Below are 144,179 nucleotides of genomic sequence, written 5' to 3' on the forward strand. Positions count from 1 at the left end.
AGGAAATGACTCCGAATCTTTACGGTGGTTTGTTATCCTGAAAGAGCAAAATCATAAGTTTTATAAAGAAATTTTATTGTGCAAAGGAGGAATGTACTTTTTAAGGTTCATTTGTAATAGGTATTTGGCATTGACAGAAAAAGTATTTCTATGTATACATTCAACACTTTGCAGCATATTTACATTCAAGTTACATTTCCAAATTCTATGCCAAATACAATCTAACTAACCATCAAAAATCCCTAAGATATAATTCTGTTTATTTGGTAGGAGTACAGTATGATTCTATTAGAAATAATTTTATGCTCCTACTAGATCATACTTTCACTACGTCAACAAAATTTCTTTCCAGTTGAAGCCAAGCCTCTTCCAGACAAATTAAACACTAACAAAATTTGGCCAGTAACAAGATTACATAGATTTTTCCTCCCTCCTTACAGACATTATTAAAACTTTCAATGGAAGGGTACTGGCTCTAATTACCTTTTTTTTTTTTTTTTTTTTTTTTTTAACAGCAGTTAGGACAGAGTATGGATACAAGCTGCAGAATTTTAACTTGTTTTTAATGATGGCTGAAGCACTCTTCCTTTCAGTTGTTACCAAATTCCAAATTCAGTTGTTCTCAAAATAAAACACATTAGGAAACCCACATAGTGTTTTTAAAACTTTTCTCCATTTTCTCACACATTCCTCAAATCAGATTTTTAATTCATTGACAATTTGTAAACTTCTAGCTTAGTTTCTCTCAATTACATTAGGATAGCTATTACAATTTCTTGATAATCTCACCATTTTGTTTCAAAGTATGATTTTATTAAAGTCAACATAAACTACAAGTAACTTCCATCTCTGCTACAGTTCTCTGAGAAATCTATCCAAACTTAATGAGGACTCAAGATCCCATGGGGCCTGACAAGGACTGGCAAACAAAACATCAAGATTTTAAAATTCTCATGCCTCCAAGAAATTCCAGACAAATCAAATCTACTCATAATGTACCATTTCTTTCTTAATGATCTCAAATTAAGTTCACTTTTAAAAATCCAGTAAGATAAATAAGGAAAAACAATGGAGACAGATGAATTTCATTTAGTTGAGCTCTTCCTTTCTGATTTACTTCAGGTTGTAACTTCTCCTCCAGGACATGATGGCTGGCAGTTGGCAGTAGGCTGCTGAGTTGACAGCACTTCTAATTCAGATTCACGAACAAAAACCACTGCATCACCACTTACGTTTATAAGACACTGTGCCTATACAAACAACAGGAAATGTCCAATCACCAACTCAAAGATATGCTCATGGTTTTAGGCTATTTTAGGGGTAGTGCTACGTAGCTGAAAAAGCACAGGCTTTTAAGTCACTTGGAAAGGGTAGACAATAGAAAAATGAACAAAGGGGAAAAAAAAGAAGGCAATTCATAAGAAAGGAAACTCAAAAAAACCCCATTGATAATTTTAAATTTTTTAAAGGAAACTTTAACAATTCAAAGTGAGCTATTACATGAAAAATACTGACAAAAGAAATTTATTCTAAAATTAATCCTAAGCAACAATTCTTTGCCCTAACAGAATTATTTTTGAGGAATAATAATTGGGACATACTCTTCACCACTATGGTAGTTAGAACTGGACAGATCATAGTCCAAACTAAAGGGTGTCTTCCACAGGAACTTAGGAGCAAAACTTCCAGAGGTATTTAAGAATACCCAGGATATGGGGGTGCCTGGGTGGCTCAGTGGGTTAAAGCCTCTGCCTTTGGCTCAGGTCATGATCCCAGGGTCCTGGGGTCTGGCTCCGCATCGGGCTCTCTGCTCAGCGGGAAGCCTGCTTTTCTTCCTCTCTCTCTCTGCCTGCCTCTCTACCTATCTGCGATCTCTGTCTGTCAAAAAAAAAAAAAAAAAAAAAGAATACCCAGGATATGAAAACAGCATCTGATCTATATATGACCGTAGTTATCAATACATTTGTTAAAACATGTTTTAAGCATCTAGAATCAAAAAGTTCTGAAGACCAGTTCTCTTTGGTGGCGGGTGGGGAGACAGTGGGAGATGGAAAAGCCACGGGGGAAATCCTCAGGTTCTCCCAAAACAAGGTTGTAACTGCATCTCACCTGGTTTTTATTTGGATTCTCCATGAAGACACACTGCTTCATTATGTAGGAGACAACAGCATTCCCTCCTAACGCAGCAACATGAGCTCTCACCATTGCAAACACTTCAGCAATAAAAGCATGGAGAAAACCACTGACTCCTCCTTCCTAGAAAGTAATACACAAGAAAATCTAACTGTATGCATGAATTTATACAAAATGCCAAATAATATATACTAAAACATCTTAAATGATCTTAATATAATGGGTGATCATTTTAATTTCCCTTGCAACAGGATTTGTTGCATGAATTAACAAACAAACCTTCACTGAACACGTCTGTGATGGGGATTATCCCCTTACTTTACAGATGATGAAAGTGATGTCAGAAAATGTGTCACATGCCCATGACTATGACCACATAACTAATTAAAAATGGCAGAGCAAGAATTCAAACTTTCTCCAATTCCAGTATCTCCATCAAATCATTCCTATTACTCATAGAAACTGATGTGTAAATATAACCAAGAAACTTCTCTGCTCGCTGTATCTCCCATTCCGAAGCATGTTCCAACTACACTTGCCTTTTTACCAGTTTCTCAAACCTATTAAACACTTTTCCTGCCTCAGATTCTTTGTGCAGTAAAAGTCCCTGAAGGATCCTCACCCAATTTTCCAGGATGATTCTTACTCAATTCCTCAGGTCCCTGTTTATATGTAATTTCCTCAGGGAAACGTTCCCTAACTCTCAGATCTAAATTAAGTTCCCCTGTTATATCCTCTGATAGCCTCTGTTGTATTTCTTTATATTACTTACTATCACTAGTAATTATACATTAGTTAATGATTACTTGTTGAATGTTCACCAGGCTCCATTCCACTAGACTGTAAATTCCATCAGGTCAGAGACCACCATCTGTTTTGCTCATAACTCTTTGCTAACACCTAGTTCAATAGGTGCACACACTGAGCATCCCATACGTATTTGTTAGGGAATGAAATCCAGTAGGTTAGGGAATGTTTTCAGTGTTCAAAAATAAAACAGAAACCAAAGTCTAGCTGAGAGCCTAAAATACTTTAGAACCTAAGTTTTCCACGAATTCTACTGGAGCTTTTACACAGTCTAGGAATAAATTTCAAACTTTAAATTGGAAGTTAAGGGCAAAATTTAATGCACTGTTAGAAAAAACATTTGACCAGAACACACCTTATTAAAAAGCCAGAGAGAGGTAGCTCTCTTTGTAGTTAAGGAATTGAGGTATTTCAGCCTACCTCCTACTCAGTCACAGCTCAGTACATTTTTTTTTCTTTTACTTGTATCTGGTTTACTCCTGTCTTTTAAACTTCAAAATTCTGATGGCAGAGTAACAGAAACTACAGAGGGGTAATTCTTAAAAGATTACATAATTGAAAGCAAGTAACTTAGCAAGCAATGAATAAATTTGGGATATTATGCCATCCAGTTAATATTACAAATTTCTGTTGAAGGGAAATCTACTATGAAGCAACATTTTGGGGTATGGCTGCTCAAGTAGTAGAGAAGGCACTTAGGGGACAAAATTTTATGGACTAAAATAATGCAATTCCATGTACTATTAAGAGCAACTGAAAAGTTAATTAACCAATCTATACTAGCTTCTCACACTCAACTTTCCTTGTCAAATTTAAATCGGCTTAAGTGTCACCTAATTTAATTCTATATTAAAGTCTCAAAGGATTTTGAGACTATATTAAGATACTGTCTTCTCCATCTCAACACAATTAGAATATGATTTAAAACTAATTTATCATAAAGGAAACATCTACCTAATCATTCTGTCAGAAGTCATTCCCTCAATGACACAAAAATACCTATGTCTACTCTGCCAGGCACTGTGCCAGGCAGGTGAGCATGATATTAAAAAAAACAGTATGAGAGCTGGGGTGCCTGGGTGGCTTAGGGGGTTAAGAGTCTGATTTTTGATCCCAGTTCAGGTCTTGCTCTCAGGGTCATGAGTTCAAGCCCTGTGTTGGGCTCCTCACCCAGCATGGAGCCTACTTGAAAAAAAAAAAAAAAATAGTATGATGGCTATTATTTCTAAGGAAGTGTAGAAATGTTAATGGAGAGAAAATGGGAAAAAAGCAGAGTTAAGTCATCTTTATAATGTACACACTTAAAAAAAATACAAACTGCTGAAGAGTTTATTGGGTTTCATACCTATTCAATTAAAAATTTCCCTATTCACAGTATTTGCTCTAGTCTTATTTCATAACATAAGACACAATATAAATACAATTTTTTTCTCGAGTTTAAATTCCTGTGTAATTACAGATATAATAGGTTGACTGTGATTCTTAAATTTGACCACATCAAAACATTATAACTACTGTTACCCAGTAAGAAGTAAGAATTTGAATAAATGGCATTCTCATGTACTTTTGGAGAGGTGGAAATAAAACAAGCAGCTTAATTCTTTTTCAGGGGGAGAAAATTACAAACTATCCCTATAGACATCTATCTATAATTTAGTCCCCTCTGATTTCTAAATGTAAGACCTTAAAAACTATTATTTAAATATATCTCAGACAAATAATTACTTGAGAAAACTAAGCTGAAATTTCAGGCTGTTTTAAATCTCTAATTATACATTGATAAATTTACTTGTTTTATTTACCATATAATGAGGATCTGGGATTTCTAATAATAAATGAAGTTAAATCCAACATAACTCTTGTGATAATACTAGGTGCTATATGAAATTTGGCAAGTCTAATCTAGAATCAATCCATACAGGTTATTGGAAAAAAAAAAGTTGTATGTATGTGCAAGTGTGTTGTGATTACTTGGCAAAAAATAATAAATCGAAATTGTAGTAACAATCTGAAATAACAATCTGAAGACAGTCTTGTTACTACTGTCTTTAATCAGAAAATTCACAAAAACAATGTTGTAAAATTACCTCACGAAGAGAAGTGGTTTCCCGAATAAAAAACATGTTAATTATCCCAAGATATTTAGTTATTTTCGCTCCAGGAATAAAAGAAAGAGGTGTCATCTTAACAACCCCAACTGTAGAATTTGCACAAGGTGGAGTTGAACGGTTCCGGAAATTTCCTTCACCCATAGGACTTGCTTTTTCAACTGTCACAGCTAAATTTGGAGAAAGAAGAAAAAACATTAAGATCGGGTGTTGGTAACTCAATTATTCCCTAAGGTTTCCAAGTAAGTGGTGACAACATTCAGCTGTCTGTGAGGCTAAGCAATGTCATGAAAGTAAAGAAATTATCATGCACTGCATGCAATTAAAAAGAGAGAGAAAGAAAAACTTAAGAGGAAATGCTGGAATGGAATTCTTTTGGAAGAAAAATGGCATTCCTGCAAAAGAAAATGTTGATGCGGTGTAGCTACACACACAATGATCGTTATAAAGTGAAGAAAAAGAAAAAGCGGTAGAGCATTAAAAATTATCTGCTGTAGGAACAAATTATTACAAAGAGAGTGTGAAAGTTGTTATATTTCCCAGTGCAGTTTTTTCCATCTTTTTCAGACGACTTCATCATTGTCAACTTGTAGATAAACCTTACATTAACTAGTTGTAATTGGTTTCTTTTTCAAACCATTTTGATTAAACTCACAATTTTAAAAACTTAACAATGACCTTGGCTGTCTAATAATTGATTGTTTATAAAGTAACATAAATAATAGCTACCGCTTAATAAGTAACTACCATAAGCCAGACATACATATGTCTATATGTATATATATCTAATCCTTATAACAATCCAGCAACATAGGTATTATTATCCCCATTTTACACATGAGGAAACTAAGTCTCAGAGAAGTTAAATAGTTTGTCCAAGGTCACACAGCAATTAAAACGACACTTCTAGGATCCCAAACCAGATCTGTCTGGTTTCATATCCTGTGATCCTTCCTCCAAAACATCATTTCCTCCTCTTAAATGTCAATTCCTTCACTCAAATACATTTACCTCAGACTCTACCAGGACACATGGAGTATAAAGAACATGTAGGTAATGATGCGGATTGTAGCAGTGAGATAAGAGTTAGCTATTTTCTGTTCAGAAATACCTCATTCTTTTAACCCTCTGGGTATCATTGTCAGCAAACTAGCAGATGCCATCACTACATGGTAGCTTGGATCCTGGAAGACCATCTCTTCAATAAGAGAGCTCCTAATTTCCTTCCATTTGAGGGACATAGTATCTATCTATACACTTGGAAGAATACCGTCACAAAAAGTAAAATTTTAAAAACACAATTGTACAGTTAAAATGAACAAATCTAAAGGCCCTTTAATAACTTTGGCTAAGTGAGGATTAGTATCTGCAGCTTTCACACTCCAGTACGTGATTGATTGGCAATGTTATTGCTGGGTCGTAAGGTCTAGCCTTCACCACTGGGAAATCAGGGATATGCTTCTCAGATCATAATGTGGTAGAAACATCCGCCTACTTGTCTTAATTGATCCGCGCCTTATGGTCTGAGCTTTCAGTTTAATGAGCTCTATCCAGCTGCTGCATCTGTCTGCAAAGGAACTGTAATCAACTGACGTTGCTGAAAACACAGACAGAAAACAAAAGAAAAAACAAAGAAAAAATATGGGTGACGTCTCTTACTCGTCATAACACTCCTTCTGATGACGTAATTTAACTGTAACTTAGAAAAAGAATGGTCCTTTTTAAGTCAGATATGAGAGAGAGTAAAGAGTCAAGCTTTAGACACTGATTTGTCCAAAACCAAGTTCTCAGTTAGCTGGCTGAGCGTTTTCGGTGATATCATAGTTGTGTGGTTGCTTAGGGAAAACAGAAGCAAAGTCTAACAGAATATCAGTGAAAGGACCATATACTGCTTTAACTAACTTTATTTCCCATTCTTTTTACTTTACAATGTGTTAACCGTTTATATTTTATGACTTTAATTTATAATTCAAACTTGGTGAATAATTCACTTCCCTATTTTTACCCTGAAAATCAAAAAAATAATGAGAATCAAATGCTGAAGAATACATTTTTAAAAAATCACTAGTTGACTTATCTTTTATTAAAACACATTCTTTCTACCATCAGTAACAGGAAAGCCAAAAGGTCACTTTGGTCAATATTCTGTTTTCACATCTGATTTTGGCAACAAAGCTTCTGATGACACTGAGTGGGGAGGCAAGTAGGAGTCTAACAAGTTCTCCTTTTTCAAAAGAATAGCTTTTACTATTACTGAGCTAAAAAAATGTTAAAGAGCTAAGATTTTATTTTTAGAAATAGGGAAGCTATTAAAATGCTAAAAATGTAAATATTAGTTTAATTAGTATTTTAAAAGATACATTCTAACTATAATAAAGTCACTTTTTGGTGTCTATTCCACTGTCCAGTGCATTTCTCCAATGTCTGTATGTTTATGCACCACCACACTAGAATTTCACACCTTTGGTGACTACTTGCTTAATTAGACAAACTCACCTCTCTGTGCAGCTGGTATACCTGAGTTAGAACTTGCACTCTCCAGGTGTTCTAATAAGACAATATGAACAACATTAGCTTGAATGCTAAGTACAAGCCAGTATCTCTTCTTTGCTGTTTGTCAAAACCTCTATGAGCCAGATGAATACAAGGAAATCTTTATGGCTTCATTATAAAAGCAAACCAAATAGAAGTATTTAGGTTTTAAATGCAGTATGTATTGATTTATGAAAACTAGCTCAGTTAATAAATATCATGCCAAGGAAGACTACTTGTTACTGTAACACAAGAAGAGTTTCAGAAACATTATAGACATGAGAAAATATAAACATAGTAACAAATGTTAGTAGGATGAAAACAAGGCAAAAAAACTGAACACAGAAAAGCATCAATGTATTAGGAAGAAAATCTGAAATGAAACATGGAGAGGGGAAATGTTTGTGTGTGGGAGGTGGGGGTGGGAGGTCAGTAAGATTAAAAATTATAGACCAGGCAATAACCTACGTCTCAAAGATAAACACCAACTGCTTGCTTATAAGCAATAACCCTCCCCCTCACCAGCTCCCCTTCATTCAAGGACTTTGCTGTCAACAGCTCCCTCTGGTGGCATCATCACATCATAGAACTAAAAAGTGTTCCCCATAGACAGAGCTAGATTCCAAACTGGAATCGCTCCCTTTCCACTAACACTAACTTTATAAAAGGAGCATCCAGAATCTTCCCTAGTATTTTGTATTTTTATTATAGCTGTTTAAAGTATTGTACAAATTTGAACAGCACTATTAGAAAAACCTTCATCATCTATTTCTAAAGTTCAGACTCTACATTAGCATATTTGAATTTTTGTTTCAAAGAATTTTATAACTGAAAGAATAGCGTTGCCGAGTTAGAAATAACTCATAAAAAACACCAAGAATAACTGCAATCATGCAGTTTTTAAAAAGAATTTATAAATTAAGTAAATACATATTTTTATCCCTGCTTAGTGTGTTAATCTTTTGGTAATATTCTTAAATTAACAAAAGATATACCTTTTAAAAATAAGATTTATACAGGTTTCTGCTAATTGGGTGCAATGGGAGTATCTCTCCATATTTCCTCCTCTTCCCATTTTTACCAAGCAAGTGACCACTAATTAATACTGGAAAGTGTACAGTGACTGACATTCCTTTTATAATACAAAGCCATTGAATAAAAGGGATTACTAGGTAGGATCCACAAAATGACTGTGAGGGTACCATGCTGCGGAAGTGCCTGACCATCATGCCCTCACACTGCAGATCTAGACAAGAAAACATCCTCCCTGATTCAGGATCCTGAGGAGTTTTGGAAGCCCAGAAGGAGATGGAACCAACAGGAAGGAGACCAGAACAAAACTGACATTCAGAAGCTTACCACATCTCTACGGACAGCTAGTTCAGTACTGAAAAAGGCTGTAGTGTAGAAGCTGGGACAGCAAATGCCTACCCAAGCTTACATATGCCAGGAGAGTCCCAGGGCTCTCCTATGTCCTATGCAGTACAGACTCAGGGAGTACAGACTTACAGAAAAATATAGCTGGCATCAGGAATTCTGTGCAAGTTTTTTAAATGAAGAAACAGGGGGCAAAAAGCTTAAAAAACATGAAAATTACTAAAATGAAATTATCTTCTATATCTCAGTATTATCTGGGTAATATGAAACTCCTCAGTAGCAACTGTAATAATTTAATGACAAATGTTCACAAAGAAAAACATGTAGAAAGTTATCTGTTCTCAACTCTAAATATCAAGTGAAAAAAAAATTAAGGGACATAGTGATCTGTAAAATACTTGCTTTTTAAAAAAGGAAAAAATAGAATATCTTTGCAAAGACAGACAATCTGGTCGAGGGTAGCTGCCTCTTGAAAAGGGAAATGAATGGAGAAGGGAGCTTGATTTTGGACTATAGGATTTTTTGGTAAGATTTGAATTTTTTACCATGTACATTATTACTTCTCCCAAAAAATGGAAATTTTTTTTTCCAAAAAAAGTGGGGGGCAACAAGGGAAAACGTCTTTTCCCTGCCTCCACATGCAAATGTATTTGAATTAAAATCTGGGGGGGAAAAAGCTTTTAAATTACAGATATTCTTAAGGGAAAGGTTAAAATAGATCATTTTTTCATCTCATTTAAGGAGAGCAGGTTCATCCAACATGTTCGCTAGGATCTTAATTTTTCTCTCAGAGAAAAGGCCCAAGAAGAGATGGTCCTGGGAACAGACGAACATCGGCACTTCAGACATTTGAATACTGCAGGTGTCTAATAACCTCAGATTCTCAGTTACTCTGCTCTTCCAGTTACAGTTTGGCTTCCAGGGTAACAGGCTTCTCAAAAGAGAAGGTACTGCAGGTATTAGCTGTCTGGCTCAGTGGTAAACTAGTAATTAAGGTGAAAAGGAAATAAATCCATATGTAATCTCTAAGTCAATACTTTAAAAAAAAAGCATATTTCATATTCAGGATTAGAAATCTTATTAAAATCTTTTGGGCTTTGTTGAAGAGCTAATGCCCACTGTCAGCCATACCTGTATAGAAGAGTTTGAGACAAACCCTTCTTATGTTAGGTTCCCCCCATTCCTGCTGCAGAAAGTCTCAAGCCACACAGCAGGCTACTTCTCTTATAATTTCCTTTCCCATGGATACAAGAAAATTATTATTTTGCCTCATTAAAAAGTCACCCGTAAGTGATAATCCTGCTATCCATAAATGAACAACCTTAGAAAGTGAGAAAGGCAAACAGAACATAAGGTTTTCTTATTCTCTTAGTACCTTCTAACAATATTTAACAAGCCCTATCAGTGTGGGGAAGGGGACTAGCCTAGGTTAAAAGCAGTTGAGTGGAATTGAGCATACTGATGACCAAAATAAAACAATGTGGCAAGGATTCTTCCTCCTACAATTATATATGCTCCAGTGCTTCTGAAGTTTGAGGCCTCTCCATTCTTCTAAACAGTCATAACCATAACCAATGAAAAGGTTATGAAAAGGTATCAGCTGGCTATGATAAAGCTCTATGCCGATCACTAACTCCTCAGACAACTTGTTCACTTTATGTCATTAGGATTTACAGATCATCTTTGCTCTGAATAATTAAAAAGTATCTGAGGTAATCTTATCTGGTCACCTTAAGAATATTACTAAAACTAAAAAAAGTTCCTGAAACTTCTGAAGATTCTGTGGCAGATTAAAATATTAAAATATATGCAATCAGGGGCACCTGGCTGGCTCAATGGCTAGAGTATACAACTCTTAATCTCGGGGTTGTGAGTTCAAGCCCCACAATGCACATGGAGCCTACTTAAAAAATATATATGTACAATCTAAAGTCTTAAAAAATATATGTTTTATTTAGCTATTCAAACATTCTCGGGGTGGGAGTGCTCAGGTGGCTCATCTGGTTAAGTGCCTGCCTTCTGCTCCGGTTGTGATCTCAGGGGTCCTGAGATCCAAGCCAGGCTCCCTGCTCAGTAGGGAGTCTGCTTCTCTCTCCCTCTGTCCCCTGCTCATGCTCTCTCTTGCTCTTTCTTTCTCAAATAATCTTTAAAAAAATAAAATAAAATGTTTAAAAAAATAGGGGCTCCTGGGTTAAGCATGGTCTCTCTCAAATAAACCAAATCTTTTAAAAATTTTTAAAAATAAACATTCTTGGCTTTTTTATTAACTTTTGAAAAAGATTTTATTTATTTTCGAGAGAGAGAGAGAGTGCATGCTCATGCATGGGGGGAATCGGGCAGGAGAGGGAAAGAATCTCAAGCAGCCTCATTGAGCATGGAGCCTGACATGAAGAAGGATCCCAGGACCCTGAGATCATGACCTGAGTTGAAACCAAGAGTCAGACGCTTAACCAACTGAGCCACCCACGTGTCCCTAAACATTCTCAGTTTTACATTATTATGATCAAAATTTGTTTTATATCTCCTTCGGCATTTCCATCAATCTATGATGCACTGATTAGCTACGTCCTGTAACTATAAAATCTGGCTTAACAATGGAGTTATGTGTATATGTAGTTATGTGTATAAACACGCTGTATAAATCTTGTCCATAATGATACTCAAATATTGGTGGATTGATAATGAAATTGCCATATGAGAGCTAAAAATTATTAAAGCATAGAAAAAAATGTAAATAGCTTCAAAGTAGATAGTCCACTAAGAGGAAAAACTCAGCTACCATTACAATACATACATTAGCCGACAAACAAACAGCTTCTCTATTTACATCATTAAAGCTTCCAACTAAAGGTGTCCAACAGCCTACACCACTATTCTTCAAACCCCATCTTCTGTTTTCCTGCCTTTGTTTCCAGGCATCCACTTCTCTCCTCTCCCCCACCCTTCAGATCTTCTCTTCCAAATAACACCTATTTTCTTTTTTTTTTTTTTAAGATTTTATTTATTTATTTGACAGACAGAAATCACAAGTGGGCAGAGAGTTAGGCAGAGAGAGAGGGGGAAGCAGGCTCCATGCTGAGCAGAGAGCCCGATGCGGGGCTCGATCCCAGGACCCTGAGGCCATGACCTGAGCCAAAGGCAGAGGCTTTAACCCACTGAGCCACCCAGGCGCCCCATAACACCTATTTTCATTAGTAACCCAATTCAATTTTCTTTGCTCCTTACTCCCTTTTTCTCAGATTCTGGATTTCACTGAACTTAAGCTGCCTCGAGGAAGCAAAGATCCTTATCCCTACACTTCTCCATCAGTTCTCTCTTTCCTTCCTTCCCATGTCTCAGGTAAGTTTCTCATATATTTTCCACTCTTTGCTTTCTATTTTCCCTTCAATCTCCTTCCTCTCAACATCTCTCTCCTTTCAGGACTTCCCACTAATTGTTGGGGCCATCAATAACATGGAGAACTTCAACATTTTTTATTTTTGCTACCATTTGGTCATAATGATATAATACATTTTAAAAAGAGAGAAAAAACAGACATGCAATGAATTGTTAATACATAAAGATATTTTTAGTTAGTGCGAAGAATTGTGTAATAGTTTTAAAAATTTAGAACCATTCATTGGCAGGATAAAATAAAAGCTAACTTTTTGTAGTTTTTATAGGTTTATATTTCTAATCACTAGTTTTAAAAAAAATGTAAGGCAAGTCATTAAATGTAAAAAATTAAACTACCTTTTAGAATCAAATTTGGCTTAACAAAAATAACCCTTATAGCCTCAATAAAAATAAAAATTAAAAAACCTCAAATGTGATACCTAATTATGGAATACAATGTATTGAGGATTTTATTTTTATACTGAAATCCAGAATTTGACCTATGCTTGTCACATTAATCGGCAGCTGCTTAATGAAAAGAGTACTCCTGCCAGCCTATAGCTTATGCCATTAAACATGAGGCTATCACTTCAGCATAAAGCAAAATGAAAGCAGGAACAAGGTAAGTATAAAAGACTTTTCTTCCATACAATTTCATCCAAAAGTAAATAAAAACTAAATTGACTTAATCCTTTTTAAAGGCTTAACCTCTCAGAATTTGAATGAAAACTATTACCCTATTATAAACTTATTAAGTACTTGAGATATATTTCTAGTGGCACATGATTCACACACATTTCCCTAAGATCTTAAGCCTCACAGTATGGTATTTAAGATATTGAGATTTAGGTCTTTAGACATGTATCAAAAATAATATGCTAACCTTCTATAAAAACTACATGTATAAAATTTTTGAGATCAACTGCAATCTGTAAAACAAATCTTTTTTTTTTTTTTTTTACTTTTCACCCCAATTACTATCACTCAGATTCTCCATTTTTACTGAATGTGTTCCATCCCTTTATAATATTTTTAAAATCTCTTAAAGCTGTTTCAGAGTAAAGTAGTAAATATTCAGAGAACTAAAGTATACACACTATTGATGAGGAAAAAACATCATGGGAGTGATATAAAAAACTTGTTATACCATCCTTTTTTTCTTAATACAGCTTCATATAAGTATTTACATTGATGCCAATCATCTATGTTCCTCATAGTATTCATCAAGAATTTTGGTAACCTTCACATGATAATTTCCTGGAAGAAATTATTCAGGCTCAGCACCTTTTAATATTCAAATCAGAAAAATCAAATACTTAGAGCAAGGTAACCAAACCAACCATATATCAAACAAATATTTTGTTACCTTGAGAAACAAAACTAAGTTTAACAAAAGATGAAAGGAAAAATTTGAACATGGATGGACAATTCAGGCCCAGGCTTACTCTACTCAGTGAATTAGGATACATGTAATTGAAGCATCTTTTTTCACATAATATTCATTCATTTTCAGTAACATAAGAAGATACTTATCAGAAAGGTTTATCTACAAGTTAAAAGATGGAAGTATTAATAAATTACTGTGCATACCTCTTGAAACTACTCTGTCAACATAAAATAAAAAAATTTTAATAAATTGCCGTATTTGTAATAAGAACATGAAAAATAGGATTCAAAGTTTTCAAAATTTAAAAAAAAAGAGAAAAGCTCCATCAGCTTAGCTAACTGACCTAACAAAACTATAAAAACTATACAATTATTTACTTATCAATATTAGTAGTTAAATTTTAAGCCTCTTGTGGTTGGTTGTATATAAGAAAATAGAGAAATTTTCTCTATTTATTCCAAGCACTTATTCCTAGCATTTATTCCTAGCACTTTTACCTTCCTCTCTTGCCTGTTACTTCTAAATTGCTAAGCTTAACTTTTGCCACATACTTCTATTCTCTATTCAAAACATTTCATGTTATAATGCTCAATTACTACATTCATGTATTACATTCTATGACATTTTTCAGAACCCATCCTATCTTCAAATCTTAAAATATTGCAAAACCCATCCTATCCCCAAATCTTCCAAAATACTTTGTGATAACTTTTTCAAGTATATTTAGTATAGCCCATGTCCTCCTGAGAAGACTTGAGAAAGCAAAGATAGTAAACAGGCATGCAACATAAACTACAATTTATACAACTATTTATAAAAAGATACAGGTAAACTACTACTTAGTGTTTACTGATGATTTTAAAATGTAATATTCAAAAAAAGCACATAGGTTTTACAGTTAAGTTCTTAGTATAAAAGTTTTCTATATATTAGTATTAGATGTAATACTATGAAAATGATGATAATGACAGCATGATCTGATTCAGTGGTTTTCAGACTTTTTGAAACTCTGTCTTACAACAAAATCACATATAGAAAATGAATAAATAAAAGCATACTGAATCAAAGCTGTTCTAGTTCAGAGGTAGGAAGGGGGTCCAGAGATCTAATCTCTCACTACTCTACTCGCCCCTCAGCTCCCTTCCCACCCTGCCTTTTTAGAAGGCCATGAGGTACCTCTGAAGAAACTCCATGGTCTGGAGAAGCAGAGTTTAAAAATTACTGGTTTAACAGATTTGAAGCTATCTGGATTTTTAATGTAACTTAAACACTACCTTTTGATTTTGATTAATTGGCTTTTGATTTGTTCTTAATAATAGAAACATGTTAATTATAGAAGAACTATAAACCATAGAATCCCAAGGAATCAGAGAATTTTAAAGGGCAGAGAGAATCTTAATCTTTTCACATTTTCCTCATATGAGGAACTGAGGCTTAATTGGCTTATTAGAAGTTAATTGGCCCAAGTTCTCACACTATCAGTAGCAGAACTGAGAAGAGAATCGAGGTTTGCTACTTTATTACTCCACATTATGGCCCCTCTCTACACTATAAAGTAAGTTGCAATATTTTAAGCACTGTTCAGATAGGTCTTATTCTACACAAATTCTTCTTTCATTGTTCTTCAGTTCAGAGTACAATTTGTACAAAATAGACTAATGACCTCAACAAGCACTAATTCTAATTACCTTTGAAAACATTTTGAAAGCTAATGCAGAAACTGCAAGGCATTAATATAGATATGATAAATTTATAGAATTTAAATCTAATCTTCTGCAGAAATCAGTAATGACTAACAAGGTAAAGCTGAGCTAACAGGGGTCCAATATCCATAAATGTATATACCTATATATTAGCAATTGATCAAATCTTTTTGCTGTTGATTAGATTTTTGGTTTTGATTCCCTGTCCATATCCCACCCCTTGCTCTGCAGGATAAGGATAAATGAAATGATACTTAAAAGTGATCTGGAATTAACCTTGTGTTAAATATAAGTTTCTGAAAAAAAAAATACAAGTTTCTATATAAAGTAGAAGTTTTTCAAAAATATTCTGTCTAGTCAGTTCTAAGGAAGATTCTACACAATTTTTTTTTGTTCTGGAAGCTACATTTAATTTACAAATCTGAACTCAAATTATCTTTGGATTTAATTTTTTCCTCTGTTTTTTTCAAGGAGTTCAACTATGCTAAAATTCTCTATGGAGTTCTAAATTAGAATTTTAATTTAGATTAAAAAAGAAAGTGGACCACAGTTACCATGTTAGAAAGTTCAGAATCTAAAAGTAGCTTATATTTAATCTTCAAAATATGAGACAAGATCTATTTACCTAGATAAACAGGGCTTGCACTGATTTAATAAAGACTCTACTAATATGCAGTGTGAATATAAAACTATTCTGTATCATAACGAATTTGGTATCAAACTGAGAAGTATAAATCATAAAAAAATTTTCCTTATGTTATAAAATATAAACGCTAGAAAAGCCAACTTGGTTTGAAATAACAAATGCATCATTTCTCAGAATTAAAAAATTATGAAAAAACACAAACCACATGTATTATATATGTAATGCTACAAATAAGGTATAGTAATTCTGAATAATTCAATTATAATTCATAATTATAAGTAATTCTTATAATACAAATTGTCCTGAAATCAGAAAAGAAATAGAAAATACTACCTCCCATTTTTCACCAAAGACTGTACAGATCTAAGTAGATTTATTGCTATTAAGCTGAGACTATCATTTTGCATTTGAAAATATGGCAGTATCTTTTAAGTACACAACAATGTTCCTCAATAATAAGCAAGACGCTCTAAAGACAGCTCATCCCTTTTTCACTTGTACTATCCCCAACCCAAACCTCTCTCCACATCTTTTTAAAAAGATTTTATTTATTTATTTGACAGAGAGAGAGATCACAAGTCAGTAGAGAGGCAGGCAGAGAGGGGGAAACAGGCTCCCGACTGAGCAGAGCCCGATGCCGGGTTTAATCCCAGAACCCTGAGACCATGACCCAAGCAGAAGGCAGAGGCTTAACCCACTGAGCCACCCAGGCGCCCCTCTCCACATCTCTTCTGGAGGAAATCAGTATTTTGTTGTCTAAAAAATCTAAAAATTTTTGTAAAATTTCAATTGTGGCTGGAAAAAACCTTACCAGATATAAATACCAATATATTACGAGGGAAATCCAGAGTTCTGAAAATAAAACTTTAATGCATTTGAAGTATAAGAATGGAATATCACAAGAAGCATTACCTTAATAATTTATGATGAGCTTACTTGAGAAATTAAAATAAGAGGGATATTATTCTCTCCCCTGCATGAACATGAAGAAACAGAAAATGAAGGAATGAAGAGTAAATCTTCATCTCAACATTAAGTAAGACTGCCTACAATGAAGAAGTAAAAGGAACTAGAAACTAGGATTTATTTGTGTTTGCATTTCCCTCACTTAACCAACCTTTAGCTGGTGGAAAAGGATGAGAAGGAAGTGAATCTGAACAGAGCTCCAGCGGAAACTGTAGAAGTTCTTCATTATCTGTAGAGACTTGAGAGGCAAGAAAAACACCGGTTATTTAGTAATGATCTAGAATTAATTTTTTTAAATTAAGAATCTGGGATAAAATATGTATTTCCCCCAATCCAATTTATTCTGGTTATTTTCCTCTTGGTTACTCCCATGGAGACCCTTCCTTCACCTGCACGATGTTGAGAGATGCTATCTTCCCTGCTAGGACTGTTGTGAATCCTCGGAAAAATACTAAGTATAAATCTCTTAGCACAATGCCTTCCAAACAGTAAGAATTCAATAACAACTATTATTATCCTATTCTTTGTACCATACTGGTTCTATGATACTTAAACCAGCTATTTTTTATCTTCCTTGATAAATATCTGAATGCAATTGTTTAATACATCTCTATTTGACATTAATTCAATGCTGTACATGTAGAATGTAATCAACTATAAAATTTTAGACTAATCACGAGTATTTTATTTAGCTGGTAAGTCCTTAAATATTAGAAAGCATACTATTTCCCTCTCCTTTTTTTCAGAACACATTAGCAGTTTTTAACAACTGGAGTTTCTTTGGGATATATTAAGAATGGTACTTCCTAGATTTTATTGGATAAAGGACAACTCCAAGGACCTTTCCTAAGAAAAACACATGGTGCTAACTGCATCAGTAGGTTCTCAGATGCCTTGGGGGCCTCCCCAGAGGTCCTGGGACAGAAACCTCTAAATTACTACAGAATATGCTATAACCAAAATCTAAAAAAAAGGCAGCAATCTCTATGTAAATAAAATAAATACCAGTCAACCACCTATTCACATGTGAAAAATACCAAGTCAACCACAAAGTTACCTTGATAAACAGAAAAAGTGACAGTAACTCTTCTTCAAGAAACAAGTCATTTATTTAATCTACCTTTTTCACTGAACTATAACTGTAGACAAACATGAACTATGCTCCCATCCATCACAGGTTTACCTCTTTGCAATGACTTTTCAACATGTGTTTTTGTGGTCTGTAAAGCCTGATTTTTGTCAAAAGTTATTGCAACTGCTGTGACTGTTACCTAGAATTACAGAAACAATATGATTAGCAAAATAATCATTGACAAAGTAAGTTTCTCGCAGATCTTCTTCTTCTTCAGTAATCTTCTTCAGTAATGGAACAGTTTATATTAACTGGCTAATTTGGTTTTCTGGTTAAGATTCTCAGCCAGAATTACAGATAACCTCAGATATTAGACAACAACTGAGTCTGCCATATATACCTAAACCTAGATATTCCAGAAAGAGCTGAAGTACCTTCTCTAAAACATAGGGACTGAAGAAATCCCGTGTAAGTACACATCCTATTGCATATTCTACCTTTGATAATTCAGAATTCAGAAAAATAAAACATATGTGGTCTGATTCATTCTAGTATGTTTGTTTAAAAATATTTTGAAGTAAAATCCTCTATATTTATTCAATTATGGCAGATTTATAATACTAAAACAGATCAGATAAAAGCCAGAAATCTTCTTTAACAATAAACTGAATCTTAATTACCTGTATTAATTCATCTTCAGGCAGAGATACTGTAAAATTTACGTGGCAAAGGCAGCAGGGGATCATAGACCGCAGTTTAAAATACAGGCTCTACATAATAGAATATATTAGTAATATCACTTCTTTTTATTTAAAAAAATTTTTAAACTGATTTTTCACTGCACATTATATCATGGCAAAAGAAAAGTTTAAAAGATTAAAACAAAGCTGGTCCATTTCTATTTTGTGTATTCTTACATTATTTTAAATAATAATAAAAGATTTAATCATATTATCAATAAGTCATAAAAATATAAGACAAAAGATTTTTTAAAATTTACACATATGCAATACATTTCTATGAAGCTTAAAGTTATAAAATAACTTAAAATATATTTAATCATGTGGCATATGAAGATGGAGAGCACAACTTTAGCATTTTACCAGATGAGAGAGTTAAGATTAATATAATATGTAAATAAAAATCATTCAGCCCACAACTGTGTAAGATATTCCAGATAATATAGACTTTTCTTTTTTAACTGCATAATTCCTAGGAGATTTAACTAAAATATAGTCAAAAGGTTCCTACCTTGAGCAAATTTTCACAGAGATCATTAAAGTTCTTATTAAGGGCTTGATTAGTCAGGTTAAGGCTGCTTAATCGGATTACTCTTACTGATGTGAACATCTAAATATGGGGAGATATAATAGCATGACATTTTATTATTTTTAACTAAATACTGTGACAGTTGATAAAACTGCCAAATAATGAGTAATAACAAATAATGTGGTATGAAAAAGGCTAACATTTTAGTTGCAATAAGGTGGTCAAAGAGAAAACATATTAAGAAGGAACTTGCTAAAATCATAAACGTTGTAGTTGCTTAAAATTATGAAATGTTTACCTGTATTTCAGATGTCCAGTTATTTATACCAGGCATAATCTCTGTATTACAACTATAAAAGCCTGTCAAAATAAATCATAGTTAAACGATATGATATTATTTTATCTATTTTTATGTTAAAGAATAACATTTTTCACTTATTACATGGAATTCTAACTATAAGATCCATTTATTCTTTTTTCTAAAACACTACACTTTCCGTAAACTTTACACCATCTTAATAAATTATGAGTTTGGTGGTTTTTTTAGTATTAACATGAAAGGATTAAAAATCAGTCTACCTAGAAGTACCTGGGTGGCTCAAGTCAGTTAAGCATCTGACTCTCACAGCCCTGAGATCAAGCCTCACAGGCTCTGTGCTCAGTGAGGAGTCTGCTTGATATCCTCTCCCTTTCCCTCTCTGCCCCTTCCCCTGCTCATGCAAATGAGCTCTCTTCCTCTCAAATACATGAATCTTTAAAATCTAGGGGTGCCTGGGTGGCTCAGCTGTTAAGCGTCTGCATTTGGCTCAGGTCATGATCCGAGGGTTCTGGGTTTGAGCCCGGTATCGGGGCTCCCTGCTCATCAGGGAGCCTGCTTCTCCCTCTCCCATGCCCCCTGCTTATATTCCCTCTCTCGCTGTGTCCCCGTAAAATAAATAAATAAAATCTTTGAAAAACAAATTAAATAAGTAAATAAAAAATAAAGATAAAAATCTAGTTCACCTGCATTTTTTCTTTTTTTAAGATTTTAGTTTTTAGCAATCTCTAACATTGGGCTCGAAATTACAATCCCAAGATCAAGAGTCACATGCTCTACTGAGTGAGCCGTTCAGGCACCCCCTCAGTTCACCTAAGTTCTAACATAAGTAATTGTAAACTATGTTTTATTAGCCTTGGAGCAGCAAAGTACATGACAGGATGTGACACTGATAAAGCCTTTAAAATAAATTTAGTATTACTATAATAATTTATGAACTAAAATATTGATATATAAAACAAGTCTCATCTCAAAAGTATGTTTTTTCTGTTCACCTGAAGGAGGAGGAACATCAGTAAGCAGAGAATGTACATCTTCCATAGCATCTGTGTCATCAATCTGAAAATAAAAGGGTTAGAACTATTGTGTAAGTACTAAATATATAATAACTTCAAATTTTAAAAAAATCATTGTTTTTATTATTTACTAAATAGAAAACATGAGAGTCAAGAAAAAGCGGAGCCAGTTTCCCCTAAATTAAAATACAAAACTTGAAAAAAAAAAAAGTTCTGGGTGCCTGGGTGGCTCAGTTGGTTAAGCAATTGCCTTCGGCTCAGGTCATGATCCTGGAGTCCCAGGATCGAGCCCCACATCAGGCTCCCAGCTCCACAGGGAGTCTGAGTCTCTCTCTGACCTTCTGCTCTCTCATGCTCTCTCTCTCTCAAATAAATAAATAGAATCTTAAAAAAGAAAAAAGTTCTAATATCTGTAAATTTTTCCACAATACTTATTATAAATACTTCTAAGTAAACATTTCACATTATAAAGTATATTCAGTTAAAAAAAAAAGAGAGAGCCTTTTCTCAAGCCTTTATGAGTACACGTTTCAAAAGGCTTATAAAGATATAAACAATTATCTCTACTTGTATAAGTTAATAAAGGCAATTTAAAAAGATCTTTTGACTTATATACAAAACTGCTTTAAAACTGAATTACATAGGGATAATTAAAGGCACAGCTAAGAAAAATAAATCCAAATTCTATTTTTCTAATTCACAAAATTCCATTGTAAATAATAAATAGTGAAACCATCCAACTAGACATATGCTGACATTCATCTATACAGCAGGAATCTGACCGACTCTCACACACTTCAAGTGTCCCTTCACATTACTATTGAGACTTGAAGAACCATTTTTAACTTTACCATAGCTATCCACAGTCACGGCCATACCTCAACCCACTATTCCCCAAAATATTCCACACCCAGTTCCAACTACAATGTCCTGTCTGTTCCCTCTCTTACTGAATCTGCACCTTGCTCTCAGCCTTCTACCCAGATCTGAAGCGCTTTCACTCTCTACTTAGCCAGGATCTAGGACCATAAAGATCAATAATGCTCTAGAATGTTAAACAGATTTCTGGGGCCTACCTTGAAATTTTCATTTAGTTAATTTTCATTTACTAGGTCTGAAGTACGGGCTCCAGAATTTGCATTTCTTACAAGATTCCAGATGGTGCTGATGCTATATAGGCAGCCACAGCACACTTTGAGTAGCACTACCCCAAAAAGTACCCTAGCACCTTTTACCTCCTCAGTCTTACATTTTCTTTTACCAACCTCCATTTTTTGTTCATTCTCAGACTGTAGAAAAATATGAGAAACAGGCAAACATCCATATAGTCTGAGTTTTCTACAAGTCAACACTCTCACCTCAGTTCAGTCTTGTGCATCTCCCATGGCTGACATCCTGATCACGTACATAGGCACTGTTCTAGATTCTTCAAATGTCTAATCCCATCCCCCCAAAATTCTACCATGAGCTTCCTGCTTTACTAAAATAAAGGCATCTGATGTTTTTCTCTCAACTGGAACCTTACCAGAACATTTCTGAATATCCTCATTTGTTTTCCTTTCCTTAATACCAAAGGAAGATCATTTATCTCCATTAAAGCTAACTGTTTATAGGGCAGGGCAGAGGGAGCAGACTTGCGAGGCAGGAGGCTCCATATATCTTCCGTTACACATTTATTCTCCAGGAAAGGTCTGAGTGTATTTTTATAATGGAAGCTCAACCATACCTTCTAAATTCAGTAAGAAAACACTATACTCAGAATTCGTCGTGCTATTATACACATGTGAAAGGATACAATTATACTAACATGTTATAACACATGAAGCAAGTAGAGATAATAAGTCAAAAAACAGCACTTTAAAATTTAAATTCATTCAAGTTTACAAAAATAGCTCTAAGAATTAAGCATTACTTTTTTAGCTTAGGCACTATCTTAATTTTATTTCAACCCATACATTAATTTTTCCAAAACCACCTGCATTATTGTACCTGGGTTTGATCAAAAAAATATATTACCAACTTCTAATATTTTAAAATTTGCTATAATTTCTATAATAAACTTTTTGTATATTTATAGCAGTTGCAATAATACAAAATCACATCACATCAATTTAGGATCTGATTGTAACAATATACATCTTATCTTCCAAAAATTTTGAGAAATTAGTCTAATGCAGTAATACCTCCAACACAAAAGCATCTTTTTTCCCATGTGAAAGGTCCAATTCTGTAACTTCATCAGAGCTTTCTGACTGAGATCTTAAAAGTCTTGAGCGCTGTCTAGGTTCTGGGATGGGTGATCCTATAATCTCTTCAGATATATCCTAAAAGAAATACATTTGCTTTATGTCATATGAGATAGTCTTTTTCAGTTTTGAGGTTATTTTGTAAACTGTAGTCTTTTTTTCTTTTTACTCAAGTATAAGGGACATATAACATTATATTAGTTTCAGATATATAACATGATTTCATACTTATACACTTCAGTTTGATTTTAAATTTTTATATTAATAAATATCTGTAGAGAAAAAGTCTGTAAAATATATTCACAGCCTATATTTAATTTTAACTTTCATAACTAATTAGCCTTTTATAGAGTACATGGATCTTTCCTTTTATCAATAATAGCAGCCTGGCTATACCGATCCATAAACATATAGGACTGCCAGCTAGCAAGGCAATACTGACATCTAGTGTACAGAGAGGACATCACAACGAGTAGGGAACTGGCAGTCCTTCCAGCTCAAAAGTTATCTTCCACTCAGCATTTTTTTTTTTAAAGATTTTATTTATTTATTTGACAGACAGAGATCACAAGTAGGCAGAGAGGCAGGCAGAGAGGCAGGCAGAGAGAGAGGAAGGGAAGCAGGCTCCCTGCTGAGCAGAGAGCCCGATGCGGGACTCGATCCCAGGACCCCGAGATCATGACCTGAGCCGAAGGCAGCGGCCCAACCCACTGAGCCACCCAGGCGCCCTTCTACTCAGCATTTAAAAGACCGAAAAGCCCAGAAAAAATTAAAAATGTAGTCTCCGAAAAGGATTCTCACCTTTTTTATCTTTTCTTATCCAGTGGAATTTTTCAAAGCTCCACATAATAAAATGAGGACTATGATAAATGTGTGCATGTATACATAATACATACATTATGCAGGTATTTGCTGTGTAACTAATTAAGCTAAATAAACTTTGGTAGCTACAACAATGATCTTTTTGAGGTCAGTGTATGGTGTGACCCATATGGGTTTGCAAGCTTTTACCTACCACATAGTCAAAGATCAGAGCCAACCAGAGATTCTAAATATCTGTTGGCTACAAGGACTATCAGAATGTGAATACGTGTCTACGGCCATACCACCCTGAACGCGCCCGATCTTGTCTGATCTCGGAAGCTAAGCAGGGTTGGGCCTCGTTAGTACTTGGATGGGAGAATGTGAATACGTGAGCACAAATGCAAAAAGCATAGCCTATTGTTGGCATAACAAAGCTATGTTTTTGTTTGTTTGTTTTAAAGATTTTTTATTTATTTGCCAGAGAGAGAGAGAGAGCAAGCGAGTACACACAAGCAGGCAGAGAGGCAGGCAGAGGCAGAGAGAGAAGCAGGCTCCCCGCTGAGCAAGGAGCCTGATGCGGGACTCGATCCCAGGACCCTGGGATCATGACCTGAGCAGAAGGCAGCGGCTTAACCCACTGAGCCACCCAGGCGTCCCACAAAGCTATGTTTTTAAAAAATAAAGAGTATAAGAATTTCTTTTCAAAATGAAGCTTTAAATGTTCATCGCTAGTGCATACCTTACATAAGACTACCACAATTTTGGGGTGCCTGGGTGGCTCAGTAGGTTAAAGCCTCTGCCTTCGGCTCTGGTCATGATCCCAGGATCCTGGGATCCAGCCCCGCATCGGGCTCTCTACTTAGCAGGAGCCTGCTTCCTCCTCACTCTCTCTGCCTGCCTCTCTGCCTACTTGTGATTTCTGTCAAATAAATAAAATATAAAAAAAAAAAAAGACTACCACAATTTCATAATAGTGATCTATAAAGTAATTCCACATTCATTTCTCTTATTTATACCCCAAATTAACTTGCCCTGTATAATTCTGAAAGGGTGCCTATTATAATGACTATAAAATGAGAAAGAGCTTCACTTCAGAGGTAAAGCAGTTTGCCTGGGCTTGAAAACTACTTTAAGTGATAAACCTACCCAGTACAATGTTCTTCCCACTAGATAACACCTTTGTATAATTTTTTAGTAGTTTAAGATTTGGTTATGCTTCTGTCATTATATTATGGACCTAATAAAAGCAACTATCTAGGATTTAATGTATCTTAGATTCGTAATGAAATTTCACCACTGGTCCTGTTTGTTATTCTGAAAGTTTTGCACCTTTTGATACCTTTGTTTGCCTGAATTATCTCCAGTTAAGTGGGACTACATCTCTGCATTTGAAAGATTTTTCAGTATTGAGGAAAAAAAAAATCAAGGGCATTCACTTCAGCTGGAGCTACCTTCCTAGGACAAGAAACACACTGATCCACATTTTCAGGGTGGGCATACATTGTCTCAGAAGGAGAAAAGACGAAATTGTAATATGACTAGTGACCTACTACACTGACTTTGTCAAACAAATTCTGAGATGTTACGCTGAAATAAGGAGAGACGTATTAGAAAATCCATAAGCTAGTCTTTTTGTGGAAATATAGTCATATTCAATACATTAAATCTAGATACGCTGAAATTTTAAGAATCATGACAGATTTATTCCCTCCTCTAAAATGTACTGCTAATACAAAAGCTCAATAAATATTTATTGACTAGATGAAATAATTTAATTCATATTCTCTAAATATGTCTGACTTTAAAAGGCTCATAAAGCCAGACAGACACGTAAAAGCTAAGTGCAGTAATATGGAACAGGCCCTATGACAGAAGCACATACAGAAACACTAGGAATGTAACAGAGGAGGGGGTCAATTCTTCCTGTGGGAGGTCAGCATGGTAAGTACATAGTTGATGAACACTGGTAAGCAAGAGTTCAGCTGCTTTCATGAAGCCCTAACATAAAGCTTTGCAAATCATTCTCCCCAAGAGGCATAAACACTATTTGTCAAATATCAAAACATAATTATAAAAGAAAAATAACGTACTGCCAACAAGCAGTCAGTAGTGTTGTGTGGAAAACTTTTACAATGGCTATTTAAACATATAACATATTAACACACCAACTTTCTTAGTGAATTTAAAGAAGCTCTGTATCAGCGCTGTTCAACGGAAATACAGAGCACACCTCGTAGGTAATAAAATCAAAAAGAAACAAAGTCAATTTTAATAAAATACTTAATTCACTATATCCAAAAGATTACACTTTCAACATGTAATTAATATAAAAAAATACTTGAGACAATTTATATTCTTTTTCTATTAAGTCTTCAAAATCCAGTGTGTATTTTATGCTATAGCACCCCTCAGTTCAGACCAGACACATACCAAGTGCTCTGTAGTCACATGTGACCACTGTCTACCACCCTTAACAGTGTAGCACTGTCGTATCTTTGAAATTCCTCCCAGCTGAACTCTGTGAGAAAGCTGCAAGTCTGAAGCTAGAATGCAGATGCACTGTCCCAGATAACCAACCAAAATTCAATAGTGTGTATAAAATCAAATAGTCCCCATAATAATGTTATCCAAACACTTACTTTTTATCAAAGTATTTCATGATTGGACACTCATAAAAAAAACAAATAGATTCCTTCTAACTCCAACACTTCTTTCCTTCAATTCAGACTCTGGCTATGAGGCACCCTCAGAGTAAGAGACACTGTGACATCTCCTACAAACTTAGTATCAAAGACTGCCTATAGAAGTGGCGGGTAGGAAAATCCTGAGAAAGAAGCTAAAACTGAAAAATGGTGTATTCTTTCCCATTTTAAGCATATAAATAAGCAATCTTTCTTTTAACTAAAAATGAACATTTAAACCATTTATTTAATCAACAGGATACTACTGAACTGTTCAAGGCCTTAGAAATACTGCCCCCCAAGGGAGTTTCATTCTACTAGGAATAATAAGCAATGACAAATATAAAAGACATATTTCTTTGGGTTTACACACACACACACACACAGACAAGAGAAATAAAAAACAAACAAAAAAGATGGGTGGGGGTTATCAAAAATTGATGGAAGAATACAATTTTCAAATAATGCAGTCAGAGTCAGCTCCCTAAAAGGAGACATTTGAGCATGAACGTAAAGGGAGGTGAAAAGAAAGAGTAATGAGGACAGCAAATCTCAACAGTGAAAAAAAAATACCTTATGTCCAAAATAACGCCAAAATAAGCTAACCCATAAACAATAACTTACATAGTCACTAGTCACGATGTGGATTTATTTCACTTACCGGAGGATTGATTTCATATAATTCTTTATTCTTGGCAATTGTGTCATTTATCTTCTTTTGCATATGCGATATATGCTGTTCGTAGGAGCCATCATTAGGAGTCTTCCCAGCAATCTGAATGCCACCAGGCGTTGGTAAAGCTGCTAAATATACACCTGTGGCCGACTTGTAAAAATAATGGGGGAAATAATCAGAAAAAAATATCTAAAGAATAATAGTCCTTAAGTTTTGGGGCACCTGGGTGGCTCAGTGGGTTAAGCCGCTGCCTTCGGCTCAGGTCATGATCTCAGGGTCCTGGGATCGAGTCCCACATCGGGCTCTCTGCTCAGCAGGGAGCCTGCTTCCCTCTCTCTCTCTCTGCCTGCCTCTCTACTTGTGATCTCTCTCTGTCAAATAAATAAATAAAATCTTTAAAAAAAAAAAATAGTCCTTAAGTTTTCACATTTGTGAAAGATGTATTTGCCTTACAGGAAAAATATAATTAGCATCAGTGCATGTATTGGACGTACATTGGAAGAGTGCAGAAACACGTAACAGGAATTGGTTGCTTCTGGCGAGAATCCTGGGTAGGTAGGTGGGACAGCAATGAAAGAAGGATTTACTTTTCACTGCATACCCAGCAGCACTTTTCAATTTTTACCTTATGATTGTAAAAAATAAATTGCATTGAAAAATAGTGTAGAAAAAAAAGTTTAAAAGTTGTTGAAAAGTAAATGTTTCATGATTGATTAAATAATTCCCCTTTAAAGTGACAAAGAAAAGGGAAACTTTTGCAAAGCAAGTGAAGAAACTGAACTTCAAAAAGGACAGGAAACTTACTCAAGATCATACTGTCAATAAACGTGGAGAAGAGATTTGAATATGTTTCTCATTCTAAAATCCAAGAACCTGGGACACCTGGGTTGGTTAAGCTTCTGCCTTCAGCCCAGGTCACAATCCTGGGATTCTGGGAAGAAGCCCCGCCTCAGGCTCGATACTCAGCAGGGGAGCCTGATTCTCCCTCTCCTTCGGCCCCTCCCTCTTGCTTGCGGGCTCTTTCTCTCAAATTTGAAAAAAAAAAAATCTAAAGCCCGAGAACTTTTCATGATACCACCCCACCTTCATAATTACCGAGAAAGGAAACTACTTAATACAGATTTATTTTAAATATTTAATTAAATCACTATTAATCTCTGACTCTGTAATGGTACCACATGCCAGCAGTATTAGAAAACTATTAAGGGAAATACGAAACACAGTATTTTCACGCATACACACACACACACACACACACACACACACCCTTATGTGCATTTACATTTAAACATGCTTATATAAGCAAAGCAACAAATATATATATACAAGTATAAATATCAAATTGTTAACATCGAAGGAGTAGAATGTAGACAAGAAAAAGACATTTCTTTTAACTCTGGATACTTGTGTATTTTGAACTGTGTAATTTTTTTTTTTTTTAAGAGAGTGTATGCAAGTGAGTTGGGGGGGATGGGGGAGAGGAACAGAGAAGGAGAGAGAGAATCTTCAGCAGGCTCCATGCCCTGTTGAGCCAATGCAGGGCTCAATCTCCTAACCCTGAAATCATGATCTGAGCTGAAATCAAGAGTCAGACACTCCTGTGTGGGTTATTATTATTCTTTCTAATCAAATGCCAATTTCGTGAAAGTTCATCCTAAAAAGGGTATGATACTCTATGATGATGTCTGTGCAGTAGATGAAACTAATCCTTACAAGCTCTCTCTCCTGGTTTGTTTGTTAGTGCCCATGACTGTGTCTATGACCCAGTCTCTAATACTCAACCTCAGAACCCTCCCGCCATATGAAACTTTAGCACACCACCTCTAACACGTTCTAACTGTGCTCACTAACAAGGCAACAGCCCAGAAAGCTTGAGAACACAGACTCTGGAATAAGACAGGCCTAGGTTTGAAATTCAGTTCCAGTACGTGTAATCATACCACTTTGGACAAGTCTCAATCTATCACAGCATCCATTTTCCCCTCTAGTAAAGTAATCTTACATTCCTTCTGGAGTAGCACAGAGCCAGACACGCAGTAGACATTCATCAGAGATCAGTTATCATAGAAGCTACTCCTGGGGCCTTGAGACTTAAGTGCACAAGCTAAATAAACCACAGCACAAAGACCAAAATCTCAAACAATTGTAATGAGTGTCACTAGTGGTCAAGAAGGAAAAGACTAGCAAGAATCAGAAAAGGCAGTATTTTAGGCAGACACTGAAAAATTACACAAACTAGTTTACTGGGGCTCAACCACCATAAGTATTTGATACAGCTGGCACAATGCTCTTTAAATCTTTGGATCTGAATCAAGCTCTTAGTTCTCACAGACACCCACCAATAATGACAGTTTTGTATTCAGCCAAATTATACATGTATAATAATTGCTAAGCATGAGAGTTTTTAGATGAATGAATTATAATGAACACTTTCTTCACAAGTTAATCTAGATATCAAATATTTTAAAAGAGATTACTTTCATTAATCATTGCAAATTTCTCTTGTTATAGAATTCATGATTACCTGATTAGTTTATCATTATCACACAATTATCCCCTACATACAGCAATTTACATATTTGTAAATGCATGAACAGGAAATAGTTTAGCATTTAATCTACAAATGCATACTGAGAAAAAAAATTCAAGTTCTATAAATTTCTTTAAATTAAATTTCTATGCATCTCAGAAAGATGGCAGAGAATTCCAATTTGGAAAGTGCCAGTGTCACAGATAAAGATTCTAGCTAGCCAAGTGTCTAAAATAGGAGAGGATTTCCATAAATACTGTTAATCAGTTTCTACCTGGTCAGTATATATTGTGTAGGCACCTAGTTCTCTGGGTCTCAAACAACTTATAAAGACAACTCTCGCTTTACCCTATGATGACTTTCTAGTCAGAACTTCTTTTCTAATAAGACAAGGTGAACATAAAGCTGAGATAAAGACCTTCCCACTCCCTCACAATGTTTCTTTTTCTATTTTTTTTAAGTAGGTTCCACGCTGGGCATGGAGCCCAGTGCAGGCTCAGACTCATGACCCTGAGATCAGGACATGAGCTGGGATGAAGAGTCAGACGCTCAACCCACTGAAACACCCAGCACCCCTCTACTGCCTCGCAATATATCAACACTTAAGAAAAACATACTTAAAAAAAAAGAAAAAGAAAAAGAAACACATACTTCATTGCACATTCCACTATTGACCACAGGAGCACATTTATGATGAAACTTAATTCCGTATCCAGCCGTAGGCTATTTCATATGTATTGCTTTATTTTCTTCATACAACTAAATATTATTTTAGCATAGTGGTCCTCCCCCTCAGGGGTGACTGTGCCCCTGCAGGGACATCTGGTAATGTGTGGAAACATTTTTGTTCATCACACTAAAGGGAAGCCATGAGCATTTAGTGGGCGGAGGCCAGGGTGGCTGCTAAACATTCTACAGTGACCACGACAGCCTCCTACAATGAAGAGGGTTCCAATCCTGAATGTCAACTGTGCTGAGGAGAAATCTTGTCTTAGCAATGCGTAAAAAATAATAACGTCCAGAAAAAATGATGACCCACTTACTAAATAAGCTACACGTGATAATTTTTAGAAATGTGACTATTGAGATTGTCAGAATATAACAATATAATAATAGAAATATAAAATTCTATATAATTTCATTAATTGAATTTTAAATAATTCATAATTATAAAAATAAAATGTTTAAAAGCCTATCACCCTACTTTTTACTTCCTATAATGTCCCAACCCTTAAAGATCTTAATGCCAGTTTTTTTTTTTTTTTTTAAGATTTTATTTATTTATTTGACAGAGAGAAATCACAAGTAGGCAGAGAGGCAAGCAGAGAGAGAGGAGGAAGCAGGCTCCCCGCCAAGCGGAAAGCCCGATGCGGGGCCCGAACCCAGGACCTGGGATCATGACCTGAGCCGAAGGCAGCGGCTCAACCCACTGAGCCACCCAGGCGCCCCTTAATGCCAGTTTTTTGAAATAAGTCCTTTTAAAAGACTCTTTGAATCACATGAAACAATCTATTACAACTACAGGAATCACAAAACAAAACCAAAACATCTAAACTTACCGCTAAGCCCATCAACATATTTTCACCCACTGTGATCTGAATTCTCAGTCCAAATAAAGCATTCATTCCTTTGAGTTTTAGCTTATTCATTAGCTGAGTATGTACTTCATATTCCATAAATGGCAACAGATTACTGATAGCTGTGGCATTTGCTTCTGCCTGTGCTTTCTTTTTCAAGCGACATAACCTGTTAAGGAAAATAATTCAGTCACTAGACAGTATTCTTGGTACTATCTCAAGAAATGTCCAATTTTTAAAACTTTCTGTAAGTGTACTTAATTAAAACATTTACTTGTTTCAAATGGGCTTATTAAGTTATATCAATAATCTTTTCTGTCAGTTTTTTCATTGTGTATGCTTTTGCTAAAAGTCTTATCTTAATGAAAAAGAAAATCTCAAAAATCTCTAGAAATGAAAAAATTACCAGTCAAAATCACTAGAGAATATAATTTAAAATCTTAGGTTTCATAACTCCATGTGGTCATATGATGAACGGACAGCAAAGGAAAAAAGTTAATTTATTCATTCAAAGAACACAAAACTTCCCTGAGCATCTACCATGTGCCAGGCCCTGTTCTAGATAGTGAGCACTAATCAACAAACAAAACACAGAGCCCCTGTTCTCATGGTTACATTCCAGTGGAGGGGGATGGGAATAAACAAAGAAACAAGGTAAGGTTGGATTTTGTTGAAGACTCAGATGTCTGAAGAAAATGAACCAGGTGTCGTGAATTGGAATAACCGGAGAGAAGGCCTCACAGGAGAGATGACACCTGACTTGGGATCTTAAAAACAAGATGGAACCAAGAAAGCTAGAGAAACACAATTAGGGAATGGGGCTGACATATTAGCAGAACCAAAAGGAAACCACTATGCTAAAGTGAAGGGAGCAAGGGTGAGAGCAGCATGGATGGGGGTGCAGTTAAACGGGGACATGATCATGTTAGGGGCTTACAGGTCATGCTAAGCAATCTGATTTATTCTACCAGCAATGAGAAATTCAGGTAGGTTTTTAAGTAGTAACATGATCCAATTTATGTTTTAAGGTATCATTTATATTCCTACACAGAACATGGAATAAGGATGACAGAACTGATGAGGAAATGGTAACAAAAAGCAATTTAGGTGACAGACAATGACAGCTTAGACTAAAAAGGTAGCAGTAAAGATAAAGGAAAGACCCCAAACTAATAAAGGGTATTAATGTTAGTAGTTACCAATCTTCAACTTGAGAGTTCATTAAAAAACAATCACTAGGACCCATCCCCAGAGTTTCTCATTCGATAGGTCTGGAGTAGAGCCTGAGAATCGGCATTTCTATAAGTTCTCTCAAGGATGGTGATCCTACTAATCTAGGGATGACACTCTGAAAACTGCTGGTGGACATTAACTCCCTCCTACCTAAAACAAACAAAAAACTGGATAAATTATGCATTTCTAAGAATCTTCTTAAAAGCATCACAGGACGAGGGCAGGGGGTTAGTGGAGAGTATAAACATAAGGAGACAGCACAATGAGGTTCTTTTGTGGTAAGGGAACACAGTTCTGTGTCTTAAGTATGGTGGTGGTTACACAAATCTACCTGTGGGATAAAGTTGCATAGAATTATACATATACACACAAATACACAAATGAATGCAAATTTTAAAAAGTGTAAAAACTGAGTAAGGTCTGTAGTATGGTTAACAGTTAACAATGTTAATTAACTGTTAACAATTAACAATGTTAATTTCCTAGTTGATATTCTACTATAGCTGTATAAAATGCCACCAATGAAGGAAGCTGGGTAAAGACTACATGGGATTCTTTGTACCACTTTTGCAACTTTCTGTGAGCCTATCACAGTCTAAGGAAACAAAACACAATGAATAATAATGAAAAGAAATAACAGAATAAAAAAATTTTTCAGATATTAAAGCTATCCATTAAAGAGGCAGTCACAGGTTATAACATATAAGAAAAGATTTGAAAAAGAACAAAATGAAACTGACAGAAATAAAAAAAGATTATCAAAAATTTAAAACCCCAATTATTGGGCTTACTAGAATATTAGAGACAGCTGATGAGAGAATTAAATATAGATAAGAAAGTATCCAAAATATGACATAGACAAAATGACAGAAAATACAGACAAGAGAGTAACACAAAGAAGGTAGTGAGAAAGTCTAACATTTTTAATTTCAGTATCAAGAAGAGAGAAGAGATGAAACATAGGAGAACTAATATCTAAAAACTGTCTAAAGCACATCAAAGAATCTACAGATTCAAGAATCCCAATATACAGCAATTAAGATAAAAGAATTCCATACCTAACATTTCACAGGGAAATTGCAGAAAACCAAAGACAAACAGAATAACTCACACATAGCCTGGTTGTGGGGGAGGGGGACAAATAATAAAAGTTAATCTAATAGGTTATCTCTCAATAGTAGTAATGAAAACCAGATGGCAATGGAAGGGTATCTTCAATGTGCTACAAGAAAATAAATGGCAGCCCAAAACCTTTTCAAGGTAAGTAAATATTTTCAGACAAGCAAAATAGACAGTTCACCAGCAGCAGACCCATCAAAAAAAAAAAAAAAAAAATACTAAAGGGTATTAGCAAAAGAAAAACAATCCCAAATAGAAGGTCCAAGATGTAAGAGGAAATGAAAGCAAATGTAAATAGATCAGAAATACATTTGAAAATAAAACTTGGGGTGCCTGGGTGGCTCAGTGGTTTAAAGCCTCTGCCTTCAGCTCAGTTCATGATCCCAGAGTCCTGGGATCAAGCCCTGCATTGGGCTCTCTGCTCAGTGGGGAGCCTGCTTCCTCCTCTCTCTGCCTGTCTCTCTGCTTACTTGTGATCTCTGTCTGTCAAATAAATAAATAAAATCTTAAAAAAGAAAAGAAAACTCAACATGACTTTGTAAAATAACTCTGATGCAGAGAGGTTAGGCAGGAGGACAGTGTCAAAGAATACCACATTTGACATGAAGAATTAGACACAACAAGGGGATCATTATTAAAATAAAGAAGGCTAGGGGTGCCTGAGTGGTTCAGTCAGTTAAGAGTCTGCTTTGACTCGGGTCATGATCCCAGCGTCCTGGGATCGAGTCCCACATCAGGCTCCTTGCTCAGAGGGGACCCTGCTTCTCCCTCTGCCTGCTGCTCCTCCAGCTTGTGTTCTCTCTCTCTGATAAATAAATAATAAATAAATAAGTAAACAAAATCTTTTAAAAATAAATAATAACAATAAAATAAAATAATATAAAATAAAATAAAGAAGGCTAATATGAAAGAAGTGGAGAAAAATCAGTGGTTCAAAAAGTAAATGACACCTACAAGACTTCAAAGTTGGGTATGAAAGTATATGAGTCTGAAGCTCAGAAGAAAGTTCTGGACTAGAGTTGTAAATGTGAGAGTCACAAACATACAGAAAGCACACAGACCTACAGGAGTTGATGAGTTCAACTGGGGAGAGAGCTTTGAGAAGAGGGTCCAGACCCATGGCCTTTCTAGGATCAATAAAAGGAGGAGGAATCAACAAGGAGACTAAGGATTATGCAAAAAGGTAGGAAAAACCTAGGGCAGGTGGTGGCAGGGGGCACTATGAAGTCAAGAAGTATGAAGGAGAAAATGATCAACTGTATGATACTGCTGAGATGTCAAGTAAGAGGAAGACAGAACTGCTCAATGGATTTGGCAACCTGGCAGTAGTTAGTGACCTAGACAGTAACAGCTACTTCCTGCATGACAACCACAATTTATCATGTCCTATCTAGGACATTTTTTTTTTTAAAGATTTTATTTATTTGACAGAGAGAGATCACAAGTAGACAGAGAGGCAGGCAGAGAGAGAGGAGAGGGAAGCAGGCTCCCTGCTGAGCAGAGAGCCCGATGCGGGACTCGATCCCAGGACCCTGAGATCATGACCCGAGCCGAAGGCAGCAGCTTAACCCACTAGGCCACCCAGGCGCCCCTATCCAGGACATTTTAAAAGGGACTGTCAACAGCTAAATGAATTAATAAAAGAAATACTAGATGGCATTGTTCTTTAAAAGAAAAAAAATTAATTTCTAAAATGTGTTACATAATGCTCTTAAAATAGAGACACATTACTAGCCCACAACAAGTTAATTAGTAATCTTCATAATAATAAATGTCTGTACAGAATTTAAATGTTTAAAACTGCTTTTGTATATGAACTTTTTTGAGTTTTATAAAGAGCGTATTCTTCCTCCCAAATTTGTATGTGATTAAACACAAGATTCAGATAGCATTGCCCAGTCTGCCCAGGATCACACAGGTAGGAAGGAGTACAGCTGACATTTGAAACATGTCTATTTGACTTCATACTCCATAACTCTTTTAAGGACCCTAAGCAGTGTTTGCGTAAATATACCTTGCTTGAATAAGACAACCTTTTCCAATAACGGTTGCATCTATTGGGAGGTCTATAGTTGTAAAGAGAACATCAGGAACTTTTTGTTTCCTGCAGTTATAGCAGTACGTGAGATGAGCTGGGAATGGCATATTCAGTTCATCATATGGTATGTGGCAAAAGCCACAGCCAGCAGGCAAATTTTCTTCTAGCCTGTATGAATACACAAAGAAAACAAATGAAGACGTCTTTAAAATTCTATGCATTTTTCTCAAAAACATTTCTTATATACAATACTTATATACACACTACACTGCAACTTCTACCACCGTAGGTTATGAGAGTACCACTATGTCTACTAGAATTAAAAATGACCATGAAATCAGAACCATACTCTTTCGTATGAGAGAAAAGACTTACATAAGTAGCCACTGATTTGCATCAATTCATAAGTTTGAGGATGTCCCACCTGACAAAAACCACTATTATCCCAAAGGTTGCTCTTTGTGATACAACATAAAAACACATAGTTAGATACCAATTTAACTCAAATATAATCACACACACACACACACACACACACACAAAATTCCCAAGGAAGAAAAACCTCTTTAACCAGACAATCTAACAATTTGAAAAAAAAAAAAAAAAATTATGATAAAAACAAACCTATTTAAAAATTTAAAAAGTCAAAATAGGCATAATCTAACATTCCTAATTTCTAGTGACTGCTTTAAGATTTCGGAGAACCATTTCACAAACAACATATATATCATATATAAACCACAAAGGACCATACACAAACTTCCCAATCACTGTAAAATGTTTGTTGTGATAATGTTTATGAATTCATTTTAGAATGATTAAGTATTTTTTTCACTCATCAAATATCAGGAAATTCAGGGAACAACAGAAATGAAAGCAAAAGGAAGTTCATGGAGAACTCCAGACTTTCACAAAGCCACACCTTCTAGGGCTCCGGAAAGACATGGGTTCTCAATTCACTCCAAGCTAAAGTGACCTGTTAGTAGAAGTTGAAACTTGGCAAGTGGACAAATTAAAGAGAAAGGAAAGTTGTACTGTATCTATTATGAGTCAGGCTTCTTGCAAATTCCTTGTACATATTATTTCACTAAATATCCACAATAACCCTCTAAATCTAATCACTCCCAGATATTCTTCTTTTATTGTTGAGATGGCATTCTGGTATATTAGAAGTAATAGAGAAATCAAACAGATTCTAAGTGGAGTTGTGTGACCTCGCACAAGTCATTTAACCTCTCAGAGACTCATCTATAAAACTAGAATAATAATACTTACCCAGAAAGGCTAATAAGCATAGCTAAATACACCCAATATAATGTGCAGCAAACAGTAACAAAAACTAGTTCTTCTTGGCCTGAAACTAACTGGAGATACTAAGTAACTTGTTCAGTCACACTAAATACTAAGTAGCAGACCTCAGATTCTAATGTCAGGTTGTTTGAACAAAAGCCTATGTGTTACAAAAAGGCATAAAAGGATGAAAACTGGGGCAATTTTTAACTAAACACCTCTCAGAAATTTGAACTTAAGTGATTTAATATTATAGGTATAAAAATAGAAGTATTTAAATTTAGGAAAACATTTGAAATACGAAATCTAGAAAAGGGACTATCTCTGAATATTGAGATCATGGGGAATGTTTTCTTCCTTCTACTTTCCTATATTTTTCAAATTTTCTCTAATAAGCAGAAATAATTGTATAGCAAGAAAAAAGGGCATTTTCCTCTTTTGCAGATAGGGATGGTATCTGTTGCACTAGAATGCCATAAAACAGAATTCACTGTATCCACCCAAGCCAGAATATCAAAATAATCAAGCTGCATGGGAAAGGTCATTTGTTAAATCAGACTTCTAACCACTCAAGAATGAAAATCAACTGACATGTGTCAGAACTATGGAGCATCACTTGGACAACTCACCAGCAGGCAGTTTTCTCAACAGAACACTCTGATTTTTAATATACTTCACAATGTTCCACATATCTATTTTCCTATTTATGATGACTTTCAATGCTCAGTAATATATTATGGTCAAAATCTATTTTTAATACAAGCTAAAGAAGAAACCGACCAAGGTCTTCTGTTTGCCTGCCTGAGCTAGAATATTTTTGTTATACAGAGACTTGCAAATTTACACTAAAAATAAAGCAAGTATGCAAACAGTGGAGTAAGGGGTAATTAAAATTTACATTATCCAGGTATACTCTGGCACCAAACAAACAGTTTTCTGTACGTGTATTTGATAATCTCATCTGTTTATGGGAAGCATTTTTTACATTTATGGAAGCCTACAGATAAAGGGATGAATAAATAAACTAAAAAGTAATCTCATTTAATTTCACTTTCACTTTCTCTTTCACAAACATTAAAGTTATACTTCACTTTCTAGGAACTTTTATATATAATTTTGGTAAAATAGTGTTTTGTTTTATAAATTATAAATTTTCTTTATGCAAATTGTTTTATGACCTTTTTCTGTTTCAGAGGTAAGACAAAGGGAAAGGAAAAAATCAAAAATTATTTCTATACTGTAACAAACAAAAAAATATATACTTGAAATTCTTTGATAGTCACACATGTAATTTATCAAGATACTAGGAAAACTATAATAAGGTGTGTCATGTAGTATAGAACTCAGTATTTCTTTAGGTAAAAAGCAGTAAAGTGCCCTGGTCCTGATCCCTACAGTGTACCACTGAAACCCACCCTCATACAGAACTATCCTGGCTCTAAAGTTAAAAGTCAACTTCTCCCTTCCTTGCCCTTAGAGAAAAGAAGCAAGGCTGCCATGACAACCTCTGTTCCAAACAGCCCTCCACGGTGCCATCCTGCAGAAATCTAGGGTTGAGTACAGCTGCCGTGCCGGATGCAGATAAAATACAGACCTCTTCACTATAAGAGAAAAAAATATTAAATAGTTATTATCTCCAGGCAGCCTAGCTTTGGAAAGTGTTCAATATCAAAGTGATTATAAGGGTGACAATTTAAATTCAAGTTAAACTCTACTAAATATTAATCATATCATAGGATTATCTCCTACCCTAGAATAAAAAATAGAAATAATTATTAAAATGAAAAGGGCAAGTGTTACTACTTTAGAAGTATAAAAGATAAAGTATAATATTAATGACAATAAATTCCTTTAAAATATGGTAAATCTGACAAATACTGAAATGTTTCAAAATAAAAGTAACAAATTATATTGCTGAATTCAGCAATAATCCATAAAACTATATTAAAGCACTCTTTAAATGACATTAAAGTTTATTAAAGTTACTTTAAAAGCTTAATATGTAATGATCAATGTCATTATTGCTATACCTTACTTTAAACTTAATAACAAAATGTATTTGAAACAAATAGTATTCAAAATACACTAAATGGAGCTTAAACTACATCATTATATGTATGATAAAAAGTGATTTTCAAAAGAATTCTTTCTTTATTACATATTACCTAATTTTAAATGATCAATAAAATTATTGAATGAGATCACCTAAAGCAAATGACAAAAGTAGCAGTCAAGGGACAAAATGATGAAAACAAAGTACAAACGGACCAGAACCCTGAAAGGACATGAAAGAAATGGTCACTTGATTTGTAATTGAGTAGAGAGAGGCCAGGCTTAAAATGTTTAAGTGGGCACTGGAAATGCCAAAGAATAATGTGGAGCCGCGGAGAGTACTGGATTAAGTAAGAAGGAGCTATGAGAGCAGAAGTACATTTCAGAGAGTTTATCCAGTAATAGTAAATCGGATGGATTAGAACAGAAAAAAAAAAATGTGTAGATAGATAGGATTTAAACACAAAGACTTGTTTTGAGGTCCAGAGGGAAAAAAGAAGCTTGAATCAGGTGAATTCAAACGTCTAGGTAAATTGACTCCTTTCTGTAGATCCCTGGATCTATCTGTGACCTATCCCCTGCCACACTGAATCTACACCTCTGGACTTCTCTGTATGCTATTCTTCCGCCCTGGAACACTCCCCTCATGCCTCCTCTCTTCATTCACATAATTCACACTCATTCCCTGAGATTTAGTTTGAAGTTTCAGTTACTTCATTAACACTTTTTCTTTCCTTTTTTTTTTTTCATTAACACTTTCTTCCGATCTTACTTCTAAACTCCAACCCTCTAGATCCCACAGCATCTCTATCATAAAATGTGTTATACTTGTCATAATCCTCCAGGAGAAATGAATCTGATGGCAAGAACTAACTTTTAAGGGCTCCTGGGTGGCTCAGTTGGTTAAGTGTCCCACTCTCGATTTCAGTTCACATCATGATCTCTGGGTCATGGGATTAAGCCCTGAGTCAGTCTCTGTGCTTAGGAGTCTCTCTCTTCCGATGCCCCTCCCCCCTGCACTCTCTAATAAATAAAATCTTTAAAAAACAAAACCAAACCAAAAAACCCACCACTACATATTTTAAAATTATAACCCTAGAGGGCACCTGGGTGGCTCAGTGGGTTAAGCCTCTGCCTTCAGCTCAGGTTATGATCCCAGGGGCCTGGGATGGAGTCCCGCATCAGGCTCCCTGCTCAGCGGGGAGCCTGCTTCCCTCCCCTACCCAGCCTCTGCCTGTCTCTCTGCCTGCTTGTGATCTCTCTCTGTCAAATAAATAAATAAAATCTTTTTTAAAAATTAAAAAAAAAACAAAAACTATAACCCTAGGAACTGAAAGCATATGACACTAAAACTATGAATGAGCCAAGACTATCTACTGGGAAGTAAGGCAGGATAAGCATAAAAAATTATTAGTTTAACACAAGTAGAACAGCTACACTGGGGCAAGAAGGTGCAAGAACATCATACATAGTCAGCCGAAGAAAAGAAAGGGCCCTCAGAAGATGAAACAGCATGTCTCTGTAATGTCCACATTTACTGGAGTCTAATCATTTTTCTCCTAACAATAAAGACCACAAAAGCACAAGAGAACTACCGATGTAACAGCTGACAGTAAGAATTATTCAAGAATAGGTGGAAAAATAAGATAGCAGAAGGTCAAACAATTTCTAGAGGATATCTGTTATAAACATTTTTTTTAAAAGATTTTATTTATTTATTTGACAGAGAGAGAGTACAAGTATGCAGAGCAGCAGGCAGAGGGAGAGGGAGAAGCAGACTCCCAGCTGAGTAGGGAGCCCAATGCGGGGCTCCATCCCAGGACCTTGGGATCATGACCTGAGCCACCCAGGAGTCCCTGTTATAAACTTTTTGAGGGGCTGAAAACAGGGTTCATCAATAGCAGTCATAAAGTTAAATCAGAACCTGAGTAAGGAACTGGGCAAAGTCTTGGTCAAGGTAAGAGTCAAAATAAGCCAGATGTAAATGGGCAAATGAGATGGATGGAAAATACCAAGCTGTGATCCAAGAGTGAAATTTTATAGTTTCAAAATTTTTAAAGGTAAACAGTTTTGAGCAATAATGAAGTCCAAAATGTCGTTGAAAGTTAAGTGGGGATAGAGGAGGACTTATGAATGAGAAAGCACAAGGTCAAGCTGTTGGAAGGAGGGTAATCATGTTCAATTGGTGGAGATAGCAGAGAATTAAGAAAGGCAGAAGAATATTTTGGAGGCAGTAAAGTCTGAACTGTGGAATGGCAAGGACTTTAAAGTAACAGAGTTTGTTGAAAGGAAAGGTAGAAGAAAAAGGAATTGAGAGTAAGGGTATGGAATTCCCTTTCTAACTTGACAGAGACAAGAAGGATGATGTGTTGGCAGGGTTAGTGAAAGAAGGCAGAAAGAGTTTACAGACAAACTTAAGAGACAAATGGCAGTTCATTTACAAGAGATCAAGGGTCCCAATATTCCAGAGGAAGGAATTAGCAGGGTCACAAAATGGAGTAGTTGGCCTAGAATTAATACTTGCTAAGTGCCAGTATCAATTCTCATTTAATTCTTCAATAACCTTAATTGATAGGTGGTCATTATCTTCATTTCAATCTATAAATTGAGGCTCAGAGGAGTAGTTACTTTCCCAAAGTTTTACAGCAATTTTTTTTAAAAGATTTTATTTATTTATTTGACAGACAGATCACAAGTAGGCAGAGAGGCAGGCAGAGAGAGAGAGGAGGAAGCAGGCTCCCTGCGGAGCAGAGAGCCCGACGCGGGGCTCGATCCCAGGACCCTGGGATCATGACCTGAGCCTAAGGCAGAGGCTTTAACCCACTGAGCCACCCAGGCGCCCCAAGTTTTACAGCAATTTAGTGGCAAACGTGGCACATGGACCTCGGTCTGATGTACTCCCAAGGCCCATGCTCCTAGATCATGACACAATTCTTTTCTCTATACTTGCATAAAACTTTTACCCTTTCAGATGACAATCTGTAAATTACAGCATCTAGGAAATCAAGTTATCATTTACCAGATGCTAGTTGATTCACTGTAGCCCACTACAGCATGACAGCCTAATGCTTTAGCATGTGATTTTATTTCTTGTCTGATTTCTGCCCACCACGCATCTCGAGTTTCTGGTTCATCTGAAAAATAAATTTTAAATCAGTTCACTATTCAATAGCACATTGTCTATATGATAAAGAAATGTTTAAAATGAACATACTTTGGAAGGCAAAGACATACTGGTCTATAACAGATTTTAAAACTAACTTCACATGTTTAAAATGTTATTTCTCAAAAGGTTTATTAACATTTTAATTCAATGTTACTTCCAAAAAAGTTTAACATTTTAAACTTGATTGATAGAAAATAAACCAGCTAGTTCTACTTGCTTTATTACTTCAGGGGACATCTATAGAGAGGTATTTTATTACCTACAACTTAAAATGTAGACCCAGAGTTTCCAGATTCTAATCCTAAACTGAGAGGATATTCTGTGTATCACTCACCTTGCTCAGTGAACATTTTGAGTCATATCCATAAATTTAATTTAAATTCTGATTTCATTTCCTGGTACCTATTTTTTTTTTTATAACCCACTATATTCTAGGTTCTTTCCAAGGCAAATGTTTGTCAATGTTAAAAAAGAGAAAGCCATGTAGCCATCCTTGTGGGTCCTAAAGCAAAGTAACAAGAAATGAAGGAACTAGCCAATTTAAAAATAAAGAAAGCAAATACATTTAAAGATTATTACAAATAATTTGGTTAATGTATATAAGGACAAATTTCAGTTAGTACATTATAACTTCATATATGGTTCTGTAATTAAGAAAATGCCTCAGAATCACAGCACTGCGTTTTATTACCACAGAGGAGTCCAATATTGCTTGTAATAGAGCATTATAAATGGAGCATCTGGCACACATCCTTCCTAATCACTTGCATTTATCTGCAAAGTACTGGTGAAGAGCAGCTGCAAATTATAGTAACATTTCATGTGCAAAGATGTTAAAAACAGAAACAGTCTATAATGAGCATATCCCAATGTGTTTCTTTTGGGGGCCCATTCCATTTGGGAACAATTTGGGATAGAAAAAACTTAATCTAACTCAAAATAGGATGCTAACCTCCTGCTGTAAATTTTCCATATAAAAGGCACTATTAAAACTGAAAATCAAACAATCCAAAAGCTTTCTTTTTTGAATTTCAGTACATACTCAGTTTTCAAAATGTTTTTTAAATAAGCAGAATAAGGAGAATTATACTCACTAGTAAAATACTGATGACAGTAAAATAAAGAAAGGTTAAGAGGCTTGTTATAGCTGACATTCCTAGGATGTAATTTTGTTTCCTCCACAGGGAGGAGGATCAGCAAAATAGAGAAATGAGATAAAAGCCAGAGCTACAAATGATGCCAGCCAGTTCTTGTATTAAAGTTTTGGATCCAAGACAGAGCTACACTAAAACTTTCTTTCAGAAAAAAAAAAACAAAGAAATCCAGACTCCAGGAAACTGAGGAAGAGATCCAAGGACAAGATAAAATAAAGAAAGAAGAAAAATAGAAAAGACTACAATATGGTATTAGCAATCAATATTATGAATTAAGAAAAGTGTAAGGCAATTAGGTAGCCCTATTTTGTGTAAGAAATGTGTAAGGCAATTAGGTAGCACATACATTATTATGTTAGAGAATTTCTTCATATTCCCCCTGAAATACAGACATTAACAGCACAAATACACTCTCAAATCCATTCTCTTTTTTAGGTATACGTGTTCCCAGACCAATTTGGGTATCTATTTAATGTCTTCCTTTCTTAATAAGGGAATTTTTATCATAAGACAAAAATTTACTCAAGCAGTTGCTCAATCTATCAACTTATTTATGATTCTCTAAAAGTAAGTATCATAGATGATAATAGAAATACATCTCAGTTTGAAAAACAACAATTTTCCCTCAAAAGCTGTGTAAAATAAAGTTTAACTTTTCTTTAAAAACACTAGTAGAACCTACTATTTACTTTTTAAACCTTTCTGGGAATTTAAAATATTATTTGCTAAAGCAAATAACTGTATACTATGTTTCTATAAAAGCAGATTTTCTCACAGATTTGCCTACATCTGTGCCACAAGTAATACATGGTAGCCTTTCTGTTTTAAATTGAATTTTACAGAAAGTAATCTATAACATTATTTTTTAAATTAATTTTAAAAAAATGGAGGAAGTTACTTATTTTAAGTTCAGGATATATTTATTTAGAAATGGCCAGCATGTCCAAATGGGAAAGTAGGTAATAATTACTATGAAATACATATAACCACATAGAATACAAAGTTTATATACATCAAACTTACCTTGGTATAACACACAAAATAATCAGATAATTAAACCAAACACTATGAAAGAGTAAGTGGCTGATTTAAAAAAAATAATAAACAAAACAAAAAGTTGAATGCAGCGCAAGTGGAGCATTCATATTCTTCTGGCAAGTTCACAAGCAGCCTTTATTTTGACACATGAGCCACACAACTGCACATGGGGATGCCATTGTTGTATTTAATACAATATTTACAAGTTTAATAAAAGCTAAAGAGTTACATAACAGGGGAGCTAAGGAAGCAAATGGCATATGTCCACACTCCAAAGAATTTGTTAAATTTTGTTTTTGGCTTAAGCAAAAGCTCAGAGAACAAAGGGTTTTGCAAAGCATATTCAGCAGACAGGAGCCAGAAACAGTGGATATTTTGGCGCATGCTTGGATCAAGTGACAGTACAGACTGAAAACTATGGCAGCTCACTGAAATGGTTACAGAAAGTAATGGCCCTAGATTCTAGGTGAAAGCAAGGCAAGCATACAGTAGGGAGCACTTCATCACAAACTAGGAATTGAATTAACAATAATTATCTACAACTGTAAGCAAGAAGCCAAAGGATGAATTTGTTGACTATTAAATTTAGGGGTTATTTAATTAAAATAAAATTAAGAATAATCAATTTAATTAATATTAAAAAATTAAATTTATCTTCAAAGTCTATATATTTATGGCAGAGATGAGCCAGAGAATATTCACATAGTAATGATTCAGCCTAACTTATATAACTGAAGATTCAGAAATATCACCATATTTAATCCTATAATAGAATTTTTAAAGCTTAAAAGCTATTAACTGTATTCTTATGAGAGGAAACATACTAGTTGAATTTGAATTGTTTTATCACTCTCCAAAAGTCAAAACTGAGAATCTACTATACTCACATAAAGGCAAAAACAAAGAGTCTGGCTTAAAAATTTATGGCAACTATACATGCCACTCATGAAACTGGATACAATTTAGTCACTTGAAGGAAATACAGCTGAGATGTGAAGGTCGCAATTAATCAACAATTCACAGATGTCAAGAAAAAAATATCTTCACTTTAAATACCATGCTCCTCCTAATAATCCATAGAATTATTTATAATTTTAAAAAGACCTCATTTTAGGAGAAATTAAAATTTATTTATTAAATAAATTATATTTAAAACTATGTTACTTTTTTCTACTATGGGTCAAAACTCTTCATAGATAATATCACAAATCTTTTTTTTTATTAAGATTTTATTTTTAAATAATCTCTATAGCTAACATGGGGCTCAAACTCACAACCCCAAGAGTTGTATGCCCCATTGAGTGAGCCAGCCAGGTGCCCCACAATCTTTTACTATATCCTTTTATTTGTAGTCATGAACTGGGCTGTAGGTCAATACTTCACTGATGCTTCATTTAGAGGTAATGTCTGCACACTTGGTTGGCATCACAATTAATTTATTTTACTACTGTCACTTTACTAGAGCATGGCCATAGCTTGATATCTTGCCATCTTTTTAACATTTTATCTTATTTCTGAAATGCAGGTGAAACTGGTAAAGATTCCTATAATTAAAATAAATGCTAAATAAATCTCAGAAAGTAAAGAAGTGAACAACTCAACATAATAGGCCTTTATAAAACTGAATCCCTTTCAGATTTTAGGCAATCTCACACTTGCAACTAAGAAACACTATCTAAAATGTTCAATTTAATTCTATTTTTACATAACTCTGGAAGAGAATAATTCTGCCACTGAGAATCTTTAAAACTGACTTAAAGAAAAAAAGGAAATGGACAATTATTCAATCTAATTTTAAAATAAACAAGAAGAGATGTTTAAACAAGATCAAATGTTAGGTGGGCTCAAATAAACATTTTTAATACAATGATAATCTATGTTGTCAATGGACAGCATAAGAAAGCCATATTCTTAAATACCTCAAAATATTATTCTAACACAAAACAAATTTCCTCTAATGAAACAGAAATTACAGAGTTCAGATTTAAGTGTATATACAATCTCAATCCAGATGGGGATTCAGTACCAACCTAGGAAGAACAGTTCCATCATAGAGGAAATGATGTGCAAATTCAGAGCAGACACCAACTTGTAGTAATTTAGGATGTTAGGATGGTACCTGGGATATAATCCATATTAGATCAAACCGGAGTCTTCACTATTTATAAAATAAGTCAGATATATAATTACTCCTTACCTGTGAGATTTCCCTTTATATATATATAAAGTTATATATTAATTTACATGTCATGTTATAATAGTGTAATTAATATCCAGTCATATTAAATATATAGAGAGAGTAAAATTTATAAATTAAGGAAATTATAAATCTGACTTTTTTTACAGATAATAAGGATTGACAGTAGTCAATATGCAGTTACATTATACACAAACCGAAAATTATTTATTACATTTATATGTTGCATTACGTATAAAGAGAAGCTCACACATCATACATGGCTATATTTATGCCCTCCTGAACTCCATATACCTACTTCTTAAAACCTTATTAAAATTCTTAAAACCAAAAGCTGCTTAACTACTTTAAGCTTAGTTTTGCATATCTGCTCATGAGTACCTCTCAGATGTAGTAAAAATAACTGCTGGGATCATCAGTAGAATTCAAGTTCCAAGAAAGCCTCTCTCCATTTAACAACAACTATTACTACTACTACTACTACTACTACACATACACAGCAAAATAGTTTAAGAAATTGGTTTAAGAAATAGCCTAGACTGGGTATATAATCATGTTGTCTGCCTGGCTGAACAAACATGCTCCCAATCCCCAACATCATGCTCAAGACACAGTAGGCAAACCACAAACATCCACTGAATAAAAGATTTTTACTTAAAACTGAAAAAAAAAAATTTAGATTATCAGACTGATATGTGTATTCTATTAATAGTTCCTTACACATCTGTTGACTCATTTTGTTAAAATATGTTTAAAGTAATAATTATACCTATTTTTCTTGGTTTTGATGATTAATTTTTGACCCCAAAGTAAAACAACTATAATTCAGATGACAAAAAAAGAGTAACATTTTCTGAATTCAGACCACTAATATAAAGCTTCCCTTAGCACATGCCCTTGCTTCATTTATTAGAAGACAGAAAAATCTCAAACATATGTCCTAAAACCTACAATCTAAAATAATAAGTTTTTTAAATATTCTCAAAAACAAAAGTTATCTAGCTATTTTACTAACTCAGTACTTAAAACATTTGCTCTTAAAAATATTGTCTAAGTTTGGAAGCTATTTCAGACTAGCATTTTTTCAAACCACATTATATATCTACTTTATTGTTTCCTCTTGAGACTTCCTGAAAAAATATCTAAGCTCACAAGTACCCTACCTGAAGAAAGAATAACTTTTTCTCAACTACACTGAGACTATTCCTAATTAAAAATTGTATCAGTTTGCTACCCAGAAATAACTTTCAGTGGTAAACTCAGAAGAGAAAAATAAATAGCATAGCCATTTAAGAAGCAATGAGCTATGCCTTTTAAAATCTACTCTTAAAATATTTTTATAACTCAATTTTCAAATAGAGTTGGGTTTCCAAAAGATAGGATTCAACTGCTCACTGGGATTTTACACTTGTAGCCATGTAGAATAATTCTAATCCATCTTTTTCTCTTTCTCTCAGCTCAAAGCTGCTAAGAGACTGTTTGATTTGCCACATTCTACTAATTACCAAGTCCTGGTGATTTTACATTTTAAATATTTTCTAAATTTATCTTGAGAGTATAAGCCCTGAAGCCAGAGTAGCTAAGTTCACATTGTAGCTCAACAACTTTCTATTTCACTTAGGGCAAATTGTTATGCTTCATTTCGCTCATCCACAAAAGAGGAAAAATGCCTATCTCGGAGCTGTGTTTTGAGAATTAAGTGACCTGCTATCATACAGCACTTGGAAGAGTGACTGGCACATAGTTAAGTGCTCTATGAACTTCAGCTCTCCTATCACCACCAAATCCTAGGTCACTTACCAGGCCAGGAGTACTGCAGTGTCTCTAGGCTTGCTGCCTTTAAATGCATTCTCCATTATACAGCCAATGATCTAACATACGTGTGACCATGGGATACCCTGTCTTACTCCTATGCAGCCCATTCCGGGCATGTCACACACAAGATCTGCAAATGCTGCTTCCTCCTTTCGAGCAGCAAGATTCAGCTTGTCTTTTTCAAAGTCCATTAACCAGGCCAGAAACATAAGAAGCAAGATAAGAAAAGGTAATACTGTGATTTTAAAATAAATTCTCAGATAACTGAGTTTCCTTCTTCCTGCTATATAAAAATATTTCCTATCACTGTAGTTAACACAACCTAAGACAGCAAAGCAGAAGAAAAAGGGAAACAATAAAAAGCTGAAGCAACAAAGACATTCTGTATTCAATGGCAAGCAATAGGTATAAAATAACTGGGTAAACATCATAAAACAAGTAATGACTAGGGGATTGTTCTGCAATGCACTACTAAAGTTTCAGAACTACATTCAAAGGAGTGAACAATATGTCTCCAAATACACTGTCTGAAATATAAAATCTACATTAAGGTCATATATATCCTTCAAACTGAACTCAAGAATTACCTCTCCAAGCTTCCCTGCCACATAGTTAATCATGCCTTCCTCTTTAATTCTCTATCTTATATCACACCACACCACACCACACAGTAAACCATTAACATATTTTTCTAACTGCCCAGAATATGACTTTCACGAAAACGGGGTGACTGACATCTTCGCACATCTATCATCTAGCAAACTGTATGGTACAAAATAAGTTCTAATAAATGCTTGCATGACAGATCATATTTCATGAAATACTACTGTGTGATAAAAATGTTTCTTATATCTTTCCACATTTTAATGTTTCTGAAATAAAAATGTCTGGTAATTAATCAATATACTTAATATAGTAATGTTTCTTTCTCTTTTCTCTTGGAAAGCTATTATTAAAATGGTGATACCTCACATAATAAATGGTGTCAGAATCCAGGAAGTACAGTATTGATGAACAATTTCTAACATTAATAAAAATTATAACCACAATTATTTTTCTTACTGATGTGGCCAATTCTTGATTTTCTATGGTAATACAGGACAGCAATGGCTAATTTATTCCCCAATCACAGAAAAGAACACATAAATGATTCAAATATATTTATCAAATATTACATTTTTGTATTTCAGAATTATCACATTATTTTTCTTAACCTAATATCAAAATCAGCCTGTTAGGAGATTCTAATATCTCAGTCAAAAGCACAGAGCTATTAGAACATTAAACTGAAAGTGTCACCTTTGATATTCTTTTACTATTCTGTAATTTATATCCATTTTTTTTCATACACTCACTACCTGACTTTATTTTAAATGATGGCAAGATATACCGCTTCCTCAACCATGTTTCTCCTTGCCAAATTCTGTAGTTCTGCTTATGGGGGACAAAGTATTATAAGATTTAACTACTTTTCTACTTTCCAAGACTGTTCGTTCATCTAACACTCATCTCACCCTAAACATCTTTGCCCTGACAAGGTTTAAGCTCCTTAAATTATTAATGATCAGTCTATTCCCAATGTCCTTTTCTTACATAATTAGGCTTTTTTACTTCTTATACACTAATCTGCCTACATTTTAAAAATACATTATTTTTATTAAATGAATCCAGCAGGGTATTTTCCTCACTAAAAACCAAGTATAACACATAACATTTAAAAACGATTATTTTAATTTTAATCAATGTGGTAACATGCTGGCAAAAACCTGAGTAGGAGAGGTAATTTCCCTGAGACTTACCAACTGATGTCAGTCTAAATCTGCAAAGGTTGGACCTGATCAGATTGTTTACTAGACTGAACTTAGGTAAACCTGCATGATGAACATGAGATACTTCATAGTCAAACATGCATTACTTATATCAGAACTTACATCCTGGACCCCTAAGAACAAAAAAAAGCTTACAATATTGAAAAGATTATGAAATATTATCTAAAATGTTAAGCCTCTTGGTGTTTTGTTTTTCTATAAATAGATATATACTTTCTGACACAAAGAACTGGTAAAATCCTTCAGGCAAAATATCAGCTTCTAATACCAAATCAAAATGGTCTATTATTTAATTTCAAAAATAAAGAACATAAAAATTTACATATTTATATTAGAAGAATATGCTTTTATCAAAAAGAAAAATTGGTTTTGACTTGAAACCACATCATCAGCTGTAAAGTTAGTTTAGTTTCTCTAAAAGCTACAAACTATATTTTACAAACTATATCCATATGTAAAATTACCTAAAAAGAAAAATTAAATTCTCACATGAAAGGGGAAGGAAGGGAGCTTATGAAAGCTGTTAATCCCCCCAAAATCTGCTCTTACCAAATTTTGAAAAACTTCTGGAATTATAAATAAAAATGGTAATAGTCACACTTTTATAGTATTTATAGGATACTAAATATATTATACTCAAGTCTAAATTAATGTTTAAGCAGACTTTAAGCTTATCAAACTAGCCATTTAATACTTATATTTAACAATTAACATCTCTTTAATTGTAAAGCCTATGTCAATTACTGATATGAAAAAACTGTCCAAAATGTAATAAATATAATTTAAATTTAGGTTTCTGAAAGTTAATTAACTGACAAAAGCCATTTGTAATTTATGGTATTTCTATGGTTTTGGTTAATTCATTTTAGTTAACACATTTTTGTATTTACAATTCTGTGGAAACTTTAAGAGTTACAACATAGGTACTGCAGAATGTATCTGTATAACTGAATTGCCATTAAACCTATTTAATCTAGAACATTTCTAAAAACTTCACTGAGCTGCCATAATTTTTGTCAGCATATGTAGTACTGAATGACCATCAAAATACCTGAATTGAAACTATTCCAGTCTAGCAGTTTGTAAGATCTTGTGTTACCCATAATTCCGACAAAGGCTGAGTTCAAAACAGCAAATTAGTAGATCAGTTTTAGGTGCAGAATAGTAGGGAAAAAAAACAAAAAAACACTACAAACAAGAACACAATTGACAATACCACTCGACAGCAACTGGAAAGACACAGACAGCAGAGTTAATAAGAAGTAGAAATAGAAAGAGAAGAAGGAGCATGCTATCATAATCTAACATTAACTAAAGTCTAGTTGTTTAAGATGATGACCTTGATTTTTAAAACCACCCCATTCTTGTCCGTGTTGCTTAATATTTAACAAAGGAGGAAATTCTAAAAGAACTAACTCCAGAATAATAATCTATAGGTAAAAGGCGGTAGTGGTTTAAAAATAAGATTTTATTCCTTCTACACTCAAGTGTAAAATGAAAAGTTCCCATATTAACTAGAAAAAAAATAGCTGCAAGATTCGTTTGAGAGTGCAAATACAGCATTTTAACAGCACAGGCATCTCAATCCATCTTAAGTTTCTCTCGGCAGAGTAACTCAGTGTCATAAAATCAATATATCATTATCATGGTAGATGCTAATCTAGAGGAGTTTTTTGGTTTTAACATCAGCTTCTTTCAACAAATTAAATCTTTTAATAATTATTTATGAAATATTAAGAACATCAATAAAATGTTCTTAAGAAAATCTTCCTTTTTTAATGCATAATACATATATAAAACCACCCCCAAAAATGTGATTTTTATATCAAAATCATGTAATAGTGAAACCATTAGAATATGTAGTTGATTAAATTGATCAAAATTAACTGAAAATAAAACAAAATTAAAATATAACTTGTATATCATTAAAAGCATTTATATTTATATGCCCATAATCCTTTAGGAAATAAGTACATTAGTAACTAGGATTTCCTACATGTGAATCGAAAAAAAAATATCCTGATAAGGGGAGGAAAGGAAGAGAATGGATAACTTGATAATTATAATACACAAAATGTATTCTGTATTAAAGATTCCTGTGTTCTTCCCTCGGCCTGGGTTCTTATATTTCTCACACTGCTAGAACAAACTGGCAAGCATGATAAACCCTAAAAAAGAGTTTTTTGTAAAAAGTAATAGGATTTTAAATACAGCTCTCTACTTAAATTTATTTAAATAAGACTTGTTTGTTCTCCCAGACTCTATAGCTTACTCAGAGTACCTGGAAGCAACAATAAAATCAAAATGTTTTCAGTAAACAGAACAGTTAAATATATTCCTGAAATCATTTTGGAGCTTATCAGTGGGCACCATCTAGCAAAATATTTGAGTCAATGGTCCAAAGAAACGCAGGTAACAAGCCTTGGGTCACGCCCAAGTTAATGTCAGGTATATTAACTCAGTATTTCCTTGCGCTTTCCAAATAATTTAAGTTCCTAAACACAAAGATACGGAACTTGCAGAGTCTCCAATGTCTCAATACATTAAACTGGCATCAGTCTAAATGTGCCTTTAATTACTACAGAATTCACAAATACTACATGAAGAAAAGATCTTAAATTGATTTGAAAAAATAAAGAAGAGCAGAAAAAAAAAATAAACCAGAGAAGAAAAAAAGAGAAGACTAAGGCTTAAAAGATGTATTTGTTCAGCTTTAAGAGTTAAATAATCCTAGCTACTATTCCTCTTCTGAAATCTCGTTCAAGCTCTGGGAAAAATTCCATTCTGCTCCTCTGGAATTATTAACTGAAAAGACATCAAACCGCAAGGCACACATTAAATTTTTTTTTAACTTAAAAGAATGATAATGCTCTGTATCCTCAAAATCACTATCTGCAGTGTTTTTCATAAAATAATTTCGAAGTGTTTTACTCTTTTTGTAGCTGTCAGTACAAGCCTCAGGAAGAGGTTATTGGAAGTGACAATTTAAAATTTTCAAAAATATGTATGTATATATGCCAATAAGAACACATAACTTTGGCTTTTTAAGTATGTCATCAAAATAATAAGTGACTTGAGCAAATTACTGGGAATCCAGTCAATGAGAGATGCAAGAACACACTCCACACAGAAAGTTTCTACCACACTTATCATGCTTATTTTGGATTTAGAAAAACCATCAAAGCATTCCTAATCCAAGGGCCTGAAATTGAGATTGATTTGATGCCTTTCTTCTTTTATGATCATGGCCCCATGTTTTAAAGGAGTGAGCTACTATTCTTACTTGTTTGCTTATGTAGAACAAATAGTTTTAGAAAAGAAACCAGGAATGCACAGACAGCACTATTTTTTTTAATTCTTAGACACTACACAATGTTTATAATTACATTTCAAAGGAATACTTCTTTTAGGAATAAGGAAATTACTAAAATAATCTATGAAGAGTTATTGCTAATGAAAAGAATTAACATCTTAAGATAATGGCCACAATGGTCAAATTACAAAATTTGTTGTCTGCCTGGGTCAAAGAAAAAAGCTGACTGAAAAGTTACCTAGGAACTCCTTCAAAGTGATGCCTGGCCAGGAAAATGAATCAATATTTGTTTTATATAAGAAAGCTAACTAAAATATACTTCTACTTATTTGATTATTTTTAATCAGAATTATAGCAAATACTTAAAGCAACATGCCAGTTTATACTTTCTTTTCCATTTTTCTTTTTGGATAGACTTGATTTTTTTTATTATAAGAATCAATTTTAATAATCCCAGTTTAAGTAAATGAAACGCTGAAAACAAACTTTTAAAGAACATACCAGGATTGTGGATACGATCCAAAAGCTTCACAGAGCGTGCACTAACAACACCCCCAACATGCATGAGAAATCCAGGAGGAAATGCCGTCAAGGTAAAAAATGGAAATTCCTAGTAGAAAGAAAGGGGGAAAAATATAACTGACCATGTGTAAAGTACAAAAAATTTGCTTGTTAAGAAGCCTGATCCCCATAGATTATATTCATACTATGATATGAATCCTATCTCTTAACAAAAGGCTACCAGTTACACATTACACATGCTTTGTAATTAAATGTCTTCTTAGATGTTTAGAGTTCCTAATCCATTTTCCCATATATATCATGTTATACAGAATCCAAACAGTCTTTTTATCAATTCTCAATGAGAAAAAAAGGTTCTCAGAGTTTTAAGATATTTGAACACACTCTTCCTTCCTTTCAATATCCTACTCTGATGCAAATTCACAGTGAGATATGGGGATTCCCCTGCCCTTAGACGCTGAGTCTACTCAGGGGGACAGAATCCTCCTCACATAAACACACCCAATTCCAGGCTACTGGTAAAGACTCTGAAGGCCTGGTGCAAGAGACCTACAAGAACGTGGAACTAAGGGAGGAGTGAGAGAATGAGCAGTGTGGGTTAAGAGATTCAGGGAAAAGCAAAGGGCAAATACCAAGGTCAAGAGGGTACAGAATTGCTGTGTAAGATAATTTACTCTATCAACACCAGGGAAGCTGGAAAAAATTTTAAGTACATAGATGCATATTAAGGAAAAGGGAGAAGAAAGTAGATGACACCAAGGGAGGAAATAAAATTCCCCAAGTTCTTCTAAGTTTCATTCTCCCCTTCTCTCTCAAGGACATCAATCTCATCAATTTAGAGGTAAGGCAGAAATGGGAAAACAGAGAAAGGAAATTCATTGAGATAGCACCCAGGAAGAAAGCAGAGCTCCTGTGGCTCTCCAAGTATAGAGGCCTCCCACATTACACAAAATTGGATGCAAGCAAGGAAAATTTAATATCTGCCTCATATGGCTTTAAGATTACCATAGCTCACTTAACCAGAAGTCACTTACCAGTAGCCTCAGCTATTCAGAACATAACTGAGAGCTGGAAAATAAGCAAAACAGAGCTCTCAACAGTCAAAAGAACTGTCATACTTCCAAGTACTAAAATTTATGTACTTGATTCATAAGAAATCCCTACAGATCATATCCATACTATGCCATTCAGCAATTATAAATACATATTTTTAGGAACATATTTTAAAGTCTAGCAATATCTTTTTTTCTGACCACAGCAATTGAAATGCAGTAAATGAAAGCTGAGAGATAAAGACATACAGAATACTACTAGAAGCAGGCACATTTAAAGCAGCAAGATTATTGACTGGCTACTAAGCATGGAGAATACAAACTCACCAAAGCATAATTCACAAAGCATAGAAACTTGGAGTCATTTAGCACAAAGGCAAACAGTCCTGCACACTTCAATAACCCATGAAGACAAAGTATAAAATATAAAGAAAATTTAGAAATAAATTCAGTTAGAATTTAAAAGTAATATTTAACAAGGGTAAGAAAAACCTAGGCTACGTTTAAAAAAAAAAAGAAAAGTAAAAACCTATCTATGGAAATGGATAGGTTTGGCCCAGCTGACAGGCAAAAAGAAAAAAGGGGAGGATAGGAAGGCAATTTCACTTACATGTATTATAAAATATTTAGTCAAAAATGCCTCCTTATTTCTACCTGGTTTTTTAAATATAAGTTTTAAATGAGAAATAGACAAATAAGTTTATGCTATTAGAGCTTGTTTGGAGGTTCTAGCAGGGTAGCGCAGCTACTCGTATACCCTTGACCGAAGAACGGTCGTCTCTCTATTGGGGAAGATTGTCCTCTTCGACAGAACACTCAGCTTCGGGAGGGATGTATATGGAGCGGTGAGGGAGGAAGGGGATACCCGCCTAGCCAGCCAGATCAGCCGAATCAACCCTGGTGATCAGTGGGGTGACAGATGTCGCAGCCAGATCGCCCTCACATCCAAGTTTATGCTATTAGAAACTTAAATATCTTACCTAAGTTAGGCCTTCATGATTTTTTTCAATTTTAAGTAGACAGTTTTTAAATTTTCTCAAAATACTGAAGTATAGTAGAAAAAAGCACTTTACATTTAATCTTTATACTTAAACATTTTAAATATTCTGGACAAGAGACACTGAAAATAAAACAGCTAAATGGAAAGCTGTACTTTCTTCTGAAAGTGAGTAATAAGTTAGGTAAATTCACATATTGGAAAACATCTGAATATAAGAATTTAGGTGGGTATAAAAATTAACCTAAATGATTTCTCTACTTGAGATTCTGATTCTTTTTCCTAAATTCCAGAAGATGGGATAAAAAGAGACAAGAGGGAAAGCATCATAGTAGAGTTGGTGATCATAAGCAGAAAAAGTAGGGGAATGGCTGCCCAAAGAGGCAGATGATCACTCTGCTAACTTAAACTCTGTCCTACATGTCCAATCAACACACCTAATTTAACACACAAAATTTAACCTGAAGTACATAAAAATGGCATGGTTTGGGTGCCTGGGTGGCTCAGTGGGTTAAGCCGCTGCCTTCGGCTCAGGTCATGATCTCAGGGTCCTGGGATCGAGACCCGCATCGGGCTCTCTGCTCAGCATGGAGCCTGCTTCCTCCTCTCTCTCTGCCTGCCTCTCTGCCTGCTTGTGATCTCTGTCAAATAAATAAATAAAATCTTTAAAAAAAAAAAATGGCATGGTTATTCAACCAAAACTACATCTTCAGATAACTCTCAGAAAAACTATTGCAAATACCTACTGTTAAATACCTATCACCTCCACCCCTCTCACCAGTAGCCAGTGACTACCAGTGACTGTTAAATAGCGCTCATCTCCACCCCCACTACATAGTGACAACTGTGAAGTACTTACAGAGTGCCAGACCTCGGCAAAGTATCTTAAAACTATACTTTATAATCTTTCCCGTACGCTAACGTGAGAGTCAAGGAGGCCTCAACTCTATGTGAGCAACAAGCCTTATCATCTGGCTTTTTGAAATTTCTGATTAAAACAGTGAGACAAGGGGCGCCTGGGTGGCTCAGTGGGTTAAAGCCGCTGCCTTCAGCTCAGGTCATGATCCCAGGGTCCTGGGATCGAGCCCCGCATCGGGCTCTCTGCTCAGCAGGGAGCCTGCTTCCCTTCCTCTCTCTCTCTGCCTGCCTCTCTGCCTACTTGTGATCTCTGTCAAATAAATAAATAATCTTTAAAAAAAAAAAAAACAGTGAGACAAGGTGTTGGTTTTAATCTCTAGTTTATCATTATACCTGATGAATTTGTAGGTTCTTTTCCACTGAAAAGAACAGCTTCCTTAAGATCAGCCAAGCCCAACCCGTTTTCAATGCCTAGATGAGAATTTCAGGACCACAGAAGACATTTTCTCTGTAAAGTCCTAATATTTATAGTGCCTTGCCTTCTCAGGTCATGATCTCAGGGTCCTGGGATGGAGGCCTGCACAGGGCTCCCTGCTCAGCAGGGAGCCTGCTTCCCCCTCTCTCTCTGCCTGTCTCTCTGCCTACTTGTGACCTCTTTGTCAAATAAATAAATAAAATCTTAAAAATAAAAAAGTTAAAAAAAAAATAAAGTACCTTGCCTTGTGGTACAACTAGGTGGAAATTTGTATGTTGACATTTTGACAATAAGCCAAATGCATACAGCATAAATCTATTTAATACCATGTGTTCAGAGACAGGCTAGTTGGAAAATCTGGGGACACAATGGAAGTAATTTTTTAACATTTAAATAGAATTTTTCTTAGAATATATTTAAATAGTTTATTTTTCAACCAAGTATTCTTTTTATTTTCCCAAGAAATAAGAGTCAACTTTCTAGATTAAAAAAACTCCATGCCAGATTCCTACTGTGATTTTATTATATAATTTTACCCCATTATTGAAAACATCACAATTATTAAAAGAGTTTGCTTTATATCAATGTTTCCCAAAGTGTGGTCCTCACTAACAGGTATTTCACATGGCAGATTCCATTGTAAAAAATATTTGGGAAATACTAAGTTAAACCAAGTCAACTAGGTTTCTTTACTGAGGAAAAATATATCTCCCAGCATCTGAAAAGTAACTTCATTTTTCTTATAAGTGAAAGAAGAGTCATATTGAAAAGTAAACCTATTTGCTTTACATCAAATCATTCATAGGTAGACCCTAAATGTAATCAAATTTGTATCTCTACATCTTATCTCCTAATCACTTGACACGTATTACCAAGATCCTGTCAACTTATTTTTCACTGATTTTGTAACACTTTTATTTTTGAAAACTGTTACTTGAACCCTTTAAATAAAACATGCTGGACAAAGGTTCTCTTTTCCTAAGGGCAGGGGGGAAGCCATACAATTTATGAAGGATGGCAAGGAATAGAAATTAATATTTTAAAAATGAATATAAAAATGATATTAAGTATATGTTCACCTTGATCTAGTATTCAACTTGACAGAGTTAAGGCATATCTGAACACATATGGGAAAAACTCTTCATACTTCTGTACAAATTTTTTCCCAAAACAAAGATATACTAATGACCACCACAGGTGAATGGGAAAGCTAAAGACGAAGCTTGTTCTATTTATTGTGTACCCAGGATAGTGAGGTAGTCTCATAAACTCAAGTAACTACTGCAGAGTTAGGTAACATAAACATATTACCAACTCGGATTTTATAAGGTTGCAAATGAAAACTATAGTTCTCCCACATCTTTACTGTTAAGTCCATAAAGATTATCTAGAAATGTATACCCAATGTAATAATGTGTCCAAAACTTGAAGAATGTTTAAAAGCATATTTGAAAACATAAATTTTATCCAAACTAAATTTAAAACAATTTTTATTGATTAGTATTTTTCTTCTCTTAAAGCTAGATGTTTACAAAAGCTCTTAATATCGATAATAAAGTCACAGGCACAAGATACAGGCAAAATCTCATATCTCATACCAGTTTTTCTGTTCCTATGAATTCTAGAACAATTACAAGGAATAATCCTAGTGTAAGGAACTCTGTAGAGAATGTAAAACTGCGAGTGGGGAGGAGGTAAGAGCATTCTGGCCTAAGAAAGAGTCACACATACCTTCCCCCTGACCCTCTTCTCTGTGTTTCCAGTCTCTTTTTATATTTGGTTTCAATAAATGGTCCCAATGTTTAAGTGGGCTTTTGCACAACAGTAGCTGGTATGCCTAAAGTTGTGAAAGCAGCTCAAGTGCAAATGCTGCCTGCTGAGGGGTAAAGCAAACCACCTTGTACCTCTAATGTCTCATCACACTGATTGATTAGCTCAGCTCTGCTCTGCTCCCCCCAACCTTGTCTGCAAGGCAAAGGGTACATACAGATACTTCTGCACAGTAAAGAAAGTCTAAAAAAGGAAACTGTTAGATTGTTTGTAGTAACAGAACCTGAAAACCCTATTCTCAAAAAGCTAACCTCTAGAGATGAAATATCTTTTTTAAAAAAATGCATTCTTTTAAAGGTATTTACTGTTTGATCTTTTTTTTTTAATGCTAGTGTAAAATGGCAACACATAAAAGAAAATTCTGTAAATGCTTATAAACTTCCAAATCAGACACAATGAAAGCTATGGGACTGTGCCTTAAAATAACTGACAGAACATATAAATAATCATGCACTGTGTTAGTTGAGTAGAAAAAAAATGAGCCTCATAGTACTAATAAATTTTTTAAAAATGCATTACGAAAAGAAATAAAGCTGGCAACATTTGTTAAAGCTTAAATAAAACTTAAATGATCAAGATTAAAACTAGAACAGCTATCAATACAAGAAAAAGGCTCTCACACATGTTCAGAAACATACCCGCCTTCTACAGAACCTATGAGGCGATCCTCCCTTAGCAATGAAGTTTATACAAAAAAAAAAAAAAGAGAAAAATCATCCAAAAATTGTGACTCTTTATTTTCCCAATTAACAAAGTTAACTAAACATTAAACTTATAATAATTAAAAGAGATGTATTCACATACCAAATAACCACACTGTTTACTGTAGAAATACTGAATCTGTGCATTTCTTACCCCTGAGATTGGCCAACCATAAAAATAATCTCAGCATATAAATATATTTATATACTGAAGAATTATCTTTTTTTTTTTTATTTTATGTAGTCTCCATGCCCACCATGGAGCCCAACACAGGCTCAATCTCACAACCCTAAGATTAAAACCTGAGCTGAAATCAAGAGTCTGATGCTTAACCAACTGTGCCACCCACACACCCCAAGAAAGATATTTAATACAGCACAACTGAAATATTTTTTTCTGAAAAATGTCCACTATTTCCTTTTGTATATTATAATTTTAAGGTAAAATGAGAAATGATTTCATCACTCAATGGATATTTCCAAATAGATTATTTCTAATAAAAGATTAGAGGATTAAAAAAAAAAAGTTACAGAATTCCAAATTAAAATTAATTATTCATAAACAAATTTCTTTAATACCTTAAATAAATTTTGGGACTCTGAAATTATGTTACATATCCATGATCAAACCAGTTTATGGAAATAAGTTATAAATATGTAGAAGCATGATAATAAAATCATATTAACAGTGTAAGAATAGAGAATATTGAGTGTCTCTTACCCTTTGTTCCAGTGCTGACTGAGTCTGTTGTCTTAAAAGAGCTTTAAACGGCCCCCCTTCTTTTCCAGCACTACCACTTCCCATTCCTACAGAACATCAGTACATAAATAACCAAAAAACAACTATAGAAACAGAAAGTTAACTGCATTCATCTTCATAAATATCATGAGTCAAAATCTCTTAAAATGATATAAACATTTAAAGTACTTGACATGCAATTAAGCATATATTTTACTATTTTATTCACAAAGTTTTTAGATGCTAAAACTGTGATCACAGTGAGTTTCAGATTCAATCTGTTCTAAAACTTATTTTTAAAATTTTGTTAATGTATGAATTTTTGTATAATATTCAATTTTTGAAGTGTTGAGTGGTCTTCTAATACAAAATAATCAAGATACTACCAATTACAATTGACCCTTGAACAACATGGGTTTCAACTGCACAGTCCACTCATACATTGATTTTTTTTCAGTAAGTACAGGACAGTACTATAAATGCACTTTCTCTTCCTTATGATTTTCTTCTAACATTTTCTTCCCTCAGTATATAATTGCAAGAATACAGTATATAATACATGTAATATAACTGTTTTAATTGACTATTATCAGTAAGGCTTGTGGTCAAGAGTAGACTATTAATAGTCAAGCTTTTGGGGAATCAGAAGTTATATGCCCATTTTCAATTTGCGCAGGGGTGTAATGTGTTGCTCAAGGGTCAACTGTACTTACTATGCTCACAATTTAATAATACTTACTAAAAGAAACCTAGAAACATCAAATGTTTGTTTAAAAGTAACTATAGAGAGAAGCACGTTTAATTGTGCTTACTTAAAATATTCCAAAATTCTCTAAAGAGTATGAATTTTAGGCAATTTTGAAATATAGTCCAATCTATTTTCTGGTAACTTCCCATTCCTAAATATAACATTCATGACAAAACACTATTAACATTCATAGTTTTCAATACTCATTTGCAAAAATCAACATAAAATATTTTTAAAAACTAAAAATCACAGACATGTAATAGACACATCACAAATGTACATAGTTATGGATGAGAAGAATTATATTCCCAAGCTCTAAGATGTATTTTTTAAAGGCTTAAGTTTTAATTTCTTTCCCTACTTTATTTTATTCTTTTGATAGTACCAATAGACCAATTATGATCAAAGTATTATAGAAAGTAGGGGACAGGTGAGAAGCCTGTGTTCTAGAGACTAGAGTTAACAGTTCAGTCCCACCCTTTCGAAACTGAAGATACATACAAATTTACTGCAATGACTTAAAAAAGGAACTAATTTACTTTCACATTTTTAGCTGTTCTTGGATAAGGAAACAAAGGTTAGCATGTGTATAGTCCCATTCTCTTCTTTAAAAATAAAAAAGGAACATATTTTTCTTGTAGGAACCTAAATATGGGTTTTAGAGACTATACAATACTAAACATAGAAATGAAACTAATATCTTTGTATGAAGCATACTGAAAGCCATAAAATAAAATGTAATTTTGTAGAAGTAAATAAAACATCAGAAAATACAGCAGAATAATTTGAAAATCAATGCAATGGACAGAAAAAAAATAGATAAAGAAAGAATACCACCAAAATGAGACTTAAACCAATTCAAACAGAATAATTTACTAATGTAACCATATGGCTTAGCAACATGATGGTGCAGGTCCGAAGTGAATGGAGTTGGTGTGAAGGGAAAGAAAGTAAAGCATCTAAAACAGAAACTCTAGAAATAAAAACCCAATAATCCTTGGAAATATGCAGATCTATGTCCTCAGACATATAATTTTTTTAATAAATAAAATGACTTCAGCAGAATATTCATAATTATCCAACCAGTAATCCTCAACCATCATTGTAATCATTTAATTCTGTCCACCAATAAGAAAAATAAGAAGTATGCCCTGTGCAAGACACCCAATACTTCTTTAATAGTATGAAATAATTACTTGTTTTCAAAGGTGAGTTAAAATAAAGGGATTAAAAAGCTGACGTAATGTGATCCTACCAGAAGCAGCCAGGAACAGCTCTTCACTGAAAGAAACACTTTTCCTCAGAACTGGGCTGACAGGGCTAGAATGATGAGGGGGAAGGCTAGATTCCGAGAGTAGGAGACAGGACTTTTTAAGATGAAGGGAACCACAAGAGAGAGAGGGGGAGCTGGGACACAGGTAAATCCTAGGCCCCTGTGAGTAAGGTGCTGTGGAGGAAAGTAGCAGAGAAAAGATGCAGATTCAGAAGATGACCAGAAAATGCAGAATAAGGAAAGCAATGATGAAGCAAAACATAACAGTAAAAATGGATTTTAAAATGCTACATAAATTACACTAAGCATATGAAGTCATTAGCAAGACCATCTACCCAACACAATATAAATTAAAGGCATAGTCTAAAACGTAGTAAAACCTTCATAGAACTTTGCATTTGTTAAAATTTATTAAATCACTGACATGGGATTTTGTGCCATTATAATCACTTGGAGCGGATTTCTCAAAAACACTTAAATAACCTGCCTTTTTTGGGTTAAGAATGTATAAAGTTAAAAGGTATATTTTGTAAATTTTTATTTATTTTTATTTTTTTTTTAAAGATTTTATTTATTTATTTGACAGACAGAGATCACAAGCAGGCAGAGAGGCAGGCAGAGAGAGAGAGAGGAGGAAGCAGGCTCCCTGCTGAGGAGAAAGCCTGATGCGGGGCTCGATCCCAGGACCCTGGGATCATGACCCGAGCTGAAGGCAGAGGCTTTAACCCACTGAGCCACCCAGGCGCCCCTATTTTGTAAATTTTTAAAGCCAGAAACTCACTGCCTCAAATATAAACATTATCTAAAGTGGCAAAATACAGTTCTTCAAATGTTACTAAAACATATCACTTATGAGTATTTTAATTTAATATCCATAAAAAATAAACAGTACCACATTAAATGGTTGCCATCACTAATTTGAAATAAATATTAACTTCTTTCTGTGCATCTTTGAGATATATATTACTCCTATTCTTTTTCCTCTAAAATTTTAAATATCCAAGTTTGATCATAATACTGTTTGCATTTACAAGGATTTGAGTATGTAAGGGGCAAACACTCTCAAATCACAAAAACTATACATGGTTAAAAGCTTGACTTTTTTTTTTAGCTTAAGTCACGTGTCAAATCAATATCCTAACACTAGCATTCTAAAATTCCACTCCTACTAGTTGAGTACTTGAAAAAAATATGAAAATAAAGCCTTGTAAAATGTCAAAAATTAGAATTTATAGAAATAAATCAATATGAATTTTTTTTAAATGAGACCTATCTTTTAAAAAAGACAATAGCTGGGGCACCTGGGTGGCTCAGTGGTAAAGCCGCTGCCTTCAGCTCGGGTCATGATCCCAGGGTCCTGGGATCGAGCCCCACATCAGGCTTTCTCCTCAGCAGGGAGCCTGCTTCCTCCTCTCTCTCTGCCTGCCTCTCTGCCTACTTGTGATCTCTCTGTCAAATAAATTAAAAAAAAAAAAAAAGACAATAGCTTTAACTACAAACAGAAAACCAACTTTCTCAGCCTAAAGCTTTGTTAACTTTATTTTTGGTTCCCTGGTTGCATATAATCAATCTATCATAATCAGCTTCCCCCCACTATTCCTCAAGAGACTGGTTTCGTATATAGGTAAATTTGAAGGCAAAGAATTATGAAACACACACTCAATTATAGTTTTAGAAATTTTAAAACAATTGTAATTTTGTCATTTCAAATCTCTTCTGGAATATTCAAAGATATTTAGGGATTCACGATAAGTGAAAATATTAAAAAACTGTTAATGTTCTGTAAGTATGCTATTAAAGATAATGAATAGCATATGATAGTAGAAATACAAAATTATTTAGAAGCATCTGATAAATACAGAAATACATGAGAATCAGTTACTATCATAAATAAATCTTTAAAAACTAAAATTTTGGAACTAGAAAATAAAATGTAAAAGAGCTTTCATTGATAATACAATTGATTGCCTATGAGAAAGATAAGGGAACACAAATCTGATTCAGTTAACTTATTACTTGACAATCTTTTTCAGACTTGGCCATTTGGTGAATTAAAGAAAAGGCAACAGAAAGACCAAGAAAATACTTCCAAAAATTTGTCTGTGATATGACAAAGAATAAGATACAGATAAAAATATTGAAAAGCAGCCTAGAATACACAAAAAACCAATGCTCAAAGCCTGAAAAAAATTTTTTAAGAAAACTTATTCTTTAATACTATTCTAAATCTTTCTTGTTTTGATAGGCATGAATTTGGAGGCCAGAATCTCATCCTTTATTTAAATAAATAAATAAACAAACAAACACACACACACTTCACTATGGTTGGAATGGTTCAGTTTTTATGGTATAAATATGGTTAAGATGCCACATTAAATAGCAGCAATTACTATCAAGTATCTCATGATTTGGGGCACTTACGTGGCTCAGTCAGTGAGTGTCTGACTCTTGATTTTGGCTCAGGACATGATTTCAGGGTCAGGGGATTGGCCCCACGTGGGGCTCTGTGGTCAGCGGGCAGTCTACTTGGAATTCTCTCTCTGATCTCCCTACTGTCCCATCCCATGAGCATGTGCGCACACTCGCTTGCTGGCTTACGCGTGCTCTCTAAAATAAATATATCTTTAAAAAAAAAGTCTCATGATTTTTAGACGTTACGCATATTATGTATACGTAAATAAAGAATAAAGCTATTGTCTTCAAAAAATTAGGTATCCATAATTATCTTCCTCTCACTCTGTGACTACATTTATATAAAAATAGATACTAAATCTACAGGCTTTTTAATTCCCTTTCTTTAGAATTAGCACTGGTTTTCAAAGTTGATTTCTTTTCATTGTTTTCATAAAATCTGGGATCATTTTATAAATTTCTTGTGTAACACACAAAAGGTTATTAAAGATAAAATGACACAGGAAGTATGCAAAATGTTTTCATCAATCTGGAGAGAAAACTGATAGACAAAAACAATATTTATAAAAATTGTTAACCACTAACTTTTTAACTTTTTACATTTTACTCTTCTTAATGATTTGAATAACAATTCTACTTTAAGAAGTAATGAAATAATTTGATTTTTTAAACAATTTTTATCATAAAACATTCACAAAAACTCACAGAAATTATTCATCAAAATACAAATAGTAGAGGGAAAAACTATAAATTGCATACCTTGAGAAATATGTAAGAATAAGTAAAGCAAAAATGCTACTTTCTAACCTAGAGAGCAAGACTAGCAAAACCAAACATTTGAAATAGCAAGAAGTTAATAGATATATGTACTCCAATATAACCATTTCAATTCTAAAAATTTTTTCATAATAAAATCTTAGAATTAAATTCAGAAATAGAAAGAAAAATGAATTTGAAAATGTTTCTACTACATGAGGAATTGGATAGCAAACTACTAATGTTACCTTCCATTCAAAAGCTTTAAGATATTATTCCTCATAATATGAACATGAAATGAAAAAATGTCTACATGCAAAAATAAATTCTGGACTTCATATCTACACTATGATTAAATCAACAAATACAGATCTTTGAACAAGATAATTTCTGAGCTATATGAAATTTTCATATTTTAATGGTAGTAACTGAAAATGATCAGTATTCTATTATCTTTTAACTTAAATGCCAAAAATAGGAGGAAAGCCTTGGATGGAAAGCTAATAAAGAACAGAAACAAATCTGGAAAAAAAAAAAAAGAAAGAAAGAAAGAAAGGAAAGAAAGAAAGAAAGAAAAAGAAAAAGAAAAAGGTGGGTGGAAGCGCCTTACCAGTTTTGGGTGTCAAACTCAAATCTGTGTCAGAAGAAGAGGACTGTCGACTGTAGGACTTGGAAGGTGAAAAGGAATAAGTTTGGTTTTTCAGAGGGGTTGAGGGTCCTGATGAGTGAGTATTGGGATTGGGATCTTCATTGAAGGGAATCCTGCCAGAAGAAGGTGGAGAAATATTAAGCAATCATGTGCCAAAGGACCTGACGGAAGGCAGCATGATCCAAACACCAGGAATGTATTGGGCAGGGCCAGCATCATTTCTTAAGTGTGGAGCTGGGTATGAGGCCAAAGACAACCAATTGCTGTTTAACCATTCATCATTCTCCAGATAAATAATTATCTGCACTGAAACAGTTAATAAGCCAAGTAAGTAAGCAAAAAAGCATGAAATGACAGACTAAGGGGGTAAAAAATATTAAAAGGAAAAGTAAACAAAAAAAATAAATACATGACTGAAAATACTTTCAAATAAACAATGCTTTTTTAAGTTACAAAGAAAAAATGATGCTGCAAATGGTGTGTGCAAATATTCAGAATAGTTTTTATATTTGCACACACAGATATCTTCAAAAGAAAAATGTTTCCTTATCCTATAGCATCAAGAGTGCCACAGCTAAAAACACAGCAGAGAGAAAAATGAATATAGCTACACAGAACCATTGCATTTTATGCAGAAGAGTTGCTTACCTGTTTTCCAACAGCTCTCTTCCACAGAATAAAACAGACCCTACTATGTAACAGGTTTTGTACATAAATAAAATAAGAAAATCAGAAGCTTTGACAGCTATTTCATTTAGAATCCAATCATCAATTTTATTTCTAACCAAATGCAGAAATAATGGCAAAACACATACTGGAGGATACTCCTAAGTCTTACAGGATGCATACATAAGATAGGGTTCTTACAGGATCTATGGAAGAGACTTTGGAAGCTAGAACACTTTCACTTCAGAGTAGTGAGAGCCTCTGTGGTGGCTACATACTGGATTTCTTCACTGCAGCTGGACTTCAAGTAAGAAAAGGAGGAAGCAAAGACTTGTGGCACCTGCCTACACTACGCTACCTGCCTGCCTGCCCTTTACAGCCACTCTGCCTGTGGCCTGCCTTCCCCAGCTCTGGAGTCTGAGCAGTCTCGTACCAGTATAGATGAGAGTGGGAACAGACACAGAGAAGTTCTGAGTAAGTCGTGAGCCAGTAGCAGTGTGAATTGGGCTGTTGTGAGTCGAGCGGCATCCATGGCTTGGAGGATGAACCAGCGGAGACCTGAGGGAATTTGTAGTCAAAGTGGAAGAAAAGAAAACAATACATACAACAGATAGCAAGGTTATGTTAAAATAATTTCAAAGGAGCTTTAGTTAGGGGAGAGGAATTTTTAACCCCCAACATGCAAAAAAACAGACTGAAATTTAAAAAGAATAGCTAAATACTAACTTGTTAGGATACAGTTATAGTTTTAAGGGATCAGATTAATAATTAGGACTGTGAATAAGAAAAACAGGAATAGTGGCATTAAATAAGAAAGACTAAGATTTGGATTCTGAGTTGCTTTAAAATATTTTTGATCACCATAAAGTTTACTACACGGGGACAAAACACCCATAAAAATGAATAGTCAAATATAAAGCTCTTATGCTGCTTCTGAAACTGAATTCATATAATTATATTTTTCTATAAAGAAAGTTTAACAGAGCTGTTTCTGTCTATAATAGCAAGACAGTGGTACTAAAGAATATGAAAATGACAGCATAAAGAAAAATAAACTAAATGGATACAAGCAAATATAAACATTCCAGTATTTCAGCACTCCAAGTATATTGCTTTCCAGATTACACTGGAAAAAAAAAACAAAAACAAAAAAACAAGGGGACACTGCTTTTCAAAACACATTAATAAAAAACAATGTAGGTAATTTTTGTGTGGCTCTCAAATAGAATATATTATTTAAATTTAAAGAGTCTATTAAACTACATTCTGAATTGAAATTTTTTATCAACTGACATCCTGCAATAGATCATATCTATGTGGATGTATAGATATATTTTCATCACATACACACAGATATATATTCACATATAATATTTAAATTTTCATGAAGAAATTCTGCTAAAAGGGCATAGTTACACTGGGTAGGGAAAAACAGCATATTAGACAACTAAGAATCCTGTACTTATATTAGCAATTATCTCACTAAACAGTGCCTTTGCTTATGCATAAGGAGGGAAAAAGAATCATATGTGAATATACTCTGAAAAACTACCATATCTCCATTTTTTTAAAGCAGATCAAGAGTTCAACTTTTCCTGGCCTCTTCTTTTTTACTGGCCAGTGAACATTCCCAGCAATCACAATTTGTCAAGGTTCAAACATGAGCTATCATTAACAGGCAATAATGGTCCTTCACAGAATCTACAGACTATTTTCTGAAAATATCACCGGTTTTACGATAGGGCAATGTTTCTGTTTTTGTTGCTAATTTAAAATAAAAATGTGTTTAATACAACTGATAAAAATCAAACATCTTAATGGTGACCTATTTGTATACAAACAACAGTGAGGTTTCGTTTTTGTTTTCTCTTTCTCTGTTGAAGTGACTAATGTAGTTAAAAATTCTAAGAATCAGTACTGTACAGAGGAGAAATTACAGCTAACATCTCTTAAACAGTACTTTTTTTTCAAAGTAGAGAAGCAGTACGTCATATTTAAATGCACTTTCTACCATCGAGATAGTTCAGCAAGGAAATACCAAAGAGATTTATATCATTCATTACACTAAATATCTGAAAGGGGAAAAAAAACAATTAAGTAGAACACAGTATTAATAAAGGTAAAATAAAATGAATAAAATAAAATGAACATTGTAAAAGCCTCAAGTTATGACATCTAGTTAAAATCCAAATATAATGGACCATCACCATATGTATTCTTGGAGTTCTAATTCTTATCAGTCTTCTTGCATGAAAGATTACCTTGCAGTAATACACCAGTGACATTTCTAATATTAAATTCATTCAGACAGGAACATAATCCAAACTACCTTTTATCAAATTCCTCTCCAGAATCAATGTTGTAATTAAATGTCAAAATAATCATAATCAGTTAAATCATAAAACAATTTAAACTAGCAACCAAAATTGATTCATTATCAAAAATACAAAGAAACTGGCTGAGATAAAGCAGCCCAAGTACTGAGTTGTTTTGTTTTGTTTTTTTTTAATAGCATGACTGAGGTAGTAAGATGTCTTCCAGAAAATCTTAATGAAGCAACTTAAATTCTTCATGATGTGAATATTTGACAACTTGGGGCAAACAGGCTACAGCAAAATTAAAAAAGCAGAATATTTACACGATCCCAGAAGATTTACATTAACAGAATTATTCTTAAATGTAGCCAAAACATATTCCATTACTATCACTATATCATTTTAAGACACCAACAGACAATATAATATTCTCTTTCTACTAAATAATTTAATGAAAAGAGGAAACCCTCAGACATCACAGCTGCAAAAGCAAGGCCCCTTCAGGCAACTTAGATAAAGCTGGAGGATGGCATGAGAAGGAGGTACTCAAGTCTTTACTTAAATTTGGTGTGGAAAAAGAAAATAAAAAGTGAATCCCTCAAGAAGTTACACCTGCAATCTGACTCTACCTGTGGCAGGAGGCAGTTCATATCTTTTTAAAACATATCTTAAATGGAATATAGAGCAAATTCACTCTTCGATTTATTTAAAACAAGTCATTTCACTTGCCAAGGTACTTTCCAATAAAATCAGGCAACATATATATAATATTGTGCTCTCTCATGACTAAAATTTAATCTGCATGACTAACAGGAAACAGTTAAACAGAATAAGCTTAACAGGAAAATCTCATTTTTAAAAATATTGTTAAAAAAAAAAGTTGAATCACCATATTGTACACGTGAGACTAATAGAACACTGTATATTATGCTGGAATTAAATTTTTTTTAAAAAGATTGTGATTGTTTTCTAGTCAACCTTTCTTGACTATTGTTAATCCGGGAAGCATTTCAGGTTTTCTGATTACAGAATCCTGACTCCTTGATGATACAGGGCAGGGGTCAGCAAACTACACAGGTCAAATCCATCCTGCACCTGTTTTGTAAATAATCAGGTTTTACTGGAACACAGCCACACTCATTTATTTGCATACTGTCAATGGCTGTTTTCATGTTACAATGGCAAAGCTGAACAGTTATGAGCAAAGATTAAATTATTATTTACCTGTATCTTCTGGTCATTTACAAAAAAAAATTGTTGACCCTTGATCTAGAAGAATCTCTAAATCAGTGGGTCTCAATGGAAGTACTACTGGCATTTAGGATGGAACAAGTCTTCATTGTACAGAGTTGTCCTTTGCTGTGTACAACAGTGAGCATTTCTAGGTCCCAACCAGGATCTGCCCCCATACCCCAATCATTATGACAGAAAATTTTCATTTTAAACATTCCTTGTAGACAGCACCATCCCACCACATTGAGTATCTTCTGCCTTAGACAAAAATGATATCACATAAGCCAAATCCAGCCAACCAAAATGTTTTGTTGAATCACACTCAGTTTTTATAAAATGTATGAGCCTAAATTCCTTTAGCTCAGGAACAGCAAACTCCTTTTTTTGGTAAACAAAGACAGGAACTATATGGCTAGTGCATGAAATATTTACTATCCGGCCTTTTACAGAAAGTTTGCCAATATCTGCTTTACACAATCCTCAGTACTCCCTATTTAATTATACTCAATTATTTTATTTACATAAACTGTCCTCTGTAAACATTTGCATGAGACCCCTGCATGGGTCAATCCTTCCTGCTATACTTCTCCTTTCTATACTATGTTGCTAATAATAAGCATAATTGGATTATCAGGTATAATACTGGGTTTTAAGCATTCCCCAAAGAATAAATAAAAATTCCATAAATACCCATTTTATGCTCTGAATATACAGTGCCTAAAGATCTGAAATAAGTTTAGTTTTACATTATTTAACTTGAATTTCGTATTGATAAAGTATAAATAAATTATTAGGAATAGCTAAATAGATTAAAGCTTCAGATTTTCATGGCCATCTCTGATAATAAAAATTACCACAGGAAAAAAAATCACCATATTAAAAAATGTATGTTAAACAACCCTACTAGAATATTTCAAATCAAATGAAAACATAAAAGTAAAAGATAAAAAGCTCCATAAGAACGATTCATTGATTCATACTTACTCCTTCATTTCTTTGGATGGGGAATTACATGCAGGAAGGAATGCTGCTGGGCTACTTAGTTTATCCAGTGTACACGCTGTTCCTATGGCTCGTACCACTAACCCAGATTCACCTTCCAGATCAAAACACTGTAAGTACCCAACAACTGCATTTCCTCTCATTTCAAGCACTTTCAAGCCGATCTTCCTTTGCAGTTCACCTGCAAAAAAAGGGAAGAAAATGCATTCTGCTTTAGATCTTCACATTACATAATATAAAGCTGGATATGGTAGCAATGAAAAAAGTCAAAAAATCATAGATTTTTAGAACTTGAAAAGAACCTAAAAGATTATCTGCTCTAGCCTCCTAATTTCAGGGAGGTAAGACATTAACTAGTTGCATTTTACAGATGCAGCAAAATTAAGATTCACTCATTCATGCATTCATTTACCAAATAATTTTTGGTTGTGTACTATGTGCCTGGCATTCTTCCTTTCTTCTAAGTGCTAGAAATACAGAGGTAAACAAAAAAGATATATTATTTAATATATTAAATGACATTATATATTATAGTAAGTATAAATATATTTATAGTGATTTATAAATATTAAAGTATAATTGATATATTTCTAATATGATATAAATGTGTTTATATTTTATATTTAAAAACAAATTTATTATATATAAATATAACATTTATATTTATTAAATATAACATTTATACTCATTTATTGTCTGATATACATATGTGAATATACATACATACATATATATACACATACATATGTACATATACATTTTAAATGAAAAACAAGTCCTTCAAAGAAAAAAAAATGGGGTAAGAATGGCAGGAAGAAGTACAGGGAGCTAAAACATATTGTCAGAGAAGAACTATGAAAAGGAAACAAAAAACATTAGAGAGATTACCTAAACTCTGATTATAAACAAATGCTAGAGGAAGGAAAACTAGAACCCAGTTTCCTACTTCCTTGCTCAGGGTTCTTTCCACTATGCCACTTCTTGAGCACAAATTCCTTTTACTGCCTAGTTAAGAAGGAAGTATAAGCTTCTGGTTCAGATTTCCTCTTATAAGATGTCAACGTGGTACATTCAGAAAGATTGGGCAAAGGTAGAGAATCAGTCATATGCAATTCATAGCCTTCACTGTAAAATTTCACATAGCATGTCAAAAGGAAGTGAAAATTTAACAGTGTTAAGTAAATCAGTAATGAAGTTGTTTCTTTTAAATACCTGACATTAAAGAAATGAGTCTCTGTCTGGCCTCATTTGATGCCCTTGGTGTACGAATTCGATCAATCCATTGATATTCTGGGTCTTCATTGACCACAAGCTCTTCTACAAAACCATGAATTATTACAGCTCTATAGCACTTTGGAATAGATGTTGCTGTTGAAAGAAATTGTCTATTATGCTTCTATTTATAACAAGGTTAAATTCAATTTTTAAAAAAAGTTCAATTAAATTCTTACCTTTTGGATATATAATACAAGAACACATTTACTGTGCTAATTTCAATGTAATTATAATAGTCATACTTCCAATCAGTCTTCTAAATTCCATATTGTTCTTAGAAATAATCATTTTCTGTAATAAGACCTCTTATTTTTCACATAGTAAAAACAGTAGATACAAATTATATTTTTATAATTTGGAAAACAGCCAGAGACAACCTTAGATAGCATTCAATACAAAGTTTAAAAAACCAAAATGAATGTCAGCTAGGTAATCATTGTATAAATAGGTACAAAGTGGGTAATAAATACAAAAAACTTTATTCAAAGCCCTCTGAAAAAGTTCTTCCTTACAACATACAGTGCAGCCTCAAAAGTCAAAACCATTACCTTTCTGACATAATCTGAGGAGTCATACAGCCCTGCAAATTCCAATAATCTTTTTTTTTTTAAAGATTTTATTTATTTATTTGAGAGAGAGAGACACAGCAAGAGAGGGAATACAAGCAGGGGGAGTGGGATAGGGAGAAGCAGGCTTCCCGCCAAACAGGGAGCCTGACACAGGCCTCTATCCCAGGACCCCGGGACAGCGACCCAAGCCGAAGGCAGACGCTCAACAACTGAGCCACCCAGGTGCCCCTCCAATAATCTATGGCCATATGGCCAACTGGTTCAGTAGTCACTATACTATTTAACAAACTCATTTAATATAAATAATACCAAATGTCGTAGATTTAAAATAAGATCTAATTAGATCCAAAAAAGGGATAACCTAAAGAAAAACAAGCAAAACAATTAAAAAAAAGGGGGGGGGGGAACCTAAGAACACCTATCCGAAATCAGTCTCTTAAAATAGATATCCATGCCTTAAAGCTAACTCAACTACTTAGGAGTTTTCAACCCAATTAATCCAGGCTGGCTATGACTGCCTACATCTGCCCAATGCCAGCCCATTTTTCATGGCACTTGAGGGACTATATCTGTAGATGATGCCTATTTAATTTTGGATAGCATCACAATATTTGGTTATAGTGCTCAGCACTTACCTTAACAATGTCTTATACTATAATACCACTAGAGGAGAGCCTGACTGGCTCAGTTGGTAGAGTGTATCACACTTGGATCTCAGGACTGTGGGTTTGAGCCCCACGTTGGATGTAGAGATTACTTAAAAACAAAATCTTTAAAAAAAATAAATAAAAATAAAAGTAAAAAAAAAAAATACCACTGGATTTTTCTTTTTTGACAGTTACACAAAGTTTAATATAGTCATATCTTCTACACATTAACAAAGCAACTTGATCTAATTTGTAAAAGAAAACTTTAATTGGCAATATTCATCACTGTGAAATTAATAAGATAAATATGAGAAATTACTTTAGAGCTTGTTTTTCACAGAGATTGACCTACTGGTAGAAGAGGAAAACCTATGGGGTACCTGGGTGTTCCCTTCAGTTAAGGGTCCAACTCTTGGTTTCTGCTCAGATCATGACCTCATGGGTCCTGGGATCAAGCCCCAAATCAGGCTCCTTGCTTAGTGGGGACTCTGTTTGAAGATTCTCTCCCTCTGCCCCTATCCCCACCTGCATGTTCTCCCTCTCTCGCAAAAAAATAAATAAATCTTAAAAAAAAAAAAAAAAAGTTGTAAGCTTCTCCATAAGTTGATGTCTGATAATAATGCTTTTTAAGACTACTGCAGACTTCTACAAACTATACATGTCCACCCACCACAAATGGCTCCGTATCTGTATTACCTAATACAGATGGTATTAGATGGTCTATCTGAATTAAGTCTGATTATATAACATAACACATGTAGCCTCATCAAGATTGTTTTCCCAAATGTAGATATTAGAGAGCATGGGATTTGTTTTCATTGATTGTGAAAGTACAAGTCCATCTCCCGCTATGTTGTTGCTGACTACTGATAACCAGCTGACATCAAGGTAGCACAGGCTACTGTTCAGATATAGTGCATCACTTAACTCTTTATAATATCATGCTTAATATATACACAATGTAACAAGGCAGTGATTTTCCTTCAGCATGTGGCCTAGATGAACTGCAGACTCCTCCTATTCACCATATGGTATAGGTAAGTTTGGGTATATTCCCTTAGTTTTTTGGTTTTCAGTTAGGACTGTAGCAAATGCTATCACATATTGCATTTCCAGACCACAGTCACTCTGATCTCATTTCTGTAAGGATGAATTAATTTTTAGCATTCCTGCAAAACACATCCCACCCTCATTTTCAAACTTCTTTCCAGTCATTCTAAGATATTTCAGAGTTGTATTATTATGCAGTGCTCTTGCAATCAATTCTCACCTTCAGGCCCAATATTACCAACATAAAATTTAACTAAAAAAGATTAAGTTGTTTCATTAATACATGGATTCTTCATTGAAATTCTGGAAAAAATCCAAAATCTTCACCAGTCATTCTACCAGCAGTAAGCAACTGTTACCACCAATGTTTAGTATGATTTCTTCCAGAGTCTGGAGTAGGGGCTAGAGTATAAGCCAGAGTAGGGTCAGGAAGGGTGGTCTCCTTCCTGCTGCTCCACGAACTCCTCCAACCTCATAGTCATGATAACCATGTATACCTCATGCCCCAATGGACTATTCTAACAAAAATTTCTAAGAACTTGTAAGAAATAGATTTCATTCACTTTAAAATCAAATAAATAGTCCCCAGAGCTACAGTAATTGTTTCTGAAAAATGGACAATTCTCTCTTAGGTATTAAAACCAAAGTATAATAGGTTTTCCATTAGCATTCTGAAGTATTAATTTGATTACCTATATTTGACAATTAAATACCCTGTTAAATGTGAAATAAAATGCATTTACTTACTACAAAAGAATTTGACTCCACACGACGATTGCCTAAATCGATTTAAATCATTGAAGAGGTCTACTTTGACAATTACATTGATTTCCCCACGGATACCTAAAATTTCAAAAGGAAAATCAACTTTTTACCTTAACAAAATAAAGCACAATTAAATAATCCAGCAAATGAATGCCAACTACGATTTTAAAATAACATCAATCATAATAGCAATGGTAACTTTTTTCCTAATTATTTCTACTCTAAGTAGTTTATTACATATTCTGAAGTACATATACACACTAGAAAATGAATAAATCTCTACTTATTTGAATCAAGAGTAACTGCAAAGGAGCCACATTTGAACTGATGACAACAATGATGACAGTAACATCTGAGCACGGATAATGTTATAAATGCCTTACGTGTAGTATCTCATAGATCTCACACCAACCCAGTAACGTAATTTCTGTAGTATTACCATCCTCATGTTATAGAGGAAAACATTAAAGTTTAACGAAAGTTAAATAATTTGCATAGTGTCAATAACTAGTTAAGTAGTAGAGCTTAAGATTAGAAGTCCGATCTTACACGGTCTTAACAACAAATGCGAAGAACCTGATTTAACAAAAGCTTTATTCTTTTCAATGACTATATTAAGTTAAAATGAGCTAAGAAATTCCAAAATTAAGGGTTTTTCAGAATATGCCCTAATCAATAAAAATGACCTGGTCTCGTCCTCTAAGCAAAGAAAGACCCTAAAAGTAGTAGATCAGAAAGGAACAGAGACAATATACAATAACAGTCACCTTACAGGCAATACAATGGCACTAAATTCATATCTCTCAATAGTTACCCTGAATGTTAATGGGCTAAATGCCCCAATCAAAAGACACAGGGTATCAGAATGGATAAAAAAACAAAACCCATCTATATGTTGCCTACAAGAGACTCATTTTAGAACCGAAGACATCTCCAATTTAAAGTGAGGGGGTGGAAAAGAATTTACCATGCTAATGGACATCAGAAGAAAGCAGGAGTGGCAATCCTTATATCAGATCATTTAGATTTTAAGCCAAAGACTATAATAAGAGATGAAGAAGGACACTATATCATACTCAAAGGATCTGTCCAACAAGAAGATCTAACAATTTTAAATATCTATGCCCCTAACGTGGGAGCAGCCAACTATATAAAACAATTAATAGGGGCATCTGGGTGGCTCAGTGGGTTAAAGCCTCTGCCTTCGGCTCGGGTCATGATCCCAGGGTCCTGGGATCGAGCCCCGCATCAGGCTCTCTGCTCGGCGGGGAGCCTGCTTCCTCCTCTCTCTCTCTCTCTCTGCTTGCCTCTCTCTCTACTTGTGATCTCTGTCTGTCAAATAAATAAATAAAATCTTAAAAAAAAAACAATTAATAACAAAATCAAAGAAACACATCGACAAGAATACAATAATAGTAGGGGACTTTAACACTCCCCTCACTGAAATGGACAGATCATCCAAGCAAAAGATCAACAAGGAAATAAAGGCCTTAAATGACACACTGGACCAGATGGACATCACAGATATATTCAGAACATTTCATCCCAAAGCAACAGAATACACATTCTTCTCTAGTGCACATGGGACATTCTCCAGAATAGATCATATCCTCGGTCCTAAATCAGGTCTCAACCGGTATCAAAAGATTGGTAGCATTCCCTGCATATTTTCAGACCACAACGCTCTGAAGCTAGAACTCAATCACAAGAGGAAATTTGGAAAGAACCCAAATACATGGAGACTAAACAGCATCCTTCTAAAGAATGAATGGGTCAACCAGGAAATTAAAGAAGAAGTGAAAAAATTCACGGAAACAAATGATAATGAAAACACAACGGTTCAAAACCTGTGGGACACAACAAAGGCAGTCCTGAGAGGAAAATATATAGCAGTACAAGCCTTTCTCAAGAAACAAGAAAGGTCTCAAGTACACAACCTAACCCTACACCTAAAGGAGCTGGAGAAAGAACAAGAAAGAAACCCTAAACCTAGCAGGAGAAGAGAAATCATAAAGATCAGAGCAGAAATCAATGAAATAGAAACCAAAAAAACAATAAAACAAATCAAAGAAACCAGGAGCTGCTTCTTTGAAAGAATTAATAAGATTGATAAACCCCTGGCCAGACTTATCAAAAAGAAAAGAGAAAGGACCCAAATAAATAAAATCATGAATGAAAGAGGAGAGATCACAACGAACACCAAAGAAATACAGACAATTATAAGAACATACTATGAGCCACTCTACGCCAACAAATTTGACAATCTGGAAGAAATGGATGCATTCCTAGAGACATATAAACTACCACAACTGAACCAGGAAGAAATAGAAAGCCTGAACAGACCCATAACCACTAAGGAGATTGAAACAGTCATCAAAAATCTCCAAACAAACAAAAGCCCAGGGCCAGACGGCTTGCCGGGGGAATTCTACCAAACATTTAAAGAAGAACTAATTCCTATTCTCCTGAAACTGTTCCAAAAAATAGAAATGGAAGGAAAACTTCCAAACTCATTTTATGAGGCCAGCATCACCTTGATCCCAAAACCAGACAAAGATCCCATCAAAAAAGAGAACTACAGACCAATATCCTTGATGAACACAGATGCAAAAATTCTCACCAAAATACTAGCCAATAGGATTCAACAGTACATTAAAAGGATTATTCGGGACGCCTGGGTGGCTCAGTTGGTTAAGCAGCTGCCTTCGGCTCGGGTCATGATCCCAGCATCCTTGGATCGAGTCCCACATCGGGCTCCTTGCTCGGCGGGGAGCCTGCTTCTCCCTCTGCCTCTGCCTGCCATTCTGTCTGCCTGTGCTCGCTCTCTCTCCCTCTCTCTGACAAACAAACAAACAAACAAAAAAAATAAAATAAAATAAAAGGATTATTCACCACGACTAAGTGGGATTTATTCCAGGGCTGCAAGGTTGGTTCAACATCTGCAAATCGATCAATGTGATACAACACATTAATAAAAGAAAGAACAAGAACCATATGATACTCTCAATAGATGCTGAAAAAGCATTTGACAAAGTACAGCATCCCTTCCTGATCAAAACTCTTCAAAGTACAGGGATAGAGGGCACATACCTCAATATTATCAAAGCCATCTATGAAAAACCCACCGCAAATATCATTCTCAATGGAGAAAAACTGAAAGCTTTTCCGCTAAGGTCAGGAACATGGCAGGGATGTCCATTATCACCACTGCTATTCAACATAGTACTAGAAGTCCTAGCCTCAGCCATTAGACAAAAAAAGGAAATTAAAGGCATCCAAATTGGCAAAAAAGAAGTCAAACTACCACTCTTCGCAGATGATATGATACTCTATGTGGAAAACCCAAAAGACTCCACTCCCAAACTGCTAGAACTTGTACAGGAATTCAGGAAAGTATCCGGATATAAAATCAATGCACAGAAATCAGTTGCATTTCTCTACACCAACAACAAGACAGAAGAAAGAGAGACTAAGGAGTCAACCCCACTTACAATTGCACCCAAAACTGTAAGATACCTAGGAATAAACCTAACCAAAGAGGCTAAGAATCTATACACAGAAAACTATAATAAGTACTCATGAAAGAAATTGAGGAAGATGCAAAGAAATGGAAATATGTTCCATGCTCCTGGATTGGAAGAATACATATTGTGAAAATGTCTATGCTACCTAAAGCAATCTACACATTTAATGCAATTCCTATCAAAGTACCATCCATTTTTTTCAAAAAAATGGAACAAATAATCCTAAAATTTATATGGAACCAGAAAAGACCTCAAATAGCCAAAGCAATATTGAAAAAGAAAGCCAAAGTTGGTGGCATCACAATTCCGGACTTCAAGCTCTATTACAAAGTTGTCATCATCAAGACAGCATGGTACTGGCACAAAAACAGATACATAGATCAATGGAACAGAATAGAGAGCCCAGAAATAGACCCTCAACTCTATGGTCAATTAATCTTCGACAAAGTGGGAAAGAATGTCCAATGGAAAAAAGACAGCCTCTTCAATAAATGGGTGTTGGGAAAATTGGACAGCCACATGCAGAAAAATGAAATTGGATCATTTCCTTACACCACACATGAAAATAGACTCAAAATGGATGAAGGATCTCAATGTGAGAAAGGAATCCATCAAAATCCTTGAGGAGAACACAGGCAGCAACCTCTTCGACCTCAGCCACAGCAACATCTTCCTAGGAACATCGCCAAAGGCAAGGGAAGCAAGGGCAAAAATGAACTATTGGGATTTTATCAAGATCAAAAGCTTTTGCACAGCAAAGGAAACAGTGAACAAAACCAAAAGACAACTGACAGAATGGGAGAAGATATTTGCAAACGACATATCAGATAAAGGGCTAGTGTCCAAAACCTATAAAGAATTTAACAAACTCAACACCCAAAGAACAAATAATCCAATCAAGAAATGGGCAGAGGACATGAACAGACATTTCTGCAAAGAAGACATCCAGATGGCCAACAGACACATGAAAAAGTGCTCCATATCACTCAGCATCAGGGAAATACAAATCAAAACCACCATGAGATATCACCTCACACCAGTCAGAATGGCTAAAATGAACAAGTCAGGAAATGACAGATGCTGGCGAGGATGCGGAGAAAGGGGAACCCTCCTACACTGTTGGTGGGAATGCAAGCTGGTGCAACCACTCTGGAAAACAGCATGGAGGTTCCTCAAAATGTTGAAAATAGAACTACCCTATGACTCAGCAACTGCACTGCTGGGTATTTATCCTAAAGATACAAACGTAGTGATCCGAAGGGGCACGTGCACCCGAATGTTTATAGCAGCAATGTCTACAATAGCCAAACTATGGAAAGAACCTAGATGTCCATCAACAGATGAATGGATAAAGAAGATGTGGTATATAGACACAATGGAATACTATGCAGCCATCAAAAGAAATGAAATCTTGCCATTTGCGACGACGTGGATGGAACTAGAGGGTATCATGCTTAGCGAAATAAGTCAATCAGAGAAAGACAACTATCATATGATCTCCCTGATATGAGGGAGAGGAGATGCAACATGGGGGTTTAAGGGGGTAGGAGAAGAGTAAATGAAACAAGATGGGATTGGGAGGGAGACAAACCATAAGTGACTCTTAATCTCGCAAAACAAACTGAGGGTTGATGGGGGGAGGGGTGTTGGGAGAGGGGGAGGTTGGGCTATGGACATTGGGGAGGGTATGTGCTATGGTAAGTGCTGTGAAGTGTGTAAACCTAGCGATTCACCTACCTGTACCCCTGGGGATAAAAATATATTTTATGTTTATAAAAAAAAATAATAAAATAAAATAAGATAAAAACAGAGAGAGGCAAACTATAAGAGACTCTTAATGATAGAGAAAAAAATGAGGGTTGCTGTAGGGACGATGGGTGGGGGATGGGCTAAATGGGTGATGCACTTCTTGTGATGAGCACTGGTTGTTCTATGTAAGTGATGAATAACTAAATTCTATTCCTAAAACCAACACTACACTGTATGTATCATTAAATTTATTTTGAATTATTATTTTGAATAATTTATTTTGACATTATTTTGAATTATTATTGAAACTTGAATTTAAATAAAATACTTGGAGAAAAAAAAAAAAAAATGACCCGGTCTCTATTCCTAACAATTACTAAATATTTTTACTGGACTGTCCTGATTGCATGTCAATCAAATTCAGAGTTACTGAAGGCCTTCTAAGAAGAGTGACCTACTAAAATAATGAGATGATGTTCTTAACAAAGGGTCCATAAACATTAAATCAAATATAAACAGCATTTAATATAAAATATTTAGAAAATTCATTCATTCATACTGCTATTGCCTTTAATCTAAGCTAAGCTAAGACTGATTATTTCTCCAGTGGTGTGTTTTATTGGTAATACACTACTGGATTTTATTTTCTGACTACAAGAATAATACACTTATATTATAGAAAATACAGAATAAAGCAAAAGAGGAAAAACAGGATTATAGTTCAGAAATAAATCTATCCAAGAATAAACATTTTATCGGGATGCCTGCGTGCTCAGTTAGTTAAGCATCCAACTCTTGGTTTTAGCTCAGGTCATGACCTCAGGGTCCTGAGATGGAGCCCCATAGGGCTCTGTGCTCAGCAGGGAGTCTGCTTGAGATTCTCTCCCTCTGCCCCTCCTCTTACTCTCTCTCTCCCTCTCTCTAAAATAAATAAATAAATCTTTTTAAAAAAAGAATAAATGTATTCTGCCAATTTATCATATCACATATATGCAATTCTTGTCTTTCTAAACAAATATGTAATCATCCTATAACAATGTTTTATAATCTGAATTTTACAAAATTTTACAATTTTGCTATGCCATTCTACTCTCAAAAATGCATTTCGATCTGGCTGAACAATTCATGATCTATATATGCTCTAACTTATCTAAGTAAATCTTCTTTTCCAATTTATTTTAGCATTTTAAATATTAATAAATAATAATGGAATGTAAGTGTCATAATAAATATACTTTTACATAAATCTCAGTTTATTATAATAAACTACTATCAACAGAATTGCCAGGTCAAAAATGTAAAATGGGCAGAAAGATGCTAGACTATAGAGAGAAACATTTGCCAGTTCCTTATGGGTCCATTTGCCATTCTAAAAAGATGGCACATTTTTAGGCTGACAGGTCTCAAACTTTCTGATGTCAGAACCACTTTATAATCTCAAAAATTATTGAGAACTTCAAGGAGTTTCTATTTATATGCATCATATGTCAATATCTACCATGTTATAATTAAAATTGAGAGGGACACCTTGATGGCTCAGTCGGTTGGGCCTCTGACTTCAGCTCAGGTCATGTTATCAGGGTCCTGGGATCATACTCCCCGCTCAGTGGGGAGTCTGTTTCTCCCTCTCCTTTTGCTCCACCCCCTGCTCATTCTCTCCCTCTCTCTCTCAAATAAATAAAATCTTTTTAAAAATTTTAAAATTAAAGATTAGGGGCGCCTGGGTGGCTCAGTCGTTAAAGACTCTCTGCCTTTGGCTCAGGTCATGATTCCAGCGTCCTGGGATCGAGCCCCGTATCGGGCTCTCTGCTCAGCAGGGAGCCTGCTTCCCTTCCTCTCTCTCTGCCTGCCTCTCTGCCTACTTGTGATCTGTCAGTCAAATAAATAAATAAAATCTTAAAAAAAATAAAAAATTAAATTAAAGATTAAAAATTAAATTGAAAATGAAAATGCAAGCTGGGAATTTTAAAAAGTATTTACTTAATACTATAAACATTTTTATAAAAATAACTATATTTTGAAAAACAAAAAACTAGTAATAAGAATAGAGCTTACATTTTTTTAGTTCTCTATAATGTTTAGCTTCATGGAATACAGTTAGATTCTACTTCTGGTCTGTATTCAATGTGCAGTAATAGCATATATCATAAAAACTCCAGAAAATTCCACTGTACATTTGTAAGATGATTTTTAAATCATGCATTTACTTTCTTTATTATACAAATTTAGCAGGGATTACTTCAAATTATGTTCAGAAAAATAACAATTTCACCAACAATACTTTGTGACTCTCTATTAAAAAGAAATATCTTGGGACGCCTGGGTGGCTCAGTTGGTTAGGCAGCTGCCTTCGGCTCAGGTCATGATCCCAGCGTCCTGGGATCGAGTCCCACATCGGGCTCCTTGCTCCGCAGGGAGCCTGCTTCTCCCTCTGACTCTGCCTGCCACTCTGTCTGCCTGTGCTCGTGCTTTCTCTCTCTGACAAAAAAATAAATAAAATCTTTAAAAATATATATATATATCTTTTACATATACATCTTTTAAAACCACAAGTGAAGCACAAAATCTCTATGGATAAATTTTAATAATCATGATATATTTTCTTAAAATATACTCCTTACCATGTATGGTATCATATATTGGAAACCATCCTGAGATGACTGTTGCAGCCTCACTATAGAGTAAGGGATCAATATCAATGTACACTTTACCAATGGCATCATTTGCACTGTAAGTGTCATGGTCAAGAACTGTGATCTGTAGAGGCTCATCCTGTAAATCTTCATCGTCCACCTGAAAGTATACCTTAAAATTAAATCTTTTAATTTTTCAATCTTCATTACCATAAATATACATATATACCAAATGTAAAAGATGACTTACTTATAGAAAAAAAACAACACAGATTTATCTCTAAGCACAAAGGTAAAGGAATTAACACAGACAAGTTATAATCCCTTTTTCTATAAAAGATGCCAAATTTCTAAGGAAAAAAAGTATAGTTTGGGGCACCTGGAGGGCTCAGTTGGTTGGTGTCCAACTCTTGATCTTAGCTCAGGTCTTGATCTCAGCACCATAAGTTCAGGCCGTGTTGGGCTTCATGTTTAAGTTCTTTTTCTACATATTATTCTGTGCCAGGCCCATGTTTAATTTCTGTTTCTACATACAATTCTGTGTTTTACTACTCTACTTATAATATCCAGCAAAAATGCTTAAAGAATGTCATAACAGGGGCGCCTGGGTGGCTCAGTAGGTTAAAGCCTTTGCATTCGGCTCAGGTCATGATCCCAGGGTCCTGGGATCGAGCCCCGCATTGGGCTCTCTGCTCAGCAGGGAGCCTGCTTCCTCCTCTCTCTCTGCCTGCCTCTCTGCCTACATGTGATCTCTGTCTGTCAAATAAATAAATAAACAAAATCTTTAAAAAAAAAAAAAAGAATGTCATAACCGAGTCCATATATTATCTACAGTAGAGCAAAGATGCTAATGAGCACCAGGATACCATCATTTATTTCTAAAGACAATTTCCCAGAATAAAAGTGTAGGAAAACTAACTTATTATTGGTAAGAAAAACAACTAAAGCTCATGAACTAAGTAAGTGAAATAAATGTACTCTCTCCTTTTACTTACTATTAATTACTTATCACATGTCAAGCACTGGCTAAAAAGGGACTACAATGGGAGATAATTAGGTCTTTGGGAGGTAATTACGTCATAAATGGTGGAGTCCTTATGAATGGGATTGGGATCCTTACAAGTGAAGATGGGGAGAGAGGATCTCTCTCCCTGTTATGTAAGGACACAGCAAGAAGATCGCTATCTACAAGCCAGATAGAGGGACCTCAGCAAAATAAAACCATGATGGTACTCTGTCTCAGAGTTCCCAGCATCCAGAAATGTCAGAAATAAAAGGCTATTGTTTAAGCCACCCACTCTATGGTATTCTGTTACAACAAGCCAAACTGACTAAGGCAAAGAATGCGGCAAAAAAAGATTTCTCCCTTTGGAAGACATGTTCATTATTTTGGCTGCCATCCTCCGGATACCATATCATCCTCTAATTTGCCAGTACTCCTCATCAAATGTAGTGGCTAGATGGAACACAATATTACAGATATTTGTAAGGAAGGAATACAAAGAGATTATTGTTTCCTGCAACTAAAATACTATACTTTTTAAATGCAGTCTACGAATGTTTGTTGTTACAGCAGATATACTACACTCCCATTAAGACAGAGTTTTTAGTACACTAAAATCTCTGTATTTTCCCTACATAAGCTCTGGTCAAGTGATATCTCTGCAAACCATATACTCTGGTTAATTTTTTAAACTTAATTATGAAATATTATGCCTTTCCCCATTCCATTTAATTTCTTGTTGATTTTAGACTAACAATCTAACCTCTGAAGATTATTTTAAGAATTAAAGTACAAGAAGGAATTATTGTTGATATCCCTGATATAATAATGTGACTGGATGATTTGCTTTCAAAAAGGGGATACCTCTCAATAAGAGAGACATAATTAAAAATTTATGGATGAAATTGCATAAAATTTTGAATTTGCCTTAAAATAATTCCTGTCGGAGCTCAGTCAGTTAAGTGTCTACCTTCGGCTCAGGTCATGATCCCAGGGTCCTGGGATCGAGCCCATGTGCAGGGAGCCCACTTCTCCCTCTCCTTAGGCTGCCACTCTGCCTACTTGTGCTCTCTATCTCTCTATCAAATAACTAAAAACCTTAAAAAAAAATATTCCTGTCACCCCACCCTCCAAGTAGGGGGTGATGTAACAGGTAAAACAAGAACAGCACAATGTATAGGTAAAAGTAAATGTAGATGATGGATAGGTAACCTGCCTACTTTTATGCATATTTGGAAATTTCGATAATGAAATGTTAAAATAATAGTTCTGATTTCCAATCCATTCTGAATCATATGTCATCAATGGCATTCCATATTACAGTATTCCCTATATATATAGTAAAAGGGAAAGAGTCATAAACTAAGCCATTAACCACTGCCCCAAAGACATCCCTCCAATTTTTCCTCCATTAATAACATTTTTTGTGTACACTTATTTAACCACCTATACATTTACCTATGAGAACCCTTATCTTATGTACTTGTAAATTAAGATATTCCTTCCCTGACACTATAGGGCTCCATTAGAACTAAATGACTAGAATTGTTTATGATATATATAGCTAGCTAATAATATAAATAATCTGAAGAGAGAAATTCAGAAATTGGGCGCCTGGGTGGCTCAGTGGGTTAAGCCGCTGCCTTCGGCTCAGGTCATGATCTCAGGGTCCTGGGATCGAGTCCCGCATCGGGCTCTCTGCTCAGCAGGGAGCCTGCTTCTCTCTCTCTCTCTCTCTGCCTGCCTCTCTGTCTACTTGTGATCTCTCTCTGTCAAATAAATAAATAAAATCTTTAAAAAAAAAAAAATTCAGAAATTAATTTTAATAAGGTAATTAAGGATATTTCATAGATTTAATTGAGCCAATATCAAATCATGAAAAATTATAAAGTAAGACTTTCTCATAAATGTTTTAAGTGTTTAAAAATGTTAATTACACAGCAATATGTCCAGATAAAAGACTAAATTTCCCACTCTCCTTTGTAACTACTGAGATATAAGCATAAATCATTATATAGAGCTAGATAGGGTAGGGAAAAATTTCTCAAACAGTGCTCGCTCAACTGAAAAATATGTATTAACTCACCACCTCCTCTCCTGCATTTTCTTCCAGGCCTAGAACACTGATGTGACCACTGGAACTCCAGCTGCTAACTTGGAGGCTAATGTGATCATGAATATGGAAGCCACAGACTATGGATGATGGAGAAGAAAGACAAACGGATCCTGGGTCCCAAATGATTACATGGAGCTTCCAAAATATCATTATACTGCCTGGCCCAGTATTTCTTTTATATAAAAGAAAACTAAACATCCGTTTGTTCATGATATTTGAGAGTTCACAACATATAAATTAATGCCAATCGCAACTGACAAGGTTAAAAAAGTATATACTTGGGGCGCCTGGGTGGCTCAGTGGGTTAAGCCGCTGCCTTCGGCTCAGGTCATGATCTCAGGGTCCTGGGATCGAGCCCCGCATTGGGCTCTCTGCTCAGCAGGGAGCCTGCTTCCTCCTCTCTCTCTGCCTGCCTCTCTGCCTGCTTGTGATCTCTCTCTGTCAAATAAATAAATAAAATCTTTAAAAAAAAAAAAAGTATATACTTAACTACAAAACAAAGTTTAAGAACATCTTCCACACAATATAGTAAACTTAGTAAATTTTAAGGGAAATGGCTGGTAACTTTAGTTGCTAAATCTCATTAGCATTTATAAAAGTCCCTTATTTCAGGAAAGTACAAATATCTTTTAAAGTTACCTAAGCTATTTGAGTACTTTGCAGCTTTAAAAATTATGGTACTGCATCATCAATAAAATGAAATTAATATTCTTAAATACTAATATCCTACTATCATGAAAATTACTAATAAGATAAAAAACCCAACTTAAAAATGAGCAAGGAACTTGAACAGTTTTCCAAAGAAAACAAACAGCCAATAAACACATGAAAAAAGGTTCAACATTATTAGTCATTAGGGAAATGCAAATCAAAACCAATGACATACCACATCACATTTACATTTTCCAAATTAAGCTAGTCACCAAGTCCTGTGAAGTCTACCTCTATAATGTCATCTCTAAGTATCTTCTTTGGGGAGTTAAAATATGAGATGGTAGTTCCAAGTAAAAGAAATGTAAATGGTCCTAAACCATAAAAAAACCATACGTCACCTCATCCATGACAAAAATTACACTATAAACATCATTTCACAACTACTAAGATGGCATGATTTTTTAAAAAACAGAAAATAACAAAGCTTGACAAAGATGTGGAAAAATTATATTTTTCTCATACATGCTTGTGGAAATGGATAATGGTGTAGCCACTACAGAAAACAGTTTGGCAGTTCCTCAAAAAGCTAAACATACAATTTATCATATGACCCAGCAATTCCATTTCTGGGCATATACTCAAAATAACTGAAAACAGGGACTTAAATAGATACTTGTACACTAATGTTTACTGCAGTATTGTTCACAGTAGCCAAAAAGTGAAAACAACCCAATCTGTCCATCAGCAGATAAATGGATAAACAGAATGTGATACACACACACACACACACACATACTCACAGGAATATTATTCATCCATAAAAAGTAAAGAAATTCTGATACATGATAACACGGATAAACCTTGAAAACATTAAGCTAAGTGAAAGCCAGACACAAAAAGACAAATATCACAATGATTTCACTTGTGTTTAACACAGGCAAATTCAAAGAGACAGGAAGTAGATTAGACATTATCAGGCACTAGGAGAAGAGGGAGCAGTTACTGCTGAATGAGTAGTTTCTGTTTGGAGTAATTAAAAAGTTTTGGAAATAGCAGTGATGCCTATATAACATTGTAAACGTAATCAGTGTTACTGAATTACACTTAAAATTGGTTAAAATGGCATTTTTTTAATATATACTTTTGACAATAATTTTTTAAAGAACTGAAACTGTACACTATTCGTAAGTGGTTTTTGGTATATACTAAAATCCAGAGAATATGACAGCAATAATATTCTTCAATGGATTCTGTTTTTTTTTTTTTTCAAATCTGTGTTCTTGCATTCATACACTGTACTTTCTTAACTATAACATTATTTTTTTAAGAACTTAATAATCCTAGTTAAGCAAAAAAGAAAGTATCTTTTATGGTGTAGGAAAACAACTATACCTGAAATAAAAGGTACTCCTATCATTCCTGGGAGGAAGGGGTCATATAAAAAAAAAAATACTAAAAAATGCTGATATTTAAAAACTTTTCTTAAGAGGCAGCTGAGTGGTTCAGTCAGAGAAGCATCTGCCTTCAGTTCAAATCATAATCCCAGGACCCTGGGATCAAGCCCCAAACCGGGGGAGGGGGGACGGGGGAGGGGCTCGGGGCTCAGGTCACTGCTTATCCCTCTGTCTGTCCTCCCCAACCACTTGTGCTCTCTCAAATAAATAAATAAAATCTTTTAAAAATATAAAAAATTAAAAACTTACCTCAAATTTAAACCATTCTGAGTTCCACTGAGGGTTGAGAGACTTGAGATACACGTCTGTTTTAAAGGTGGTATTTCCAAATTTTACCTAAAAACAAATAAGCAATCCAAATATAAACATCAAAAATATGAATAAAAGTAAACTTTGATGTCAGCCAAGCAGCGGGAAGAACCATGGAAGGGGAAAAAAAGGGCAACTATTCCTTGAAACAAAAGGGAAGAAAGTACAATCCAGTAAGTTTATAGGCTACACCTGAAATAAGAGATTACCTCCTGCTCTGGCTGACTAGCTCTACACAGAAATTCAAAACAGACTATTTTGTCAACATGAAGGAAGAAGTCAATATAGCCTTCAGGGAACAAAAGCTCAGACCAAAGAGGAACCTTAATGGCAGAGGACCAGTGAGAATAAAATCGGAAGGTAAAAAACATCAGCTGACCATTCTTTCACCATCTCAGTTTGGGAATCCAAAACTCCAGCCCATTATTGTAAGAACTTAGAAATATATCCTTGTACTTTTCAGCTTTCCCATTTTTGTTATTTTTTTAATCCCTTATCGGTGCACATATAGTGATCAGCAACGAACCATTATCTTTAAAGGTTTCATCTTCAAGGACAATGACAGGGATGGATGGGGAAACTATCTATTTCACAGCCAGTCCTGGCAGACACTAAATCACGACGATCCAAAAATAAGTGAGAAGGGAATGAAGCAGAAAGCAGGCTAAATCCCTGGGACTTGGGGCACCTGGGTGGCTCAGTGGGTTAAGCCGCTGCCTTCGGCTCAGGTCATGATCTCAGGGTCCTGGGATCAAGCCCTGCGTCAGGCTCTCTGCTCAGCAGGGAGCCTGCTTCCCTCTCTCTCCCTCCCCCCTCTCTATGCCTGCCTCTCTACTTGTGATCGCTCTCTGTCAAATAAATAAATAAAATCTTTGAAGAAGAAAAAGAAGAAAAAGAAAAAAAAGGAAAAGAAAAAGAAAAAGAAGAAAAAATCAATCAATCAATCAATCAATCAATCCCTGGGACTTGCTTCCAACAAGGAATGGAGATTATGAAATCTGACTCAACTTGAGAAGTGGTCAGGAAGCTTAAGAGCAAAACAGCTAGGGAAATACTTCCTAGATGGCCTCGCCTTTCCGAAATTTGATCTCTTCCCTAATTCTACTAGTTATTACCATTATCTTCCTAACCTCTAAATTAACTAAAGCTTATCCCCTTTAAGACAATTTCTAGCAGTAAGAGACTCTTAATCATAGGAAACAAACTGAGGGTTGCTGGAGGGGAGAGGAATGGGAGAATGGGGAAACTGGGTGATGGACAGTAAGGAGGGCACATGATATAATGAGCAGTATTACGAAATACTGATGAATCACTAAACCCTACATCTGAAATGAATAATAGAGTTTATGTTAATTGATTTAAAATTTTTTTTTAAAAGACAATATCCATCACAAACACACTGTAGATTCCTAAGAAATGCTAGTTCAAGCAGATAAACTATGAAACCTCCTTTCCTTTTTGAAAGAAACCTCCTTCTCCTTTGGTATTATAATATTTGCTGATTTTCCTGTTTTATCAGTCCAGGGAATTTTCTAAAAGCAGACTATCCAAAAGAATAATTGTTTTTATATTCTGTGTATTTTCCTAGGTGTTTTGTCATTTAATTTGAATTCTTAGGCATGGTACCAACCATTTTGGTGTTTAATCAGGTTAGAGAGTAGAAAAGGTTAAAAAAATTATGTGAAAATAGTAACTTTTGGCACGATAAAGAATATAAGAAAGTCAAAGATAAGTAAGAAAGTGAGAAAAAAATGTTTGCTAAATATATTCTAAAGGGCAACTTTCCTCAATTTCTAATGAGTTCCTATAAAGCAATATGAAAAAGATCAATAATCCAACAAAAAAAAAAGGGCAAAGGACATGAACAGACAATTCAAAGAAATGGAAATATAGATGTTTTTATTTATTTTAACACAGATGCTTTTAAAACAGTTAAACATTGAACAACATGGATTTGAACAGCACGCATCCATGTATAGGCAGATTTTTTTCAATATATATATACTGGAAAATCTTTTGGAGATTTGTGACAAATTAAAAAAATTCTTAGACAAACCATGTATCCTAGAAATAGCAAAAAAATTAAGAAACAGTTATGTCCTGAGTGCATAAAATACATGTAAATACTAGTCTATTTTATCATTTACTACCATAAAATACACACTAAGGATAAAAAGTTAGACTTGATCAAAACATGCACAGAAATACGTAACAGACCACACATGACACCATTAGCAGTTGGGAAATGTAAATGAATGGAAAGATGCAGTATCAAATTATAAGTGCGTAAGATGAATTGTAGTATGTACTGTACTACTGTACGATAATTTCAAACCACCTTCTGTTGAGCCCAAGTGTTGCTAGTATCCGCTTAAAACACTGTGTGATACTACCTATCTCTGTGTAAGCAGTCCATCTCTCCAGTAAATAGCATGTTGCAGTACAAAGTGACCTCTTACAGTTCTTGCATATTTTTCATTGTTTAGGCAACACCGTAAATCTTATGTGACATCATCGGACCTATACAAAGTACCACTAGTGTTGCTTGAAGTGCTCCCAAGAATGAAAAATATATATACTGGAAGCAAAAGCTGAACTGCTCGACATGCACTGTAGTTTGAATTCTGCAGCCGCATTTGCCTGTTACTTCCAGATAAATGAATCCAGCATAAAGGACCACTGCAAAAAAAGAAAATTCGTGAAGCCAATGCTGCAGCCATGCTAACAGGTGTGAAAGCCTTATACTTTTTGCAAAATACCTTTTTATCTCATATTGAAAATGCAGCTTTTATATGGGTGCAGGGTTGCTATAAGGCAGGTATATTTATAGAGCTTAATATGATTCAAGAGAAAAGTGAAGTCATTATATAACAACTTAAAGCAAAAGGAAGGTGAAAGATCTAAAGCTGGATAATTTCATGCCGGCAAAGAATGGTACGATAATTTTAGAAAGAAGACTGGCTTAAAAAATGTCAAGATAGGGGCGCCTGGGTAACTCAGTGGGTTAAAGCCTCTGCCTTCGGCTCAGGTCATGATCCCGCATTGGGCCCTCTGCTCAGCAGGGAGCCTGCTTCCTCCTTTCTCTCTCTCTGCCTGCCCCTCTGCCTATTTGTGATCTCTGTCTGTCAAATAAATAAATAAAATCTTAAAAGAAAAATGTCAAGATAACAGGAAAAGCAGCTTATGCTGACCAAGAGGAAGCAAACAAGTTCCCAAACATGATCAAGAGAATCACTGAGGGACGCCTGGGTGGCTCAGTTGGTTGGACGACTGCCTTCGGCTCAGGTCATGATCCTGGAATCCCGGGATCGAGTCCCACATCAGGCTCCCAGCTCCATGGGGAGTCTGCTTCTCCCTCTGACCTTCTCCTCGCTCATGCTCTCTCTCACTGTCTCTCTCTCAAATAAATAAATAAAATCTTAAAAAAAAAAAAAAGAGAATCACTGAGAAGAAAGGATATCTGCCTGAACAGATTTTTAATTCAGACAAAAGTACCCTATGCTAGAGGGGGGTGGAAAATGCCACAAAGTGTATTAGTCAGGAAGAGAAAAAAATAAACTCCAGGATTTAAGGCAAGAAGGTATAGGCTAACTCTACCATTTTGTGCAAATGCAGTCAGGTGTATGGTAAGAACTGCCTTTATCTATAAAGCTGTTAACCCCCAAGCCTTGAAGAGAAAAGACAGATACCAGCTTCCAGTCTTTTGGTTGTACAAGAAGGTATGGATAACAAGAATCCTTTTTCTGGATTGGTTCCATTGATGATTTGTCCCTGAAGTCAGGAAATACCTTCCCACTAAAGGACTGCCTCTTTTTTTTTTTAAGATTTTATTTATTTATTTGACACAGAGAGAGACAGAGAGTACAAGCAGGGGGAGCAGCAGAGGGAGAAGCAGACTCCCCGCTGAGCAGGGAGCCCAATGTGGGTCTCCATCCCATGACTCTGAGATCATGACCTGAGCCGAAGGTAGCCGCTTAACTGACTGAGCCATGCAGGTGCCCAAGGGACTGCCTTTTAAAGTTCCTTTGATACTGGACAATGCCTCTAGCCACCCAGAACCCCATTAGCTCAACACTAAGGGCATCAAATGGCCTACTTACCCCCAAACACAATCTTTCTATAATCACCTTCTAGATCAACCGGTCATAAGAACCTTTACAACTCATTACATGGTATTCTTTGAAAAGGACTGTCAACACTATAGAAGAGAACCCTGATGAGAAAACATCATGAAAGTCTGGAAGGATTACACCACTGAAGATGCCATCGTAGTAAGCCATGACAGCCATCTATATTAAATAAATTCCTGGGGGAGAAAAGTATGTCCAGATGTTGTACATGACTTCACAGGATTTACAACAGAGCCAATCAAGGGAATAAGGGAAGAGTTTATGTACATGACAAAAAAGGTAAAAGGTGAAGGGTTTCAACATTTGAATCTTAGAGAAATGTAAGAGCTAATAAACACCACACCAGAAGAATTAACAGAAGACAACTTGATGAAGATGAATGCTTCCAAACCAGTGCCAGATGACGAGAAAGAAGATACAGAAGAAGCAATGACCGAGAACAAATTGATATTAGACAACCTGACAGAAAGGATCTGACTATTTAAGGCTGCTATTGATTTCTTTTACAACATGGACCTTTCTAGCATACTAGCACTGAAACTAAAGCAAACAGTGGTACTGTATAGAAATAGTCTTTAGGGACGCCTGGGTGGCTCAGTTGGTTGGACGATTGCCTTCGGCTCAGATCATGATCCCGGAATCCCGGGATCGAGTCCCACATCAGGCTCCCAGCTCCATGGGGAGTCTGCTTCTCCCTCTGACCTTCTCCTAGCTCATGCTCTCTCTCACTGTCTCTCTCTCAAATAAATAAATAAAAATCTTAAAAAAAAAAAAAAAAAAGAAAGTCTTTAAAAAAATGAAAAAGCAAAAAATGTCAGAAGTTAAAACATATTTCAGTAAACTTATTCCACATGTGCCTGTCTTTCCTGCCTCCCCTTCCAACTCCTTCACCTGCTCTGCCACCCAAGACAGCAAGACCGATCCCTTCTCTTCCTCCACTTACTCAACATGAAGACAAGGATGAAGACCTTTATGACAATCCACTTCCACTTAATGAATAGTATATAATCATCAAGCCATACAGATAATAAACTTATCTGTTGTGTATATGTGAATGTCTCCATGTGAAAATCTAATAACTGCATGGCAAGATCTGTCTGAAGCACTTCTGTGTCATCATCATTGCCTAAGTAGTCATCCTATGCAAGACTAGTATAGAAGTGCTTAGCCTATATTTATATAGTCATAGGTGAGCAATATTTAACACAAAATTAATCAGATGTTAGCTTTTTTTCTAAGATTTATTACTTATTTGAGAGAGAGACGCGTGCTCAAGCAGGATGGCAGGAGAGGGAAAAGCAGGTTCCCTACTGAGGAGGGGGCCCAATCTGGGGCTCCATCGCAGGGCCCCAAGAACATGACCTGAGCCAAAGGCAGACCCTTAACCAACTGAGCCACCCAGGTATCCCAAAGGTTAGTTTTCTTATTGTTTTATAACTTTGCTTTCAAAGTGTTATGGAGCTACAGTATGCCTCTCTTTCATAATTGGGGAAACTGATATCAGCCTATAATCACAAGCAAATGATACTTTTAAAAAGTTATATTTCTAATGCTATATTATAAATATGACTGCAATACTGTATGCCATAAAATATTTTTATTAACGATTCACTTGTTAGTATATAGGCTAGGCTACTGTGAAGCAATCCCATCAATTGTACTACGCTGCCATAAAGCAATCATACTGCTGCTTCTTTGTTATCAATGCATAAATCATTATATTTGTAAATAAACATGAATTTCTTTTTCACATTATCTTTTCATTTTTTTTTTTTAAAGATTTTATTTATTTGTCAGAGAGAGAGGGAGAGAGAGCAAGCACAGGCAGACAGAATGGCAGGCAGAGGCAGAGGGAGAAGCAGGCTCCCGCTGAGCAAGGAGCCCGATGCGGGACTCGATCCCAGGACGCTGGAATCATGACCTGAGCCGAAGGCAGCCGCCCAACCAACTGAGCCACCCAGGCATCCCTATCTTTTCATTTTTAATGTCTAGTTCTAGTAATATGTATAACATCTACTATGTTTTGTATCATTTAAGACAATACTGATATAGTTACTGACAGATGATTCATCCTGTAAACATACAGCGTAAACTTACTGTATCTGCAAATACAGCACAGTACTGTAAATATGTTTTCTCTCCCTTACTATTTTCTTAAAAACATTTCTTCTCTAGTTTACTTTAATGTAAGAATATAATATAAAATACATATAACATTTCAACTATGTGTTAATGAACTTTATATTATCGGTAAGGCTGATGGTCAACAGCAGGCTATTTGTAGTTAATTTTGGGGGTGGAATCAAAAGTCATATATGATTTTCAACTGTGCTGGATTGAGAGGGGGATGTCAACTGCCCCTACAAGGCCCCAAATGGCTCAAGAGTCAACTATATATCAAAAGATGATGAACCACAACAGAAATGCAAACTAAACCAACATTTTTACTTATGTTTGCAAACAGTTTGAAAACAGTATTGATGAGATCTTCTAATACTTTGTTGATGGGAGTATAAAATAAAACAATCTCTAAGGACTGCAGTTTGACAGTGTATCAAAATGTTCAATGCCTACACCCTTTAACTTTATATAGAAGTACACAATGACATGTACAAGCAGCATTATAGTGAAAAAGATTGGAAATAACCGAGATATCCACCAATCTGGAACTGGCTGGATGAAGTATGGTAAAGCCACACAGTATAGTGCTAAATAGAAGAACGAAGCAGTTCCCTCTGCACTGGTACAGAACAACCACCAAGACAGATCTTTCTTCTGTGGAACAGCATGTATGGCATACTTTGGGAGAAAAAAAATGGCAAAATGTTGTAAGTCATATAATATATGCCTATATATAGCATAGGTTATTTCTAGTAGGTTATACAACAAATGTTAACAGTGGCCACTACCAACAACAGAACTGGTTGGTTAAAAGAAACACGATGTGAGATAGGTTAACCCACTTTGAACCTTCTGAATTCTGAACAACGCATATATATTTCCTATTTGTAAAATGTATTATTTTAAAACTCAAAAACTTAAAAAATTCAAATTATAATCATAGTAAATTTATTTTGTTTGAAATTATAGAATTCTGGATCCACTTCCAGGAATTTATCCTAAAGAAGCATTTTCACATGAGTCTCCTTCCTACAACACACTAAAAAAACCTAAATAATCATTCAACAGGAAAATGACTGAATAAATCACATGTTTGCTACTTAAAGAATGGAGCTGATTTTAAGTACTGCCATGTGGAAATGTCAATGACATAATAACTGAAAAAAAAAAAAAGCTGCAGAATCTATAAAGCATGACTACATTTTTTAAAATGTAAGTAGGACTTTTTTTTTTTTTAAGGAAAGGAGGCAGAGTAAATGAACACATGCCAAAAAACTGAGAGTAATTATCTCTGAAGAAAGGACTGACATGGTATAGGGAATACAATACAGTGTAGTAAGTTACCAAGTAAGGGGCTTTCAAGTTTCACTTCTGAGTTATTTGAATCTTTTGTAATGGGAGCCATTCATGTATTACTTCCATAATTTTTTTTTTAAATCACTAACAGTTAAGAAATGAAACTTAATGGGGATATGGGGGATGGAGAGCCTGGGAAGAATAGAAGTTACTGTTCAGTTACTAATTTAATTTTCAGTACATTTTAATATCTAAAACATCAAGGAAATACTTCTAATTTACCTAATACCAGCTTTAGTTGAAGTAAAACTTTGTTAGGATTATGAAATCATTCAAAACCTTTCAAAAGCTAAAAGCTTAGGTTCAAGCACCAAAACTACCATATCATTCTTTAAATTATGAATTCAGGGTGCCTAGGTGGCTCAGTCAGTTAAATGTCTGCCTTTGACTCGCTTATGATCCCAGGGTCCTGAGACTGAGTCCTGCATGGGCTCCTTGCTCAACAGGAAGCCTGCTTTTCCCTCTGTCTGCTGCTCGCCGTTTGCATACTCTCTCTCTCTGACAAATAAAACATTTTTTAAAAATGGAAATATATTCAATATTTCTATAACCTCAACAACACAAATATCAAACACCTCAGCTCCCATAAGGAGTCCCACATCGGGCTCCTTGCTCAACGGGTGGCCTCTTTCCCTCCGCCTGCCACTCCCCCTACTTGGGCTAGCACTCTCTCTTTCTGTCTTTCTGACAAATAAAATCTTTAAAAATTAAATAAATAAATTATGAGCTCAGCCATCTTCAGGTGTGTTCTACTATACTGTACTGCTATATTGTGCCTTTTATTCTTCTTTTGGTCACTGTCTATTCTAGATACAGTAAAGATCTGATAGCCCCCAACTGTATCAAACGAACAAGCAAACAAAAACCAAGATTTTAGGAAAAGAAAAAGGCCAGAAAGCATACTTTGCCAAATTGTGATGATTCCCCTTCTACTAAAGAAGAATCATAGTTCATTTGGTCTTATTTAATTCGGAGGAGCTTTTATTACCCAGCAATTAAATGAATGCCTTACAACTTTGTTAAAGAACATCAGGGATTTTAATGAGATTCCCTAGTAAAGTAAAAGCATTCTCTTTCCCCACTCATTAGCTAAATTACCTTGAGAAAGTTATTTAACCTGCTATTTAAAGCTGCTTTCTCTTCTGAAAGGGGGACTGTTTTATTACAGGAGAAAATGCATGTAGAGACTAGCAAAATATCTGGTATATCATTAAATATTAATTTCTTTTCCTCTCCCTATTCCCTCGAAGGCTCCTGGATAAACACAAAATGATAATATAGCTTGTCAGTTTGTAACATGCTCATTAATACTGGGATAAATTTCCATTAATACTTTTATTATACAGAATTTCATCTCATTCATCCGGGGATTCCTGCAAGAATAATCATCTTTAACTACTACTTAGTGGGGTGCCTAGGCAGCGCAGTTGGTTAAGTGTCCCACTCTTGGTCTCGGGTCAGGTCATGATCTCATTCATGGTCCTGAGGTTGAGCCCCACATTGGGCTCTGTACTTAGCAGGGAGTCTGCTTGCGATTCTCTCTCTCTCTCTCTCTCTCTCCCCCCCTCTGGTCCTTCCCCCAATCATCCTCTCTCTCTAAAATAAATAAATTAGTCCTTAAATACATACATGCATGTATGCATACTATTCGGTCTTCACTGGCTTCCTAAATTACTCACATCACACACAGTAGAAATTCCCTCAACCAATGCAATCAGGACCAGTATTTAATTAGTTAATCAAATAATCTGGTAATCTGGTTAAATTAAAAATCATTAAAAATGATTCAAATGGTAAACATTTTAAGATAAAACATATAAAAAAAATATTCATTCCCCTATATTTGAATGTAAGGCTAAGGCCTCTTCTTTAAGTAAGGGTCCACTATTTTAGAGTTCTGCATCTTTTTTTTTTTGCATAAACCACACCCATAATGTACCATCTGTGATTTCCAGTTTGGGTTTTTTTTATGTGGTGGTAGAACTTAAAATTGCTTGTAAAAATATATGAATGCAGAATCCTAGATTTTTTTTAGTCTTTTCTCCATCTAATTCTAGAGTAATGTTTAGTGACTGAATCCATATGTCTTTACATAGCATTATCAACTTCATTTTCACTCTTATTTCACCAATTTACATAAGGTTTAAGTAAATTACAATAACAAATAGAGTTGGCATAAACAGGTTTGGGGAAAAAACATAATTGCCTCTTGGTAAAGTATTATCAGCCAACTGATGAGAGAAGCAGGAACATGAGAGAATAATCTAGCAATGTGGGGTATTCAAGAATACACTCATGGAAGGAATGCAGAGCACTGGGGACTGTGGTAAGTGAGCTAATAGAAGTTGCTTAAGAGAGCTTCTACTGTACAGACTCCCCCCCCCCCATAGTTTTCGGATCATTCAATAACCTGTACCCCCCTACGTAGCAAATTTTATTCCACAAAAGAACCCTCCCAGCACTTACAGATGTTCTATCTCTCTCCTTTTGCTTTTACTGAGTTTGTCCTATTCATCTAAAAAAGCCCCTTTTCCTCTCGGCCTATAGAAATTTTACCATCCTTCAAGCCCAGCAAAAAGACTTCTCGTGACCAGTTCCGGCATCGTTATCTCCCTTTCCTATGAGCTTAAACAGTACAAGAGGCTACATCACACAATTTATCCCTTTATTATATAGTAATCCTTCATTATCCCCTTTTTCCTGCATTAATCTTTCCCTTCCTGCAGATTTTTCCTATTACCACAGAAATATGTTCTAGTATCTTCTAATTTATTTTTTTTTAAGATTTTATTTATTTGACAGAGAGAAATCACAAGTAGACAGAGAGGCAGGCAGAGAGAGAGAGAGAGAGAGAGAGAGAGAGGGAAGCAGGCTCCCTGCTGAGCAGAGAGCCCGATGCGGGACTCGATCCCAGCACCCCGAGATCATGACCTGAGCCGAAGGCAGCGGCTTAACCCACTGAGCCACCCAGGCGCCCAGTAATTTATTATTTTTAAATACTGAAAGCTACATACTCCCCAAATACCACACAATTTCTCCTCTCCCTTTCACAGCCCTGTTTCTTGAAACAGTTGCCTATTCATGCCACACCTCTTCCTCACCTCCCCTGTATTTTAACCCTCATTAACTTACTACAGTGTGGGCTTTCTTGACTCTCCTTGTCAGAATCAGTAACAACCCCCACACTGTACAATTCAGTGATTTTTCTGTTCTCTTTACTTGACCTCTCCATGCCATTTAATGGTTGAGGGTTTCCTCTTTCTAGAAACTTCCTCTTGCATTCTGAGACATTACTTTCCTGATGTTTCTCTCTCCCAATTGGCTGATAATCTGTTTTCTTCCCCTAATCTTCCTCCTCTAATAGCTTAATGTCAACTTTTTTCAAGGATCCATACCTCTTCTCTCTCCCCCTAAGTCAGAGGTTTACAAAAGGGACAGACCAATTCCTAAGGGAATTTTAGAAATTTCTATGGGTATATTTGTGGAGAACAGTTCTAATATTTAGAAGCAGGGCCAGAGAAGCCATGTATTCTGCAATGCAAGAAATAGTTCCCGACAATGAAGACTTGTCTCACGTTATGACTTCCAAATGTCCTACCAGATAATCACATAGGATTAAAAACCTAACTCATTTTACAGATAAAAATGTTGTAATGCGGGAAGAAAGGGGAGGTTGTAATGCAGTTTTCATAGACATAATTGTCAAGAAATATAACCATCATGTAAATTAAGGGAAAATTCTGCTTTCCCCATTAGTTGATTATTTTGAAAAATCAGATAGCAATGAAGGTCTAAGATGTCAAAACTGCGCGACTGTCTCACTATATGGAGTCATATTCACATGATTTTTACACATAGGTGAGACGCTCCCTATCTTGTATCCTTGCTTTATTTTCTCCATATTCTTACCATCTATCAGTTTATCTTGTAATTACCTTCTTTATGAACTTCATCTTCCCAGTAAAACGTGAGCTCTATGATTAAAGAAATTTCTTAGTCACTACTATATCCCCAGAACACTGTACTATACCCAGTACAGTGATGGATATATACAAAGACTTAATAAATATTCACGGACTTAATTTGATTACTTCGTATCTTCTACTGTGATCATGAACAAGTACTTCTATATTGAAATACATACTTAAAAAAATTCTCTAATTTGTCAAACTACTAGTTAGAACAATGTATTGTTTTTTTTTTTAATTGTGAGGCTAGGTTACATTGGCCATAAATATTATGACAGCATAGTAAAGAGTGGATTTCAAAATACCTGCTATATAAAGGTGGCACGGGGTCTCACAGAGTGGAAAAGCAATGGCCTGTATGAGCTCATTTCTAACTTACATCTCTCTTCTTTCCACCCCCCCCACATCTTTCTTCTGAACACCATACTCACAAATCTAACTCCCTCATGGACAACTCCAATTAACATCTCAAACCTAAGACACCTAAACAGAAATTGATCCTCCACCCACTCAAACAATCTCTACAAATCCTATGGAGCCTCAGAAAATTACCCCAAAGATTCCAGAAAGCTCTGAGTCATCTTTTAGCTTCCCTTTCTATGGCTCCCTCCTCTAGTCAACCAACAAATCCTCTAGAATCTATCTTCAAGGTATATGTGGAATCCACCCACTTCTCTACATTACCAAACCAACATCTTGGCCCCCGCCTTCTCTTTTTATGAATTATTATAGAATCTCTTAATTAGTTGTCTGCTTCAGCTCTTTCTCTCTTCAGTCCATACTCCAGACAGGAAAAGAAAAAAAAAAAGTACTAATCTCAACAACCACTTCCCACAGAACTTGAATAAAATCCATATTCCTAATCATGGCCTCTAAGATCCTGCATGATTGGCTCCTTGACTAACTCTCCAACTTTATCTTGTGCCACATCCCAGCCACACCCATCTTCCTTCACTTCCTAACACACTCCCTGAGCAGCTGGCTCCTCCTCATCCAGTAGGTCTTTGATTGACACTTCCTCAGAGGTCTCCTGCTCACCCAACCCAAAGTAGATGTTCCCTGTTAATCTCTATTGTTTTCTTCCATGACACTCATCACAATTATCTATTTAATCATTTCTTTACTGTTTAATGTCTGTCTCTTCCACCAAAATATAAACTCCATAAAACTAGGAACCAAGTCTAGTTTGTTTACTATCACATTGGCATCAGTTATACCAGTGACTAGCACTGGCCTGGCAAACAGCATTCAATAACTATTTGCTGAAAAGAAGGAATTAAAAGTCACTCTTGAATCCAACCATTCTCTCACCAGCAAAACCATTTATTACCAAGGCATGACGATTTTACCTAAAAAAATGTCCCTCAAGGGGTTCCTGGGTGGCTCAGTCAGTTAAGCATCTACCTTTGTCTCAGGTCATGATCTCAGGGGTCCTGGGATCGAGCCCTACATTAGGCTCCCTGCTCAGACGGGAGCCTGCCTCTCCCTCTCCCCTGCCCCTGCTCATGCTTTCTCTCTGTCAAATAAATAAATAAAATCTTAAGGGAAAAAAAAATGGGAAATGTCCCTCTCAAGTCTTCCTCCTCTAATCAGTTTCCAGTCATTCTCAACATGCACATATTGTGTGGATAATTTTACCACCTTCTTAACTGATCTCCCTGTCTCATCTTTCATCAGTCCAGTCCATCATATAGTCCATCATATAGTCATCCTATAAACAACCTAATAAATATCCTATTCCATTTCTCCTTAAAAAGTTCTCTTTGTTTGCCCCTGTTTATAGAATAGGAAAAATTATTTAGTACAGAAAGTGAGATTTGGCACCAACCTACTTTTCCAGCCTCCACTACCCAAATATTCCCTTTTACTCCAGACACATCTCAAACCTAGTTCCCTGAACATACCATGTATCCCATTCTGTGCCTTTGATGATCCTGAGTGTCCTTCAAGATTCAGCTCAAATGTCACTTTCTTAGGAAAACTTCCTAAACTTTCAGAGACAGAATGAAGTTTCCATATTCTACTACACTCATTACCTTGTCTAGAGAGTCAATGTTAGCACAGTGGTTAAGAGAACAGACCACAAGCCTATTTACAAGGTTCAGAAACCTTTGGGAAATTATTTACTGCTCCTAGGCCTCTGTCACCTTAACTGTAATATGGGATAACAATATAATAAGACTGTTATGAGGAATAAGAATTAAAAAGTAGTTAGGAAGACCTGGCAATGAGACTCAACACGTTAGCTATCAGTTATTAACCTAAACTGTATGCGTCAGTCCCTGAGCTACTTGAAAGCAAAGACTATGCTCTGGCCATCTGTGTATCCCCATTACTCAACATCTGGCACAAGAACACACTCAGCATCTGTTTCTCAAGTTGGGATTAAGAATGACCACAGCAATGTTTGGGGGGGGGGGGGGGGCGGGAACTGCAGTTATTAAGTCAGAGAACCTTTACAGAACATCAAGAATAGTTTATATTGCCATGAAATCAGGTTGTATATTATCCTGTAGCTGTCAACTCTAAGCATTACTATCCCTAATGATTATTATTCTAATGCTCTGGCTCATCAAGTCAGTTTTTATTACAATTTTTACTTGGCTTCTTTCAGACTCAGAGTTATTACTTTCCGGGCCCTAGGCCTGCGCTAATTTGCATGAGTTTTAAACTAATCATCTGGCTTAAAAAGCAATTTTGCAATTTAAATCCATGGCACTTAATTGACTTCCTACCTCAAGGCACTAAATTACCCTAAAACAGTTCATCCTACCTACCAGTCTGTACAAGAGCAGAGGGCTTTATGGTTGTGTTTACACTGATGATTCAGACAATGTTGTGTTCAAGAATGGATTATCGGACCCTCTAGGTCTCCAAGCGCCCATAACGGACTGTATCTACCTTCTTCACGTGGTCTCCATTACTCTGGCTGGAGTAACCGCCTCTCCTTGAGTCGATGGCGGTACTCACGTGCGTGTGCGTGTGTGCGCGCGCGCGCGTGTGCGCCTGAGCTCCGACGGCTGCGCGGCCAAGCCTCGGGATCACCTCCTGCCTGGCAGGTGGCCCGCTCCGAGACCTGACATTACGGTCACCCCAGCATGCAGAGCAGTAAGTGCCTCCCCACGCGGGGAGGGCGCCACAGACGCCCTAGAGCGGGGCACCCATCAGACGGGCTGCAGTCCCGGCGCTCAAGCCCTCAAAGGAGGGCTTGGACGAGCACCCGCACAAAGGACAGCGGCCGACAGGAGAAAGGGCTGCAGAGCTGGGGGCGAGGCGGGGCTGGGCTCTCCCTGTGTTTTGAGGGGCAGGACCTGGCACCAACCTCCACGAAGGCATCAGTCAGGTCACTAGCTCGGTCCATCACTGGCAAATGGCGCCCGGCCACGATTTTCACCTTGAGCTTGCCAGGCATCTTCTCGGCTTCGGCCTCTCCTTGGGCTCCTGCAGAAACAAACAAGCGAGTCTGCGCCGAGCTCCCAGCCGGGCGGGGGAGGGGCGGGAGCGCGCGGGGAGCTGCGCCTGGGCGGGAGCGCGCGGGGTAACTGACAGCCAAGGGCGCGCGAGGGCGCGCCGCGCCGCCGATCGCCACTCACTCTCGGATGAATGAGGGGGCCGTCCAGCGCGGGCGCTGAGACCTCATTCCGGAGAGACAGCCGGAGGAGTGGCCCCGGTGGATTCTCCCACCCTGGTCCCACAGCGTTGGCAAGAGAAGCAAAAGCCAGCCAACATCCTGTGGACGACCTGCCACCCCTACTTCTGTTTTCCTCCCCCCAAAATGGCGGCTCTCGAGGCGTGGAGGGAACATCGATCATTCGGCGCTCGGCCCACTTCGCAGTGGCGAGATTAAATCGGCGGAGAGCAGATGGAGGGGGCGGGGCGGACTTCCAGGAAGCCGGAGGGCAGGGAAATGGGTCGAGCCCTGCATCATCCACCTAGCCAGGGCAGTGGGTCCGTAAGCAGCTGTTGGCGAGCGGGCTCTGTCCTTCCTGAGCAAAGCCTGCGTAGGGCTCGGGGGCATCGCGGGTCTCTCCCTTCCCAGCTACAAACGTCGCACTGTCGAGGGCTGTGATAGAAGGAGCAGAGGCGGAGACTGTTAGAGGAGAGATGTCAGTAGGGCTTTAACCATGTTTGTAAAATCAGTTTACCTGGAAGGAATGCAGTTTTGGTTTTATATGAAGGAGAGTAAGAAATTTTAGGGACATCTCGGGTAGTCGTAAATATTCTATAGCAACATTTTTTATTCAGTCATGTACACGTGTGCTGGGCTGTAGATGTTACTGTGGGTCTTGGGGAAAAACAAAACTTTGAAATCCAAAGCCGCTGGTTAGAGAGTTTCCCTTGCACGCCCAGATGGACGTGGTGTGTTTACTAAGGATCAACAAGACAAAGACCTACCTTGCAGGCAGGAGTTCAGGACCTCCTCCGCTATGAAATTTCTAGACAACTGCAAAAAACAAACCTGATGCTCTTAATGAAACACCTGGAACAATCGACCCAATAATATATGTAAATAAACATGCAAAAAAGAGGTGAAATCTGTAGGCTCAAACCATTGGGGAAAAAATTAGGGAAATTGAGGCACACGCACAGGATGTAACCTAAGTCACCGTGTACCGAGTATCAACAGTACATGCCATATCAAATAACAAAATCGCCGTTAACAATTCAGGTATAAAGATTTTACCACTGGATTCATTAGGAATGGAAAATTCCCAAACGAAGATTTTTTTTTTTAATTGATACACCTTTTCTTTTTTCTTTTTTTTTTTTTTTTTTTTTTTTTTTTTTTTTTTTTTTTTCCTTTTAAGATGTATTTGAGAAAGAGAGAGCATGGGGATGGGTGTGGGCAGAGGAAGAGAGAGAACCCAGAGCAGATTCTGCACTGAGCCAGGAGCCCTTTGCAGGGATGGCTCTCAGGACCCAGAGATCATGACTTGAGTTGAAACCAAGAGTGGGATACTTAACCCCCTGAGTCACCCATGTGCCCCAAACTGATAAATCTTTTTAACCTTAAAAATACTGAACAGGGGGCACCTGGGTGGCTCAGTGGGTTAAGCCGCTGCCTTCGGCTCAGGTCATGATCCCAGGTCCTGGGTTCGAGCCCCACATTGGGCTTTCTGCTCAGCAGGGAGCCTGCTTCCTCCTCTCTCTCTGCCTGCCTCTCTGCTTACTTGTGATTTCTCTCTGTCAAATACATAAATAAATAAAATCTTTAAAAAAAAATACTGAACAGGTTGGGGCATCTGGATGGCTCAATGGTTGGAGCAAGTGACTCTTAATCTTGAGGTTGTGAGTTCAAGCCCCACATTGAGTGTAGAGATTACTTAAAATTAAATATTTTAAAGAAAATACTGAACAGATTAAATTAACTCTAGGCAGTGGTGACCCAGAATTCTCTTTAGAAGGCAAAAGTTCCTTCTATAGAGGGAATATTATTCACGTAAGTGAGAAGTTAAAATCTTACAAAGAGAAAAGAAAAAGTCTTCCTCAAAATAAAAATCTATAAGATAAATCACTGACTTTTCAGACCAAAGAAAACTTCATCCACTCAAACTATGAAAAAAGAGTAAGAGTACAGCTCACATGAGGATTTCCTTGCATCCTACTGCAGCTTTTTGTGGAGTCTAACTCTACTTTTAAAATGCCTTTACCAAACACTCACGGTGAGCAACACTATGTGATAAGTTAATTTTGGTGTGTTTTGTTTTGGTGGTAGAGTTGAAATAGCCTTTTTTTTTTTTTTAAAGATTTTATTTATTTGAGAGAGGTGAGAGAGAAAACACAGAGAGAGGGCAAGGGAGAAGCAAACACCCCACTGAGCAAGGAGACCAATGCAGGGCTTAATCCCAGGACCCTGAGATCATGACCTGAGCCAAAGGCAGATGCTTAACCAACTGAGCCACCCAGGCACCCCGAAATACCATTTTTACTGAAATCAAAGTAATACCACACTACCAATTCATTAAAAAAAAAACCAAAACAAAACAAAAACTGAGTATCAACAAAAGCCAAACTATGGAAAAATCCCAAATATCCATCGACTGATGAATGGATAAAGAAGATGTGGGGGGGAGGGTGTATATAATGGAATATTACTCAGTCATCAAAAAGAATGAAATCTTGCCATTTGCAATGATGTGGTTGGAGCCAGAGTGTATTATACTAAGCAAAACAAATCAAAGAAAGACAAATACTATATGATTTCACTTATATGTGGAATTTAAGAAATAAACAGATGAACAGATGGGAGGGGGGAAAAGAGAAGGAAACAAACCATAAGAGACTTTTTTAAAAAGATTTTATTTATTTATTTATTTATTTATTTATTTATTTATTTATTTGACAGAGAGAGACACAGCAAAAGAGGGAACAGAAGCAGGGGGAGTGGGAGAGGGAGACACAGGCTTCCCGCAGAGCACGGACCCTGATCCCAGGATCCTGAGATCATGACCTGCACCGAAGGAAGATGCCTAACAACTGAGCCACTCAGGTACCCAATCATAACAGACTCTTAAAGGCAGAGAACAAACTGAGGGTTGTTGGAAGAAGGTGGGTGGGGGGATGGGCTACATAGGTGATGGACATGAAGGAGGGTTTTTGTTATGGTGAGCACTGGGTGTTGTGTGTAAGTAATGAATCAATGAGTTCTACTCCTGAAACCAATAATGCACTGTATGTTAACTAACTAGAATTTAAATAAGAATTTGAAAAGAAAAAGAAGTACTCAAACATAGAAAGAAAAAAATTAGAAAACTGAAGTTTTGCAACAATCTTAATGGAAAACAATGCTTTGTATTATAAGATGTTGTGATATAAAAATATATTTGCAAATTGCACAATTAGAGGTTAGCGATCTCAGCCTCCTAATTAGTATCCTGTAAGGTACTTGTACATACGTACCTGTTGCCTTAGGCTTCATTAACAGGAGATTATAATTAAGATGTTTCCTGAAGACCTTTTTTTAGTAGAATTAATCCTGACTTCAGTTTGTTTTCTAATAATGGTACTAGTTTCTTTTAATTAATGCTAGGAGCAGTGTTAACTTTCCTGACAAATCTATCATGATCTGGTTCCTAATTAGCTTCTGTAGCTTCATACTTCACCACTCTTTTTGCATCTTAGATCCCACAATAATAACATGTATTGAGTACCAGCTACTGAATTCAGTGCTTCACAGCTTTTAAAGGTCCCTAGAATCTTATACAATAGGAATTATCAGCCTTCATTCTATAAGTGAAGAATTTGAGACTTTGCAATGTTTACTCGATAATGACCCAAAGTCACGGAGCTAGTAATGTTGGAGGCAGGATTTATATCTAAGCAATTTGATTCCAAGAACCCCACTTTAAAGGCTGTATATAGTTTCCTATAAACTATGCTTTTTTTCTTTTTCTCATACTCTTCCTAGAAAACACTTAAGAATTCATAACTCAGGGGGCGCCTGAGTGGCTCAGTGGGCGCCTGAGTGGCTCAGTGGTTAAAGCCTCTGCCTTCAGCTCAGGTCATGATCTCAGGGTCCTGGGATGGAGTCCCGCATCGGGCTCTCTGCTCAGCAGGGAGCCTGCCTCCTTCTCCTGTCTCTCTCTGCCTGCCTCTCTGCCTACTTGTGATCTGTCTGTCAAATAAATTAAAAAAAAAATCTTTAATAAAAAAAAAGAATTCATAACTCAGAATGTTATTTCTAATGTCTTCTCTTATCTCCTTCCTGATAAACATACTCTTCACTTTCACTACTATGCTACCACTAAATTTAATGCATCTATTATTACACAGTCTATATACATAATTCTTTATCTTTCCCTCTCCCCTATTAAACTTTGAGCACCTTGAAGGGAAGGACTATTTCCTGTCCATCTCTCAATTCTCAGTTCCCTCCCTGTGCCCTTCATGTAATCCACAAATTCTTGTGCAATTAAATGTTAATAACATGTATACATTTACTGTTTTGCTCTCTCTTTTCTGGCTTCCTAAAATGTTCCTTTGAATCCCTCTCCATCCCCAAGGTTAAATTTCTCAAGGGTTATCTATAATTGGTGCCCTCTCCTCACTTCACAAATAGTCCTAAAACTATTTCTGACTTTGGGGCACCTGGGTGGCTCAGCTGGTTGAGCGACAAACTCTTGATTTTGGCTCAGGTCATGATCTCAGGGTCATGTGATCAGGCCCCACTGTGGACTCTGCCCTCAGCATGGAGTCTGCTTGAGATTCTCTCCCTCTGCCCTCCCCCCACTCACATGCACGCACACACACACACACACACTCTCTCTCTCTCTCTAAATTAAAAAATAATAATAAAATAACAATAAAACAAAACAAAAACTATTTCTGACATTAGCTACAGCCACTCTACCAAAACAACTTTCCCCAAGGTCATCAATGACCTTTGATTGCTAAATCCAGTGGATAGTTTTCATTCTACAGGATTCCTAGTACCATCTGACACTGTTAATCATGTTCCCCTTGAAATGGTTTTCCACTTTATATTCAGATACCATGCTTCTCTTATATGTTGCACCATATAAATATTTGCCTTCTCAGCTTCCTCACTGGTCTTAACAAAAGTATGAGTTTTTCTCAGGGTTTCAGTTCTTGACCCTCTTCTCTTCTCTTCTAACTATAGTCTCTCATTCATACCTGTGATCTCATTCACATCTGTAATTTCAATCTCTATCTATTTCAATTTCTATCTATTTAGCAGAAGATTCTGATGTTTTTATCTTTATCCCACAACTTTCTTCTGGTATCTGGACCCATATATTCAAAATGCCAGGTTCCTATTTCCAATTGGAGTATCAAAGTGATCTTAAAGTCAATATCCAAAACTGATCTTATTTTCTTTCTCTCTCCCACAAGGACAACAACAGCAATTACAACAACAACAAAATAAAAAGCCTGGTCCTTGTCTACTCTGTTACCCATCTCAAATTGCAGAACGCCAGCTACCTAGTCAAGTGCTCAAGCCAGAAACTCACCAGTTTAAGTTGGATACAAATGGCAACTTGAACTTTCAGGTACTTTTACTTTGATTTACTTCTGAAGGAGCAGATCAGCTGAATAAAGGGGTAAAAATGAGTTAAATAGCTAGGTCAGCTCATCTTCCCAGTAGTTCCCTTATTTCCCATGAAGGTGTTGTAAGGGCCTACTTAGCCAGAGTGAGCCATTTTGTTGTTTATGCAGTAAACTTAGATTGAACCTGCCCCTTCCCCCAAGAGGAAAGCGCTTAGAAACAGAATTGGTGAAATACGGCCAAATAGCCCCCGATAACGGAGTCCAGATTCAAGGACGTGTCCAGCCAGATGGAAACGTCCAATCAAGGGAAAGTGCACGTATTACCTCCCTACCCGCCAAGGACGTGTTCGGCCAGGTGGAGACGGCCAATCAAGTAAAAGTGCACGTATTACCCGCCAGGGAGTGTGAGCCCCCGCCTTTTGGGCACCAGACAAAGGCGCCAATTCTAGCCAAGGTCATAGGCTGAAAATTAGATGACTATCATGGGGTAGGATGTAATTCAGTTGGCCACCTGTGTGTGGCCAGGCTCAACCACATGGCCTTTACTCTATAAAAGTTAGTCTGTGAGACTGGGAGGGGTCGCCTCTTTGCAAGAGACGGCCCTGGCTGGTCAGTTTGATTCTCGATGCTTGGCGCGAAATAAAGCTTTGCTTGACCTTCGCCTTGTATCAGTCTCGTGCTTTTGTCTACGGACCCTTTCAGCGTGTCTCGTGTAGGCACAATGACCTCATTAAGTAGAACCTTCTCTAGATTGGAAGATTACTGAAGTAGAACACATTGCTTTGTATCAGTACCCATCAATGCTCTCAGTGAACCACGTCACCTAGGTGTAATGGAAAGGTTATAGGCCTGATTTTCTGATCAAGCCAGCACCCGGGACAAGCTCTTCTTATCTGTTTCTGTACTGCAAAGCCTAGAGGTTTTCTACTTATATCATCAAGTGTTATTGTTTATAACTCCTAAAGATTTCTCAAATCCATCTACTTTCCACTGTTATTTCTCACGTGGAAGACTGCTATCCCCAATTCCACTCTTGCTTTCATCTAATCTATTCAGCATAAAGTAGTGCAAGTGATCTTTTTAAATAACAAATATTTGTATCACTTTGTATTAGAGAAACTGCTTGTCAAAGATCCCTATTCTTGGCAGGCCTTTTTCTTTATAAGAAAGTAAAAATGTCCAGAAATTCAAGAGTAGGACATCAGAAGTGGGTTTTTAATTTATTTTTGAATTCTTGGGTTTTTTAAAGTCAAACAATGCCTTCTCCCCCTTGTGTTAATTAATCGCCTAGAGATTATTCCCTTTCAACTGAATTGTTGTTCAAATGCATTGTTCCATTTCGGTATCTACAAATTGAAATAGATCGCAATTCACCTCAGATTGTAGGATCCAAATTATAAGCCTGACCCTTAAAAGTTAACACTGTATTTCCTCTTATGCATATCACTTTTTCTTTGCCAATTAGGTGGCACTAATAGAGTTTTTATGATCCAGTAAGCCATTATCTTCACAGAGATACTAACACATTAATTGGATTAATTACACTGATATATAATTTCCTAACCCCTTCGTTAACTTCAAATCATCTCCTGCTTTTGGAAGAGGAGTCCAGTAATATATCCAGTGTACCTTGGAAAGCAAAACTAGAGCTATATATTTACTAAATTGTCATGAACAAGATTCAGTTTCCAATGTGGATAAGTGTTACTCAAGAGAAGAGTGCTGACAAATAGAGTGGTTACTAATTACTACAATTGATGGCAAGAACAAAAGTGAGCTGAGTTCATGGCTAGTACCCTGTATAGCCTACTGTGATATGAACCCTATTTGATCTGTTCTAGATAGCTGGGTAAGGGATTTTTAAACCGGCTATAAGTTGGGTTGATTCCCACAGGAGGGAGTAGTTTCACACACTACTGGTGCCATACTTGCAGACAGCTACTGCAATTCAAATGAAGTGAAGTTGAAATTTTAACAATACTGTGGAAAACATATTGGAATAAGATAACTCAGTTACATATCTTTAATACTAAAGATGTTGGGACTTAAAAAAGAAATAAATAAAGATGTTGGGACTTGAACAAATTTAAATTTAAATCCAGCTACATACCCTGGGACCTTACCCACTGCTGCTCCCCTTGTGTCTTGACAAGCAGGTAGATAATCTGTGTAGTGCTTCCTATTTGGATAAAGAAACTGACCACCACCTCCCCCAGCTAAGGGAGGTTTGTTCAAACGTACACTGATTCATACTACTCTTGAGTGCCTGTTTACTTCTATTTAGTCAAAAACCAAGATTTAAAATCTAGACTATAAGACTCTGCTAGATCATGTAATCTGGCCCCTACCAATGATACTAGCTTTATTTTTCATGACTCTTCCACATAAGATGACTTGTGCCATCTGATTGATCTCCTTTTGACTACTCAACTCACCCTTCCCCCACCCTGCTGGGTGTTTTGAGATATTTCCTCCCCTGCTAACCACTAGGCGACTGGGGGATGGGGAGGAGAATTTAGGTGTAAAATAGATCCTGACACTGGCAAATGGTGGAAATTTGCCTCCGGTTAGTGAACACTCCCCCTCTTTCCTTCCTGTAACACAGTATTTGCAAACAACAAAGTATTTTTAAAATTCTATTTCTGTGATCATATTTTCCACAAGAGTGTAAAAGTCCTGAGGCATAAATGAGCATCACTGTGCCTTGGAAAAAAGTAAGTGAGGTGAAGAATGATAGCTGGGTGCTGAATTGTTGTTGTTGTTAAGTAATTAAATTGACCCCTTATTTGATACTCTCTTTCCCATCTCTGGAATAAACCACACATATTCTCACTTGTTGCTCCTATTCCTCTAGAATGTACCTTCTCTTCCCACCTACTCAAATCTTACTGCCTCTCTCAACATCAATTAATATTTACTGACAACACTTTATATATAAAGGCGTTACATGTAGACCTTTATCTCCAGAAGGTTACAATTTAGGTGTGTTGTAGATAAAACATGTATATATAAGAAATGTAACTATAGTAAGTGACTATATACTGTTGGGTATTAACAATGGTTTGGACAATAAAATATTAAAGTAGTTTATAAAAATAATTTGGGCATAATTAGGGAAGAAGCCTCGCATAGAAGGTAGAATTTGAATGGGACATTTCTAGATGCATGGGAATTCGTTTAGAAAAAAACAAATCAACAGCAAAAATGATTTTTAAAAAAATGTTTATAGCATAGTCCAGAAACTGTGAGTAAGCTAGGTTGGCTAGAATTGGGATTTTTTTTTTTTTGGTAGAAAAATGATAATTTGAGAGGCAGATAGGCTATGCCTGGAAATATACATAGCAATCAGAATTAGGAAAGGGGCGATTCAACAGATAAAGCTGATGATCAAGAACATTCTTGTGTAGGCAAAGGAAGCCATTGAAGAATTTTTTAGTGGAAAGAAGCATAAGTAGAACAATATTTTGGTACAATGACAGTTACATGAGGACTCAGGTTAAATTGAATTGCTGAAGACCAGAAGCAAAAAAATCATTATTGTACTTTCATTATGACAAACGAGTCTAGTTTTGTTCATGTTGAGTTCCATGAAGTCTTCCTCAACCATTCTAATCTGTTTTGACCTCCCTAAAACTTGGTGACTTCACAAGAATTCATTATGCTCACTGCTCTGTGGGTTAGTTGGATAGTTCTGGAGGGAAAACTAAAGGGACTTCCTTTTTGGAAAGGCTCAATCTCTGCTGTTTTCCTGCTCGGCCCCATTTCCTCATGTTCTATATTTTACCTTGCACCTGAATAAGTAAAAAAAAGCTACGTTCCCACTCCAATGGGGGAAACAAGAAAGTTAATCATTTTTTAAATTTCATCGTAAGCCCCCAAACACCTGATGACATCTTAAGAACTGGATCCCAAATGTGTTCCAGGACATTAGCTTTGAACAAACCTCAGCTGACGCTGATATCAATACCCCCTACTTTCAGTGATTTATGAAATAACACCTATTGTTCACCTGTCACTCACCTTTGATCAGACCCTGCCCTGGATTCCCGAAAAAACACGTACCCTGGACCCCTTTCCAGTATAAACCCCTAACCCCAAGCAGTAAAGAGGCTTACTCTCCTTTCCTTTCCAAGTCTCCCAGACACTCCATCTGCTATACTCAATTACTTAGACTACTCAGTAAACTCTGCTTTCACTTCCTCCTGGCTTGAATTTGATTTCTATCCTGTGCAAAGCCAAGGAAGGACCCTCTTGGCTGGTCCTGTGGGACATCCCTCTGGGTCCTCTGACTTGGCCTGCTTACATCAGTTCTGTAGGTTTTACTGGACCCATTCATATAACTGCATATAGGCTGACTACACTGGAATGTGGCCTTACAAATCTGTCTTCGGCACTGCCTGTCAGGTCTCTTCTGCATAACAGGATAGATCCTAGGCAGGATGGATTGGCTCTAACATGGTGGCCTCAAGCAGCATTCCAATAGGGCAAAAGCTATCTGCTGGTGAAATGCATTGCCTTCACTCTTTACAAAGTTTGAAAAATACATCTGTGGCCAGGACCCATTGTCATGACCTAGTCACGTCTTCCCTTGCAAAGTGACCTTGATGCCTAAAATGACATCAAACTAAAATGTTTTGTTTTTTATGTTTAGGGCCTTGAAAGGTGGGCTTCCTTTAATTGAAGTGTTGCATAAATACAAAAATTCTCATGACATAGAGTAAGATACAAAGGCAAAAATATCCTCTATACTTTTTTCCTTTGACTTTGTCTTAGTTTTTAAAAGTTTGTATTTCGAATCAAATAATCCTAGCCTTGGGGCACCTTAAACGTATAATGACAGTATATCAAATCCATCTCTTTCCAGATAAAAGACAGACTGTCTAATGTTCCAAAAGTCCTTGTCATCCACAACTTTTCCCACTTTTTGTTATTCTGACTCAGAAATAGAAATGATGGTTTACATTGTTCCCTGAAGATCAGTAATTTTTTTTAAAGATTTTTATTTATTTATTTGAGAGAGAGACAGTGAGAAAGAGCATGAGTGAGAAGGTCAGAGGGAGAAGCAGACTCCCCATGGAGCTGGGAGCCCGATGCGGGACTCGATCCCAGAACTCCGGGATCATGACCTGAGCCGAAGGCAATCGTCCAACCAACTGAGCCACCCAGGCGTTCCAAAGATCAGTAATTTTGAGAAAAATAAGCAGGGATTAGCAGAATGAAGATACCTTAGTCCATTTCCTCAATTATTACAGGCTTGGAGTAAGAACACATGAAGATTTAATAACTAAGATGTAAAGAAAAAATAGCTGATGGATGGCATTTGAAAGTTGCCTGGAAATTTTTTCCTTGGAGTTAAAAGAACAGGTAAGTTGAAGAATAAAGTTGGGGTGCCTGGGTGGCTCAGTGGGTTAAAGCCTCTGCCTTCGGCTCAGCTCATGATCTCAGGGTCCTGGGATCCAGCCCCGCATCGGGCTCTCTGTTCAGCAGGGAGCCTGCTTCCTCCTCTCTCTCTGCCTGCCTCTCTGCCTATATGATCTTTGTCTGCCAAATAAATAAATAAAATCTTTAAAAAAAAAAAAAGAAGAAGAAAGTTGATCATAGGATATAGTACTTTGATGTTTCATTATGTAATAAGCTAAAATATAAATTTAATAATTATTTTAAAATACCTTTAAAAATATATTTTTAAGTAGTCTCTACACCCAACATGGGGCTCAAACTTAAAACCCTGATATCAGGGGTGCCTGGATGGCTCAATGGGTTAAGCCTCTGCCTTCAGCTCAGGTCATGATCTCAGGGTCCTGGAATCAAGCCCTGCATCGGGCTCTCTGCTCAGCGGGGAGCCTGCTTCCCCCCACCCCTGCCTGCTTCTCTGCCTAGTGATCTCTCTCTCTCTCTGTCTCTCTGTCAAATAAATAAATAAAATCTTAAAAAAAAAACCCAAAACCCTGAGATCAATAAAGATACAAATGTAATGATCCAAAGGGGAGCATGCACCCAAGTGTTTATAGCAGCAATGTCCACAATAGCCAAACTATGGAAAGAGCCAAGATGTCCTTCAACAGATGAATGGATAAAGAAGATATGGTATATATATATTATGCTAAGCAAAATAAGTCAATCAGAGAAAGATAATTATCATATGATCTCTCTGATATGAGAAACGTGAGAGGCAGGGAGTGGGGCCATGGGGAGTAAGGAGGGAAAAAAATGAAACAAGATGGGATCAGGAGGGAGACAAACCATAAGAGACTCTTAATCTCAGGAAACAAACTGAGGGTTGCTGGAGGGCGGGGAGAGGGATAAGGTGGTTGGGTTATGGACACTGGAGAGGGTATGTGCTATGGTGAGTGCTGTGAATTGTGTAAGACTGATGATTCACAGACCTGTACCCCTGGGGCAAATAATATATTATGTGTTAATTTAAAAAAAAAGAGAGAGAGGAAGAAAAACCCTGAGATCAAGAGCTGCATACTCCAACTGAGCCAGCCTTGTATCCCTTAAAATATTTTTTATAGTCAGCATCATAATTGACTGAATCAAAGGCAAATTTCCATCCTCTCCTTACCTTGCCAGGATGTACCCTATCCACAGAGAAAACACTTGATGGGCCTTCCTTGGCACATGGTGATGGTAACTGAAATTACAGAAATGGTGTCTAGGAGAAAATAAGCACCTTGCTCCTTGGGGGCTTTTATTTTTATTTATTTAATTATTTATCAACTAACATCTTGTTTGTTTTTTTAGAATTAATTAATTTTTTAAGGATTTTATTGTTAATTCATTTGATAGGGAAAGCACAAGCAGAGGGAGGGGAGAAATAGACTCCCTGCTGAGCAGGGAACCCAATGCAGGGCTCAATCCCAGGACTCTGAGATCACGACCTGAGCCAAAGGCAGACACTTACCCCACTGAGCCACCCAGGAGACCCTCTTTTTTAAATTAATTCAATTAGCCAAGATATAGTACATCACTAATTTCAGATGTAGAGCTCAAAAATTCATCAGATGTATATAACAGGGCTTTTTTTTTTAATCACTCTCTATTAAGTGGTTACAAAACAGACAGTTGTTGCTTAAGATATCTGGCACTCTGAATAACAGAAAGAAAACTCAACAAAAGCTTTGGGTTTCTAACCTTCTAAACAATGCACAAGTTCCAAAATATGAATGGCCAATTTAAATGAATGGCCACTCTGTAAAATTTAGAAACTGCTAATTCAGCTGAAAAAGAGCCTTTGCTCTTCTGGAGCTTTAGCTCATCATACATTGAGCTCTTACCAGATTCCTTACTTAGGGAATTCCAAATGCCCTTCCTACTCCTCAAGCTTCCAGTTCTATCCTACCTCTGGGCTAGATCTAATTTGCCACAACATTAAAACTAAAATTTTTTAAATTAAACTTTTAAGCTTGAGATGAAACTTTTAGGTTCACGTACAATTATGAGAAGTAATAGAGGAATCCCATGTACCATTTACCCAGTTTCCCCTAGTAGTAGCAAAACTCTAGTATAATGTAACCACCATCTGTTATTGTTAGCTCTCCAAAAGAATGTTTTATTGTTTTATGGATTGGCTACTCATGGGCACTCATTGGCCAACAGGGGTAGCCTGCGCAAGGTAACTGTGTGACCAGTTGAAGTGAAGAGTCATGCTGGAAGAACTGCATTAGTCATATTAATCACACTGAATGAAACTAATTATATAACTCTGAGTTGTTCAATCTAATGCCATTAAAGAAGTAGTTCTCTGTGGGAAAGTGGGGAAAAGTACCAAGAAAAATCTTAGGTGTTTTTGTTTACTTACTGGTTGCATTGTTTTCAAAATACACTTTCTTTTCCCATTCTGATAAGCTTTCATGTGCAGTGCTGTGGTGGGCAAAATAGCACCTAATTTTCCACCCATCTGTTGTGCATGCCCTAATAATTCCTGGGACTGTGACTAAAATGACTTTTCCTCTTATGATTACGTTCTTCTATGGCAGAAGGGAGCCTGAGACATGGAGATTAATCTAGGTAGGCCTAACCTAACTATATGAACTCTTTAAAAGGTGGGGAGTTTTCTCTGGCTGGTTGCAGAAGACAAACTTTGAGAACTGTGCTCTGGCTGGCCTGGAAGAAAGCAAACATACCATGTTGTGAAGTAACAATGGAGGCCGTGGGAAAAGACCTAACAGCAGCCTTTCATTGCTCAGAGCAGGGCCTGGCTGACAGCCAGCAAGTAAATGGAACTTTGGTCCTACAATCACAAGGAACTGAAACACCAAGGAGCTTAGAAGTGAATTTTTCCCCAGAGCCTCCAGACAAAAACTCAGTCTGGCTGTCTCCTTGGTTTCAGACTTGAGGTACCCTGAGCAGAGAATGCAGCCACCATGCCACACCTCCGAACAGGTGGTAAGGTAGAGGATGGGAGAGAAAGTCAGGGGACTCTGTAATGACCCCTCAAAATTCTCTAATGACCTCTGCCTTTGAGAGTCAGCATACTAAAATTATATTGTGAAACTCGGATGTAACAAAGATTTACAGCAAAAGGAAGATAAGAATAAATAAAATGTCATGGGGCCCTGACTCATGATGGAGTCGTATACGGTAGTAGCAAGCCCAGCATAGGCATGTGTAATTCACTATTGTCATGAATAAAAACTTCTGGTAGGGGACACATATGTCATATCTAGGCATATGCCTCACTGTGTAAAAAACTTAGAAGCCCCTGCTAAACCTCAAAATTTCTTAATTTTTTCACTCTCTCTTGCTTTGTTACTTCGTATCTCTAAGGAAAGTAGATTTCTCATTGTTGTTGAGGTAACCCCTTCTTCCTTTTATGTTCGTGGCACGTTCAAAAAAGTCCAGTCTGTGCATTTTTTTTTTTAAATTTTTCTTGCTAGGAAGACAAAAAGAGTTGCATTTAAACTAAATAGACACTACATAGGGTTTTAATATAAATACATAATCTTAGCCCTCTTCGAGAAGTCACATTCATTCATCCATCCAACAAATACCTATTCAGCTGCAGGTATGTATCTTTAAGTTAGGCTCTGGGGATAAAGAGAAACAACATGATCCCTGTTGGAGGAACATACAGTGTAGAGGTAGAGGTGGGGTCCTAACAAGGAAATGCAATGCAGCAAGGCAAATGCTATGGGAGAGGCAAGACAGGGAGTTGAGCACACATTGAGGAGGGATGGCTAATCCAGTTGGGGCCGGAGCGGGGGTGGTGTGGGGGGACAGAAATCAAAAAAGGCTTCCCTGTGAAGTGTTTTCTATTGCTGCTGTAACAAACTGCTACAAACTTAGTGACATAAAACCACATATATTTGTACAGCATGGCGACTACACTTAATGAAAGTTGTTTAGAGAGTAGATCTTAAAAGTTCTCATCACAAGAAAAAAAATGTAACTATGTGCAGTGATGGATGTTAATTAAACTTACCGTGGTGATCATTTCACAATATATACAAATATCAAATAATTACATTTTATACCTGAAACTAATACAAAGTTATATGCCAATGATATATCAATTGAAAAAATAAACAGCACAAATTTATTTTCTTACAGTTCTGGTCTCTGGATATTGGAAGTCCAAAATCAGGGTGTCCACAGGGCTGTATTCCTTCTGGATGCTCTAGAGAAGAATCTGTTCCTTACCCTTTCCTACTTCTATACACCACATACATTCCTTGGCTCACGGCCCCCTTTCAGCAATGGCATCACTTTGACCTCAACTTCCATATCTCATCTTCTCTCTTACTCTGATCCTCCTGCCTTCCTCTTGTGAGGCCCTTTGTGATTACACTGGACCCACTCAAATAATCCAGGATAATCACCCCATTTCAAAATTCTTAACCAAATCATATCTGCAAATTCTGTTTTATGTAAGGTAAGAGGTGCTCAGGATTAGGATGTGGATGCCTCTGTGGGAGAAGGAGGATTTATTTAGCCTTCCACAAGAAGTAACTAGAGAAGGAGAATAAAGAGTCTTCCAGAAAGTGGAAACATGGGGGAAAGCATTAAAGGGACTTAGATGTTGGGGAATTACAGAACTTTATAGGTAAGTATCTTGGCTATAAAATAGTATTTACCCCCACCTCATCATATAGGATGAGATAATACATTAAGGCTCTAAACACAATATGTTCATTCTCTGCTCTTGTGTAATGTTAGTCATGGTGAGGATGAGTAAAGGAAATGGAAATCTACAAAAGAGGCTTAAATAGTAATCAGGGACCAGCAGGTCTCATTGAATTAACCTGAGAGGTATTCATTGAAGAATTTTAAGCAGAAATGTGGCATGACTTCACATGTATTTTAGTTGACTGTCCTTGCTGAATGGAAAACAGATGGCAAGAGACAAGATAGAGGTAGTAAGTAGAGCTGGAACAAGGGTGAATTGAGTGAAGCACTTGCTTTGTATGCACAATTTAAGGAGGCACCAGAAAACTCAGTAAACAAGATAAATGACATTTTCATGCAATATATATATTTTTTTAACTAATCTCTACCCCCAGCATGGGGCTCAGGCTCAGCCCTGAGATCAAGACTCATACACTCTACTGACTGAGACAGCCAGGCGCCCCAGTGAAATATTTTTTAAAAATAAAAATTAGTGATGGGGCCCCTGGGTGGCTCGGTCCTTAAGCGGCTGCCTTCAGCTCAGGGCTCAGGTCACAGTTCTGGGATGGAGCCCTGCATCAGGCTCGCTGCTCAGCGGGAAGCCTGCTTCTTCCTCTCCTGCTTCCCCTGCTTGTGTTCCGTCTCTTGCTGCCTCTCTCTCTGTCAAATAAATAAAATCTTTAAAAAATATATATAATAAATCAATGCAAAAAATCCATGATGAAAAATTTATGAAAATTGTAAATAAAGTCAGGATTATTAGGGAGAGAGGTTATTATGTGAGAGATGATGAGAGCCTGAAGCAGCAAAGTAACAGTGACTATAAAGACAGTTGGATGGATTAAGGATAGCTATGAAAGGAATTGTGGCAGCAGAGGTTGGTTTTAAGAGAATATACTTAAGGGGATGCAAAAGTTTAAGAGAGGGGAAAGGGTAGGGTGTGTCAAGGAGGAAATTAAAATCTATTTTGGACATATTGAGTTTAAGAAGACTGTAATACATTCAACTTGGAGATTCCAAAAGAAAATTTAAAAACAATTAATTTTTTCAAGGCAAAATTTATTACACCAAGCTTTTCTGCTCCCTCACCTGTTAGCCTCTTAGGTTCTTCACTATTATCGTCTTGCCAGACCAGTTCTATAGGAGGAAAGAAAAGGATCTTAAAGGACCTAATTCCTTGGAGTATAGTAGCCAAAGGTTGGGGGCTAATTTTTGGAAGGGAGATGACCAGGAAGGGTCAGGTATGTGTTAGAGCAACTGATGGATCTTCACTTTGTCCCTGAACCATTTTCAGATTATTACATCGTCACTCTCTTTGTTCCTTTGTGATTCATGACATCAACCTCTAACCTTTGTTGGTACATTAATTGGCAACATGGTCATTATCACTTTCTCATCAAAGACTTTGTCCCCTGGGTGAGCCATCCATATCCTGTTATAAACCTGGAGCTCTTTCACTCTAAAATCTTGCATGCAAACATACCACTCTAGGACTTTGATCTTCCTTCCAATTCTTCCCTTCGTCACTTCTGTTAACCATCAGTTCCTTGAGCTCATCAAGACTTAGTTACCCTTGACCCTCTGACATCGGTGTCTATCGGCTGCTTTCCACTTTCACTTCTTTTTCTATCCTGTTTATATTGCAGTGGTGCATCGCTTCAGACATTTTGTATTGATATCCTCAATTCCCATGCTTTGTATCCTGTTGTCATATTACCTGATAGACTAACTCTGCAAGATGCATGTTGGGGTGCCTGGCTGGCTCAGTCAGAAGAGCATGCAACACTTAATCTCAGGGTCATGAGTTTAAGCCCTATGTTGGACACGGAGCTTACTTAAAAATAAAATAAAATAAAATAAAATAAAATAAAATAAAATAAAGAGATAGAAGTTATGTATTACACAACAGTACCCTACAAAGGGAAGAAGTGGAAACCAACCCAGGCTCTATTCAAAGTCCTGGGGTAGTTCTTCCCTGACAGTGCAACTTTTTCTAATCTGCCACAGTGTAGGGACGCCTGGGTGGCTCAGTAGGTTAAGCATCTGCCTGAGGCTCAGGTGGTGATCCCAGGGTCCTAGGATCAAGTTCCCCATGGGGATCCTTGCTCAGCAAAGAGTCTGCTTCTCCCTCTGCCTGGCACTCCCCCTGCTGTGCTCGCTCTCTTGCCCTCTGACAAATAAATAAATAAATAAATAAATAAATAAAATCTTAAAAAAAAAATCTGCCCCAGTCCAGTGCAGAGGTCCACAAACTGGGCACTGCAGACCAAATCTACCTGCCACCTATTTTTGTATAGTTCACAAGCTACTAATTATTTTTACATTTTAACCAGTTAAAACATTCAAAATAAGGATATCTTATGACACAAGAAAATTGTATTAAATTCAAATTCTAGTGTTCATAAATAGTTTTATTTGACTATGTAGTCATGCTCATTCTTTTACATATTGTCTGTGGCTGATTTCATACTACAGAGGCCAAGCTGAATAGCTGTGATAGAAACCATCTGGCCTACAAATGCTAAAATATGGACTCTCTGTCCCTTCACAGAAAAAACTTACCTATCCCTGTACTAACGCTTGGACTATTAAATATTTGCTGGAGAAAAACCAACAATTATACAGATTGGTGCACTGAATGATATATTTATGATCCTAAACCCCACCTGGAAACTCAACATTGCCTGGTTTTCCTTCTAATTTTCCTAGTCGGCTCTCTTTTCTTCAGCCTTTCACGTTTTTTCACTCCTCTAAGCCTCCAAACATTTCACCCCCTCATCCCAACAGATGCCTCACCTCCTACTTCTATGTGAAAATAGAAGCCATCAGATTGGCATTCCCTCAGTCTCCTGCTTCTGTACCTACAAATGTGTCTGCAGTTGCCCTTATCCTTTATTTACTACCTCTTGTTTTAATAGAAGTGGGACTTTTCACTCATTTAAAACAAAGGCTTCAAGCAGTGCTCTGGATACCATCTCCTTCTTCTCCAGTGTCCTACAGAAAGTGATGAGTCCTTCCCTCCCTTGAAGCTTAACACTTCCCTGTCTATTGGTTTCTTCATTAGCATTTTGACAAAGTTATTATCAAGGACGTAGTTAACCTTATGCCATCTTCCGTGAAAGAATTTCTTGACTTGGCTTCCAAGAATTCACATTTCCAGTGTTCCTACTTCCTCGTGAGCTGGTCCTCCTGTCTTATTTGCTGGTTCCTTCTCATGTCCCCAACTTTTAAACCAGTAGTACTCAAACATTTTAGTCCCAGGACCCCCTTTACAATATCTTAAAAATGATTGAGAACCTCAAAAAGCTTTTGGTTACATGGTTAATATCTATTAATACTTACTCCACTGGAAATTAAACTGAGACTTTTACAATAATTATCTATTGATTCATTTAAAATAATAATTATAATCAATTGCATACTAATATAAATACCATTTTATGAAAAAGAAAACTGTCTTTTCCAAAACAAATTGGTGATAAGACTGGCATTTGCTTTACAGTTTTAAAAATGTCTTTAATGTCCAGCTTAGAGGTCTAGGGATCCACAAACTACAGCCTACAGACCAAATGCTGCTCACTGCCTATTTTACTGGATTTACCAGAACACAGCCATATTCATTCGCTTCTGTATTGTTTATGGCAGCTTTCTATCTACAAGTGAAGAGTTGCGTATTTGTGACAGATATCATATGGCCCACAAATCTTAAAATATGGGCTTTTTTAGTACATGGACTTTTATAGGAAAAAAAATTGCCTATTCTTTTTTTTTTTAATTTTATTTTTTATAAACATATATTTTTATCCCCAGGGGTACAGGTCTGCGAATCACCAGGTTTACACACTTCACAGCACTCACCATAGCACATACCCTCCCCAATATCCATAACCCCACCCCCCCTCTCCCAACCCCCCTCCCGTCATCAACCCTCAGTTTGTTTTGTGAGATTAAGAGTCACTTATGGTTTGTCTCCCTCCCAATCCCATCTTGTTACATTTATTCTTCTCCTACCCCCTTAACCCCCCATGTTGCATCTCCGCTCCCTCATATCAGGGAGATCATATGATAGTTGTCTTTCTCTGATTGACTTATTTCGCTAAGCATGATACCCTCTAGTTCCATCCACGTCGTCGCAAATAAAAATTTCCTATTCTTAATCCAGTTTTAACAGCTAATCTATTGTAATAGGTTATTGGGGTTGAAACATATGAAGAACGTCTGACCTCACACAGAAATGTATTTGGAAGAGTGTTTCTTTTTAAAGATTTATTTGTTTATCTGAGAGAGAGACACAGAGCCAGAGCCCGGGGGGGGGGGGGTGAGGGGCAGAGACAGAGGGAGAGAATCTCAAGCAGACTCCCCACTGAACTTGAGGCCCCTATGTGGGACTCCATCTCAGGACCCTGAGATCATAACCTGAGCCAAAACCAAGAGTCGGACACTTAACCAACCGAGCCACCCAGGTGCCCCAAGAGCATGCTACTCTTGATCTTGGGGTCATGGGTTTGAGCCTCACATTAGGTGTAGAGATTACTTTAAAAAATAAGATCTTGGGGTGCCTGGGTGGCTCAGTCATTAAGCATCTGCCTTCGGCTCAGGACATGATCCCAGGGTCCTGGGATCGAGCCCCACATCGAGCTCTCTGCTCAGCGGGTAGCCTGCTTCTCCCTCTCCCTCTGCTGCTCCCTTGCTTGTGTTCCCTCTCACGCTGTGTCTCTCTCTGTCAAATAAATAAATAAAATCTTTTAAAAAAAAAGATCTTAAAAAAGAGAGAAAATATTGTTTCCCTGAATTATGCAGATCTTCCAAGTGTCTGCATATATGATATGTGTCACTTCCAAGTGTCTCATATGATATCCAAAAAAATTAGATTTGCTATTATCACTACCCATCTAATCAAACAAGTATTAGAAACCTCTCACGCTTCACAGGAGCAGCTATAAGTCTTCCAAAATTCTAAGTTTTGCCTGAAAGTTCAAATTTTATCACTGGCAACTAATGCTATTAGTTGTTTTCCTCGAAGTGGCAAGGTCACTTGGTTCATTTTCAAGGAGATGTCTGTTAAAACACAAGTCTGAAAAAGCATATTTTTTTTCTGTTTGTCATTTTTTTCGAGTAAAAAATTGTGTTCCACGAAAAATATCAGTTAGTTCAACTTGAAATTCAAACAGAGGCACAAGTGTCTTTCTTTAAGACAAGGCTAGTTTTTTGGCTTGTACTAAAAGTGCTATAAAAGGACTTTCCATGTTGATAGAATGTTAAATAAATATTCACTGAAGGGTTGAGATTCAATGAGTAATGTTTACTCTGTCCTCAAGAACATTTTTTTTTAAAGATTTTATTTATTTATTTGACAGAGAGAAATCACAAGTAGGCAGAGAGGCAGGCAGAGAGAGAGGAGGAAGCAGGCTCCCTGCTGAGCAGAAAGCCCGATGTGGGGCTTGAACCCAGGACCTGGGATCATGACCTGAGCCGAAGGCAGCGGCTTAACCCACTGAGCCACCCAGGCGCCCCAAGAACATTTTTCAATGAAACTGGCACCTTTATTTTAACTACAAGAGCAGTGATGAAAAGTACAATGGTTTCTAATAGATTTCAGTGATATTGTCTTGCTTTGTGCTGAAGTGGCAGCAGATTTACCCACCATTGTTTTTGTATTTTCAGTGCAGTTGTTAATCATGGGGTTTTTTTTTTAAAGGGAGATAATGTTTGTATATTTTTACAAAAATAGTTCCAGGCCCCCATGTAAAGATCTCAGAGAACCCCATCGAGCCACAAACCATAACTTGAGGGTACTTGCTCTGAACATTCAAGTGTCCCAGGACTTAATCTTTGTATTTCCCCTTCTCAGTTTATTCTCAGTTCCTAGATAATTCTTATTCCCATGGCTTTAAGTGATGTATTCTTGCAACTCCTAAATTTATGTCTTCAGCCTGACTATTTCTCCTGTAGACTGGATGTGTATAGATATGATACTGTGTTTTTTAAGAAATACATATTTGATCTTCATCTTACTTCTGGTGTAGAGCACCTAAAACCCTTGGAATTTTCTGGGTAATAAGAGTGATAAATGTGTCTTGATATTCAAAACTAACCTCTTTCAACCATCTCTAAGTTTATGTTAATGAGGAGACTTCTGAAAGGCACCAAGAATGGGGGCTTTCTGCAAGAGGAACCAACCTGGTGATTGGGCGGCTGGAATTTTCAGTCCTACCCACCGACCGCTGGGGAAAGGAGGCTGGAAGTTGAATCTATGGCTAGTGATTTAATCAATCATGCCTACAGAATTGGAGACTTCATAAAAATTCAGAAGGCCAGGGTTGGACAGCCCCCAGGTTTGTGAACACACAGAGATTTGGAGACAGTGGCTCTCTTGGAGAGGACACAGGAGCTCCCATGTCCTCTCCTACATACCTTGCCCTATGCATCTCTTCCGTCTGGCTGCTCTTGAATTATCCTTTCATAATAAACTGGTAATCTAGCAAGTAAATGGTTCTCTAAGTCCTATGAGTTGCCTGACAAGTAATCAAACCCAAGGAGGGAGTATGTTGGAGTCTCCAACCCATTGTCATTTGGTTAGAAACCTTAGTGTCAACATGAATTTGCCCTGCCATCTGAGGTGGGGGGAGGGCAGTCTTGTAGGTCTGAGCCCTTATCCCATGGGATCTCACACTACTATCAGGTAGACAGTGTCAGAAATAAGTTAAATTGTAGGATACGCAGCTGGTGTAGAGAATTGTAGGGGAAAAACCCACACATCAATATTGGGTGCAGAATTGTAATAGGTATTTCAAATGTAGTATTCTCAAACAGAATTCCTGATCTCACTAATCAGTCCTCCCCAAACTGCTGTTTGCATTCTTCCCGATCTCATGAAACGATCTCATCTGTCTACTTGCCCAGACAAAAAAAAAATCTTTGAGCCATCCTGACTCTCTTCGTTTCATACCTCACATTCAATTGGTTAGCAACCTTGTTTGTAGATTTAGAAATCAGATTTTTTTTAATTTTTTAAATTTTTTTATAAACATATAATGTATTATTAGCCCCAGGGGTACAGGTCTGTGAATTGCCAGGTTTATACACTTCACAGCACTCACCATAGCACATACCCTCCCCAATGTCCATAACCCCACCACCCTCTCCCTACCCTCCCCCGCCACCCTCAGTTTGTTTTGTGACATTAAGTGTCTCTTGTGGTTTGTCTCCCTCCTGATCCCATCTTGTTTCATTTATTCTTTTCCTACCCCCCAAACTCCCCATGATGCATCTCCACTTCCTCATATCAGGGAGATCATATGATAGTTGTCTTTCTCTGATTGACTTATTTCACTAAGCATAATACCCTCTAGTTCCATCCACGTTGTCGCAAATGGCAAGATTTCATTTCTTTTGATGGCTGCATAGTATTGCAATATATATATATATATATCTCACATCTTCTTTATCCATTCATCTGTTGATGGACATCTTGGTTCTTTCTGTAGTTTGGCTATTGTGGACACTGCTGCTATAAACATTCGGGTGCACGTGCCCCTTTGGATCACTACATTTGTATCTTTAGGGTAAATACCCAGTAGTGCAATTGCTGGATCATAAGGTAGCTCTATTTTCAACTTTTTGAGGAACCTCCATGCTGTTTTCCAAAGTGGTTGCACCAGCTTGCATTCCCACCAACAGTATAGGAGGGTTTCCCTTAGAAATCAGATTTTTAACCCTTTCTCATCCTCTGCACAGCTACTATCCAAGTAGTCCAAGCCACTATTATATCTTATCTAGGTCATTCCACCACGTTTCTAACTAGTCTTGTTTCTTCCCATAGCTACATATGGGTTTTCTGTTTTGTTTTGCTTTGTTTTTTCAACGTAGCAGCCAGAATAATTTTTTTGAAAGACCAGATCATGTTACTCCTTGGCTCAAAAACTGAGTGGGTCAACCAACAGATCTTTGTTTTCTCACAGTTCTAGAGATCAGAAATCCAAGATCAGGGTGCTAACCTGGTTGGGTTCTGGTGAAAGTTCCCTTCCTGGCTTGAAGACTGTCTTTCGTTATGCCCTCTCATATCAAAGAAAATGTGAGGAAGCTCTCTAGTGGTTTCCTTATAAGGATACTAATAGTATTGGGTCAGAGCCCTACATTTATGACCTCATTTAATGTTACTTACCTTTATAAAGGCTCTTGTATACCTCTATACAGTCACATGGGGGGTAGTTAACATGTGAATGGGGGGACAGGAAGGAGACACAATTCAGTTCATAGAACCATTTCATTCAGAGTAAAAGCCAAAACCCTATGATGCTTTAGTTATCTATTGCTGCATAAAATTAATCCCAAAATTTGGTGGCTTAGAACAACATCCATTTTATTTGCTCATAATTCCATGGATTGGAGCAATCTGGGTTTAAGTGGGAGACTCTTCTGCTGCTCTTACCTAGGGTTACTCATGTGTCTGCAGTCATCTGGTAGCCTGACCAGGGCTGGACTATAAAAAAGACCTCACTCACATTTCTGGTGGTAAGTGCTACCGTTGGTAGGGCCATGTGATCCCCCATGTAGCAGACTAGTCAGACTTCTTCACATGGCAATCTCAAGACTGTAAGAAAGAGCTAGCCCCAAGCTTCTGTTTTTGTCTTGATTATTAATATAGCATTGGCCAAAGCAAATCACAAGGTCAAGCTTAGAGTCAATATAGGAGGGTTCTTATTATAAGAAAAATTATACATGGCACATTCTTATTCATATTTTATAATGTAAAAAGTTACAAACATACCTAATCAAATTAATAATAATGCAAGAATTGAATATATTTGTTGAGTATCCTAAAACCACTATATGGAATAATGGCAACTTTCACTCACAGATTATTTACATGATAATACCCAGTGTGAATACACTGCTACAAAAATCAAAACAGAAGGTGTAAACTTGAAATGTTTTCTATAATAAAGACCTAGCAGCACGACTATCTAACACTATTTTATTCAGATTGCTTCTGAAACATTGCCAGGGGAATTTCATTTTATTTATTTATTTATTTATTATGAACATATAATGTATTATTAGCCCCAGGGGTACAGGTCTGTGAATCATCAGGTTTACACACTTCACAGCACTCACCATAGCACATACCCTCCCCAATATCTATAACCCCACCACCCTCTCCTGACCCCCTGACCCCCAGCAACCTTCAGTTTGTTTTGTGAGATTAAGATTCTCTTATGGTTGTCTCCCTCCTGATCCCATCTTGTTTCATTTATTCTTTTCCTACCCTCCAAAACCCCCCATGTTGCTTCTCGACTTCCTCATATCAGGGAGATCATATGATAGTTATCTTTCTCTGATTGACTTATTTCGCTAAGCATAATACCCTCTAGTTCCATCCATGTCATCGCAAATGGCAAGATTTCATTTCTTTTGATGGCTGCATAGTATTCCATTGTATATATATACCACATCTTCTTTATCCATTCATCTGTTGATGGACATCTAGGTTCTTTCCATAGTTTGGCTATTGTGGACATTGCTGCTATAAACATTCTGGTGCATGTGCCCCTTCGGATCACTACATTTGTATCTTTAGGGTAAGTACCCAGTAGTGCAATTGCTGGGTCATAGGGTAGCTCTATTTTAAACTTGTTGAGGAGCCTCCATGCTGTTTCCCAGAGTGGTTGCACCAGCTTGCATTTCCACCGACAACATAGGAGGGTTCCCCTTTCTCTGCATGCCAGGGGAATTTTAAAAAATGCTAAAACTTATTAAAACTTAGTTTGATTTTATTTTTTTTATACCATAACTGTAGCAATGATAAAAAGCTCCTCCCTGAAAAATTCTGATTGTTTCCAGTTTTAAATAATTGTTACGGATATTATTGAGTTTGTTTGTTTTTTAAAGATTTATTTATTTTAGAGAGAGAGAAAGAGAAAGAGCATGAGCAGGCAGGGGCAGAGGGAAAGGGAGAGAATGTTAAGCAGACCCAGCACTGAGCACAGAGCCTCATGTGAGGTCTGATCTCACAACCCTGAGATCACAACCCGAGCTGAAATCGAGAGTCAGACACCCGATTGACTGAGCCACCTAGGCACTCCAATACTATTGGTGCATTAATAATACATATATAAGCTTCAAGTATCAGATTTTTATTCTTTTTTATATTAACATTTTCTTCCTCATGACAGTAAATTAAGAGAACATCTCGTTATGTGGTTACCTCCAACGTACGAAGGCAAGGATTAGTTTTCTAGGGCTTCCATACAACAAGTACCACAAACGGGATGGCTTGAAGAATGGAAGTTTGTTGTCTCACAGTTCTGGAGGCTCGAAGTCTGAAAAGAAGTATCGAGGGGAGTAGGTTTTTTCTGAGGGCTGTTTAGGAGAATCTATTCCATAACTGTTCCCTATCTTTTGGTGGTTTCCTAGCAATCTTTACCATTTATTTATTTTTTATTGTGTTATGTTAGTCACCATACAGTACACATCAGTTTTTGTTGCAGTGTTCCATGATTCACTGTTTGCATATAACACCCAGTGCTCCATGCAATCCGTGCCCTCCTTAATACCCATCACTGGGCTCACCCATCCCCCTATCCCCTCCCCTGTAGTCTCTAGAGGTTCATCTCCCCCTCCGATTGCCCCCCCTTCATTTTTCCCTTCCTTCTCCTAGTGTCCTCCATGCTATTACTTATGCTCCACAAGTAAGTGAAACCATATAATAACTGACTTTCTCTGCTTGACTTATTTCACTCAGCATAATCTCCTCCAGTCCCATCCATGTTGATACTGGGTATTCATCCTTTCTGATGGCTGAGTAATATTCCATTGTAAATATGGACCACATCTTCTTTATCTATTTGTCTGTCGAAGGGCATCTCGGCTATTTCCACAGGTTGGCTCTTGTGGACACTGCTGCTATGAACATTGAGGTACATATGGCCCTTCTTTTTACTACATCTATATCTTTGGTATTTAGAAACATCACCCCAATCTCTCCTTATCTTCACATGATATTCTCCATATATGCCTGTTTCCAGATTTGGCCTTTTGATAAGGATACCAGTCATAATGTATTAGGGGCCCACCCTATTCCTCATATAAGGTATGACCTCATCTTAACTAACTAAATCTGCAAAACCCTAGATTCAAATAAGAACATATTCTGTGGTATTGGAGTCTAGGACTTTAACATATATGAATTTTGAAGAACACAACAGAATTCAACCATAACATGCATATGTAATGAAAAATGAAGTACTATATTTCCATTGATGATGGAAGTGTAACTTGCACAATGTGTTTGCCACTATTTACATGCACCACAGGGGCCATAGTGATAGTACCAACTACTGAAAATCCAGAAGACAACTCAGTTGAAGAAGCATTGGCACCTATTTCAAAAGTGAGCACTTTATTTAAAAAAAGACTATGCTGAAAGACAAAAATTTAACACAAGCAGGTGTCAAAAGCCCACTTATCTACCACTATGTGATGCATTAGAAAAAATGACTGTTTCAATTAATTTCACTCATTTTTATTGTCTGTTTTCTTATGCATTTACGAAAAGTGGAGAAATAGCTGTTAATGTGTTAATAACTCCATTACAGAATAAGACTTTACAGTTAAATGATACCTGCTTTTATGTCCGTGTTATTGGATGCTTCAAACAAAAAATCCATTCATTTCAATAGTAGTTTTTTTTTTCATCTAATTCATGAAATCAATATAAAGTTTTTGGAAGGTCATTCTGTCTAAAGTGAAATATCTGAACACCTAACATTGTGAAGGCTATTGTAAATTTCATTTAAAAATTTCAGCACTGAAACATAGTTTTACAAAGATTATGCAAATACGAATGCTGATGAATCATAGCATCCTGGTAAAAACAACAATCCTAACAAATTAAGAAATTTATAGGGCAAAATTTGGCTTTGATGCACTAATATTCACAATTATATACAAACACATACATCACAAGAAGAACTAGAGATGTCATCTAAGTACGCGAACAGAGCTTTAAGATTACTAATCACTCGGGAAATGAAAACTAAAACCACAGTGAAATACTGCTACATACCTGTATTAGTCTTCCCTGGTTGCTGTCACAGAGTATCTTTAGGAGGCATAAGTAACAAAAAAATTTTTTCACAGTTCTGGAGTCTGGAAGTCAAAAATCCAGGTGCTGACAGGGTTGGTTTCTGGTGAAGCCTCTCTTCTTGACTTCCAGATGGCCACCACATCACTGCCATATTACTGTGTCCTCCCTAGACCTTTCCTTGTGTGTGTGGACTTCTGGTGTCTCTTCTTGTCTTGTAGGGACACTAGTCCCATTGGATTAGGTCCTCACCCTCATGAACTCATTTAGCCTTTATAATACCTTTAAAGGATCTGTCACCAAATATAGTCACATTGGGGGTTAGGGCTTCAACAGATAAATTTAGGTGGGAGGACACAATTCAGGTCATTAAAATTGGGAGTTGCAGGTGGAAGTGCAAACTGTATAGCCAATTTATTTATTTATTGAAGTTTGTATGTTTGTTTGCTTTAAAGTAATTTCTACATCCCAGGTGAGGCTCAAACTCAGAACCCTGAGATCAAGAGTCACATGCCTGGGGCACCTGGTGGCTCAGTTGATTAAGCATCTGACTCTTGATTTCAGCTCATGTCATGATCTCAGGATGATAAGATCAAGCCCCATGTTGGGCTTGGCACTGGGTGCAGAGACTGCTTAAGATTTTTTCTTCTCCCTCTGCCCCTCACCCCACTCATGCTCCCAATAAATGAGTAAAATAAATTAAGCTAAAAAAAAAAAAAGAGGCACATGCTCTACCAACAGAGCCAGCCTGACACCCCTGTATACCCATTTTAAAGATTTATTTATTTTAGACAGAGAGAGAGGGAAAGAGAGAGAGAGAGAATAGAAAACAATATGGTACTTTGAATGGTACATCCATACAATGAAATGCTACTTAGCAATAAAAGGAAACCTATTTGTTTATTCATTCACCTCTTTTTTTTTTTAAGAGAGAAAGAGAGAGAGAGAAGTGTGGGTGGGATGAAGGCAGAGAGAGAGGGAAAGAGATGCAGCCTCCATGCCCAGGTGGAGCCCAGTCTGGAGCTTGATCTCAGGACCTTGATGTCATGACCTGAGCCGAAATCAAGACTCTGACCTTAGTGTGTCAGTAGTGTGACACTAGTGTGTGCTCACCACAACTGACACCCAACCAACTGAGTCACCCAGGCTCCCCTTCGTTCACTTCTTGATGGAAATTTGGGTTGGGTCCAGTTTAGAGCTATTAAGAATAAAATTGCTAGAAATATTCAGGATCAAGTCTTTTTGTAGGTATATGTTTTCAATTCCTTTGGATATATACCAAAGAGTAGAATTGCTGGGTTGTGCTATAAATGTATGCTTAACTTTATCTGTTGTTGTTTTTTTTTATTTTTTCTAAAAGTTTTTTTAAAAAGGTTTTATTTGTTTGGCAGAGAGAGAGTAAGAGAGCACAAGCAGAGGGGGCATCAGAAGAAGATGGAGAAGCAAGTTCCCCACTGAGCAGAGAGCCCAATGTGGGGCTCAACTTGATCCCAGGACCCTGGAATCATGACAAAGGCACACACTTTACCTACTGAGCCACCCAGACAACCCTGTTAACATGGTATTGACTAAGGATTACTCTTCTGGCTACATTCAGCTGGAAGCTCAGCTGAGGCTGAAATGTTCAAGATGACCCCTTAACAGAAAGGTCCATAACTGCACAGCATAACTGCACAATATAACTTTTGCCATAGTTCATCGATCAAAACAAGTAACAAAGCAATCTGGATGAGAGAAGCAGCATATATTGCATAGGATTGAGAAGAATAGTTGAGAGTCATTTTTGGAGATTAAGATTTTATACCCAATTTCAATGTGTGGGAGTTTTCTCTCCACTCCAAGCAATTCTCCAACCCCAGGGGGGTGTCCAACAACTTAACTCAGTTCAGTCTGACCCTATCTCCCTGGAAATAGCATTGGATCCCACAGCTGTAGGTCTCAGTCCCACAAAACTACTCCCACCCCACTTCAGAGGCCAATCACAAATCCAGGCTGTCACCTGTGCTTCTGACCAGCAATAAGTCTGAGGTTCCCATGATCCCCTTCTCAGGTTCAATTAATTTGATAAAGTAGCTCACAGAACACAGAGAAACACGTTTACTAGTTTATTAAGTAGTATAATGAAAGATAGAGATGACAAGATCAATGAAGAGATACCTAGGGTGTGGTATGGGAGGGTCCGGTGCACAGGAGCTTCTGTCTCCGTAGAATTGGGGTATGTGGATGTGTTCATCAACCCTGGAAGCCCTCTGAACCCCATACTAGTGGGATTTTATAGAGGTTTCCTTATATACTGATGATCGATTTTTAACTCCATTTCCAGCCCCTCTCCCCCTAGTATGAGGCTGAAAATTCCAAATTTCTAATCATGGTTTAGTCTTTCAGGTTACCAGCTTGCATCCAGAAGCCATCCAGGAACCCACCTAGAGTTGCCTCGTTAGAACAAAAGATTCTCCCAGTGCTCTTATCTCTTATGAATTTACAAGGGTTTGGGGAGCTCTGTGCCAGGAATGAGTCAAAAACCAAATACATATTTTTTTAAATGAAATCACAATATCATAGATTATTTCTCAGACCCCTCACAACTCTCTGGCTTTTGTTGATTGTATTATTTTTTTGATTGTATTATTCAAGAAGTCAAATAGGCTTGTATACAAAAATATCTTGGATTTATCTATCTCTTAAATGTAATCCAATTGTTCAACCAATTTTTTTCTGTTAATTTCTGCAAAATAGCTATTATATTCTCTTGTTTCTATTATCTTAGCTTCAACTCTAGTTTAGATCATGGGTTCCTCTAGTTATGAGCAAAAAAATCAAATTGCATAACAAAAATCTATAAACGGCACATAAACTTTTCTACTATATCTAAAATAACACAATTTGACATATTTAATGATATTTGTGATGGTTCTTATATGTAAAGATGAAATATTATAAAAGGTAAGGAGCCCATGCAAGGAAATATAATTTATCATACACAATCAAAAATAAAACTATGGTATTTTCTTCATTAGTTGATTCTTCATCTCTCTCAGCAGTACCAATGTTTGTATTTTTTTGTTTAATTAATGTATAATATATTATTTGTTTCAGGGGTACAGGTCTGTGATTCATCAGTCTTACACAACACATAGGGCTCAGCACAACACACGTCCTCCCCAATGTCCATTATCCAACCACCCCATCCCTCCCAACCCCCTCTCCTCCAGCAACCTGTATTTTGTTTCCTGAGATTAAGAGTCTCTTCTGGTTTATCTCCCTTCCTGGTTTCTTATTTCATTTTTTCCTTTCTTCCCCTATGATCCTCTGCCTCGTTTCTTAAATTACGCATATCAGTGAGATCATATGATAATTGTCTTTCTCTGATTGATTTCATTTAGTCTAATACCCTCTAGTTCCATCCATGTCATTGCAAATAGCGAGATTTTTTTTTTTTTTGGATGGCTGATGAATTTTGGATGGTGATGAATTTTTTTGTATGGTATCTTGTAGCATTTCATCACTATTATGATTACACACACTAGGATGTGTCCTCCATATTACTTCCTGGTAGGTGGTATTTTGGAAGGATTTTCCATCTCTAATCATGGCCAGATTTAGCTTTTCTGTGTCCTACCCTTGAGAATCTATCCTTTCTACTCCCTTCTGTGCTTTTTCCTGGAAATCTTGGTCTAATACATTAGTGTTCCACAAAAATTCACTCCACTCCCCCTTCTGACGTGGCATAGATTCTATTTCCCTGCCCTACTGACTTGGGGGTTGGCTATTGGACTTGCTTTAATTAACAGTATATGATGATGTAATACAAAATTATGCGAACACAGGCTTCTTGTCTTCTTGTACTGTGGTGATTTGACCAGGGTGGTTGCTATGGAAACACATGGAACACATGTGAACCCAACCTTCCACCTAGAACTTGGAACCCAGAGACTAGAGATAAAAAATCTTAAAAAAAAAAAAAAAAGTATCTTGCCTGAAATAACCAAGGAGCAAGCAACCCATAGAATTATAAAATAAAAATTAATGCTTGTAGTTTCATATTTTTTTATTTTTTAAATTTTTTATTAACATATAATGTATTATTAGCACCAGGGGTACAGGTCTGTGAATCGTTAGGCTTACACACTTCACAGCACTCACCATAGCACATACCTTTCCCAATGTCCATAACCCAATATTTTTATTTTTTTAAGATTTTATTTTTCAGTGATCTCTATACCAATAAGGTGTAGCTTTTGAGCCTGAGATCAAGAGTCTCCTGCTCTTGAACTGAGCCAGCCAGGCACCCCTATTTATTTATTTCTGAATGCTTACAGTTAAAACCACTGATTTTGGAGTAGTGTATTCCGCAACATTATTGCATCAATGGCTGAGTAAGATATTTGGACAGTTACTCCTCTTTCCCTGGTCATAATTCAGGAGTCTTGGCAGCAAAGGGCTTGAGGCTTTTTCCCTAGAGTTCTTTCCCTTGAACTTGTATATTGGTGCTTTAGGGATGAAAACATAACGACGGTGCTGCAAGATTGGAGAGTTGGAGCTCTAGGCTAAAGTACTGCAGAGGAGGAGATGGTGTCAAATAATGACACCCAGGTCTGCCATGTGGAGACCTCAGGGCCAGAGAAGGCAAAAAGATTACAGGCTGGGATTAAAGGGAATACCAGTTCTGAGCTCTTGTACAGTACACTCTCAATAAATAAACATGATGGTTTCCTTATAACTAAAACTATTAAGTGATTCTCTCTCCCTTGGGCACAAAGAACATGTCTATCTTAATTATATGTCCCTAGCACATATTGACTAATCAGTAAACATAGGTAAAATCTTGAAAATCTTGAGAAACTAAAAAGAAAGCTAAGAGGTCAAATGTGGCCTGAGATGGACAGAGATGGTCCCAGGATATCCCATAATCCACTCCCTCCTATTTTTTTTTAAGATTTATTTATTTATTTGACACAGAGAGAGAGAGAGAGATCGAGAGAGATCACACGTAGGCGGAGGAGGCAGGCAGAGAGAGGGGGAAGCAGGCTCCCTGCCAAGCAGAGTGCCTCATACGGGGCTCAATCCCAGGACCCTGAGATCATGACCTGAGCCGAATGCAGATGCTTAACCCACTGAACCACCCAGGCGCCCCCACGCCTTCCTATTTAAAGTCACTAAGACCTATATCCTTTTAGCAACAGCATTAGGTCTGATTTATATTAGGTACAAGCAAAATATCCACTTAATAGAATGGAAAAACCCAAGTCTTCTCCCCTCCTGTCTTCATTTAATTGGATACAAAATCTTTAATTACACAAGTACAAATAAAAAGTCTAGATAAACACAGATATTACTTAGATGTTAAGAAGTTGCATTCAAGGGATTCTTGGGTGGCTCAGTCAGTTAAGTGTCTGTCTTCGGCTCCGATCATGATCCCAAGGTCCTGGGATCAAGTCCTGCATCGGGCTCCATGCTCAGCCGGGGAGCCTGCTTCTCTCTCTGCCTGCTCTGCCCGCTGCTCCCACTGCTTGAGCTCTCTCTGTATCTCTGACAAACAAATAAATAAAATCTTAAAGAGAAAAAGTGTCATTCAAAGTTGAAAAGGTCTATTACCAAACTAAAAGATGCTTATTAGTGGAAAAATTAGTTATACAGAACATTAAAAAAAAATTAAGTTGGCCCCACACCCAGTTTGGGACTTGAATTCATAACCTTAAGATCAGGAGATCAAGTCACATGCTCTACCGACTAAGCCAGCCAGGCACACCTATGAAAAACATTTTTGAAGTGATTAGGTAATTGGGTCATCTGGGTGGCTCAGTGGGTTAAGCAACTGCCTTCACTCAGGTCATGATCCAAGGGTCCTGGGATCAAGCCCCACGTTGAGCGCCAAGTCGGTCTCCCTGCTTGGCCTGGGAGTCTGGTTCTCACCCTCCCCCTATTCATGCTTTCTCTCCCTCTCTCCCTCTCTTTCATTCAAAAGAATAAATAAAATGTTTAAAAAATGATTAGGAAATTTAAATATGGAAAGTATATTAGATATTAGAGAATTATTAGTTCTCCTTAGAGTGATAATGTAATTATGTGAGGGAATGTCCTTATTTCTTTGAACATACATGCTGAAGTATCTAGGGGTGACGTTTCATAATATCTGTAATTTAAATTCAAATTGCTTAAAAATATTGTAGAGAGCAAGATGGAGTCAGTCACATCAGCATGGCAAGCAGCCAGGGCGTAGTGGCTAAGACGGGATATTGCTGAAACCAGCACAGATGCCCAGATGATACCCAGAACTGATAACCAGCAGAAACTGAAGAGGCCACCAAAGGCCCAAGACTGATTAAACTCCTTTAAAAAGGGAGGGCTTTTGCAGCAAACCGTCAGACTCTCCAGATACTGACCCTTTTACATCTCACCACATTGAAGAGACAACTGGTGGCAAAGGCTCTGCCTGATTGATCTCTGAGCATAATAGAGATCCTCCACTGCTAGGACATAATACACAGCACACACTGAGAGCTGACCCGCACTGGACCGAGGCCTCATCTTAACTGTGCGCTCAGGGACTGACCTCATGTTTTGGTTTCTTAACTTCTCCCCCTTTGTTGTAGGACTTTGTGTTGTTCTTTGCTTTGTTTAATGTGTATGAAACCAAGTTAAATGTGTAACAAAATGTCATTGAATTGGGAATCCTGAACCTGCTTTGTAATTGTTAGCCTTGCTTTATGACTTAATGAAACTGACATTGTGGAAATACACAACTCGTATCTGCACATTCATAGTGTACTCGTGACAAATGTACATATAGATAGAAATTAAAGAGAGATAAAGCAAATGTTAACAATTTTCAGTTTTTTAAAAAGATTTTATTTATTCATTTGACAGAGAGAGCACAAGTAGGCCGAGCTGCAAGCAGAGGGAAAGGGAGTCGCAGGCTCCCTGCTGAGCAGAGAGCCAGCTACAGGGCTCAATCACAGGACCCTGAGATCCTGACATGAGTAGAAGGCAGATACTTAACAACTGAGCCACCCAGGTGCCCCAACAATTAACAACTTTTGAATCTAGGTGGAGGACATATAGGTATTATACTATTTTTAAAACCTTTTTTGTATGTTTGAAAATGTTCAAAATAAAATGGAAATAAAGGCTGAAATGGGAGAGAAGAGGAGAGGCTATTTTTTAAAAAGTGGGTAGAAATGAAAATACTATAAAGACAGAAATAGTTTTCCTAATTCACAACTTTGTGGTGAGCTAATTCCCTATTCCACCCTAGCTTTTGCAATTTAAAAATATATTTCATCTGGGGCACCTGTATGGCCTAGCAGGTTAAGCAGCTGCCTTCGGTTCAGGTCATGATCCCAGGGTCCTGGGATAAAGCCCCACATCAGACCCCCTGCTCAGTGGGAAACCTGCTTCTCCCTCTCCCACTCCCCCTGCTTGTGTTCCATCTCTCACTCTCTTTCTCTCTCTCTGTGTCAAATAAATAAATAAAATCTTTAAAATAAATAAATATATATACATGTTTTAGTTAGATGAAATATATATATATCTCATCTAACATATATATTTCATCTAAAACATGTAAAAATGCTTAAAATGCTTATGAAGTTTACATATTAAGAAATGCTCAGAGAGGGACACCTGGTTAAGTGTTGGGCTTTGGTTCAAGTCATGATCCCAGCGTCTTGGGATCAAGCCCCACATCAGGCTCCTTGATTGGTGGGGAGTCTGCTTCTCCCTCTGCCTGCCACTCCCACTGCTTGTGCGTTCTCTCTCTCTCACACAAATTAATTTAATTTAATTTTAGAAAAAGAGAAATGCTCGAGGAAACCCACCCTCCCATATATCTATTTATAAGTTAAAACATAAAAAAATTTTTCTTGCAAGAGCATGAAGGAGATTGCCAGTTGTTAATTTACTAGGTAATATGGTTATATTTGGACATGTGGTTCCCAGTCAAAGACTATGTTTCCCAGCTTATGTTATAGCTAGCAGTGGCCACTGACTAAGTTCTTAGTGAGCAGACTAACATATGCCACTTTCAGAAGAGAACTTTAAAACACTTGAGTGTAGGGGCGCCTGAGTGGCTCAATGGGTTAAAATCTCTGCCTTCAGCTCTGGTCATGATCCCAGGGTCCTGGGATCGAGTCCCGCATTGGGCTCTCTGCTGAGCAGCGAACCTGCTTTTCCCTCTCTCTCTGCCTGCCTCTCTGCCTACTTGTGGTCTCTGTCTGTCAAATAAATAAATAAAATCTTTAAAAAAAAACCACTGAGTGAATAAAAAATAATAAAACCCTAAGTGTACACTTTTTCATGTTCTTCCCCTTTTTGTAAATGAGAACACTGCCTAGGACTCAGCTTCAAGTGAAAGACACACCCAAGGGCAGGGGTTCTTAATCTTAGATTCATAAATTTGGGTAGGAAAATATTACATCCTTGTCTTCATTAGTCTCTAGCTGAAATTAATATTTTCATCAATTATGAATGTAGACAACAAGCCACACTGTGGTATTAGTAATATCTATGAATTTGCCACTCAAAAAAAAATTTTCATGGGGCACCTGGGTGGCTCAGTTGGTTAAGCTTCTGCCTTAGGCCCAGGTCATGATCCCAGGATACTGGAATCAAGCCCTTCATCAGGCTCCCTACTCAGTGGGGAGCTTGCTTCTCCCTCTCCTCTGCCCCTCTCCCCTGCTTGTGCGTTCTCTCTCTTGCTCTCTCTCTTTCTTTCTGTCAAATAAATAAAGTCTTAAAAAATTATCATATTAAAAGGGCACCTGGGTGGCTCAGTGGGTTAAAGCCTCTGCCTTCAGCTCAGGTCGTGATCCCAGGGTCCTGGGATGGAGCCCCTCATTGGGCTCTCTGCTTAGCAGGGAGCATGCTTCCCTTCCTCTCTCTGCCTGCCTCTCTGCCTACTTGTGATCTATCTGTCAAATAAATAAATAAAATCTTTAAAAAAATTATCATATTACAGTTTTTTCAGATCTCTCTAAATGTCATTTATGCTCAAACATATTTCAAAGTTATGGTTGTAACTAGACCCACTGTTAGGTTGTTTAATGAATTAGGTAGTATTTATTATTATATAATTACTTAGAAAACTATTTTATAACTATAATCCAGTATAATCTGTTTCCTTTAAATCTAAATGTATTTCATTTTATGCATTAAAATGTATTTTATTTTATATATAATATTGAGAGAGAGTGTATATGCTTGAATAGAGTGCCAAAGGAGTTTATGGCACAAAAATGGTTAAGAACTCTTGTCCTAACTGGGAACTAATACAATATTGTATGCCAATTATTCTTCAGTTAAACAAAGAGACAAACAAAACCACCTCTTGCCCTAGGCAATGGTGAGGACACTAGATGGGAAGTATAAGATCCATTTAATGACTGTCTAGAGCAGAACCAGCCAGAAAACTTGGCCTCACCTCAGGGCTGATACATAGAAGAGCATTAAATGGGGGGTGCCTGGGTGATTCAGTAGGTTAAGCATCCAACTCTTGATTTCAGCTCAGGTCATGATCTCAGGGTCATGGGAGCAAATCCCATGTCAGGCTCCTTGCTCACTGGGGAGTCTGCTTGAGATTATCTCTCTCCCTCTACCCCTCACCCCCATGTTCCCTCCCTCTCTCTCTGTCTCTTTCAAATAAATAAATCTTTAAAAAAAGAAAACAAAAGAAAAAAGCAAGGTCAAAATAAAGGACAAAACCTGCTACCATTGGTGGTGTCTGGTGTGTGTCTTACTGCAGTTAAAAACCAGCCCACAGGGGCGCCTAGGTGGCTCAGGTCATGATCCCAGGGTCCTGGGATCGCATCGGGCTCTCTGCTCAGCAGGGAGTCTGCTTCCCCCTCTCTCTCTGCCTGCCGCTCTGCCTACTTGTGATCTCTGTCTGTCAAATAAATAAATAAAATCTTAAAAAAAAAAAAAAGCAGACCACAAATTTCATGAATGTTAACAAATGACTCTTCTGAGTCAGTATAATCTGGCTCCAGGACAACACTGATTGTAACTAAAATAAAATACAATTCCATAATGCTGGCAAGAGATTTTTTTCCTCCAGACACCAAATGTGTCTTTCCTAATACAATTTCTCCAACTCTGAAGTTGCTAAGTGCTACAATTCAATTCAATGTGGACAGTAAGTACCCAGTATTAATGTCAAACACCACAGATTTAAGGGCTCAGCCTCGCAAAACTGACCTCACTTCATATGCCAGGCACAAGGTTCCGATGCCAGGTCATCCACACTTCTGTCTGACTTGGCTACAAATTCAGGGGTTTCCTCAAGACCACCCCCCCAACCCAAGAAAATGCTTTACTTGCTATGACAGTTTGTTATAAAGTGGTATATCAATGAAGAGCCAAATGAAGTACAAGAGCAAGGTTCCAAAGAGTCCCGAGCCCAGGAGCCTGTGGAGCTTGGGTGCACCACGCTCCTAGCACGTGGGTGTATTCACCAACCTGCAAGTCCCCCAAACCTCATCATGTGCAGGATTTTATGGGAGTTTCATTACATATGCATGATTATAGTCAATCGTGCTTAATTCAATCTTCAGCTCTTCTCCTCTCTCCAGTTGGTGAGGGGTGGGTCTGAAAGTACCAAGCTTCTAATCAAGGTTTGGTCTTTCTGGTGCCCAAGTCCCATCTTGAAGCTACCTAGAAAAGACATTCCTATTGCTTTTATCACTCAGGAACTTCCAGAGACTTTAGGAGCTCTGTGTCAGGAACTGGAGACAAAGATCAAATAGCTTTCTTCTTCCTAGGAGCTCTGTGTCAGAAACCGGGGTCAAAGACCAAATATCTTTCTTATTCCATAGGTAGAGAGGGAAAGCTCTTCTTTACAGTGTTAGTCTAATTAATAAATGTGCAAAGAATGATGCAAATAGAAAACCACTTGGCAGGGACACCTGGGTGGCTCAGTGGATTAAAGCATCTGCCTTGGGCTCAGGTCATGATCCCAGGGTCCTGGGATCAAGCCCGGCATTGGGCTCTCTGCTCAGCAGGGAGCCTGTTTCCCTTCCCCTCTCTCTGCCTGAATGAATAAATAAAATTTAAAAAAAAAGAAAAAAAGAAAACCACTTGCCAAACACTATAGTAATAATTGTTTTACACAAGTGTCATCAATGGATATTAAAATTAGTAGGCAAATATACACTGAGAAACAGGATAGCCATAGATACATAGCCATAAAGGATCTCCCAATAAGACACTTAGTAATTATGAAGAGAAAAATAATTTTATGGTGGAGAAACATAGTGGACATTATCTTAACCTAGAAACTAGAGCGATATCAACATTATGCTTTTTCTGATATGATGCACTGAGGTGGATAAAACATCGCTTACATCGTATCCTTCTCAAAAGTACAAAATTTGATCACACCTGTTAGAATGGCTATTATCGGGGTGCACAGGTGGCTCTATTGGTTAAGCAACTGCCTTTGGCTCAAAGACTTGTACACTGTTGGGAATGTAAACTGGTGCAGTCACAATGTAAAACAGTATGAAGATTCTCCAAAAAATTTTAAAAAGGGGTGCCTGCATGGCTCAGTGGGTTAAAGCCTCTGCCTTCGGCTCAGGTCATGGTCTCAGGGTCCTGGGATTGAGATCCGCATTGGACTCTCTGCTCGGCAGGAGCCTGCCTCTCCCCTCCATCTCTGCCTGCCTCTCTGCCTACTTGTGATCTCTCTCTCTCTGTCAAATAAATAAATAAAATCTTTTAAAAAAATTAAAAAGAAAAAAAATTAAAAAGAGAACCACCAGGTACAGCTCTTCCATTTCTGGTTATTTATCAAAAAAAAATGTGAAAACACTAATTTGAAAAGCTATATGCACTCCTAGGTTATTCAAGTGTTATTTATAAGAGCTGAGATAGGGAAACAACCTAAGTGTTTATCAATGGATGAATGAATAAAGAAGATGTGGTATATATACAAGGGGATACTACTCAGCCATAAGAAAGAAGAAAA

At 36.5% G+C, this 144,179-nt stretch overlaps 1 protein-coding gene and 1 pseudogene across 18 annotated transcripts; both read right to left on the reverse strand.

Moving 5' to 3' along the window:
* Positions 1-511: 511 nt before the first annotated feature.
* On the reverse strand, positions 512-104,810 carry C2CD5 (C2 calcium dependent domain containing 5). Of its 18 annotated transcripts, none has more exons than XM_047740114.1 (29): positions 104,610-104,810; positions 104,339-104,457; positions 89,382-89,468; positions 83,894-84,065; positions 75,982-76,077; positions 72,906-73,061; positions 71,676-71,874; positions 66,439-66,590; positions 62,643-62,834; positions 60,622-60,707; positions 59,838-59,870; positions 53,967-54,075; positions 41,973-42,087; positions 38,407-38,502; positions 35,588-35,779; positions 31,204-31,390; positions 27,100-27,264; positions 22,891-23,031; positions 20,687-20,750; positions 19,674-19,735; positions 19,358-19,456; positions 18,787-18,876; positions 18,218-18,305; positions 17,186-17,272; positions 7,545-7,595; positions 6,544-6,615; positions 5,028-5,218; positions 2,110-2,256; positions 512-1,250 (listed from the first exon to the last, which is right to left on the reverse strand). In XM_047740114.1, the coding sequence occupies exons 2-29, from the start codon at positions 104,426-104,428 to the stop codon at positions 1,119-1,121; spliced, it is 3,351 nt and encodes a 1,116-aa protein (XP_047596070.1). In that variant the 5' UTR covers positions 104,429-104,457; positions 104,610-104,810; the 3' UTR covers positions 512-1,118. The 18 variants fall into 18 exon arrangements, with proteins under 18 accessions (XP_047596070.1, XP_047596069.1, XP_047596075.1 ...); XM_047740113.1 differs by having other exon boundaries at positions 6,544-6,645; XM_047740119.1 differs by lacking the exon at positions 62,643-62,834 and having other exon boundaries at positions 6,544-6,645.
* LOC125106279 (leucine-rich repeat-containing protein 34-like) lies at positions 74,774-75,736 on the reverse strand (annotated as a pseudogene).
* Positions 104,811-144,179: the final 39,369 nt, after the last annotated feature.

This window comes from Lutra lutra, chromosome 8, assembly GCF_902655055.1.
Source record: "Lutra lutra chromosome 8, mLutLut1.2, whole genome shotgun sequence".
NCBI lineage: Eukaryota > Metazoa > Chordata > Mammalia > Carnivora > Mustelidae > Lutra > Lutra lutra.

What these genes read in the sequence shown, in the direction of transcription:
- C2CD5 (XM_047740113.1), bottom strand. Translation starts at nt 104,428, where the DNA reads ATGCCTGGCAAGCTCAAGGTGAAAATCGTGGCCGGGCGCCATTTGCCA. An exon ending in AAGATGCTTTTGTGTTGGAG is followed by an intron (nt 20,751 to 22,890) that starts GTATTACTGCAT and finishes TTTTATTTTCAG; the next exon opens with ATTGATGACACAGATGCTAT. An exon ending in GCGCGGATCAATTAAGACAA is followed by an intron (nt 5,219 to 6,543) that starts GTAGGCGGATGT and finishes CTCCAAATTTAG; the next exon opens with CTGTGACAGTTGAAAAAGCA.